This window comes from Leuciscus leuciscus, assembly GCF_965113295.1.
Source record: "Leuciscus leuciscus genome assembly, chromosome: 4".
NCBI lineage: Eukaryota > Metazoa > Chordata > Actinopteri > Cypriniformes > Leuciscidae > Leuciscus > Leuciscus leuciscus.
In genome coordinates, this window is record NC_138728.1 from 5691190 (window position 1) to 5812950 (window position 121761).

The 121761-nt window shown below is 39.5% G+C and overlaps 5 protein-coding genes and 2 long non-coding RNA genes across 15 annotated transcripts; 4 read left to right on the plus strand and 3 right to left on the minus strand.

The window, feature by feature from the left end:
- Positions 1-216: 216 nt before the first annotated feature.
- On the plus strand, positions 217-17657 carry elk3 (ETS transcription factor ELK3). The gene is made up of 5 exons (XM_082168459.1): positions 217-714; positions 9796-10004; positions 10314-11081; positions 14909-15031; positions 16608-17657. Exons 2-5 carry the CDS (start codon positions 9798-9800, stop codon positions 16698-16700), a joined length of 1191 nt encoding a protein of 396 aa, XP_082024585.1. The 5' UTR covers positions 217-714; positions 9796-9797; the 3' UTR covers positions 16701-17657.
- On the minus strand, positions 15635-16601 carry LOC309497992. Its single transcript, XR_014205784.1, has 2 exons — positions 16386-16601; positions 15635-16007 (listed from the first exon to the last, which is right to left on the minus strand). It is a non-coding gene; the product is annotated as an uncharacterized lncRNA (long non-coding RNA).
- Positions 17658-17732: 75 nt separating the features above from the next.
- Positions 17733-73023, minus strand: cdk17 (cyclin dependent kinase 17). 7 transcript variants are annotated; one of them, XM_082168431.1, is made up of 18 exons: positions 72728-73022; positions 46494-46642; positions 38611-38775; positions 32475-32522; positions 31589-31722; positions 28781-28906; positions 26843-26899; positions 24447-24561; positions 24255-24349; positions 24104-24166; positions 23830-23953; positions 23322-23442; positions 23099-23196; positions 21399-21504; positions 20805-20847; positions 20439-20529; positions 20247-20324; positions 17733-19447 (listed from the first exon to the last, which is right to left on the minus strand). In XM_082168431.1, the coding sequence occupies exons 2-18, from the start codon at positions 46618-46620 to the stop codon at positions 19410-19412; spliced, it is 1629 nt and encodes a 542-aa protein (XP_082024557.1). In that variant the 5' UTR covers positions 46621-46642; positions 72728-73022; the 3' UTR covers positions 17733-19409. The 7 variants fall into 7 exon arrangements, with proteins under 7 accessions (XP_082024557.1, XP_082024558.1, XP_082024562.1 ...); XM_082168432.1 differs by lacking the exon at positions 32475-32522 and having other exon boundaries at positions 72728-73021; XM_082168436.1 differs by lacking the exons at positions 17733-19447; positions 20247-20324; positions 20439-20529; positions 20805-20847 and adding an exon at positions 20866-21195 and having other exon boundaries at positions 21364-21504; positions 72728-73023.
- A 20701-nt stretch (positions 73024-93724) lies between these two features.
- On the plus strand, positions 93725-95392 carry teni.1 (thiaminase I, tandem duplicate 1). 2 transcript variants are annotated; one of them, XM_082167107.1, is made up of 3 exons: positions 93725-94298; positions 94411-94708; positions 94791-95392. In XM_082167107.1, exons 1-3 carry the CDS (start codon positions 94255-94257, stop codon positions 95112-95114), a joined length of 666 nt encoding a protein of 221 aa, XP_082023233.1. In that variant the 5' UTR covers positions 93725-94254; the 3' UTR covers positions 95115-95392. The 2 variants fall into 2 exon arrangements, with proteins under 2 accessions (XP_082023233.1, XP_082023232.1); XM_082167106.1 differs by having other exon boundaries at positions 93923-94298; positions 94405-94708.
- Positions 95393-104622: 9230 nt separating this feature from the next.
- Positions 104623-107754, minus strand: LOC309496643. Its single transcript, XR_014205189.1, has 2 exons — positions 107595-107754; positions 104623-105610 (listed from the first exon to the last, which is right to left on the minus strand). It is a non-coding gene; the product is annotated as an uncharacterized lncRNA (long non-coding RNA).
- A 4213-nt stretch (positions 107755-111967) lies between these two features.
- Positions 111968-113159, plus strand: LOC309496915 (uncharacterized protein). 2 transcript variants are annotated; one of them, XM_082167104.1, is made up of 3 exons: positions 111968-112090; positions 112197-112500; positions 112581-113159. In XM_082167104.1, exons 1-3 carry the CDS (start codon positions 112047-112049, stop codon positions 112902-112904), a joined length of 672 nt encoding a protein of 223 aa, XP_082023230.1. In that variant the 5' UTR covers positions 111968-112046; the 3' UTR covers positions 112905-113159. The 2 variants fall into 2 exon arrangements, with proteins under 2 accessions (XP_082023230.1, XP_082023231.1); XM_082167105.1 differs by having other exon boundaries at positions 112012-112090; positions 112203-112500.
- A 995-nt stretch (positions 113160-114154) lies between these two features.
- Positions 114155-120065, plus strand: phyh (phytanoyl-CoA 2-hydroxylase). The gene is made up of 9 exons (XM_082167099.1): positions 114155-114308; positions 114640-114707; positions 114910-115020; positions 116571-116739; positions 116840-116921; positions 117194-117375; positions 117461-117610; positions 119025-119159; positions 119241-120065. Exons 1-9 carry the CDS (start codon positions 114243-114245, stop codon positions 119292-119294), a joined length of 1017 nt encoding a protein of 338 aa, XP_082023225.1. The 5' UTR covers positions 114155-114242; the 3' UTR covers positions 119295-120065.
- The last annotated feature ends 1696 nt before the right edge of the window (positions 120066-121761 follow it).

Genomic DNA, 121761 nt, shown 5'->3' on the forward strand with positions numbered 1-121761 from the left:
CTCTCTCTCTCTCACACACACACACACAAACACACGCACACGTTTTGTGAGGACTTGATTTTTATCCCCTTATACTAACCCTACCCCTAAACCTACCAATCACACTCAAACTCAGTATGATTTATAAGCTGTTTTTCTCATGGGGGCCAATAAAATGTCTCCACAAGGACAAGGATTTTGGATATTGCCATCTTTGTGGGGACATAATGTAGGGTCCCCTGGCCCATAATGTAGGGTTTACCAGGCCCCCCCACACACACACATACACACACAAAATGTGTGTGGAGGAAGGAACACGGGCTCCTCCCGGCGAGTCCCGGGCAGGAAGAGAATGACGTCAGTGTGCTCAGCTCTCAGCAGATTCAGGTTACAGTATTCTGCGTGTGCGCGCATCCGCGTCCGCGCGTGTGTGCTCGTGTTCTTGAATGTCGGATAGTGGCTGGAGGAGGAAAAGCGTGTTTACACAGACGGGCCGAGCGCCTGGGGAATAGCGCACGGCGAGAGGAAGTGAGCCGGCTCGCTGTCTGCCTGCACCAACTTCCTGCTCAGAGAGAGAGAGAGAGAAAGAGAGAGAGAGAGAAAACAGTCGGGATCCCATTACAGTCCGACTGAGAGCTGCCGAGACGGCCGACAGCATGGAAAAACAGCGCATTATACGGAATTCTTTTTAATAAAGTGAAAAAGGACCACAAAAAGCCCGACCATTACGCACAGGTATGTGGATAATCCATCCAAACTATCTGAATGTTTTATAAATGTATAATTACTTCACAATAACAATAAAAGGAAGAAACCTTCCAAAGTACAGGACTGAAACTTGATATCCTCAAAAAAGAAAGAGCCTATCCAAATGAAGGAGCTGTTTGAAATGTTCAGAAGTGATGTTTAAGACTTAAATTTATACAAGTGAAAGAAATGTATGTGAAAAAAAACAAACAAAAAACAACGGATCTCTTCTATCAATAATAGACACACAAGACACTTCAAGTATCCACCGTTCCCGTTACTTACGCGCAGTTTACGCACGGCTGATGAAGGTTTGAATACCTGTTGATCTCACGAGTTCATGATGTATATTTCTAACATTTTTGTTGGTTGTAGATTTGAAAGCAGGGCTGTTAGAAAGGGCTGAATTTTGGCTCCTGGCGCTTTAAACGCACTAGTAGAGTTTCTGGTTTGTCTGGAAACAGCAGCAGACTAATTGCCATGCGCTTCCGGATTGAAACTGGCAGCAGACAGCATCTTGAAAATGAGTCATTGGGGCAAACAAAGAAACTTCAGTTCAGCCCTATAGAGCTGATGTTACCCCTGCATCTGGATATGCTGAGGGTGATCGATGTTTGTGATCGCTAAAAGTCTATGGACACGTACTGTAAGTCACTCATACATGAGTGAGACTTCATTGCATTAGATAGCAGATGATGCTAGAGCTTTCCTCAGAACTAACCCATGGTGTCCTCAAGTTCACCGCAGGTTATTAACTCATGAACATGTTCAACTATGACAACCAGAAAGTGTCCAAATAATACTGATACTTGAACTCTTGTTTTATCATTTAAAATAAGATATTTTGCTTTAATAGTGTGCTTGTGTCATCTTCCTTTAAAACTAATGCCACTTTCGAGGCCATTTCCTTCTGTTTTGGAGTTTTGGACACAGTCACTGTCGCACTGTGTGTAAAGTTCCTCCTATCTACTTCCTGTATGGTTAGATTGGTAGATTTGCAGTTATGCAGGTTTTGGTGTCTCCAGCTTACATTTAAAAACGAGTTATGTGTGATAAAACAATCTATGGTAATAATTAGTAGGACTATATCAGTATTTTACTATATTTAGACTTTCTGTACTTTCCCTGAAATGGTTTAAAAGAGGAACCGTCCTTTCCATCAAACTGCCATTTAGATGCAAGAAGTAAAATGCAGCAAACGTTTTCCGAACCCTTTCTGATACTTTGCTATTAAATACACTGCCATTTTAAGTGTCCACACTCTTTCTGGAGCCGCTATTTGGACACGGACACACACACACACACACACACACACACACACACACACACACAGCCAGACATTCTCAGATCTGTCTGCGTAATTTCAAGAGCTGCAGATCTCTCTGGAGAAATGTGGTCGTGGAGAGAAGTCCTTCACGGCTCTCTTTTCTCCCTCTCTTCAGCAGGAGCTCCCTGAATTTTCCACTGCAGTCTGTGTGCGCAGGAAGAGCGCACATTTAGTCATGGCGAAGTAATGTCTGCGCACACCAACTAATCTCATTATGAGTTTCCGCTGGCGCTACAGTGGAGGGGTTTGTGAGTGCGACGGCAAGTTTGGTGTTTAAAAGCTGTCTAGGGGCCATTCAAAACACTGTGCACTGTCTTGAAAGCTGTGAGCGTGTCACTCTGTGCTGGAGAGAGTCCACCTTCTCATCGTCTTCTCACCTCCTCTTTCTCCTCCCATTCACACACACACACACACCGGCAATGTGTGAAAGTTTAAAAAACAGTTTTATCAAGCAGTAAATGCTGCCTGATAAGCCACTGATTGACTAGGCTGCTGCCTTCTGCTTCGGACTGTGTGTAATGTCTACAGGCTCCTACTTCCTGAATGGGTAGATGGGTTGGTTAGATTTAAAGGTGATTTTACTTGGTGGTTTCCATTGACTCTTGGAGCTTCAGTGCTGTAAAAATGAAATGATCTGTTGTGTTGAGAAAGTTCTCATTTTCAGCCATCCTGCTGTAGGGCTACACTGGAAATATGACTTGTTTTGCACACAGTTTATTAGAAGTACATTTTGAAAAAATTACATTGCAACATAATATTGAATAAAGTGAGTGTATAAATCTAAAGTTAGCCGGAGTTGCGATAGTCTTTTCTTCCCTGTAGAATGTATATTCAAGTGAAATAGCTTCTCGAACAAGAAAAAATGTAGACTTGTCTATTGGGAATTGATTGTGGTTTGCTATTGGTCGATCTCATGTGAGTGACAGGTTGTCCCGCCCTCGTCATCAAAGAAAAGAAGAGATAGGGAAGGGATTTTAATTAAAGATTATGTGGGCACATGATTTTTAGAAAATTATTATTTGCACTGATAAATCATTTATAAATACTACAATATTCCATAAAAAAATAACAATTGTCAATTTTGATTTCATGGTGACTTTAAAATATTTTCTCAACTTGTAATTCTGATGTATTTGCATTTAAAATGATTAAAAAAAAAACTAAAAAACATTTAAATTAACAATGAATATTACATTGAAGAGGCTTCGGAAACGAACTACAACTACCTCGAATTTTTGGTACAGACAACACAATTATGCTAACGATCAATGGATAATCTTTGAGCTGTAGAAAATGAACTCGAGTTGCCGGCTGCATAAATTGCTTAGACTAGTCTTAAAAGTTAGTCATCTCATTTTTTTCTTCAAAACTGATCCTAACTTTTAAAAATCACTTATATAAGTGGTACGGTACGGTTCGGCATTTTGGTACCATTCACAACTTTTGACAGTGGAAACAGAAATAAATGTGTACCGTACTGTACCGTACTGTACCGCTCAGTGGAAACGAGCCATAAGATTGGTCTAATTTGAATCCGAAAAGTGAGACAGATTACAGTAACTCTTCTCTATCTGCTAGTTGGTCAAAGTAGTTCTTAAGACAGTCTTAACATAGAGTTTATAAGTTTATGCAAAATAGGTGTCGCAAAACAAGTCACTAAACTTTACTACAGTAAAACTTTCAAGAAGTGAATAAATATTAATTCATAATTCCCCAGTGCATTATGGGAATTCTGAATTGTAAAGTTAAGTAGATTTTACTTTTTATACCTTATTGCAAAATGGTTCTAATTTGAAATGAATACACCAGAGATTATACATAAATCAAATATTTGAGTAAAAATTACTAGTCTTTTTAGTTCCGATTATAAATTGCAGATAATACTAAATATTTTCTACTAATTTCAAATATTTTTTCCAGTGTATTTCCTGAGGTCCTATGGCATGAAGACAGAATGTGAGAGCTTGTCCGTGGCATCTAAGCATTTAATGTAGTAAAACAGTGTGTTTTCTGATGTGTAGGCCCAGATGGTATCTGTGGACTTTTTCACATTTTCTGCACCATTTGATGCGGGGGGGAAATGTTCAATCAGAACTAAGGCCAGATTTGCACTGCTGGTCTTGATGCCCAACTCCAATTTGTTGACTATATGCAATATAAAAGTGACCCATATCCGATATCTGCATTTACACTATACACTTGGCGAAACAACCCAAGGTATACGTACTGACCCAGAAAGGCTTAGGCCGAAAAGGAAGTAAAAACAATGCGATCACCAATTTACACGGATCCACGTAAACAACTAAAAACTCTGTATTATTCATGTGTACAGTTGGCGATGTCACTTTGCAAAGAAACACTATGCTCCTATAGTCTGAACACTTAATACGTATGCGCATGACGTCACCATTTTCACAAATTCAAGTTTTTGTGGTTTACATGGAGACTATAACAGTATCGCTCTCTATAAACGTATAAACGTGCACTTTGAAACCCGTTTTCAAAAGTTTGCATTTTTCAGGCCCCCAAAACGGCACTGTCGTGTAAATGAACGGAATTGTTAAAATGCTTCATAGACAAACATGATTTGCATGGGGATGTGTAGAAGTTTGTGAAAGAATCCCAATATGTATGATTAATTTATTTCATTATGAAATGTGTAAAAACAGCCTTAAACCTAATGACCATGAAGCTGATGCATTAGACAGTGGCATAACAACAGAGCCAAGGCAGTGCAGACACACTGTGTTTGAGTGTGTGTGTTTTTTGTTTAGCGCACACTGTCTTTTATTTATTTGTGTGTCAGGAGGTCTCCCACCCTTTCTACAAGCCTAAATGCATTTTATTCATCAAACTGTCTTTAAAAATTCCTGACTAAGGATTCAAACTTTGCTTCTGCATGGTTTATTCCATTGCTCACACTGAAGGACAATAAAGAGACAAAAACTCCAGATTTGCACATGCAAATCACATTTGTACACAGCAACTGTGCTTAAAAGGGAGACATTTTTTCCCCTCTTGCAATAACAATGACTTTTACAGCCACGTTCCACGCAGGCACTTCTCCAAACGGCTTCGAGCTTTTGAAATCAGTGTTTAAGTTGTGTTTATTCGCTTTGATTAGGGCAGTAAATCTAGGAATCCATGAGTCCGTTCTTCAGGGTCTCACATGCAACATGTCAGTCTATAGACGTCCATATGGGCGAGAGCTTTGTGCCAGCACGAAAAGAGAAGAGGAAACCTCCCATTTGTGCCTTGTGTCCGTGTGGTCCTCGCGTTCCTGTGTTTGCTCCCCGCGGCAGGAATTCCTACCTTTCAGCTCGGGATCGGCATTCCCAGGAAGACGCCCTTCAAAGGAGAATTGGAGGAAGTCCTGATATAGACAGTTTTACGGTCGTTTAACGCAGATGCTCCGCTCAGAGGATGCTGGAGCAGGAAATGGTTTCATTTTGCTTCTTTGGGAAAAAAAATTAATGTGCGACAGTATGTGGCGTACGGTGAGCTTTTATGTTGTGCCCAAGTGTGGAGTACGAGATCTAACTGTAAATTGCTGTATGAGCTTGTATAATGAGATCTGTGTCACATATGTAGAGGGGTAATGAATGAGTGTATATATGTGTGTGTGTGTGTGTGTACAAGTGCACAGTACTTCCTGATTAATATCTGTATACTGAATTGGCAACGTTGTTCAAGCACTTCCTCCTTTGTCACCACAGGTTTGGCCAAATCATGCAGTTTGTGTGTGTTTACACTCACTCTAGCTGATGTTCCAATCAAAAGCATCTGAAAAGACTAAAATTAAAGTCTTGTAAAGCAAACATGAAATCAAAATTGATTTTTCTTTCTTAGGTTCTTAGGTTCAGTGTTAAAAATGACAGTGTAAACGCTAAGCAAACCAGGACTAAATGTATAATTTTGTTTTGTTTTTTTGGTCCAGACGAACCAAGAGTAAGTGGTTTAGGTTTGATGTAAGCCTGTCCTGTTTGCTCCTTAAGGCTCATTATTTGATCAATCCCCTGATGACTTCCAGAGCCGTCAGTTTGATGAGCGAGAACCAGGGTGAAAGTTTATGCTTGTTCGTCTTTGTCAAAATTATGACAAAGACTTTCCCAAAATAAGGCAGTCTGCAACCAGGGAGTTCCTCTTGGCCAATAAAACATTCTCCGTGTCAGAGCTATCCACACTAGTGATTCAGCCAGCATCATTTCTCAATCTAGCGCTCCGTCTCGGGAGAGCTCTGGCTCAGACATCAGGAGGGCCGCAGTAAACGCCAAACCCGCCCTGTTTGACTGACTTACAGTTACCAAAGGGTATGATGTAACGCTAGTTAAAACTGAGAAGTGTGTATAAACGTACACACACACACATTTGACTGCTTTAAATTGTAGTCAAACTGGTTTCCGACGGCTGTCAGACCTCAACCTGAGGTCCTTTCTGTCCTCCACCCAGGTCTTCCTGCACTGAAAATAAGAACAAAAAATAGGCAGAAACTCTATTCTACAATACGGTTAGTTTACGCAGGGTGTCTTAAATGGATAGGTCACCTAAAAATGAAAAGTCTGTGGTCATTTACTCACCCTCTTGTTATTATAAAGACATTCTTTCCTCTATGAAACACAAAAGGAAACATTTTGAAAGCATATGATTGAAAGCTTAATTTAACGCAGTAATGTTTATGTCTATTGAAACTACTGAACTCTAATTGTAATTATATATAAATCTTTTGATGGAAATAAATGTTGTGATGTTATTTCCATCCATCATTTTTTGGTCAAGATCTTGTATTGACAATGCAAGAGTTCAGCACTCAGTAAAGTCTCTTCCACCACTTCCCAAAGACTTTCCAACAATTCTTTCCCAGTTTGAGCCTGATGAATCTTGACATTGTCATCCTGGAATATGGCCACAATGTGTCAGTTCCTACATGGTTGTTGAAGAAATGAAAAGCTACAAACTGCATCAATAAGGGTTCGAAGAACTGCCAAAAACATGATAGAAACATAATAATCACTGCAATAATGATCCAAGAATCTTTAGCATTTGCATATTTAAATCCAAACGGCTACTTTTTTTTGGCTAGGCAGTGTATATATATATATATTTTTTTTTTTTTTTTTTTTAAACATATGTTTCAGCCCCTGGTCAAAGTGGACAGGATTCGTAATCGATATAGTGGGATATATAGTGGAATGGAAATATTTCCCAAAATGTAACCAGGGACAAAGAGCAAAAGGTTATGATTAAGCTAAGGTTAAGTGTGTGGCTTAAAGGGCATGACGTCAGCAGTCACAGGAAGTGGCCCAAGCAAGATTTAAACTTCCTGCACTGTTGGGCTTTTAACATTAAACCACTTCCTGTTGGAGTCAATCCCAGACCACATACATGAAGCAACTTACTCCTGTGTACTACAAAATTCTTATCTTACACCCAATGGATCCACTTCCATATTGACTGCAACTTTGTCTAAATCAGAGTGTGCTGAAAAAAAAAAAAAAATTTTTTTTTAGAAATATCAAGTGTAGTGGAGGAAGATTTAACATCACTCAAATCATGTTGAGTGTCATAACTCTGCAAATGTCTAAGGTTTCTTGAAGGAATTAGAGTAGATATCTTTATGCACATCCTGTTTCATGAAATCGCAGCTTCCTGTCTGTGTCCAACCACAGCGCCACAGTATAAAGAGCACTTTTAGGCATTTTTCTGCTCTGAAATCCATTCCCAAAAACTGGATGATCCAACCATCCTTATCTGCAACATGGGCGGCCATCCAATGTGTAAAGATTGAGTATGTGCGTCTTTGCATGTTGCACTACTTTTGTCAGTATGAAGGTCTGATAATGACGGTTTGGGTGATTGTTCAAGGATTCAGCGGCAGATAATATAAAGGGAAGTGTTTAACTTCACATTTTTTTCCCTATGTTATTCTGGATCAGACGGTATTTTGATAAAACAGAACTCATACACTACCATTCAAAAGTTTACGATTTTTTTTATGTTTTTGAAAGAAGTCTCTTATGCTCACCACGGTTTTTAATTAAAAAAATACAGAACTGTAATATTTTGAAATATTATTACAATTTATGCTGTTTTCTATTGTAATATATTTTAAAATGTAATTTATTCCTGTAATGGTTAAGCTGAATTTTCAGCATCCAGTCTTCAGTGTCACATGATCCTTAAGAAATCATTCTAATATGCTGATTGGCTGCTGTGATACATTTTGCAGCTTTTGACATTTTTTCAGTCTTTACTGTAACTTTTGATAATTTAATGGATCCTTGCTGAATAAAAATATAAATTACTTTTTTTTTTAAATCACTGAACCCAAACTTCTAAGCGGTAGTGAAAATGATAGATCTGAATTTTTTTTGGGGGGTGACCTATACGTTTAAAAATTCCCTTAAAGCTTGTCGGTTTTTTAACTATGTTGTGCCCCCTTAACCCCCTTATCTCTACCTGGTCCCTTTAATCAGTGTTCATAAACAGGGTCTTGTGTACAAACTCCATGTTTGCCTTGTTCGTAATCTGTGTTCACAAGTGGGTGTATTTGTCTGCCTTTGAACGGACACCTCCATCCCAAAGAGGGACGGTCGATGCTGGAACTTGTTGCTTGTTTGCGAGCCGTTCCTGTGTCAAGTCTTTCTGTCTGATAGCCCTTTGTTGTTTATGAGCCTGTGCGTTAATGTACAACAGAACAGGAAATGCTTGCTGAGTTTGAGGGAGGGCACCCAGGAATGACGTTTTTTTGTTCATGCGAGAGATGAAGAGTGCAGAGGGAAAAGGGGAAATTAAAGGGAGAGGATGGATTCAGGAGCACGAACGCGCGTTCTTTAATGTGGCTGTATTTATCCGACTGATGCTCCGGCCTCTCCCATTTCACCACTTCCTGTGAGAAACCTGCATGGATGGTTAAAGGAAAGTTTTTACTAAGCAAACGCAATCACTCCTGGAAAGAGGTCTGATTATCAGCTCAAGGCGCCGGTCCGTACACATCCAGACACAGACTAAATTTGGCTTTGCGGTACCACAAGATCTTCCTTCAGACACTCAAACCTTGTTAGGGTCATTAAAAAAAACGTCCTCATGCCACCTTTTCTTGACCAATAAACAAGCAATGCAAGAGTGTAACCTTGGCTAATTTAAATTAGATAGACACTTAATGAAATTACACCACACTCTAACCTCGTTCACGTTACTTTAAATCCGTACCGGAAAAAACAGCATTGTTACAAAATCTAGCAAGCAGCATTTTTAGTTGCTATTGCGACTTTCAATAACTCATTGTAGCCAAAATTCTAAGGTAGCAAGACATCAAACTAGGTTTTGTAAAAGAATATCAGCCTGATTATGATTATTAAAATGTAATTATAAAACGGCTAGTTCCAGTCCTTGATTCTGATTGGTTGAGCCACACCTGTGACCACATTACATTAGTATTACTGCGCAACTGCCGTTTGTGATTCTTTGTTGCTGCATGTGTTGCTTAGCAACCTCTTTGGAACTACAATGCTTGGCGGAGCAATAAATGTGTTATAACGTTATAGTTTTTGTGGCTGGTGGTTATTTTATGAATAAAATAAATATTAAAATGAATGTTTTTCGTGGAGTAACCGTTTTATAAAAGCAATAAGCCCCTTGAAGCCGTGTTTTACAGTGGATTTAGATCAGCTAATCTTCATGTAGAAGGCTTATTGCTTAAATATATTGTTGATATTAATAATGTGACTTCTCTCGTCTAATAGATATGGAGAGTGCCATCACGCTGTGGCAGTTTCTGCTGCAGCTGCTGCTGGACCAGAGCCATAAGCACCTGATTTGCTGGACGTCCAATGACGGCGAGTTCAAGCTGCTCAAATCGGAAGAAGTCGCCAAACTTTGGGGCCTCCGCAAAAACAAGACCAACATGAACTACGACAAACTTAGCCGAGCACTACGCTACTACTATGACAAGGTTACACAAGCTCACATTTCACAGTTGACAGCGTCTTTCAGACGTCTGACCAATGATAATCGTCAATCCGATCTCATGAGAAAACGTAACTATTTTACATGATTTCGTGGAATTTATACAATGTAATTCATACAGAATTGTACCATTTTTAGAAGAAACTTAACCATTAAGGTCCACCCCTTAACCTAACAGTTAGTGGGGCAGATCGTACTAAAATGTATGACTGAGATCGTACGGATTGGCCAACAAATGTAAAATAGTTACAAACTGCAATGAGAGTTTGTTGTAATCATCCTCTTTCTCTTGCAGAATATCATAAAGAAGGTGATTGGTCAGAAGTTTGTGTACAAGTTCGTCTCATTCCCTGATATTCTGAAGATGGATCCTCAAGCAGTGGAGCTCGGTCGGGACGGGGGTCACGTCGCAGGGGGCGTCATGTTACAGGAGGTGGAGTCTGACGGTGAGGGGGAGGAGTCTCCGAAGCTGTCGCTGTCATCGCTGAGAAATCCCGTCTGTAGGAATGAGTATCTTCACTCTGGTCTGTACTCGTCCTTCACAGTCAGTTCCCTCCAAAGCCCGCCTCCGCTACTGCGTCCAATCAAAATCGAGAAGCAGCGAGGTGGCGAACGAGAGGAGGAGGGACAAACAGTGATTCGGTTTGTCACTAATCGATCAGAGAAGGTCGTTCCCCTCGCTTCCTCACCGCCACCTGCATCCGCGGATGTTTTCTTCACTTCGAAATCCTCCCCCTGCTCGTCCCGCAGCCCCTCCCCATCTCATAGCCCTGTCTATATGCTGCGGCAGAGGCGGAGCCCGGAGGCTCGCATAGACGAATCAGAGCAGATCGCTCAGCCTCTAAATTTATCATCCGGCCACAGGGAGCGAGCCCAGAATCAGGCCACGCCTCCCGAGAGGAGGACCGGTAGCAACGGACTGCCTCCCAAAGCTCGGAAACCCAAAGGGCTGGAAATCTCCGCCCCTTCCATATTGCTTTCAGGAAGTGACTTGGGCTCCATCGCCCTCAACAGCCCAGCACTGCCCTCAGGGTCCCTTACGCCAGCCTTTTTCACTGCACAGGTATCAAACTATGTCACATGTTCTTGTATTTGTATGTTCACACAGCCTAACACGCATAAAATCTGTTCCAAAAAAACTCAGTGAGCTGCCTATCTAGACAGCATTTTAAGGCATGAAAGCAAAAGCTGTTTCCAAAATATGGGCAAAATACACAGTGACTTCTTTTGGCTAATAGCTGATAAGCCCAGAATGCATTGCAACAAATGTAGGCTACATAAAAACTGACACAACTATGGATTATTATAATATTATGTATTTAGCTTAGCAACCCTGCAAATGTAAAGCTCTATCGGAATCAATTGTTAAAAGGCAAGGTACGCATTGTGACAATTGCTTAAAACTAAAAGATAAAATGTAAAAAAAATACTATTATTTAATTTAATACCAAACATTATTGATAAAGATTGTGCAAATTTAAATGAAAAGTAGATATTTTTGTGCTCAATAGAATATAGTGTTGTTAGATTAGCATGAGCAACATGCTAATGTGAAGCTCTACTGGAATCAACTGATTATGAAACCTGATTATGAAAATGGAGTCAGTGACTCCCTCTAGTCCCTCTAGCACATTAGACATTTAATAAAAGTAGTCTAAGTAAAGATGGACTATGTACTATATAAGTGCAAACTATTTTTATGCTTGGTTAAATCATGTTGTTAGCTTAGCAATATGCAAATTTTGCCCTGTTTTGTGTGAGAGTGTAGAGCTTTCGAATCAGGTTTCATTTAGTTGTTGGCAGGTTTTTAGGTTTTGGAGCAGAGCTACAAATGAACACAAAAACATTCTCTCAGGCACTTTTTATAGACCTTCAACAGGTAACAAATAGACAGGACACACACCTATAGCCTACTGGTAATACAGCTATACAGTCTTTACTGGGTGTGTAGGGAGAATTGTGTGGCAGGTGGACGTTTAAAAAAAAAAAGAGGTAGAGTGAGACAGGACGAGGGAAAAGACAGACAGAAGGGCACAAGCGAGAGAAGAGAAACCTGTAAGTAAAGCCATATGTCCGTAATCTCGCACACTACAGCATAGTGACACAGGACAGAGAAAAACAGAGCGAGAACGAGAAATTGATTTCACATGCTGCCCTATAGCCACAACCTGGTGATCCAAAGTCCATGACCCATGGGAAGCCACACGCTCATGTAGAATTCTCTCTCACTTTCTCTCTTAAAGGGACAGTTCACCTTAAAATTTATTTTCCGTCATAATAGTCTCACCCTCATGACTTTCCAAACCCATACAACTTCAATGCTGACGTGAACACTATCGTATTCTTACAGCCGAACGCATCATCTTTCAAATTATGCACCATTTGATAGCGTGCGCTATTTCTCTCTAGAAGTTTTAACCCAAAAAATGTCTTTGTACTCTTATAAACTAGAGCGGGTATCCCTCAACCCCCTCACACAAGCATTCATCAATGTGGGCGTCTGTTGTTGTTGCTGTTGTTGCCGTTGTGGTGAACAAATGAGTCCTACTGAAGAGATGAGTCCGAGCTTAGGACCCAAGCAATCCGATTGGTTCAAAGCACGTTTTATGGGTAATCGCTTTAGTGCCTGGTTACAAATCACACAAAATCACTCTATTATAGAAGACGTTTGTGCTACGTTATAACGAGTCATTAATGTATTTTAACTTATATGTTTCATATACTAGTATTTAACCGAAGCTATAGATTGTGAAATTAAACATTTCTCGTTGTTAGTGTGTTTTTTAGTTAGCTTAGATAGTAGCATAGCATACAGCTAACGTTATCCGATGATCGTGCTAGCTGAGCGTTACCTGAGCTTATACTGCCTTACCGTATTCACAGCAATTCGTAATGCAATTATAATTGTCATTATTTTTTATCGTAATAATCCGCGCAATATGTTACAAGTACACTTTTTTAATTTTTTTTATTAAAAGAACCATAAAATAATGTTTATTTGTGTATATTACTATTTTTATTATTAACAGTTTAGACAACTCATGTTAGCTACAAGTTATCGCAAGAACAGATTTAGATCAGGCATACTACTGGCATACTACATTTACATTTATTCATTTAGCTGACGCTTTTATACAAAGCGACTTACAATTGCTATATATGTCAGAGGTCGCACGCCTCTGGAGCAACTAGGGGTTAAGTGTCTTGCTCAGGGACACATTGGTGTCTCACAGTGGATTCGAACCCGGGTCTCTCACACCAAAGGCATGTGTCTTATCCATTGCGCCACCACCCCCCCATACTAATGGGGTCCTCGGACTCATCTCTTCAATAGGACTCATTTGTTCACCACACCGTCTCCAGTACTTTGTTGTTGTTCTATAGCATTCCCTTTTTTACGACTGTGAACAGGTCGGGCAATGTTGCCACCTTGTGGACCAACTAATAAGTGCAAGAGAAATCAAGGCGTATGTGCAAACTGAGAATGCGCAGTTAGAAAAATGCTTGCTGTGTACAAGGCGCGTACTATGCTGATGATCAAATTTACGCCACACGCATTACTCATAGCCTAGCATGCGCATATAAAGTATACTTTAGGCTTTATTCAGTGGAACACCAAAGGAGAAGTTAAGCCGCTCTTTTCTTTACAACAAGTGAAAATTCATCCAAGGGTCTTAAATCTTTTGTTCCTATTGTAGGACTTCAGTCAACTTGTACTATTTATGGTGGCTTTTTGCTGTTTGACATTCCCTAGACCCTGTTTACACCTGGTATTAAGATGCGTTTTGGTCGAACGGATCACAAGTAGACGACACTAAATACACGTGTAAACGGGGTCTGAAACGTTTTGAGCTTGTCTACTTTCGACCACTTCCAGAGGTAGACGAAACGCATTAGACCGGATGCGTTCGGATAGGTCGGATAGGTCGAATGTGTTCGTACAGCCACAAAAGACTCTCAGTCTACTGACCTATTGCGTAAACATTATGGGAAGCGCTCTAGCCAGACGGGATTTAAACTTTGTCGGCTAAAGACCCAAGCTTGGCTTGAAGACGAAAAACGTACCAAACACAATGTTCTCTCGCCATTCCTGATTTCTAACACACACTCACAGTGTTCCGCATGGTCTTGTTGCTGTCAGAGCAGAAACAAATGCTACTGCTCTGTGTTTTTCTGTCATCTCCGGTCTCGTTCATATTGCGCGATCTTATTAGATCAAAGATCTAGATCTGAGAAAGCCCATTCATAGACCCTCCCCTTGAAGAAATCAGGACAGAAGTGGTTGAAAGTTGACAAAAGAGATGGATTAAAACACCAGGTGTAAACGGGAATGTGTCTCCCTCGTCTACTTGTGATGCGATCGACCAAAATGCATCTTAATACCAGGTGTAAACTGGGCCCTAGTGACCATCGTCTTTGTTGTACAGAAAAGAGCATTTGGGACACGTTCACAGAAGACGTTTTGAATGACATGAGGTTGAGCACATGACAGAAGTTTAATTGGGGGTGAACTGTTGCTTTAAACATCCTGAAACATCTACAACAGACAGTTATTTCATAACCCCAGATTGCACAAAGACTGCTCAGACATATTATCGATGTCCAGGACAGTTGAATTTAAATAAACTGCATACCCTTAACGCTCCAAACTTGAACAAAAACTGGGAATTTTTTTAAAGGGGTGCTCAGACTTCGTCACATGACAGGCTTCACATGCTATAGCCTTGCCTGCTAAACGAAACACAGACTTGCACGGACATGCAGAGTCTCACATTCGTCTCTCCAAAGTTTCGGGATTTCATGATCCATGACTTCAGTGACTAATACAAACACCATCTCATGTTCCTGTTCCCCCCTTTCACAACACCATCTTTACTCCTCTTTCTTCAGACTCCCTCTGGTTTGCTGTTGACGCCAAGTCCTCTCCTGTCCTCCATTCATTTCTGGAGCAGCCTGAGTCCCGTAGCCCCTCTCAGCCCCGCCAGGCTACAAGGCCACAGTTCACTCTTTCAGGTACCCACTAAACATTCCCAAAACCTTCACCTATTACAAATAGGAATCTGAATGTGAGAATGTGGTTGTTCATTTATTTTGGTTTAGCACTGACATGCGAGCGTGTTTTTAGAACGGGATTTGCTTGTGTTTTGCTAGCGTGCGTTTGTGTTTGGTGTCGTGTTTCAGTTTTCATGTGAGCGAGAGGGGAAATCCTGTGGATACTTCCTGTTCTGACCCGAGGGAGAGTGTGTAGGGAGGTGTGTGTGAGCGAGCGAAAAAGACAAAGCAAACTGTATATTTATGCTCATCTTGCTTTTTAAGGGGAGCGCTCCAGTCTTTACTGTAAACATCGCTAGGCATCAGGAAACCATTATGGTAATCACAGCGACTGCTTGACCCTGCCTTTACAGGAATAGTGACAGATCTTGATGTGCACTTTTACTACCACACACACACACACACAGACGCGTACACTCACTCCCCCACTCTCACTTCCTCCCTGGGCGGCTGTAGTGGGAGTTTTCTGGTTGGTCACATGACTGTCGTTCCTGACGTTATTGGCTGCGGTGGAAAACTCTTGCTGCTCGTCTGTTTTTTTCTTTTTTTCTTTTTAAAATGCCATTCTTCTTTTTTTATTATTTTCTATACATGTAAAATAAAGAACTGAAAAAAAGATGCTTTTAAGATGTTTTCAAGTCACTCCGGGAAACGGATTTACTGGTGTATGAGTGTGTGTGTGTGTGTCTTATGGTTTGGAAATAAGCTACAGATGTTTCCGCTCTGCATTGGATATGGGGGAAAAACAGCTTCCTGTTAAAAAAGGGAGGGGGTGATAACTGAAAAAGACTCTGTCTGTGTGTATAGTCAGCTCTCACATAACAGGAAGTTCCTCTCCTAGCGCTACCATGATGCCTTATGACTACGAACGTGTTTGTTATGTGAACCACAAAGAAAAATGTATTAGGGAAGATATTTAACACTTAAAATAAAAACACTCAGGTCATATTTCACCTAAAAATCAAAAGAAATAATAAATAAATGCTGTTTTTTTTGTTGCATTTTGACTTTTTTGGTAAATTTATGAAGTCCAGTTGTAACTTCACAATGTGTTATAATAATAAAGTAAATATTTTAATCATTAAATCATCACAATGCTAAAATTGGTCCCACAGGCTAATTTTTGTTTCATATATATATATAACAGACCTGGGAATTACTTTATTAAGTTCAACCTAATAATGACAACATACAAACACTACTAACTAAATAAATAAAATGTCAGGTAGTATTTAACCTCAAAATAAAAATAAATAAAAACAACATTAGTAATAATGATAATAATAATATATTTCTTATTAAAAATTACATGGACATTTCTTAATAAGATTTGGCCCTTAAGACGTGACCTTACGGTATTTGGCCTGGTCAAGTTACTATTCACCATTATACGACACTTCCTGATACAATAATTTGCATGTTTTTTTTTTAAACACTAAAAAGCATTTGCTTCACAGTTACTAGTACATGAACACATTGTGATTGACTATGTGTAGCATTACCTCAATGTTCTGTTTGCTTTCTGACTCTCTCACAGTTCCCCACCCTGTTGAACGGGCCGCTCCCGGTACCCCTCCCCAACCTGGACTCATCCTCCCTCCTCCTGTCCTCCAGCGCTCAGAAATCCTGATTTCTGGACAGTTCATATATCCACACCCCACCCCAGAGTTATACCCTTTACTCTTACACTAAGAAGGAATTATGGACCTTCATGTCATTTTTTTTTTGAGCCAGACTGCACTTCACCCTCTTGTGGTCACCTACACCTATAGCACCCTTCAAGTTCTGTTGAGTTTTGGACCAGCAAACATTTGTGTTTTCTTTTTCAACTCGGGCTGCAATCCAAAAAAGCTCACCAAATTCCTCCGCAAGCTCTTAAAATAGGGAATTATTATGAGGTAATGCCAAAGAACATGAAGTGTCCTTTTGAGAAGATGGTGAGTCATTGGAAATGGAGCCTTAGAGAAAATCTGCAAGTCTCATTTTATTGGAGAACATGTTGAAGACTGGCCTTTTTGGCAGGTTATTTTTCAGTCTCTTCGACCGTTTCAAATCGAGACAAACGATGCTGGACGACGTCAAACCAGCGTAGACTTCCCGTACCTCCTCAAAACACGATGCTTTCCAACAGTTCTCCATTCCCAAGGTGCTTCAACTGGAAAGATCTCCCTGTTTTGTCGACCAGTCTTCAAAGAAACATTTAAACCATATTAAAGGAATCTCGTTAGCATTTAAGTCTCTTTTTTTATGTTTCTGAGGCTGTGAACCGGGTTTCTGTTTGTCTGATATTGTATAATTGCGTTATATGCACTGTGCTTTAAATGTACTACCGGCTGTGCCTTTTGTGTAAGAATTGTGTATTTGTATTATTTTCCTGCTTAAATACATTTTGTAATAGACGAAATTCCATTTCAATATTGGAAAGAAAAGCTTTGTAACAGCTTCCGGTTATTTTTTTCATTAATGAATTGATTTAAAAAAAAAAAAAAGTGTATTCTCGTATTGATTTTATATATATTTTTTTGCTTTTTAAGAGTCAAGAAAATGTGCCTTGTGTTTTATAAATAAAATCAAGCATTGAATGCGACTCACCATCCTCGCGTCTGATCAAACACACACACACACAAACACAAATGTAATAAACAGACGACAGAGAGTTCGCTGTAAGAAACAGACCATGTTTACTTCACTGATTAAGAGAAATAAATATCTGCAGTACAAAGAGTTAAACGGTCAATTCAGCCGATCGCAGGTGTTCTGAGAGCGTCGGAGGCGGAGCTTACAGGACAACACGCATTCCATGCGTCACGTACACACACACACTCACACACACACTCGCGCACGCATTCTCCAGAAACAATCGACTCCGGTTTTACAATATTAATTAACATCTGTCAGTTCAGAAAAAATTCAAAACAGTCATTTAAAATCTGATATCTTCTGGGTTCTTCATGTTTATAAATGCTGGGAAAAGAAACATTGGTCCAACGCTGCTGTCAAAAAGTTTTTTTTTTTGTGTTGTCGTTACTTTTTCTTTTTATACACACAATATCTTTCTCTTCTGAATAAAATCAAGCACACATGTGGGACAGTCGGACTCCAACATGCCACTTTTAAGATACCATAATTCACAGAAGAGTCAATATGTAACATTTAAAAAAATCTCTTAATACTGTTAATGAAACTAGCTCATCTTCATAGCCATTACTTGCATGGAGCAATGGGGCTCTGTACAGTTACTGATCTCCATATTCACACGTACACTCACACTTTCTCGCTCTTTCACAAGCGTTGCACACACTCGGAAGCTACAGAGGAGCTCTATTAATAGGAGAAAGTCATTTGCAACTGGTTTTGATGATGCATCAGGAGCTCCGACTGTAAAAGAAAGAAATTAAAAATCTGACAAACGAGCAACTTCAGTTCCGACAGGAAGTAATCACTGTGAATGAACGAATGAATGAATGCAAAAGAGGGGAAAAGTTGGTTCTCAGTTCAAAATGGTGAGGTCACAAAGTTCCTGCTGGTCCAGTGTTTGCTTTTTCCGCCCTCGTTTTGCAGCTTTCTGAAGCCCACCTGGTTGAGATGGTCCCTGATTGAGCAGGCCGTTCACGGGACGCGGCCTTTGAGGAACATATCCACTCTCTTTTTTTCTTGAAATGATGCTTTAAAACTTGAGGAATGAATATTTGGGAAGGAAAGGTTTTTTCAGGACGTTCGGTTTTGTCTTGAAGTGAAATCGGCATGCCAGGAAAATCGAAAAGTAAATTCGAAACACGCATTTCACCTCTGTAAAACCAACATAACAACAAACGGACAGCTGCGATATCAACATTCAAACAGAATTTGAATCGTTCTTAAAAAAAAAAGGGAAAAAAAAGGTATTGACGTGGGACTGATGGGTCCGAGACAACCAGGAGGGTCGCACGAGAGTGAGGAAGTTACGAAGAGACAGTAGTCAATTAGCAGCAAAACAACTCCTCCGTCAATAAATATATACATGTTCACACACCCTAAGCGTCACACGGGGGAAGGCGTCCAGACGAGGGGCCGATGGGCGTTCTGGCTCAAGGCTGCATGCTGGAGGCGGGACACTCGGGGGATGGGGGGGAGGGGGGGGGGGCAGCGGGTTCAGCCCATTCCCCTTCACCACGCATGCACACGCAACAAACACCCTCTCTCAGAGAGCGAGGGGGACTAGTCAGTTAGTCTATACAAACACAGTCACGGAATAAGAGCCATCGACCTGATCCGTCCAGTGTGTGTGTGTGTTTGTTTGTGTGTGTGCTTGTGTGAGAGTGTGTGTTTGTGATGGGCAAGAGTGTAAGGGAACGCAGCTTTAAAACAGCATGCTCTGCCGTCTGTTCTTGCTGTTTCCTGTGAGGGGAGAGACAGAAAGAAGAGAATGAAGAGGAGGAGAGAACAAAATGTACAAAGTTACAAATTAATTAAAAAAAAATTTAAAAATTGTAATTAAATTTAATTAGTTACACCCACAACATTATATATAATTTTTTTTTTTTTTTATATTTTTTTAGATGGGATCTAAAATATTTTTCATACGTAATTATTTTAAAATGATTGCAGTTATATTAGTTATATTATTAGGAGAGAACAGGGCGTACAAGGTTACAAAATAATTCTAAAATGACATGCATAAATAAATAGTTATACATTTATTTATAAAAACATTATTTAAAAAGTGATTTAAATTCTGCATTACACATTATATACATACACACACACACACACACACACACACACACACACACATATGTGTGTATATATATATATATATATATATATATATATAAAATAAATGTTATACATTTAAATAATTCATTTAATAAAAAAAATATTTATATATATAGAAAGAAATTTAATGAATTAATTTTGAGAATTCTTTGTAAAAAAAAAAAGTTTTATTTTATTTTATACAATAGTTATATCTTAACTGCAAGAGGCACAGGTATCAGTTAATCGCAAATAATAACCCAAAATCATCCCCATTAATTGACCTGGTCAATCTCTATTGGTCTATTACGAACAGTGCCCCCTAGTGTCAGTTCCAGAAACTACATAGTGTAGTGTTACCCACACTGGTTGACCACTATAACAGAATAAAGAGTTTCTGAATATGCATGCAGAGCACTGATGAAAGCAAACACACACACACCTGTCTCTGGGTATGAGGAGTTCCGGTAGCCGGGGTCCCTCTGAAGCTGCACTTCCTTCAGTGTAAATATAGATATGTCTGCAGAACCACAGCACATCATGAGAATGAGGACATGTGAGTGAGCAGTGTGTGATCATGCAGTGGTACATGAGCAGTGTGTGTGTGTGTGTGTGTGTGTGTAAGGGCACTCACTCTCTTGCAGTGTTTGCACACGCATGCCCAGACTCTTGAAGTATGGTTGTTTCATGGATTCATCTGCAGAGATCCTCTTCTTGGACTCATACTATGGAGAAAACATAAAAATAAATGAGGATGGCTCTGTCAGACTGATAAAGGGTTGTTTATTTTATTAACGGCATCCAAGATAAAGGAAAAACCTTTTAAAAAGTAGTTAAATTTGTGTGCAAAATAAATATTATTGTTACTATTACTACAACTACTGAGAGTACACATCTTAAACAATTAATAGCTCTGAATATATTTTTATAAGCCTTATAATTGTTTGATATAAGTGTAGGCCTATATTTGATGCAGTCCATAGTTCTGGCACATTCTTACCCTTAGAAAGGACAATAACAACTCTATTCCTTCAGTATCCAACCTGTAGATGGGAAGGGAGAGAGAGGGAGAGAGAGAGAGAGAGAGGGAGAGAGAGAGAAAGATATGTGACCATCGGCAGGTTGACAAATCAGACTGGCAAACGAAAGGAAGGAAGCACACGGCCTCAGAAATTCCAGAGGAAATCCTGCTTTACTGGCACGCACACGGATTTCTAACATACACCAGAACATACACAAACTTTCCCACAGCAGCGTCGGCACACTCACACACAGGCTTTGAGGTCATGGACATTTGCTCTGTGTGGCAAGACAAACACACGAAGCCACAGCAAAGTCACTGAGTACACAAACTCGTAACAAACACACTGTATGAAACGGCAAAGCAGCACCTGTACACACACACACACACACACACACACACACACACACACACACACACACACACACACACACACACACACACACACACACACACACACACACACACACACACACACACACACACACACACACACACACACACACACACACACACACACACACACACACACACACACACACACACACACACACACACACACGATGCAGGTACCTGGGTGCATGATTGATGAAGGGCTGAGGCTTGTATTTGGGGAAGTTGTAGGATTTGAACTCTTCGATGGATGAGATGCCGGGCCAGCTGTCCTCTGTAGGAGTACCTGATCACACAAAGCCAGAACAACACTTACTTTAGACCTTGCCTGCATTTTAGCACTCCTTGAAAAACATGGTTAACACTTTCTAAACAGAACTGATATTTATGTTGCTATGGCCAATAATTGATATGATGGCCGAAAAAGTGAGTGAGTGTATAAATGTGTGTGTGTGTGTGTGTGTGTGTGTGTGTGTGTGTGTGTGTGTGTGTTTGAGAATGAGTAAGCACAGGTGGGAGTGAATTTATTATATAAATGATATATATATATATTTATTGGACAATAATATGATCACTGATATTGTGCATCCATACATATTCATTGTTGCTGGAGATACATTTTGGATTTTACATGACTTAAATTCAGAGATCGCACACCTTTTGACTACGATCTTTCCAGTCATTTGTATACTTTTATATGAAGGATTTATATGAAAAATATCATTTTTCTTGAGCTTATCTCTAGCAAAAGAGATCTGGGATAATGAGGAAAATTGGATTATTCACTATAGAAATGTCCAGAATTTTTAAGACTGAAAACTAGGGTTGTTGTAACTAACATTAAAACTATTAAAAACATTTCTTTTAATTGAAAAAATAAATAAATAAAATTGAAATAAAATAAAATATAAATATTAGTTGAAAAAATTTGAAATGTTGCATTGGCAATAAACTGAAATAAGTTTAAGCTGAAGCACTAAAATGATCAACTGAAAATAACTAAAAACAAAAAAAAAACTAAAATGAAATAAAAATAAATTAAAGAAGAAAAACGAAGAAAATGACAAAAGCACATCTAACTTTACTAAAAATTAAACTAAAATTAACATGAAAACTAAAACTAAAAAATAAAAGCTAATTTAAAACATTAATAAAACGATTTAAAAAAATAGAATAAAAAACAAATAACACTGCTGAAAACCACTATTTTATAAATTCACTGATATTTCTAGACAGTGGGAAGCCTGTATATTACACGAGTGATTTATTTACTTTTCTGCATTTGGCAGAATCTTTTCTCCATAGCAGCTTACACTGCATTCAGTGCACTCCCTGGAAATCAATCAAATAACTATGGTATTGCTAGAGCCATGCTCTACTCGAGCTACATTTAAAAACTATAGTTTTGAAAACTAAATAAAAAAAAAGAAAAGATATATGGCTGTTAAAAACTATTTCCACACCAAGATGAGCAGTGGAACGCATCAGGTGAGAGTCAGCCGGACAGCATTTCAGCTGAACTGAGGTAACCTACCATGTGATCTCACAGTTTCCATGCAATAGTGTGTGAGTGTGTGTGTGTGTGTGTGTGTGTGTGTGGATAAGAAGCATGGCAGCTCAGATGGTTGCAGTTTGTTTTTAAAGCTGGTGAGAAGCACTTCTGAGTCTCAGCACTATGACACGTCTGGTGAGTGTGTGTGTGTGTGTGTGTGTGTGTGTGTGTGTGTGTGTGTGTGTGTGTGTGTGTGTGTGTGTGTGTGTGTGTTTAGTGTCGTAATGTCTGGAGTTGAAGTGTGCGTTTCATCACACAGGCTCTGAATTGAATCATTTAGTTGGAGAGCTGGATGCGAGCATGAGTGTGTGTGTGTGTTTCTGCTTACCAAGTAATCTGAAGATTAGATGCAGCTCGTCTTCAACGGTGGATCCTGGGAACAGCGGCCGACCTGCAGCCATTTCATAAAATATACATCCAACACCCCTGAGACAGAGATCAAGAGAGAGGATAAGACCGTCTGCACGAGAAGACTGAATGTAAATGATGAATGTAAATGAGCACTGCAACACACACACACACACACACACACACACACACACACTACCCACCACATATCGATCTGTGTGGAATACTCTGAGGATCCCAGAAGTACATCAGGAGGTCTGTACCATAAGGTCACCACCTCATTAGAGTATGTCTTTGTGGGAACAGACTTGGCTCGTGCTAGACCTACAAATACACACAAACAAAAGAACAATAAATAATATTTTACTTAAATATAAATGTTGTATATATATATATATATATATATATATATATATATATATATATATATATATATATATATATATATATATATATACACACACACACACACATACATACATATATATGTTTGTGTGTATATACACTAACATCATGCAAATTGATTTAATTGTAATATATATAATATAACATGTATATAATATATATGTAATATACATTTGAAAAAAAATATATACGTGTAAAAATTTTAAATGTATACGAATTTTGTGTGTATTCAACTGAAGCGCAGTCATTGAAAATCCTGAAGCATACAGGAGGGGACATGCTTTGACAGCACTGCGCTACACATACCAAAGTCCGCCAGTTTGAGTTCACCCCTCTCATTGATGAGCAGGTTCTGTGGTTTCAGGTCCCGGTGCAGAACCTTGCGTTTGTGGCAGTACGCCAGCCCTCGCAAGATCTGGAACAGGAAGATCTAGAACCACACATGGACTACAGGTCAGAAGACCACAAACACAAACTTTCATATTGTGTTGCATCGCACTAATACACAACAGTTTGTTTTGTTAAATCCATATGGTGCAAAACAAATTGCTTGATGACAGCAAACAGACATCGGACAGACCTTAACGTTGTGCATACTCATGATGTTTCCACAATCGTCCATGTACTGCTTCAGATCTTTATCCTACAGGAAAGCCATCGGAAAACAAATGAATAAACAGAACGAGAAGCAAGTGGAACAGAAAGGCACACAGCAACAAACATTCGCTCACCAGATACTCAAAAACAAGAGTGAGGGATTTGTCCGTGTGGACGATATCGTGAAGCGTGACGATGTTGGCGTGCTTTAAATCCTTCAATAATGACACTGAAACAGAGAAAATTGCAGGATAGATCAGAGCAATATCAACATTAGTATCTTAGAGAAAGAGAGTGAGAGATTAAGAAAGAGAGAGATTCCTCACCCTCTCTGATAGCTGTGCACGGAGCGCCCTCCTCATGCTCCAGCCGGATCTCCTTCAAGGCCACCAGGTTGTCCGTCAATTTGCTTCGCCCCTTGAAAACGGTGGCATACGTCCCCTATAATACAATTACAGCAATGATTAGATTTCAATGTATGGTTTACACTAGGGATGTAGTTAACAGATTAATAATGTACAACCAATAATTATGTCCCTACTGTACAACTAACAAAAGAAACAAATAGTACTTTGAATTGCACCTAATTTTAAGGAGTCCTTGGTTACGGTGTAATTAAACATTTAAGTACTGAGTAATTTTAATTAATAACTTGTACGTACTTTAGGGTTAGGTTTTGGTTTAGCATCAATTGCATGTAATTATGAATAATTTACTGTTATTACTATAGTAAGTACATGTAATGTGGAACAAGGACACTGTAAAATAAAGTGTACTGAACTTTGATGATATGAATACTGTCATCTCAAAAACCTCCTTATGATGAACACGTTCAGTTATATGATTATCAGTTATTGTACTTTTAAAGGAACACTCCACCCATTTGCATTAAGCTTTGCATTGTTAGAAACCCAGTCATACTATTGAATGGTCGTACAACACTCTCTCATTTTCCCCGAGACGGGAGAAATCCGTATTTACCTCTTAACACTTCCTCCCACAATGACGCAAAAATCGTCATTTTGCGTCATTGTCGGAGGAAGTGTAAAGCCCCGTTCACACTGCCAGCGACACGCAGCGACAAAGCGACATGATCCCATTCATTTCAATGGAGCGCTGGCGACTTCCAGCGACACGAGCGACAGTGACCGTTGGCGACAGAATGTGGGCGTGTCAAGCGACACGAGACGCGCGACAAAAGTTCAGAAATTTCAACTATGCAAATGAGAAGCGATTTTCGCGAGCGACAACCAATAGGAAAGAAGACTTTCAGAGGAGCTCAGCTCACGTCACCGTCTCGAGTGCAGGCAAGACAGAAGAGTTCGAGGGCGATTTCACTGTTATATATGATTTGACTGTAACCACATACATGGATATAATAAAATGATGCATGGAAAAGAAACTGTCGACAGTCTCAGTGAATTTAATTCACACATTTAGTTCGAGTGTTGTAATTATGATGCAAGTTTAGCACTGCTGCAGATCATTTTACAGTTTCCACTGCATTATGTTGACTATTAGGGACAAGAAAATTGATTATTTGTCAAATTCGAATGACGTTTTAGTAATTTATGACGGTATGAGTTAATCTGTTGATTGATCGATCGTTAATCCAGTAGGCTAAATGATTTAATCCACTGAACACTGCTGTGGTAATATAAAAACACTCTCCCAACAGCATACTGTTTCTTTTGAGCCTAAATCCTAGTCAAATTAAAATGATATAGTTGTATATATCACTTGTGATGGTATTTTGTATAGATATGGCCAGACGTGCAGTCTACCAGTCACATTAGAGCGACAGCACTATGAACGCCCACAAGCGACTTCACAGTACAGAGACTAGCGACATACAGCGACAAAATCGCTGGCAGTGTGAACGGGGCTTAAGAGGGGGGGATTTCTGTTGAGACTACAAACACTAGTTCCCACCCTTTCAAACCCACCCATAGGGGGTTGGACCTAATGCGCTAACAGACCTATCACAGATCAGTGCCAGTGCGTTTGATTTCCAATGCCATCCTCTTTTTCCCGGACATGTCCGGCCGTCGAGATCGTCCAAAATGTCCGGGATTCGGCTTTTGCTTTCTGCAGTCGCCATTCATTGTTTACATGCACACCTTTTGTTTCAATCTAACTGAATTCATTCCGATTGGTGAATATGAATGTAGTGTTTACATGAACGCTAAACAAGTGATGTGCGTTTTTAACATTGCTAAGAAAATTCCCGCACCTCCGTGAGAGATAGGAGACCGGCGCGTCTCATTAATGACGCCACCGGCCTCGCGCCGTTCTCCCACGGCCCTCAGCCTCGTCCTGCTCGCCACAGTAAACATGATGAATGGCGACTGTAGAACGCAAAAGCCGAATCCTGGACATTTTGGTCGATCTCGAAATCCAGGGAAAACTCGTCACGGAGACTCACTAGTAGCTTAGCTTTGTTGTTGTCAACTGCCCTCTCTAACCGGTAGGCGTGGCTTGGGAGTGGCCTCCTAGGGCAGCGAAGCAAGTGCATTCTGGGAGTTGTTGTCTTTCATCCACATAAGCCAAAAATACATTTTCTGGCTTTTCTTAGTCTAGAAAGCTCCAAATTCAAAAATAATTTCACATTTCTTCTACATAAATGACCTATTTTAAATACACATTCATCTTTCCAGAGGTAAAGTGTCCCTTTAAATGACAATTTCTGACAGCTGATGAGGGTGAAATAATGAAACTGTACCTCTCCCAACTTGTCCAGTTTGATGTAGGTCTCCAGTTTCCCAAAGCCGATTTCTGACTATAAAAAAAGAAAAAAGAAAAAGAGAGAGAGATTGCTTCATTAATGAGATCTGGTTAATACTGAACAGCCTGGATGTGTTCAACGGACCTTATCAGTGAGAAACACGAGTCTGGAGTGTTGCTCGCCATCTCTGATATCTGCAGCCAAAATCATTTCCCAGACAAAGCCATTAATCACACACACACACACACACACACACACACACACACACACACACACACACACACACACACACACACACACACACACACACAGTATTCAGACTCCCACGGGCACCAGGGGGCACCAGAACAACAACATAAACCCCCTCTACTTTACACACATGGAGAATTGGAGGTGAGGACGACATAGACGGATGACAGCTAAGAACAATGGATGCCAAGTAAACCCAGACGCAAAAGCAGGGGGCTTTTCAGATGCAAAACCCCCAATGCATGCAGCCTACAAACAAAGAACATGGTATGTGTCTTTGTGCTCAACTGAGAGTACGACACAATGTTCGTAGCGACACACTGGGTTTCTCGTCAACGGGCCGGGTTTATCTGCAGCGGTCCATGTTGTTTTGAAAAGCTTGCTGTGGACGGTGTACTCATTAACTTCAGTAATCTTAACAACTGTAATCTTTTACTCTTAAAAGAGCAGCTAAACCAAAAATGTGTTTTACTTACCCTCATGTCATTTCAAATTCATTTTACTTTTTCCATCTATGGAATATTAAAGTTCTTCAAAATTGTATTTCGCATACAATAAAGTATGTACAATTAGATTTATATATATATATATATATATATATATATATAAATAACTTTAAAAGTAGCCAATATGGTTTGTGCAATATATTTCAATAAGTTTTATAAAGCATGTATATGATAGTTTTGTGCACTGTAAAAAAAAAAAAAAGATCAATAAATTGACAAAATATGGCTTTAAATTGCTTGATCTCACCAAAATGTGAACTAAAATTAAACAATTTAAACTTTTTTTTGTTAAACAAGAAAAAATCCGTTTAACGTAATTTAAGTTGAAAGGACTTAAACATAAAAGTTGATTGTACTTAATTTAAGGCAGCAACTTTTTATTTTTTACAGTGTATAAACTGATGATCTCATTTGATCAGATCACATTTTGCAACCAATCGTGACGCACAAAAGTTATCGTACAGCTTCAGAAGACTCGTAATGTAGTGCAAAAGCCTTATGGACTTCATAATAGATCAATAGAACGATAGATAGTATGACAGAACAATAGAACAATAGATAGATTGCATTAATGACTAAAACTAGCATCTTTTACATTGTTCAAAACATCTCCTGTTGTGTTCCACAGAAGAAAGACTGTAAAACTAGTTTTGTATGACATGAGGATGAGTAAATGCTGACAGAATTATCATTTTCAGATGAACCGTCCATTTAAACCGATCTAAAACACAGCATTAGAGTCTCTCAGCGTGACAATGGCTTACTGTTTGACAGCCATGTAATAGTTTTATCCCGGCCAGACTGAATCATCTACATAATCCCACATTGTGTTGGAGTGTTTGAAACAATAAAGTTTATTAATCTTGAGCACCATGATCTCACAACCATTCATGTCAAATGAGAAAACTAATGTTCTTCTATGCAGTGTGGTTACTAGATAGATGTCCCATCATGCTCCACTCCTGATATGCTCCACAAAGAGATTCACGGAATATTGCGAAACCTAAGATACGGTGATTAATTTGCTTCTGAGATGAAATGAGGAGGTTTGCATGTGTATGTGGTTCAGATGAAGCACAAAAACATACTAGAGATTAGTAGGGAGCAAATATGACATTACGTGTTAATGTTGTTAAACCATTATAAAGATGAGCTAAAGGGTTTATGTGCGCAAACTTACCAGCGAGGCTCTACGTGATCGTCGGCTGAGGGGTTGGTCGAACGGCGGACTGCTCAACTGCAGCTTTTCCAGGTAACCGTCAGGAATCCGGATATCAGCAGGCAGAGACAAGCGTTTATTCAGGTCCTGAAAAACCACACACACACACAAACAAGTCAGTCACAAGGGACAAAATTAGCTGGGTTCATATCAAAGTAGGAATCAGATTAAAAATGTATGCTTGGTGACTAATTTTCATTTGGTATGTGCATCTCGTCTGAAAGCATTGTGTGTATGTGTGTGTGTGTGACTGTGTGTTTTAAATAAGATAGCGTGACTTCATACAGCCGCTCTCAAACCAAAGCATTAGCATCTTCCATAAATAACCCTCCATCATGCTTTGAATATCCCCCATTTACATCTATCTCTCACGTGTCTTTTTTCTCCACCCACAGGCTACTTATAAAGACGCGTGCAGCATGAAAGTGTCATCGGGCAGCACATCAGTCCAATACTTGTGTACTAGTACAGGTTGAAGAAGGGGTGAATCATTTCACCCCAAAATCAAAAGAAACACATAATATTATTTTTGCATTATTTTTAATAACATTAATCTTAAATGATGAATATTTCCCCCTCAATTCGTATTACTGCAATGCAAAATAAAACAATTTGAGCTATTATTTATAGTCTCTAGACAGGATGATTTTCATAACTGTCATCATAATGAGAATCTAATTAGAATCAATGGTTTTGAGAATAATGAAAAGCACAAACAAAAAAATAAAACATCCAGATGCACGAGTATTAAGGGGAAATGACAAACAAAATTGTACAAACTTGTATGCATAAGTCTTTGTAACATTATTTGCATGCATGTTGCATGCATTTACTATAGTAATAACAGTAAATTATGTGTAACTAATTAAATAAATACTAATTATGTAATACCATCATTTTAATAAAAGGCAGTATAGCAAATGCTATCACGACATTATACTTTAAATTTATATTTTTTAAATGACTTAAATATTATTAATGTTTATTATCATTTTTATATATGCATATTATCTTTTCCCCATGTTACAGTAATGAGCTTTTGGGAATAAAAGGAGCTCAAATGCATGAAAATCGTATACGCCATAATAGTAGACTATTTTCTTTATGCATTTTCTTTTATTTATGTACCTGTAAAATATGACCTGAACACCTCTTCATGAGATTCACCAGTATATATACACACAACATCGTTAAAGAATAGCTGACATGTGTCTAATAATGTGCATTTAGTCGCAGTAACCCAATTCATACAGCAGGGGGCAACGTGACCCCGGAGACCGAGTGAGGAACACATGGTTAAATAACTAGTTCACACTGAGGTTTGCCATTAAAACCCCAGAAGAAGCAGCTTTAAATGCTGTACATGTAGCAAGAGTGTGACGTGAATGTCTTGATGTATTCATGTTAATCATGATAGAAAAGAGACATTTTTCAGTGGTAATTGTTCAAAGGAATCAGTTTTTCCTTTAACAGTGGTTTTCAAACCCTCATTGTACTGCAGAGAAGAGAACAGAGACTGGGAATGATAAAGAAAGGAAAGAGGGAGTGAGAAAAAGAGGATGCAGAACCCATTCCTTTCAGATCCATGTGTGCGGTAACAGAGGAAGCCAGTATTTAATATCAAACATCACCAGACAGACACAGACGCATGTGATTTGAAATTCAGTCGCAAATGCGACGCCTGTTTCAGGGGATTTTCTTCTGTCCTCACAAAGTGAAAATGTCACACGATGCATCAATCACAGCCAGTATGGTAATGAGGAGATTTTGGACCAATGAGGTTTTACAGGGGGCGTGTCTACCTAGTGCTTAGAAAAAGAAACCAAACCATTCTGACCAAAAGAACAAAGTATCCTGTTACTTGTTGTGGCTGGTTAAGACACCAACTTGTTATACCGTGTCATGTCTGGGCTAAGATCTCAGATCTTCAAAACTGAGGTTGGTAACTGACCGTTCGCAAAGACCCGCCCCCTTTAGTTACTGTTGCTATGTCCGACAAGCCATGTTCTCACTCAGTGAAAAATACATCGCGGAGCAGAGAGGACCCTGACAACGCGCTGAAAGACAGGACAGACCAGGTTACTTTTGATATGAAACAAAGTCTCACCTTTCGAATTTGGTCATTTTTTAAAGAAATGTAAACAATAAATACCGTTTTGTGGCTCTTTAATGTGTCTGACAGATCGCTGTAGAGCCTCTTAAAGCTGCTCGCGAACCGATCATCTCTTACTTCTAGTTAATTTATAACATCAAATAAACATGAATGAACATAAGAGGGAATGTTGTTTTAACCACGGAAAGACATCAGTACACTCCGTTTTTCAAGTTCAAATCCTCCAATGTTAATCTACTAACTCTCCTGACTGCTTTGTCGGACAAAAATGGCGGATTATGATTGGTCAGATCGCCTGTCAATCAAACTCCCTGCGAAGGGTCAATTGAAGTTTAACACCTGAGAGCTTTCAAACATGCAGAAGTTCCTCTTATACCATCTGCAACTGCCCACAAAACCTCCAGATTTCTTTAGATCATCTCATTAAAGAATCATCGCGGAGGAAGAGGAGCAGAAAAGCCGACTAACAGGGTGTGGGAGAAATATAGAAAAAAGTACAACAGAGGAATCCCTCCACCTACTCAAGGCCAAAAATAAAGCTCTTAGTAGTGACACATCACCCAGTCTGAAGCTTTCAGGGTAACGCACGCAGAGTCCTGTGCATAACTGAGCGTGAGGCAGGTTTGTGCTGCTGATTCATTTATGTTCTGTCTTACCTCCATGGATATGCGCCGATGATTTCTGTTGCGGAGACACACGCCGGTGGGCGACTGCACTTCGTCCGAGGACGTCCCTGAGGCCTGATCGCTCTCTCCATCCGAACCCATCTTCAGATTCTCATGAACAATGTCTGGGAGAGAGGAAGAGGAGGTTAGAAATGAAAACGTGTGATGTATGTGTGTGCGAGATCTGTTATGGGAAATGAGTTATGGGAGGTTTTATTAGCATATACATAAAAATCAGACAACAACAATAATAATAACTGTTATTAAGTTCAAGTTTTAGGTTTTATTTGTTAACATTAACATGAACTACGAATGAGAACTACTTCTAAAGCATTTATTAATCTTAAAGTTCATGTTAATTTCAACATTTACTAATTCATTTTTAAAATCAAAAGATGTATTTGGTAACGTTAGTCAATGCACTGTGAACTAACATGAACAAACACTGAACAACTGGATTTCTAACTAGCATTAACAGATGAATAAGTATTGTTAGTTCATACATTAACTCATGTTAACAAATGAGACCTTATTGTAAAGTAAATCATTAAATGGATATTTAAATTGGACATTAACGGATATTTTTAATACTTAAAATGGTTTAATTCAAGTTTGAAAATTGAGTTAAAAGGCACAATATGTAAGATTTTAAAATAAAAATTGCCAAAAACCACTAGAACAATGTTATGTTTTGTTGACTTGTGTACTTACATTATCCCAAATGTTTACAACAATGTTTAAATCCAGAGAATTCAGCTATTTTATTCGGCGGCCGATATACGCATAATAAAAACAGCAGTGTAAAATGTCCTGGGCTCTCGGCCCCGTCCTGCTTCATACCACAGTAACGTTAATAAACTTTAATAAATTAGCTCACCCATGAACATGATTTCTGCCTGAGTCCCATCAGACTGCTTTCCATCGGCTGTGGAGGTAAAGACGACACCTCCCATGATTCCACGCTCATTCACAGCGCCATCAAGCTACGTATTTGTTATTGTTTTGAATAAACGACCTCTAGTGGCAAAACTTACATACTGTGCCTTTAAATGCAATTTTTTTAAATAAAATAAAATGTATTACTCCTTAAGTTATTAAAAGAGAGCATTTACCAATTGGTTTCTTAATCCAAATGAGACACAAAAAAGTCATCAAAACAATTACACTGAAACCTTTGAATTATTTTAATTTATTTTAAGCCCCTTTGACAGAAAACAGCCATCTTGAGAAGGCAAATGTTGCTGATGACTGATTGTAGGCCCCAGACACACTTTACAGGCATTACTATTACATTATCTTATGGTTAATAATCAGCTCAACAAAAAATATATACATTTGGCATACTATTTTTAGCATAATATGATTTGGGACACACCAGGGATGGAAATTAACTTTTTTGTCCACCGGCCACTGTGGCTGGTGGATTTCAAAATCTACCAGCCACTCAATGTTTTTACCAGCCACTTTCTTGTTTTTAACCGACAATGTGTAACTGCATGTGAAAATTAATACTACAAGATCTACAATACTTAAGCAGTTTATTTAATCTCAAGTCTCAATGAAATACTGACATTTTCTCTTTCTCTCTTATATATATATTTCTCTTTTTTACCTGGATGTGGCATTTGAATGATTCGTGGTCTTTTATGGCTTCCAGTTTTAGGTTTTTAGTCCCAACAATGAAACTAGGGCTGGGCGATATGGACCAAAAGTCATATCCCGATTATTTAGGCTGAATATCGATATACGATATATATCCCGATATTTTTTCTGCAAAGTGAGAGCAAATGTTCAGTCAAAGTCAAAGCCAAATATGTCATGTCACAAGTAGTTTTATTGAAACCGGCTATTTCCACACACACAAGTACTGTCCCCCTTTACTTAACATAAATTGTAAGAATATGACTAATAGTAAAGACTAGTACTAATAAATAAACATTAGGCCTATGCTAAAGCTATTAAATAGCAGTTCCAAACTAGTTTTTGTTAATACAATGTTGGTATGAGCCACTAGAGTCATTTAAAAATATTAAAAATAACACAAAGAAAAATAAAGTGGCATTTTGGGGTTAATATGGAAACGACAGTTACCATGGTGAATACACAATACTAACAATAACTGTTAATGAACCATGGAAACTGCTCCTGGTGAATAGTATGAAAATCATCCCTGCATTACTTTTATTTTGTGTAATTTACAACGTAACGGCGTTGCATGCTCGTAGTTTATTTTGCACTTTATATACAGTGAGGCGATACACAGCGCGCGCCGCCACATTTGCGCGTGCATTTGAAGAGTGTTCGCTATGAGAACAGGATAACGGCTGACGTGACAGGACAAGAAAGTCCGTTTTTCTGAGGTGAAAGACTTTATTTCAGCGTACACTTATGTCCTCTAAAAGTGTCCGCCGTCTGTGTGAAACAGTATATTTTTATTTACCCGCCACGGTGGCCGGTAGGTGAAGCGAATTTACCCGCCACAACACAAAATCACCAGCATTTGGCTGGTGGCGGGTGCTGATTCCATCCCTGGGACACACTAATCTTGCACTCTACGTAGAATATTATATAGTGATTCGGGAATCAACCTAATGTGTGTGTGTGGATTGGAAAAGCAACATGTGATTCCTCTATTTCAGTGAAAGACCTTATTCATCCTCTTTCCCTTTAAACACACACACACCTGTATAAAGCGGAGTACACACACACATTAGGCTGCACATCTGTCAATAACTCTCCAGCAGTTCTTCATATTCATGAAAACGAGTCAAACCTGACATGAACACACATGCTCTATTCACATTTACCTATGGCCTGATTCCAGAGAAAGACATGGATTATCCAGAAAACAAGGAAACTGAAGAGATATGTGCTGTTCCATGTGCTTTTTGTTTATACAGTGAGTGAGTGTGAACTATGTCCTCCTCTCTTCTCTATTACATAAAAGCATGATCCAGCTTATCTGAGCTGACCTAGGGGCCAAATCATGATGTAATCGGGGGTTTAAAAATATAAAAACAAACACACACACACACACACACAAATTGAAAACAAGCGGCCAGGAATTAAGAATCCGATCCAGTCAACATGTACATGCAGTCTTCTAGTACCTGGAAAAGGAGCGGACTAAAAGCAATGGAAAATAAAAGCTGTTCCGGAAGGAAAGAGATTATATTCCCGCATAAAAGAGAGCTGGGATCTAGAAAAAGAGTGTAAAGGTGCGGTCGTGGCTCTGTAGTTTTATGGCAGGCTGTTTGCCGGCTCACGGCCCCCTCCGCCCTCACCTCATAAGACGGCGTCCCCCAAGGGTGACATATCGGCCCGCTCTTTTATCTGGCCGTGGCAGTAAAAGTACCTAACCTGAGGGCCATCCATTATGGCACACAGCTGTCTGCTGTCTCTCTGCTCTGATATCCTCAGACGAGAGGGAGAGAGGTGAATCTTGCGGAAAAATTTCTGGAATATTTATATTTCACTACAAAAGTAAGATGATACAAAATAAGTGCAGTTTACATGAAGCAATGAGAATTGAGCACATTATCCCCATTAATACTCATTATTGCAGTCTGATCAAAAGTGATCAATTAAGAACAAATGTTAGTATATGCAAAAGTAATATTTACTATACTAGATTTAATTTATTCAGAAAATAAAATGAAACAATAAAATAAATACATACACTACCGTTCAAAAGTTTGGGGTCAGTAAGATTTTTTATGTTTTTAAAAGAAGTATCTTCTGCTCACCAAGGCTGCATTTATTTGATTAAAAATACAAACAAAAACGGTAATATTGTGAAATATTATTTCAATTTAAAACAGCTGTTTTCTATGTGAATATACAGTAAAGTGTAATTTATTCCTGTGATCAAAGCTGAATTTTCAGCATCATTACTCCAGTCTTCAGTGTCACATGATCCTTCAGAAATCATTCTAATATGATGATTTGATGCTCAAGAAACATTTATGATTATTATCAATGTTGAAAACAGTTATTTACATTTTTATTTCATGATGCTATGGTGAATAGAAAGTTCAAAAGAACAGCATTTATCTGAAATCTAAAGCTTTTGTAACATTAAACACTACCGTTCAAAAGTTTGGGGTCAGTAAGAATTTTAATTTTATTTTTGGGGGGAAGAAATAAAATAAATCAATACTTTTATTCATCAAGGATGAGTTAAACTGAAGTTACAGTAAAGACATTTATAATGTTAGAAAATATTCTATTTTAAATAAATGCTGTTCTTTTGAACTTTCTATTCAGCAAAGAATTTTGAATTTTTTTGTACACAACTGTTTTCAACATTGATAATAATAATGAATGTTTCTTGAGCATCAAATCATCATATTAGAATGATTTCTGAAGGATCATGTGACACTGAAGACTGGAGTAATGATGCTGAAAATTCAGCTTTGATCACAGGAATAAATTACAGTTTAAAATATATAAAAATAGAAAACAGTAATTTTAAATTGTCATAATATTTCACAATATATTACTGTTATTTATTTATTATCAAATAAATGCAGCCTTGGTGAGCAGAAGATACTTCTTTTAAAAACATAAAAAATCTGACTGACCCCAAACTTTTGAACGGTAGTGTATATATTGGGGGAATTATTTTAATGTCAACACACAAAAAAAATGTGTTAACACTTTACAACAAGGTCAAATTTGTTAACATTAAACATTAGTAGTAATGTATTCAATAACTAACCATGAGCAATATATTTGTTACAGTATTTATTCATCTTTATTAATGTTAGTTAAAAGAAATCCAGCTGTTCATTGTTTGTTCATGTTAGTTCACAGTGCATTAACTAATGTTAACAAATAGAACTTTTGATTTTAATGTATTAGTAAATGTTGAAATTAACATTAAGATGAATAAATGCTGTAGATGTATTGTTCATTCTTATAGTCCTAGTTAACTAGTGCTAATAAATTAAACCTTATTTTGTCGTGTTACCAAAAACGCTTAATAAAATAAATCAAAATTTGGGGAACATTCTTAATCATCTCAATTGATATAGCAATGCAAAAAAACCGGCTTCGTGGTTTATGCCAAATATAATTAGCTTTTCGTCCTTTGTCTTTGGGGTGAAATATGACCAGGACATTTCTTAGAGATGAGATGAGGAGAGATCCAGCTTCATGAAATGGCTATTTGACTGTTAACCTGCGGCGACATTTCTGCATCCCGTCACACAGATGAAGTCTTTGAAACGGCGAGACAGTGTGTGTGTGTGAGAGTGTAACAGTGTGTGCACTTGCAGGTAATGTGTCCTATTTTTTTTTAAATCTGACACACCGCGAGGTAACGAGTTGCTCTGGCAAATCACCCCATTTCTCTCCGTTCACTCTCCCTTTCCCGTCTTTCATCTCGTTCTACCTCCTCCTCTCGACATAACAAGCGCTGCGCTCTTTCATTCCGTCAAGCCCGAGACAACCTCACTAGTAATTTTTAGGCATATCATCAGTCAGCCGCACCCCATCCGCTCCGTCTTCCGCCGTCTTTTAACTGATGCCGTGAAAGTCTAGAAAGCGCAGTGTTCTACTTTTCCAAAATAAAAAGTGTGGCACGGAAAAATCTTGCAAGAACGAAAGTGGGTCAAACTCTAATAAACTCCAGACTGTCTTGATTCTGCGTGACATCACTCCAACCTGGAATGCATCCTATTCAAGGGAACGCAAGCCTATCATTTATCAAACACATTTACATGACAGCTTACAAATTCCACAATCTGTGCCAAATAAACAAGCGATCGCTCTCTGACAGCGCTGTCGGTGGATGAGAATGCGGGAACGGACACGTCTGGACTCGTGTGTGAGATGCTGGTAAATAACCTCACGTATGAGAAGCACCACGCATGAACACACACTCACTCCGAGAGCAGCCCGGACGGAACTGTTCAACTGTGACACACACTTCTTGCACGGTCGCCTCCCACTAACCTTCCTCTGACTCACTTCCTGCCAGTGTGAGCGCGTTCTGTGTGTGAACACCCACTCGCGCAGTTGGACACACGCACACCGGGGTCAGACATGACTGATCCCACGACAACAGGGAGAAAAGGTCGACCCAGATTCATCACACACCAAGAATCTGCACATCTGAATTTTTTACATGGCAGATCATTAATATAATGATTGAAAAGTGTGTTGTCTATTAAACACTTTCAGAGAGAAGACATGCTTGCTGGCAGTCAAACAGAAGTAAGCAATGAACTGAAAGTGGGAGGCATATTTGGGATTGGTTGAAGGTGAGGACGACCTGAGTCACGTATGCTTCATCCACACCATGTTTCACATCCACACCATCATTAACAAACTCAAAGGTTTGAGGCAAATATGTGAATCATTAATACTTGTAGCTGCTATACAGCACTTCATCAGGCCGACAATTATATTAAAATTTATGTTTAATATAAATAAATTTTTTTGGCATGAATTGTAAATGAATAAATAACTCTAAAATTTATTATGAAAAAGCGAAGCATTAAAAGGTTTAAACGATAATTGAACAATTAAATTCTAACTAAGGAAATACAATTTTAATCAAATTATTAACATTTTGTTAAAAGTAACTGTTATATTAAAATATAAAATTAAGTAATAAATTATAATTATAATTATTATGAAATAGTTGCAGTAATAATAATAATCATTATTTCAATAATGAACTAGTGAAACAAAAAAAAGTTTAGATTAAAATTATAACTAAATAATATAATAAATATAATACAAAGATAACATTATTAAAATTTTGTAACAACTTTTAAAAATAAGTTAGATTATAATTAAAAAAATCTGTTAAAAGTTAACAAAAACTATTTATAATATATACATAATTTATAATGTGTGTGTGTATGTATACATACATACATACATGCATACATACACACACTTATGTTTTAATTGTTCAAAAACATTTTAATGCTGAATTCTTGTAAATATGTCTTTAAATGGCGACTCTTCCAATCAGCCTGTACGTGTGTGTTGTCACTCACCGAGGCGGCTGCCGTTTCGAGGCATGGCCATGAAGGACCCCAGACTTCCCCCGATGACACTGTGCGGTCGGCGCAGAGGAGGCTTCTTAAAGGAGCCCGTGTACTGGTGCAAAAACGAGTGCATGCTGTGGGAGGTGGGCGGCCGGCCATTCCTCACGATGGGCTCTGAAATAACAAGACACACACACACACAGCATCAGTATAATTGCATGAATAGATTTATATAGTGTGAGGCGGTGAAAACTTCATTCAAATTAATACTTTACTACCTGAGGTTACACTGAGATCAAAGGGAAGCTCCGGCAATAAAGGGAAACCGGCAACTATCTAGAAACTGGTGATGTCTTGACATTCACCTATATCTTTCACTTCTCATCAAGCTGAGTGATGCTGGGAACGCAACACCTGCTGTGCTTTTCACTTTTAATGGAAAGGCAAGCCAATCATTGCAAAGGTGTTGCTATGGCAATGTATAAACCAACAGGAAAGCAGCTGGAGTCATTTGAGCCAATCAACACAAGGCATGAAAAAGCATCAATCAAACAAATTCTGACAATCGACACTCAAGTATAAAAGTTCATCAAAATTGCAACATATCAACCAATAGAAGCATCGCTACCATTATAAACCAACTATTTGACACCCATGTGAATTTTAGATAAAAAAAAAAAATTCACTGCATATATTAACTTTAATCAACGTCTGTAGAGGTTATATGACCATCACACTGTATGTGTGTGTGTGTGTGTGTGTGTGTGTGTGTGTGTGTGTGTGTGTGCACTCCAACCCCACCTGTCCCCCTTCCACCTGTCTCTGCTTACACCACCTGTCCAGTCAACCAACCCCTCCTTGAGCTCGCACACACACGTAAAAAACACAGAGCAATGCATTCGTCTCCAAACAACCCAAGCAACAATGTCTCTTATATTTAACTCGCCCAACGTCCTATGAAACTGCACACACCTAGTTCAAATTTGACCCCTGGATCATATTAAGCATTAAGATCCTGAATTCTGGATTGGGGTACACTGAAAAAACACAAGTAAAATTTACTTAGGCAAGTTTTTGCACGCATTTTTTAAAGTAAATGTCACATATGGAATTACGTAAACTCGACTTAACTAAGTTAAGTGAAAGTAATAAAAGAAAATAAGTACATTTAACTTGGCTAGTAAAAGGTTGAGTAATATCCATATAGTTGAAGTTTCCTTTGCAATACATTTCACTCAAACAATATAACAATTAAACCACACTTTTAAAGTATATGCTTTACTTAGAAACATCTAAGTAATTAATACAATAGATATTGAGTGAGACACCATATCTACATATCAGAAGTTACGCATCATGTGAACGCAGAGACCTCAATACTTGTCAGACAACACACAATGACTAACATTTGGATCGTTTTTCGTGTGTGAATGTGTCATTTTGAGTAGAAAATTTACTCGAAATGTCACAAAATGGCAAGTTACTAATCCTAACAACAACAGAAATGAAACAGTGTAAATACAGCTGGAAAACAGTGGGGAAAAAAATCATAGAATTTTTCTTTATCATACAATAAAGAATTTTAATTCTTGCCTGAACTAACTTTTTCATGTAAATTACATTGTTTTTTTTCTGTAGTATTTACTTCACCACAAAATAATTTTGATCAGTGTACTAATGGATGCCCTAAAATAAATAAATGTTTTATTGGTGTCCCAAAGTTAGTTTATTATGAAGAAAATATTGAATATTGATTTAATTGATTAATTAAAAACATTCACAACTTAGCAAAAATTTGTGTTCCGGTTTATTTTAGAAACTTTTTTATAAAGCCTTACAGTATAATATAGAGAAAAGTATATGTAAAGGGATCAACTAAATTGTATAACAATTCTGGGTCCAATTTGATTAATAGATTTATGAACATCAAATTTAAATAAAGACCCGATATAAAACATTTTTTTATATAAAAACTATTTTATGAATTAAAAATGAATATTTGAATTTATTAGGCATTTAAATATTAGACATGACGTTTTGTTTGGTGTAGTATAGTGTATTAAAAAAATCTAATATTGAAATTAAGACTAAATAAACCCATTTTACTTCTAACATGATGAAGTGAAGTGTGAAGTGAATAGTAAAGTAAAGTGTAAAAAGTGAAGTGTAAAGTGTACAAAGTGAAGTGTAAAGGGTGGAGGGAAAAGTGAAATGTGAAGTGAAAGGTGGAATGAAGTGAAGTGTAAAGTGTACAAAGTAAAGTGTAAAGTGTAAAAAGTGAAGTGTAAAGTGTGGAGGGAAAAGTGAAATGTGAAGTGAAAGGTGGAATGAAGTGAATAGTAAAGTGAAGAGTAAAGTGTACAAAGTAAAGTGTAAAGTGTGGAGGGAAAAGTGAAATGTGAAGTGAAAGGTGGAATGAAGTGAATAGTAAAGTGAAGTGTAAAGTGTAAAAAGTGAAGTGTGAAGTGTAAAAAGTGAAGTGTACAAAGTGAAGTGTAAAGTGTACAAAGTGAAGTGTAAAGTGTGGAGGGAAAAGTGAAATGTGAAGTGAAAGGTGGAATGAAGTGAAGTGTAAAGTGTACAAAGTAAAGTGTAAAAAGTGAAGTGTAAAATGTGGAGGGAAAAGTGAAATGTGAAGTGAAAGGTGGAATGAAGTGAATAGTAAAGTGAAGTGTAAAGTGTACAAAGTAAAGTGTAACGTGTAAAAAGTGAAGTGTAAAGTGTGGAGGGAAAAGTGAAATGTGAAGTGAAAGGTGGAATGAAGTGAAGTGTAAAGTTAAGTTTAAAGTCAAAGGTGGAGTGAAGTGTGTGAAGTGAAGTGAAGTGAAGTGAAGTGTGAAGACAAGTAAAGTGAAACAATACTTTAAAAATAGGCTAGATTTTCTCCTCTGTGATTTGACTGAATTGTGAAAACTGGTCTCTTTATAAAGTTTGGAGAGGACTGGGAGGGTTTGATGATGTCAGCATAAATAGAAAGACATTTTTATAGGCAGAACAAGTTATTACACTGTGATGAAAGATTACTAAGGCAATCCTTTTTTCTTTGCAATAACAATGTAATGATAAATAGTTCCCAAGCAGATCAATAGGATCAATTATGATTTCATGTCGACTTCAAACAACTTTGTTCTCAGACTGTGTTTTGATGCGTGCACATGAAATGCTGATGGTGTATTATCTTCATTTATTCAGAGAGCGTTCTCTTTTTCGCTGTGGTCGTCCTCTCTCTCATATCTTCCCACACCACAGCTGTGTCTGTCATTACAACAGGCCTTTTCAACCTGCTTACTAAGGGGAATCCAACAAAACATCAGGCTCACACACACACACACCTCACAAAACAGCACAGCTCAGTGTGGCGCAGGTCTGAACCATCCAAACCCATGTGTGTAAAGTTCCACTCACAGACCAGCTGCACACCGGGACCGTATTTCCATATAAGCATCATGGAAACTCCGGAATGTTCCACAGCCAACGCCATGGTAACGCTCCACAGGTCGGGCCGTGACAATATGTCATGCTGTCAGATGCAGGAACGTCCAACCAACAGCATCAGTGAGTGTGTGAGTGTGGACAGACGTGAACACCAGACAGACACTTTTCCCAATACTGAGAACACATCATGATCATTTTTTCACATGCGTGGCACAAGTACATTAAATGTAAACTCTACGTCTATCGGGTCTTGTTGCTAAGCAACAGCACTCCTGGGGAAAATACTTCATGTCAGCAGAAGCTCCAGGGCCCAAAGCTAGGTTGGGTCTACGGTTGCTGTGCCGACAGTCTCCGGTGACGGGCTCTTTGTGCAGAACCCTAACATCCATTCCTGGTGCCAAAACCATCACAGGCACACATACATTCACTCTATTTCTTCATTATTGAGACAGAGGATATCTTCAGAGAGAGTTCGACATTTTTCGAAGAACTATAGAGCCCCAAAAAACACACAAAAAACCACAAAACCACACGCATGACTAAAGCACAAGTTTAGCCCGGCAGACGGTGCAGATGACAGTCCTGTTCTGGACCAGACCACAAACAGAGAAAAACAAAGACTGTCTGAAATTTGAGGAAGCATTACAAAAAAACAACAACCGTCTATCCCCTTTTTCATGTAGTATTCATGTCTCTCCTGTGGGCAAAACACTAATACTACAATATTGATCATTATTAATATCAACAAACAATACAATGTATAAGGATTAACAGACCAGTAGCTGATAATTAAAGTTAGCCATATCCATCTCTCTATCCGCATCTCTATCCATCTATCCATCTATCGATCCATATCTCGATCCATATCTCGATCCATATCTCGATCCATATCTCGATCCATATCTCTATCCATATCTCGATCCATATCTCTATCCATATCTCTATCCATATCTCTATCCATATCTCTATCCATATCTCTATCCATATCTCTATCCATATCTCTATCCATATCTCTATCCATATCTCTATCCATATCTCTATCCCTATCCATATCCATATCCCTATCCCTATATCTATCCATATCTCTATCCATATCCCTATCCATATCCCTATCCATATCTCTATCCATATCCCTATCCATATCCATATATATATATATATATAATAATTCTGTTGCTGACTGCATCTACGATTCCATATTAAAAAGTTAGATCATAAAAACTAGATCTGAAACCTAAAAGCAGTGTAATTGTTTTCCGAACAGTCTTCAACGTTAATGAGACAAAATCTCCATTCGTCTACTCTCATATTCCAGATTGCATGCATATCTTTCCTGAGGCTAAAGTGAGACTATAAATCAAACGGCTCATTTAATGTATAATTAACACAGAACTTTTAAAATCTTTAAATGAAATGATTATTTCAGGTGTCCTAACACACCTAATGAATAAACAACAACAACAACTCTATAACAGGAGTTATTTTGAATTAAAGGTTGTTATTCACATAAAATACTGATAATTAAATAAAACGGACATCTAACTCCCATCACAGTGCATAATGTTCCTCTGAACGTTAATCCAGATGGGCTGCAGTGAATGAGGATTTAGCCAGAAGTTAGAAGCCCTATCTAATGTGCGGATTAAAGGAAAGAGAAGAGAGTGGCATAAGATCCTTACGTAATGGGTCTTCATAAAACATTCATCAGTCTGGCTAAAAAAAAACAAAAAAACGGCTGGGTCAACAACACTGCCATTCCCCACATTCAACACACAGACCTAAAAACAGGCACACTGTGAAAGAGTGTGTGCATAGCTGAGTGGGCATATCTAGGCCGCTGTGCACATATCAGTGCAAGTGTACAGTGAAAGAGTGCAACATTCATGAGGAAGAAGAAAAAAAACGCATTCTCTGAATGTTAGTGTTAACCTGAGGATCGTGATGTGATGGTTTAAGGGAGGTTGATTATTTGTGTTTTATGTGTTGTTATGCAGGTATTATTTTCGTATTATTTATCTGTAAAGCACTTTGGTCAGCCGAGTGGCTGTTGTAAATGTGCTATTTAAATAAAGTGAACTTGAACTTGAACTCGTTAATTCAAAGATTTACACACAGGCTCAGTGCCAATCCTATTAAGTTGTCTCTGAATACACAACTAGCTTCTGAGGCAGCAAAAATATTAAATAGAAAAAAAATGATAAGTGACTAAAAAGAAATGTGCACGCTAGCATGCACAAATAGGTTTCTCAGATGAAGCACAGAAAAAAAAATCAACTAATTCTCACGGTTTTGAAAAAAAGTCTCTTGAGTTTAACCTCAAAGCATTCAGGGAGAGCGTGCAATGCTACCTTATATTTAGGTTAAAATCAGATATGAGATTTGCGATAACGCAGCATAATTTTGATGTCCTTAGTTGTGAATTAACGCACCTAATGCCTAAAAACTAGGGGTGTAAAAATAAATCGTTTCTACGATGCATCGCGATGCAGACGAGGACGATTCGGCATCGGTTCAGTAAAAGACCATAACCGATTATAATGTACTTGTACTGACACTTTTCTGACGTCATTTGTCGCGTACGTGGATTCAGCGACGGTCGATGCGCGCATCTTTAATGGTAACATAATACACTGATTAATGAGAGCTGCTTTTAAATGAACATTTCTTTAAAAGAACATTTATTTGACAGATTTTCCTTTTCTTATATGGCATAAACAAGCTTTACTCCCTTGAAACTTAAACTGTCTGGAATGTCACTGCGACTTCCCGAACAGGCGAGCACACGCACAGACGCGCGCGCACAAATCACTTTTGAAGAAAAATTTTAACTTCAGGATGCGGTGCATCGCGATATCAAATTGAACTGAATCGATGACATGATAACCGTAATCGAACCGAACCGTGAGACCAGTGTCGGTTCGCACCCCCACTAAAAACGCTGTCTAGGAAGGGTTTTAACAACACATTCTCATGGCACTTCGTAACTTATGTTTTGGTGAATTGGTGGCTAACCTTGGACGCATGTAAAAATGTGAAGACCTCTGAAACAAAATTAGGAGCCTTTAAAATGGCATAATAGGGGCACTTTAAAACCCTCCCTCAGGTGCTCTGATAAGGATGTGGAACGTTCATCCCGTCTTGGCCAAAAAACACTTGGTAGCTGAATTTGTGCTTTTGATAAGTGTGGTACTGTTTTCCCTCAGTCGAGCATGCATCACGGGCCAGGGGTGCTCTGGGGATAGAGGGTAAGCAGGAACGCACTGGAACTCACACCACACACACTGACTTCCAGTTTACAGAGTCTCATTGTACGGTCTGAAACAGTCTGTGTGATTCCAGTCCATCCTTCAGGTTTGCCTAAAGGCAACAGAGCTAATTTAGCCCATCTCTCACAAGCTGTCACATGCTCCCTTCCTCTCATTCTCCTCCTCACAGGGGTGTCATTGCTGTTACGTAATTACTAGCTAGCTGACATACAAGAGCGAGGAGAAGAAAAAGCACTTTGAGGAAGAGGACGGGGAGTTTTGCTTGGTTCTTTTCCATTCAACTGAAATTGCATTGCTTTAGGCATTCAGACTGACTGGAAGAATGACAGCACTGGCTCAGCACTGTTTATACCAATGTTGGCCTTTAAAAATAAAATAAAACTAGCAACAAACTAGAATTCATTTTTGTGTTAATAATCATTAAGGAAAAGGTGCTGTTGATAGAGTTTAACTTGACTTCCCCTAACATAAAAAAAATTTTTTTTAAAGGGAGAATACAGTATCCAAAGGAAATAGAGAAGTAATGTAAGAGTTCACAAAAACAAAAGCATGACATTTGTGTTTTACACTCCAGAATGACTTGACTTACCAGGAATGGTCATGAAACAACCAAGTACACACACATCAAGTTATTTTAAGAGATTCAATTAAATGCCCCAGATTTATTCCTATACATTTTAGAAAGAAATACAGGGGACCAGTCACTACCCAAGTGAAAATATCAGAGGTCAGGCCAAAGTAAACATGCAGCCGTCTTCACATTGCTACAAAAATGCAGAATATTTGTGGTCTTCAAATATTAGTATAGCGATATATGTTGACAAAGAAATATATAAGGGAAGCAATTCTGAAAGTGTAAAAAATGTAAATGCAAAATGAGTGCAACAAAGGTTTTCTACACTGCAGTGTTTGACAAAAGGGTGCGTTACCTCAGAAAATGACCTTTACTAAAATAGTTTAGCTACAAAATCTGATAATCAGTTTATAGAGCCCCTGCGTCCTGATTCTTAACACAGGAGGCCCTTTTTTCCGCTCCCGTGGACCTTTTCCAGGTTTCCAGAGCTCTTATTCCACAAGCTAATCAAAACACTAATAAATCAGTCTCTAATCTGGACTACTAACAGTGACCCTGCACATGTAATATACCGTAGACACCGCAAACAATATGAAAGGTGCAGCGCACACACTCACCGCTGTCCTTGCTGCTGTTCTCCTCGATGGTCATCTGCTCCGCCAGCTCCGAGAGAGACTCATCGATCGTCTGGCTTCCACGCAGGGTGAGTGACAAACGTCTCTTAAACCTCTTCATCCTCTCCATAGGCCTCTGTGGCAGGGGGGGCCTGTGGGAACACACACACACACAGTGTTAATCATCATCGGCCTGCGAATATCTGTGGGTTATGCGTCATGCATGCAGACTTCTTTTCATTAAAAATGTACTTATTGTTTTATTAAGTTCAGTGGCATTGTGGGTTAAGCGCAGCCTAGAAATAAGAATATGCGTCACATAGAGGAAGTAAATCATGCTTTTCACTTCGACAAAGTGCATTTGCATTTGTTTTAGTTGTTAGAGTTGGTTTAGGCTAGTTGGAAATGACAGTTTAAATCAAAATTGGGTGTTCTGCAGCTTTAAGTGCATGTCAATAAACATTTACTGTACTTCTCTTCCAGGAAAACAGCCCAAAATAGTGATGACTCATCTAGTACGCACAAGTGTACTCCAATAAAATGTTCACTAAAAAGAGAACATCCCATCCCCCTAATGCTGGTTTCTGGCTCGTAGCAAAGGCAAATAACAGCTTGCCGGTGCATCTTCGGCAGTAATACTTGTGCTTTCCTATTTACTTAACCAACGATTTCTGGAATTAAAGTCTTTATTGCATTTTTACCAAGCTGTTTTTCAGAGCCCTTCAATACTTCCCAACTCAACTTCCTGTTGGGGAAAAAAAATGTGTGAAAAAGAGTCTTAAAATAACTGAAAATGTGTTCGTCTGAAAAATGATTGACATATGCATCTCGAACGGCTTGAGGGTGAGTAAATCATGGGTTTAATATCATTTTTGGCCGAACTATCCCTTTAAGAACATATTTGTAAGTTCCAGTGGGATGGGTTTTGATGAACACAGCAGGACTTTAAGACTTACATGTGCCAAGTATAAATAAAATTAAAAAAGCCTCATTAATAATAAAAAGCCTTTTAATCAAATATTCATGAGACTGTATTTTGTTTTTATAGGCACTTCAACACATGGTTGTGTGCATTATTAAAACACACTCCCACATGCGCCATAATTCCCTTTACACCAATGCATTTTCTTACAATAAATGACAGCAATGAGACATGGAATAAAAAATTATAAAAAGATACAGTTCTGATTGAATGAGGGTTGAAAAAATGAAAAAGGGAATGAAAAAAATTATGAATAAATGCATTTAAATTTTTTTTTATTTGTCATCCTTAATAATTGAAAATATATTTAGTTATCTTAGTCTAATATTGGTGTTGCCATTTTATAAAAGCAATAAACTACTCAAGGGCATGCATACATAATGGTGATTTTAACAAGATTAAAGTGTGCAAAATAACACCCCTTAACCATACAATCACTCATGCATGGATTCTCTAAAGACTTTTTAATACACCTTTAATGTGTGTGTGCTTGTGCATTTCTCTCAATACATGCTGACTTTGCAGCGTTTTAGGCAGGAAACACCTTGCTATGGGAGGCAGCGGGACTCTTTCTGTCTATTGTACTGCCACCGTCAGACTACACACACCCAAATCCACACAGGACTTGGAAGTTTCGTCGCGTTCACAAAGCGAGGTACAAATTAAACCTCCAAGGTTCTTCTAAGTCTAGCAAAAAGTACAGCACATACAGATAACATCCGGCCCCTATGATGAGCCGGGTCACCGTAATCATAAACAGAGACGCACAAAAGACTATCAGGTTATAGTGAGATGGCTTTTCTCGTGTGGTGTCTGATTTCAGGACGCTGCAAAGTGGGAAATGTGCATGCAAAGATCACACTGCAGGAAACGGCCGGTCAGAGCATCTGTGATTGGTCCCTCTCGGATACAATCACGCATACACGCCATCTGTCCATCTGACACAGACTAAAGGAAGGGGGGGGGGGGGGGTTACCGAGCCCACATATGAGGGATTAGACGACGGGTACGGGCCGATATAGAACCGACAGACAGTATAATGTGCACGCTGACAGAGCACATCTTCTCAAACAGCTGGTATCTCATTCTGCTACGTAGGGCAGCAGGGTCCAGACACACCCAGAGGCCACAAGCGTGTGTTTTCATGGGCTTGTGTTTGAACAGTTGGCATTCCTGTGTCAGACCTGCTAGGACAGGGCACAACCAGCCTGAACACACACACACAGACACTTTAACACTCTGCAAAATCACCATCCTGTTCATTAAAGGGATGCTTCGGAGTAATTTCAACCTAGGGTCCTTTGTACCATGACCTCGAGCCAAACCCTCCTGTAGGCGCTAATGGATCCAAGGTTGTATCTCATAAAATTACCCCACTAATAATGCCCAGAATGGTACCAAACTTCTACAGTAGTACAAATAGGTTCTGTACTCATAAAACGAGGCATTGGAAAGTTTGTAAGTACATCAGGAGTTTATATAAATAACACTTGCCTGATGGCTAATGCTACCGCTAACCTTGGCGTCGAGGTCACTTCCGTGATTTGGGAAAAGCCAGCAAAAAAGCTTCTGGGAGGTCAGGGTGCAAAGGACCCCAAGTTGAAATTACTCCGAACCATCCCTTTAAAGGCATGCAGAAGTGATTCCCCATCATGCAATGTCAGACTTTGGCTGCGTCTACATGAATATGGATAGTGGATACATCTGAAAAGAGCATTTTCATTTCAAAATGCTTTGTCCAAACTAGCATTTTCCAAAGGTTTCTCGTCCAGACTGATAAAGCTTAAGTCATCTTACTGCATACGCGTAAATCCTAATAAAAGCTTGTTGTAATGATACCGAGAGTCCAGACAAAGTTCTCACTGTATTCTTCAGCCATGATCATTGTATCATCAAAATATTTTGCACTCAAAATTATTCCATGTATGTTTTAAAACGCAATTGCTCTCATGCTTTGATGCAGAAAGGCAATGATCGGTCATCTTTTAAGGGATGTAATTCAAGTGAACAGCACATAGCTGGTATAACAAAAGATATCTATCGGTACATGAAATACATGACTAAAAGTGTCATCGTTTTCAAGTACCTCCGGTTTCATAGTCCGCACTACTATTCGAAAATGCCGTTTTCGTGTCTTGAGAGTGTCTTCGAATAGCTAGGACAAAACGCAGCTTCAGTGTGGACAGAAGGCCAAAACAAGAGAAAAAGATGCTTTTTAAAATGTATTCCGATTAATGTAGACGTAGCCTTTAATGTTGGCCTACAGGGACTTTACGGCGAGCCTTTTCTACTCGTCTCCAGTCTAGCTCATTAAAAAAAAAAACCCTACAAACGCATCGCTAAGTGGGCATGCAGGCCTTTTTCTTGTTTTTTTTCTTGGTTTGCACACGTCCTTTTTCGGTGGAGGACACAGACACTGTTGTTTCAGTGACACACTGCATTCTTGGCCAATGATTGAAGAGCATTGAGGACAGTGTTGTCTATTGTCACCCCGCCCCCTCCCGTCATTAACCCCTCGGTTAACAGCAGCTCGCCGGGATCACGCTGATAGGAAAGTCTGGAGGGGGGAAGAGTAGACCACAAAAATATGCAAATATGGTTACAGCTCATTTAATATGCATGTTGAGGGTGGGGCATGTGGTCTATGGTGATTTCATAAAGTGTAATCATATTTTTGTTGAAAATGAGGCTATAAGGCCCTAAGTCACACAAGTCAGTTTTTTATCCGCATGACACTGACATACACCTTGAGGTTGGTAAGATTTTTAAATGTTATTTTAAATGTTCTTATGCTAATCCAGTCTGCAATTATTTGGTCAAAAACACCGTAAACTGAAAAAAATGTGAGATACTATCACAAATTACTATTTGAATATATTTTAAAATGTAATTTATTCCTGTGATGGAACATCATAACTCAAATGTCACATGATCCTTCAGAAATCATTCTAAAATGTTGATTGGCTGCTAGAGAACCATTTCTTATTATTATCAATGTTGAAAACAGTTGTGCTGCTTAATATTTTGAGGAAACGGTGATAATTTCACTGGATTCCAGCATTGTAATTTTAATTTTTAAATAGAAATCTTTAAAACATTATAAATATCTTTACTGTCACTTTTGATCAATTTAATGTATCACTGCTAAATTAAAGTATTAATCTTTTTTCCTTTTTTTAAAATCGTTTAGATCTCGAACTTTTGAACGGTAGCATATTAAACATTATCCAACAAATCTAATAAAAGTCAAAGCAACGCTCACCGTCACAATGCTACAGTGTTTTGGTTGCTTACTGACCCAAGTCAACAGAACCAAACTCCCAAGTCTCTATAAATGTGTACATGAACTTTAAAAGTTAGACTAAACCAATAATTAGTCTATTCTAAGTCAATTATTTAGTCCAAATGAAACAATGAGCAATAATAATAATAGTACTGATAGACTTAGCAAACATTAATAATATAAATAGCAAGTTCAAGATCTACATACAGACAAAAGAATCCATTAGTAAAGCACAGCTTGTCAGAAACGGCTGAACGTACAGGGACAGTTGCATAAACTTGTTAGACATCATGTTAAGAACTATAGGCTATATGTCTTAAAAAAAGGTGGATCGGTATAAACTGAATTGGAAAAGTGAGACTGATCGCCCCTTTGTTAACTTCTAGTTTGTCAAACTAGTTCTTATGTAACTGACTTAAAAGTTATGACCAGTCTTGAAGAAAATATTTAGACAACTGGGCAGTTTATGCAGTGTGTTGCCATATGAGTACAGTCGTCCAATCATAAACGAGTATGTGAATCAAACGCCGGGAGAGAATCTGTTTACATCCCCCGGGCCAGGATTAGCCCACCTCTTCTGTACATGCTCCTCTTGAGAGATAAGGGGTCTTTGTGTGGCAATGAGAGGGCGCATTACCCACACCATAACAAAACCCTCATGTGCCTCGTGTGGGCTAGGGGAGGCACGGGAGAAGATAATACCTCACAAACTCACAGTGGCACACACACACACACTCACACAAACCTGCAGAGCTTGCAAACATAAACACTTCTCACCCAATAACACAGAGACAAAACACCAGCACCGAGGACTGCTCCTGGCCTCAGCTCCAGCTGAATTCTGGGACGACCCTGCAGCCGGGTGGCACCACAGACCGAGGGCAATTAGACCAGGAAGGCCGGACATCAAACATCACACCAGCCAAGAGGCATTAAACAGCAAGCTAATTAATAAACCACAGCCTGGAGAGACAGAAACTGGGTTAGCCAGCTAAACAGACGGACTTAGATACACAAAAAGCATTAAACCGCACAGTTTGTGTTACAGACACCTCAAATTAGGGGTGTCACAATATACCAGTACTGACAATAACCGTGATATAAAAAATAAAAAATAAAAGATATCGTTATCGTGTTAATTAAAGGTAGGGTTGGCAATTTCTGAGTGGCTAGCAATAGCAAGCTAGCTCTGAAAGCATAAGATCCAACCCTCCCCATCAGAGCGTTTCCAAAGCCACGCCTCCTCCAAAACACAAGCGTGCTCATTCGGATAAAAACGTATGGATTATCGTGTTTACTTCAAATATCTTTAGACCAAAGTATTCTTTATATTTTTATCCAAAATAGGGTGATGTGAACATTATAGAGCGCAAAACTCTCAGATGTAATTGATGTTTCATTCAAACTCGACAATGGAGGGCGACTCGCGCAGCAAGAGAGACTCATGAGTAATAGGTTCAAGGTCCTAATATGAACACAGACATCCAGGGATTGCTGTAGCTGAATAAAACGCAAAGACACATTTCGATTAAACAGAGAATTAACACGCCATTATGACAGTATTATTATAATTATTTTTTATCTGTGTTCTTCAAGCAATCTCGGGTATTTTCATAAGGATAATGTAAATTCGACATATTACTATAGAATTCTATACAGTGATAAAGGCTATAATTTCCATTTAACTGATATTATTCTATGTTTTTATTTAAAGGGATACAATTTTGGTATGTTTTAGCTTACCTCAAGGGCATTCAAGATGTAGGTGTCTTTGTTTCCGCAGTAGTTTCAATTTTGATATTTTTAGGTCAAACCGTTCGTGTCTGTCAGTCATATAATGCAGGTCGATGGTCACTGTCTCAAAGAGCATGCACAGAGAAGTCCAAATTAAACAATTCCCCATCGTAAGTACACATTGATGGCCTAAGACACGAAACGAGCGGTTTGTGTGAGAAAACGAACAGTATTTATATCGTTTTTACCTCTTATACACAACCACGTCCAAGTGATCTGAGGGCGCGCGCGCTTCCTGGTGTGTGCGCGCGTTCTAGCTTAGTCTGCCCAAGCGCTGGTTGTGTACAAGAGGTAAAAAACAATATAAATACTGTTCGTTTTCTCACAAAAAACGCTCGTTTCGTGTCTTAGGCCATCAATGTGTACTTACGATGGGAAATTGTTTAATTTGGACTCTGTGCATGCTCTTTGAGGTGGTGACCATAGACCTGCATTATATGACTGACAGACAAGAACGGTTTGACCTAAAAATATCAAAATTGAAACTACTGCGGAAACAAAGACACCTACATCTTGGATGCCCTTGAGGTAAGCTAAAACATACCAAAATTTAATTTCAAAGTGAACTATCCCTTTAAAAAATAATTCTAAAGATATCGCAATATATTGTTATCGTGAATTATTTTGGCCACAATAACAGTACAGTGAAAAATCTGATATCATGACAGCCCTTGCTCAAATCAAACTGCTTATTGCAGAGTTTTACTTTTCTAGGCAATTGGACTCATTGTAAATCGAGCTGGATCATTTTGTCAGTTTTACTTTTGAGCTACTTTTCAAATATCATGTGTAGATTTTTATTCACTATTCTTAAAAAAAAAAAGAAAAAAAAAAAGAAATCAATGCTTCATTAGGCAAGGATTCATTAAATTGATCAAAAGTGACAGTAAAGACATTTCTAATGTTACAAAATATTTATTTTTTAAATAAATACTGCTCTTTTGAACTTAATATTTATTACATTTTTCCAATATCATTTGGATGTTTTTTCTGTGGGTCGTTTTCAAAATGTCAAATTATGCATCAAGTGTAAAAAAATACTATGTAATTATGCGTTTGTGGTATATAGCCTTAGAAAGAAAAAGAAGTCTGTCATTTTCTTTTCCATAAAACTTATTTGCATGCAATATCAGACTGATAATAATTATGATAATTAAAAATAAATATCAATATTTGTTCATACTGCTATGGTCATGCATCCTAAAGGAAAAATCCCCCAAATTCTAAATAAATGGTGTATATTTTTGTAGTACCCCCCTCCGAAATCCCCCTCCTGAAATTTTTAACCTTGTTTACAATCACTAATATATCAAAAGGGAAGTCTGGAAAGCACAGCTCAAATCTTCAAATGAGCATAGGAGGAATCTCGGGTGAGATTGGCATTTTTTATTCTCTTTCTATCTCTTCCCACATACACACAAACAAAAAGTCCATTCCCATCGCCATAGCAACAGTCTTTCCTGGGACTTCTCAGCATCTTCTTTCTCACAGATCAGAATCTGTAATTTACCCCTTCGCACGCCCAAAGACAGAGTGAGAGAAAGATGGAGCTGGTGACGGAGTGGGTGAGCAAGTACAAAACAGAAGAGAGCGAATGAGAGAGAGACATAGAAGAAGCAGAATGATGTCTTTGTGTTTGACTACAAAGCATGAGATCTCCACGGCAACTCTGCTCGTCTGCGCCAAACTGCAGGCAAGTGAGACTAAAATGACACAAAAAAAGGGCAAACGAGAGAGAGAGAAAGATAAAGAGAGACAGCTAGCAAGCTTAACAGCGAGTGAAATTAGGCATATTACACGCATGACTGTACAAGCGGCTTCATAACCATCCGTTTGAATCAAGCAGGTCTATAATACCAGGAGAAAGCCATCTGTGTGAACAACAAAAATGAACGTGAACTTCACCTCTGAAAGCAAGGCTCTAGATCAGATACTGACATCAGTTTGTATCAAAGCCTGTTGACGTGTTTGCATGCATTAGCACATCTGCCCTCTGTCCAACACAGGACATCAAAGATGCATCATCACCGTCATTTACCTAGCGTAACGTAATTAAGAGCCATATAAAGGGCCAGATCTGGCAGTCCTGAGGTTCTTTCATCTGCCCGTCCACTCGACGACGCTTAAAGCACTTCAGGGTGTCATTAGCACGCTCTTCAAAATCACTCTCGCCCCCCTCAGCAGCAAAGATGAAGCATGTGAAGCCCAACGTTAATGTGATGACTGATGGGAAGATGGACGGAATAAATGCATTCATACAGAGAGGACTGCCAGCAGGTCACGATGACAAAGGCTAAAGATGTATCTGTGTGTTTGTGCGTGAGAGAAGAAGTGCTGGGGCCTCATTTATAAAACTGTGCGTAGGATTTGCGTCAGAAGTGGCGTACGGATGAAACATAGGACGTGCGTACACACAGAAATATTCGGATTCATAAAACAGTGCGCACGCACATCCTACGCAGTTTTCCCTTAATAAATCACAATCAATTCTAAATGTAGCGCAGCTTTTGCGGCTTCATGTCACGCCCATAGTTGCCCATAAATAGTCTGTGAAACGCCCACAAGTTAATATTCATAGATTGCGAAATCATGGCAAACACAGAGAGGAAAACCAAGAAACGTAATTATGGTAGAAATGATCGTTTGGCGAGGTGGAAAAGAGGAGTAAAATGTTGTTTGGAGGGCACAGTGTGGGCATTACTAATGCCAAAAAGGCACTTGAGTGGCAAAAGGTTGCAGACGGCGTTAATGCTGCAGCCTCACAACCTCGGACGAAATAAAAAAAGAAATGGTCGGACATCAAAGTCGATGCAAAAAAAGCATCTAGCGCTCCATCGCCAGAGAGTGTGTTTTCTTTTTGCAAATATGTGTTAATTTGCATTTCTGTTGTAATCTTCGTTTGATTTAGTTTGTTTTACACTGCAGATCGATCAAACGGGTGTTCGTGTGGCTGGTAATTGTAAGACTTGCTTTGTGAAGCCTCATGTTATTTATGAGAGGCAGTAATGCCATTTCTTTTACACAACTGTCTACAGTTTCACACACTTTCATGTGTTTTTTCCATCTGCCGACGGTGTCGCCATTTCTCATTTCACCCGTTTTTGTGCGTTGCGTACGCCTGGGTCAGAGTTTGCGTGAAGGACCGCACATTTTCCCGTCAAGTTTGCTTTTTATAAATGCAAATTATTGCGTAGAGAGCGGCGTACGCCTTCTTTTGTGCGTACGCAACGTTTATAAATGAGGCCCCTGGTGAGCATAAAATAACCATTTCATATGGAAGAAACTCTCCAGTAGTTTCGATCAGGTATGGTTTGTTTAAGATAGCATGTTAAGTTAAGGTGGAAGTGTTTTAACATTTCAAAAAAGACATCAGAAACAAAAATTTTGTGATCAATAAGGCCCTGTTTAAACCTGGTATTAAGATGCATTTTGGTCGATCGTATCACAAGTGGATAACGCTAAATACAGGTGTAAACGGGGTCTAAAACATTCTGTTCTCTCGCCATCCCTGATTTCTATCACGCACTCAGTGTTAGTCGTGTTTGCGGCTTTCAAAGCAGAAATGAAAGCTGTTGCTCTCCATGTTTTTCCGTCATCTCCTGCCGTGTTCATATGTAAATTGCGTGAGCTTATTTTGTCCATTAGATTGACAGATCTGAAAGAGGCCATACATTCACACACCCATAGACCCTCGAAGAAATCAGGACAGAAGTGGTTGAAAGTGGACAAAAGAGATGGATTAAAACCCCAGGAGTAAACGGATGTGCGTCTCCCTCGTTGTGATCTGATAGGCTAAAAATGCATCTTAATACGAGTGTAAACAGGACCTAAGATTTTAACTTTTATTCAGAAAGGATGCATTAAATTGATCAAGAATGACAGTAAAAGACATTTAAAATATTACAGGAGATTTTTTTAGTTCAAATACATACTCTTCCTTTGAACCGTCTACTCAAAGAATTCTGCAAAAAGTGTATCATGGTTTACACAAATATTAAGCAACTGTTTTCAACATTTATGATAATAATAAATGTTTCTTGAGCAGAAAATCAGCATTAGAATGATTTCTGAAGGATCATGTGACACTGAAGACTGGAGTAAAGATGCTGAAAATTCAGCTTTGATCACAGGAATAAATTACATTTTATAATATATTAAAATAGAAAAGTTATTTTAAATTGTAATAATATTTCACAATATTACTGTTTTGACTGTTATTTTTTATCAAATAAACGTAACCTTGGTGAGCATAATCTTTAAAAAAAACTATAAAAAAACATCTTAACGACCCCAAAGTTTGAACCGTAGTGTAATTTTACATTTTCAAGCCATTCATTTTGTAAACTTTGCCAAGTAAATGTAGCCTGGAAATCCAGACCTAAATCTAAAAGATTAATGGTCTGGCGTCGACTAATGAAAATCGGGGCGGCACCAAGCATGCATTTGAAAATCTCACTGCACGCAATTGGATAACACTACAACCAATCACAACAAGCCCCATACGCTTAGCTACCAGCGGAGCTAACTGGTAGATTAGACTCTTGCCGTATCCGGTCGGCAAAACAGCAAAAACGCCCTTCTTGCAAAGGAACGATTTGAGCGCCGTCTTCTATTCCTCTTTTAGATAAAAAGCCAAGTCTAACTCGTTCATTGTAGCGGCCAAAGCCGTTTCAAACAACTGGTGTTCATCCATAGCCATCTTGCAATGTTTACTAATGACTTCGACGTCACAGCGCTGTCGTCTTCTGTTTAGCTCGCCTCTCGCCCGCCTATATCAGATAACCCGATGTGATTGGTGCAGCTCGGATACAAGGGCATATTTAATGAGCATCATTACTCGACGCCAGAGTAACTCGCTGAGCAAACTCAACTTGTGCCCTCGCGAGAACTCTGGATTACTAGGGTAAAGTAAATGTACATTATTCTAAAAAGTGCTAATATGCTGAGTCGCAGTTTATTAAATGAAACACTCACACAAACACTCCAGCGCATTAGTCAGCTTACAGCATCAACCACAACGGATTATGTGTATCTTAAATAAACTCACATCAACACAAGCACTGAAATAATCAGCAGGAAAATCTCAAAGCAAGCCATCCATCAGGTCAGACCCCAAATCAAGATTAGATTGTCATGGAGACGGGGTCCTGACGCAAGACGTCTTCTCAAATTCTGTGCATCACTGGCCTCGGCTCTCTCCAGAAGCTCAAACACCTTCATGAATTTAAATGTCATCAGAAGATCTTCAGCATGCGAACTTAATGACTCTCAAAAAGAGAAAAACAAACAATCATTAAGAGTCGCAAGAGCATCTCTGTGTGAAGTACCATCCCTCTTTACGGCCGCTTCTTTTCTCACACAAACACAAATCCTTGAGACAGGAATGTGGCGATACACAGATAATGCTGTCTGTCTGTCAGCCTTAAGCAAACACAAACATATACCATCTCTAAAATCAAAACCGAACTGCAGGACCGAACGAGAAGAGACTCTGAGGTCAGAGAACGTGATGAAGCTTCACGACAACAGACGATCTTTCTACGTTTGTCAGTAAATACTTAGGAAAAAAACCAACCACACAGAATTAAAAGAAAGAAAGCGAGAGGAAAAACTCGGGAAATGGATTATATAAAATTAGAATGATTTCCAACTAACACTAACTTATGACTACCGGGCAAATATAGGAGATTGTGTACATAAACATGAATGAAAATACACACAGGCTTCCCACAACACCCACTCACAGCAGTCTAGAAAGTATTGCCATGTTCTTCTTATGCTCATAAGTGTGTGTCTGCATGTGTTTGTGTCTGCAAGAGATAAGAGGATGATCACACACACAATCCCCCATGACGAATGAAGCGCCAAGCAGCAGCACTGACTCCAGAAGGGAACTGCCTGTTCTCTGATACACACTCACACACACACACACACACACACACACACACACACACACACACACACACACGTGTCAATGGAAGGTCAGACTGATACAGTCTGTGCACACATTACCAATGGGGATGAAAGTTTGAAAGGAGCATGTACAGGTGTAATACCATGGTGTCAATAGAGAGCCTAAAGGGGGTCGCACACCGGACGCGCAGCTCGGCGGCGCGCCGCGCAGCGCCACGTCTTTTAAATTCGAACACACTATTCTCTATGAGAGTACACACACTGGCGGCGCCTTTCGGCGTCTGTCCGCGGCGGCTCAGGACCGTGTTAAAAATCCTGCCGCGCCACAGAGCGCCATTTACATAGTTTTATATAAAATTTACATGTGTGTGTCTCAAATCGTAGTTAATGTATATACGGACTTCACCCTGTGCTGCAATATACATTTAGTTTTATATTTATTTACAGAAATCAGAAAATTGGTGATGTTATCGGATTTTCAGGTGACAGTTGTCCTAGACGTGGCGCTGCGCGTCCGGTGTGCGGCCGCCTTAAGTCCCTCCCCTCCGCTTCCGGCTCATGGGACCTTATTTCGGAAAAAATATGTATGGTAGTCAATGGCGAGAGGCAACTTATCTTTTTATTCCATCTGAACTGTGCCCTGAATTACACATATGATGTTTGTCAATTTAAAAGATAATTATGAAAGTCAAGAAAGTTGCAGTTTGTCATAAAACAGAAGAGTAACATTTAGTTTTATGTGAAAATCGCTCAATAAACTACATCTCTCGTCTTGCACTATGTACGTATGTGTGCAGTCTGGTACAAAACACTCAGGCATGACGGCGTAATGTTACGATTATAACTTAAGTCTTATAACGTAAGACTATAGAAAAAATGACAGACGTTAGCTTCAGTAAAGTTAGCTTGATTCATTGAGAGAAAAGGTATGACGTCACATGTGCGCCTTTTGAGTTTGTAGTCTTTGTAATAACGTATTTTCACAGTCTTATACCTCAACAGTTTTACATCAAACTGCGACTTTCTTTACTTTAAAATGTATCTTTTAAATTGACAAACATCATATGTGTAATTCAGGGCACAATTCAAATGAGATCAAAATATTTGTTGTCTCTCGCCATTGACTACCATACAATATTTTTCCGAAATAAATCATGGCACATTTCCCCCCCAAAAAAAATTCAGAGCTTCATATATCCAACAGCTCAAATGATCCAGAAGCAGGTCGTCCAACTAAGCAGAAGCTCTTACATGAATTAGGGCGGTCAAAACCACTTTACTGGACAAAAAAATTAACTGAATCATCATATTTAAATGTAATGTGTATCATATTGCGCTGTAATAGTAATAACATGGTACTTTTGGTTATTAACCTGGTGAGCGAGGAAGTAGTTTGAAGGGGTGGTTGATTATGATTTCACTTTTCTAACTTTAGTTAGTGTGTAATGTTGCTGTTTGAGCATAAACAACATCTGTAAAGTTACAACGCTCAAAGTTCAAAGCAAAGTGAGATATTTGCTTTTAGAGAAATTGCTTTTTAAGGACTACAACAAACGGCTGGAAGGAACTACAAGACATTCCTCCAGGGTTAGTGACATCACTAACCCTAAAATGTACATAATCCCCCGGGAACGTGATTTATAGATTACCATGACAGAATATGCTAATCAATGACTAGAAGATAGTGTAACTCCACATCAGATACTTAACTTTAAACAAACAAAAACGTTTCTGAAATTTTCAGGACACAAGATGTTGAAGCTCCGCCCCTGTGCTGGGAGCAGCAGCTCATTTGCATTTAAAGGGACACACGGTGCGTGTTTGCTCACCCTCAAAAAGTGACAATTTTAACATGCTATATAAAAATATCTGTGGGGTATTTTGAGCTAAAAATTCACATACACGCTCAAAGACTTAGGCCCCGCTTACACGTACATGGTTATTTTGAAAAACGGAGACATTTCCCCTTCGGTTGTGCCCCCCGTTTACACGCAAACGGAGAATTCGCCTCTGAAAACCATTCTTTCTAAAAACTCCGGCCAGAGTGGAGATTTTGGAAAACTCTGTTTGCACGTTTGCATGTAAACTAAGAAAAACTGAGTTTTAGGCAGTCGATGTCACAGTATGCGACAGAACTTGCACTGCATCAAAGGTGCGACCTATATTTTCGGGATTCTGATTGGCTAACATGGGCTTGAGCTTCTCGTTACACTGCCACCTACAGGTTTGGCATGCTCTTGACGGCATATCCACGGGTTTGTGTAAACGAACACTTTTCTGAAAACGGAGAGGGTGAAATGTCCGTTTATGAAAATAACCGGCCACGTGTAAACGTAGCCTTATTTTACATCTTGTGAAAAGGGCGAGTACTAGCAGGTCAATGAATAAGAACACCCGTCCCTCCATGCCCCAGAATCATCTGCAATGTCCCACATTTAGTCTCTCTCTGCCCGAGAGATGCTCCATTACTTCACTTAGCCTTATATTTTTAGCCCGTTGCAGCTTCCCTCCATCACCCAGATGTGTCACTTCACCACTCCATCAGCCCAGCTTCTGCCACAACAAACCTTCCAGCAAAATACGCTGAAAGACGCAGAGGTCAAAATCGACATCACTGCAACAGGAAGGACACATTTGGCACTGCGACGGAGCTGTTAGCTGATATCGAGCAACTCCAGATATAGGGCAGCAGTTTATCTGTGGCTGATCGTCCTGACACCTGACTGGCAGGAGGGCTGCTAATCCCACGATCCTCTTTAACAGCGTGAAGCCATGATGACCGCAAACTTCCTGTCATTGTCCCCACAGCAGGTGAGTGGCATTCCCGAGCAGGAGCACAAACAAACACCACAATAGGGGCAACAAAAGCATGTGGTGAGACTCCAAGCAGCCTCTGGGTTATGTACTGCTAAAAATGATTTCGCTACTTCTTTAAGATCTAATGTTCTGGAGACTAAAAATAATATGCAACAATAAAAAAACACCTTCAAATATTGGTTTGATGCTATACATTAGGAACAGGGAAAAATCAGTGCATGCTGGAATAAAAAGTAGGTCAGTTTATGTAGAATAGCGCACTGCAATGCGCAAGCTGGTTTCAGCATGTGATGTAACCCAACCAAACTTTGGACAGGGAGTTTAACGCCCATCTGACTCAAAGTTAATCATTCCCTACTTTCTCCTGCTCGGATAATCACCAGATTAGTGTGTATCTATCCACTGCCAATATACAAACAGGTTTAGTTGGCAAAGATCTGAAATATCAACTCAAATAACACATTTTATCAAATTACTAATTAACTATTTATAATAGTTTTACAATAAACAATAACAGCACTGAAAAACATACATTATGAATTAAGATTGTAGCTTTATTACATATTAACATTTTAGTCTGCTCTGAATATGACTAAAAACTGATATTCACCACTGTCCTCTAGATAGCGGCCATTATGCATTTCAAGCGCTTAGCTTTTAGACCATATAGCTATGTCTAATGTACGCCAAGAAAGTTTAAAGACCCCCTGTGGTGAAAATCAAGTGTTTAATGTTGTTTATATGTCTGTGATGTTTTTAATATGCTTTAATTCATCAGTCAACACCACTGCAGAGTATTTCCTCTTTAAAACTGCAGTGAACCAAAACGGTCTCAAAAACGTGGTCTGAAACCACCCGTTTCCTACCGTCACACTCATTTCTCCACTGACTTTATGGTGTTCAAAGCATTTAAATTGCACAGTCCAATCAAATTCTCTCTATAATGACAAGCAAAGTACCAAATGCAAAAATAATGGTTTTGACAAGCTGTGCTATTAAAAAAAAAAAAAGCTTTGAAGGGTCACATCTCAACTTCCTGTTTCAATAGAAAATGCATTTGTCCCCATTTTCAAAAGTGACCCACTAATGGGATGTATTCAATGATCTGTATCCACTGACCTACTCTTTACAGTACAACAGCCTACTTTACAAACCACACTGCCAACTAATCAATTAGGCTATAGCTTTGGACTCGATGTGACCTGGTATTAACATGAAGCCTTAAAGCCATCCCTGCAAAGCACAATTCTGAGGCTGTCGTCCACCTCATGTCACACACCTGATGTGAGGTCCTGATACGAGCTCGGTTCATGTTTGACTCACTACAACACAGCGCCGTGCTAAAACCCCCACAGCCCTGCCCGTTCCCATGACAGATCATGTGACCAGATATTTCCAGACATCAGCTAAATCACTCAAGACCTGGGGAATAAAACAGAAATGAACTACTGTGATCGATCACAGCTGAAGGAAACTGAGAGGACAGCCCAGGGTAAACGGAATATGCTTTAAAAGCACACCTTGGACAAAAAGGGAATTATGGGATTGAGATAGTAATAATGGGACGGGGGGAATTAATTAAAAATTTTAATTCAGGTTTACCACAAATAAAGCATGCATGTTTTTCCAAGGACATTTTTGAAATAAAATAAAAGTATCCATCTAAACAGTTGAACTCAAATAGCAACTTTTTAATAAATGGAGCAAAGGTTATAATTAACTAAATCTGAAAGTAAAACCATTAAAAAATGAAATCCTCACTTAAAAAATTTAATAAACTAAAAATAATTTTAGCTAGGCTAGTTCCCAAGGCAACATCTCTTATTTTCATTTAGTTTAACTAGATGTACTAAACTTACTAAAACTGAAATATATATGTATATATTAACCAAATTACTAATGAACTACAATTAAAATAGAAAATAGAAAAACAGAAACATTCAAAATATGAATTAAAATTACAATAGTCCTCAATGATAATAATCTAACACTGAATAGAATTATCTATCTATTCTCCAAATCACTTGTCCTCTGTAGCGTTGTGGACAAATATAATCAATATAAAATAAAATAATAATCAATAAGCACTTCCTATCCTCACAGTCTGTACTCTCTGTGACGGCACGTCAGAAAACCGGAACATTCCTTTAACACAGATTTAAAATAATATATTTTCTTTTCTTTATTCAAACATGAGACGTTTGAGATCACAGATGGCGCACAATCATTCATACCAGTGAAAACTGAACTCTGACTCACAGTTGACAAACTCCAGGTAACTTTATCACCCTCCATCCATAAGTACCATAAGTACACCGTGTGCTTCACTGCAGAAAAATGAGGAAAAAAAGACAGTGCAGAGATCTGTGACGCTCCGCTGTCGCTTAGAGACGCTGGAATGTAAACACCATGTGAGAGGCAATGAGATCACTGTGGGCAACACACACACACACACACATACACACGCTCCTTCAGACGAAATGTGAGTGACACCAAAGTGTCTGTTCCCTATCGATGTGCCTCCCCATAAATATTTCAAAGGTAGAAGGATGAAAGACGTCTCAAAAGACACACTCTCACTCAGTCTGAGTCGAACAGAGTTTTTGGAAGCGTGTCCTTAGGGAGCCGTTCACACAGGACACGTTCTTGTGCTCCAAAACAACTAGAACATGAAACAGAGCACAGGGGTCTCAAAAAAAAGCTTTTTATGACAGGGTGGCTTAAAAATGGCACATTCACGGTGCAAGATGTTGAAGAAGAAAAATACAACCCACCAATTAAAGACAGCCATCTGATGTCTGTGTGTGTGGCGGTGCTTCCCCAATCTACAAGCTATTTATAATGTAAAGTAGAGCCCGTTTCACACAGAGATTCCGGAAAATACATTGAAAATGTGTCCCGGGATTTGAACTGGGATCGTTGATTCACACTGCCAGTGATTTTCTGGAATCTGTGCGTGCGTTCACACACACACACCCCGCAAAGACATCCGACATCAGGATAATGTCTTGTCTCGCAGCTTTTGCTTATGATCTGCGTTTTTTCTTTCTGATTCGTCTCAATCGCAAAATCCTACCAGTCCACTGAAATGTTCGCTCCCTAAAAAGTCCCACAATGCACCGTGAAAACCAGGATGCATCTTTTCTCACGGTTTTCTTAACGGACGTTCTGAAGAGCGAATCAAGTGAGCAAACTCACCACACATACCGACATACAAACCATTATTTAATTATATTTCAGCATAAACATACATTGCTAGTCAGGTAATGAATAATCTAGCTAGCATTTATCATTTATTTACAGCTGAAATGTTGCACGTACGTAACAAGCTAAGTATTTATCATACTGTACTTTAAATAATGTCAGAAAGATATCAGTTCTGCTGTTGTTCATAAATACCAGAAGTTGTTGTACAATGAGGATGTTGTCATGTCACCGGAAATAGAGTCATCAGTGTCCCAATGTGTAGTAGTGAGCCAGCGCTGGCCTTACTAGGCCTGTCCCAACTAAACGTTAGTCGATAAGAAGAGGCTATTAATTTTAATCAGTCGGTTAGTCGCATGAAGTGCCGAAGTCACGTAGTCCATGAACGTTAACACGGCCGGTCCATGTGGGAGGAAATCCAAATCATTCACTGACCTCAAATATGTCATATAATATATTGTAATGTAGAAGAATGATAGCAATGTGTCCTGTGTGAATGAATGCCTGATGCAGACTGAAAGGGATTATCAGCCAATCAGAGCATCACACACAAACAGACTGACACACATGGCACAAATGGTGTCAAAGCAAGGAGAGTATACAGGCCACTCTGAGATGCACACAGAGCAAATGTAGCACAGTTGGACCAAATGTGAGATGGGCACTGGATGGTACTGTAGGAATTTTGTGTGTGTGTGTATTTGTGGGATGTAGAAGCAGTCTGGCTCAGTGCGGCACTATACAAAGAAACCTTTCAGTGTGTGGAGTTTGGTGAGAGAGAGCGCAGAACCAGGAACAGGCTAACACACACAGACAAGAAACATACACTCACATTACATGCTAAATGTACTGGACACACCAAAGAAACCCATGCCCTTGCTATTGCTAGTGCCATGCACTAGTTTCAGGACCTGAAGTTACAGTAGCTATTAGAAGATCTTGCTTTATCAAGACCATGCTTTATTATACTCAAGCTACTCTGTTTTTTTGTTTGTTTAAATGCTATAAATGACAGATCCAAATTGTAATGTAGTATTTTATAAGTAGAAGTAGCAAGAGTATTAGTATCAAACCATCATCAAAATAATAATAACACTTTAGAGACATAAAAGTGGCTTTTATCTGTATATTTATTAACCAATTAAGTAGAGAAGTCAGAATATCAGATAAAAATATGAGTCAAAATGATTAGTGATCTTTCTCTAGTTAACAGTCTAGTTCTGGAAACCAAACCGGGGCTTGAGGGAAATGACAAGCACACAAATAAACACAAACACACACACACACACACACATTCCTTGCATGTTTGAAATATCTTTCATTGTGAGGGGTGCAGGGTCCAGGGATACAGTCAATAGTTTTCCTCCCTTATTAACACTCCATCACACACACCGACAGAGTTTGCCCTCATTTAGGTCCCGTACTACCCACACCTCTCTTCCTGTGTTTGGTAACTGGTTGTTCTTCCTGAAAGGTTAACATTGTTCAAACAGCCAACGGCAGTTTACAGAACTGTTGGAGGACTAAGTTTCCGCATGACTTGGCAAAAGCTTAATGTCAGTCACAGAGTCTCGAATCCCAATCAGCACAACATGATGTCATTACAGTGACGAGAAGCACATGCATGAACTCTCTAATTAGGTCATTTCCAGTTAGATTCACCACTTCCTCTTTAAGGAAGGCAGAAGAGAAGGTTCTGAACAATCCGTGCACACCTCCGATACGATCGATGACGGAAATGCTGAACAACGACAAAAAGAGTGAGAATAAATCACAACTGGAGCAATCACTGTCATACTGAAAACGTGGCGGCACCTGATCTGGGTCGCATCCGTGAGAACGAGAACGGACCACTTGAACTGAGCTTTGTGACGCACTTCCGTTTGGAAACAGTACGTCTCACTTATTTCTGTTTACTTTCAATGAATTGTGGTCAATCAGTGGAACAAACGCCACCTAAAATGAAAAGTCCGAATTAAGATGAAAAAAAATTGGCAATTTTTATTGGTATCTGATGTCTACTGTGTGCAGAGTTTTCCAAACTCATCAGAACATGAAGTTTTAATCCAACCCAAGCCCATCTGAGAAAACAGCGGGTGTTAAAAATACGCCATTATTTCACCACAGGGTGTCAGTGTTTGTCTAAACTAGTGACCGCGACGCTGAAGTGCGTGAGAACAGATGAATAACATCAGTGCGAACCACCAGTAAAAGAAACGGACACAGCGACCCCATTGGATTCAATGGAGAAAAGTGAAGTCAATTAGAAGCACTCACTTCCTGATGGCTGAACGTACTGCGCAGACTCAAACTGAGCTTGACGATGTAGATGTGACGTAGTATAGAAGTCTGTCTACTAGTAGCTGTGCCAAGAGAAATCTGATTCATTCCCTTCCGAAACGTGCAGAGAAGGAGAGTGTGAGTAGGAGCTGTCCATGAGCTAGGAGCAGGAGCAACTTTTGCTAAGTATTCTGATTAATAATTTTGTAATTTAGCCTCCACGTCCCCCCGATTGCCCGCGAGCTTCTCCTCCTGTCTATACGGTAATTTCTCTACTGTGCGACAGTCGCGTGGTTATGACGCAATCGTTAGCCTATTTTTACAAAAACTGCATCTACGGGGCCATAACTTAAGATACAAGGTAATGGAGCCTTTTATACATTTCCGTGTTTCTTTAGAAATAAATAACGGACAAATGGAGTCTTTAAACGCCTCAGATGTAAAGTTATTCGCTGTCAAAAGGAATGCTAACAGCAGGGGATGGTCTGCTAATCAATGGCGGCGCCCGGAGAAGCTTCAATGTTTTCCGAAACATTGGCCCCCTGGAACCACCAACATTTATTTGGATTGTCAATCTTTTCACCATTTACATGTTTATGCCCAAAATGCTATAATATTTGAAGTAGTTGACTGTAGCCTATTTAAACTAGCCTATTTAATTACAGGCACCTCGCGAGCATTCATTCATTCATTCAACTATTTTATAGGGGTGTAACAATATATCATGTCACAATATATCGCAATACAAAAATGCAACAATATGTATCGCGGCGTGGGTAAAAAAATTCAAGTTGACAGTTTTAGTGTCAGTAGAGTACATTAAAATACTATATATAATGTTGAATATAATGTATAATAATGCAATGGGGGAATATTTGTGGGTCCTGATAATGGCAAATGTTTAATGTTACCAGTAAAAAGTGTCCTACATTATCCTTTTAATAGTCAATATTATTTAAAAATGTAAACCCAACAGGTATGAAATGTCAGAAAGAGAAAAAAGCTGTTACTGAGAAGACGAGCAATATAGGACTGCGGCTGCTTAGTGGATACATATATTTAGCCTATTTATTATTCAGATTGCACAGTTGGAAAGAAAATATACTTATAGGAACATTTCATTAGGCTCAAGATAATTAGGCCTAATACAGAGAGCATTATTCATTGTTTTAATCAATTGGCAGCCATAAAACATAGTAATAATCTGCCATTCTCATGCATGTAGGTGCGCTGAACGCTCCGACCGGAAACTCCCGATATGTACTAACTAGAACGCGGAAGTAGTTGTGTAAGTAGTCCATTAGAGAGAGAACCAGAGTTCTGGTTGCCAATAGCAACATGCCCTTTCTAGAAGACATCTACATTGCTAACAGGGTCCAGCGTGAACCACTTCAAGAGTGTGAACTATATTCAGCATGGAGGAAATTACATGTCACTTTCATATCACGGTCTCAACTGTTCACACCATTATTAATAACAATACAATAATATATTATTAGATTTATTAAATGTATTATATAATTTTAGTGTGTAATTATATTAAATATACTATATTACTGTATTACACTAATAATAATAATAATAATAATATTTAAATAAAATTATATAATATACTATATTATATAATTTTATTTAAATATTATTATTATTATTAGTGTATTACTACACTAATAATAATAATAATAATAATAATTAAATAAAATTATATAATATACTATATATTATATAATTTTATTTAAATAATATTATTATTATTATTATTATTATTAGTGTATTATTAAAACAACAATAATAATAATAATAATAATATTAAATAAAATTATATAATATAGTATATTTAATATAATTACACACTAAAATTATATAATACATTTAATAAATACAATAATTCTATAATATATAACGCTAAAAAAAAATAATATTTTTGTAGCTGTATTATTTAGTTTGCATATTTTGCTCCATTTTAATGAGTGTGCTGAGACAGAGTGTACCGTAGATATACAGTTTGTACATTAAACCTTTCTTGGAAAAGTTGGGTGGTTTTGTATTGGGGTTTTTTTTTTTTTTGCACCCACAAATACAAGAACCAAGAGCAGAGAGAGCAACACATAATACAACACTGACTTTTGTGTCTGGTTTGTGTGACTAGGCTTCTATGTAAAGTTTGTGGTGGGAGGAAGCAAGTGGGTGTGCAGTCAGAGGTGTGTGTACACTGTATGCAGAACATCAGCGGCTCTTCAACACATTAACGGCATCCCATCATGCCCTTGACCTACTGAAGGATCAAGAACCCCACTGCAAAGAGAACAAGAGACATTGGTTCTTCTCATATAACAACTCACTGCGAGCAGCTTAGCACAGGTCGAGTTACATTAATGCCTGCAACAATGCGATTCCTTCGTCTCACTTACCTTAGACCACAAACACACAAGAAAGCATGAACAAACGCTCGCTGCAAAAACACCATGAGACCAAATCAATGATCGAATCAAAGAAACACGCAAGGCTTAGCCTACTTCTTTCTCTCACTTTTACATCCCAGTCGTTTCTTGCATAATTGTGTCTCTTTCCCACAAAGCTTTTGAGTATCAGTGAGTTTTACTGCAACTTCAACCTCATAAAAATGATCTGCCGGTAAAAGCAGAATATCTAATGCTAAAAAATAACAAATAGCATAGAAAAGAAGAAGCCCAATGGTCTCGAGACTCGTTCATGATGACTATTAGGGTGCGTTTACATCACAACGATGTACTAAAAATGGAAACGATTTTCCTTTGCATTTTTCGACACCATTCTCAAAATGATCCCCGTTCACTAGAAACGCTGTATGATTCATGCCAGTAGTCAGCAATGTTACTTTCTAAAGAAACACTACGTGATAGACTGTAATACGCATGCACATGATGTCATCGGCTTCACAAATTCTCGTTTTTGTAAGTTTACATTGAGTGGTTTTTTTTGTTTTTTTTGGTGGTATTGCGTAAACACCCTCTAAAAGTGGTATCATCATGTGGTTACCACAAATAAATAGTAGGGATGCACCGATATGAAAATTTTGGCCGATACCGATAACCGATAATTCTTTATATTTGAAAGCCGATAACCGATATATTGGCCGATAAATCGGAATCTAAATTTGTATATACTTTTTGAGAGCCTGATTACAAAAACAAAAGTTTCACCATTAAAAGCCATGTCCCAAAACACAATGTTATGAAGCCGATATTACAGCACAAAACTGAATTTCTTATTTGAAGGGATTCCAATCATATTTCAAGCAATTTAAAGCCATCATGGTGAACAGTGCGCATCTGAAGCGTCTCAGCTGAAGGAAATAATACATTATTTATCGGCTTTAATATGTCGGACAAATTTTCTTATCGGCCGATAACGATAACCTAAAAAATTTGCATATATCGGCCGATACCGATATGGTGGCCGATATATCGTGCATCTCTAATAAATAGCATCCGTTTTGTGTGCTTGAATTATAGAACCTAAATTTTAACCATTTATTCTCAAATATGGGCTGGTCTTTGTAATCACATTCACAGGCGAATATGATTTGTTTGCATGATAGCTCAATTATAGCTTCAAATGTGGCTAGGTGTACTATTAGGTAGCCTATATTTAAAAGAAGTCAGGCCTCAAATCTTTCACCTGATGGTCTATAAAACAGGCTATACAGAACTACTTTGAAGGAGCGACCAGACTTTTGATGAACACTTATGACTTTAGCCAGTAAGCAACCCCTTAGAAACCGCATAGCAACACCTTGGTAACACTCGACAACACCCTAACACATCACAGGAATGGGTTCTACAACTGCCTTTTACTGAAAATGTAAAGATCTAGTTTATTAGTCACTATAATTCAATAGACTAGCAGTTTGTCAATCTAAAAACCAACAATGCAGTTTCTAAGGATCGTCTCACTTCCATTCCAGATTTTCAGAGAAACACTTTTCAACATGTTTTGAAATTCCAAAACACCCAATTACCAACCAAACAACAAAGCATCTCATCCGTACAAAAAGACGGTTACACTTCACGCTATCAGAAAACGCATTACACAACCACATATACCCAGAAGAAGCTGGAGGGAGGGTTGAAATATGAAGAACGGTTTATTAAGACGACAAAAATAAAAGCGTAAAGTGCGCGTGGGTGTGTGAGAAAGCGAGGATAAGAGTGAGAGACGCTTATTTTGTGACGCCTTTTTATGAGCCAAGCATAATCAGCATGATCCGCCACCACAAAAAAGACAGTGAAGTACAAAGGACCCAGAAGCGACAAAGGCCATGTAACCCGGCTCCTCTGTCACAACACGCTAACACAACGTGAAACTGTATCATGAGCTTCATCTGGGTGAGGCATGGACCCATTGTCCTCATGTTACATTGACTATCATCATCAAAAGCACAACTTAGAGCACATATGTAACAATGGCATGCCTATATTTTATATACGCAACATTCATTATCATCATCACCAACCATGTGGGTCACATTACATGCAGTCTCCCCAGACTGAGAACAGCCAAGCCACAATCCCCAATTTGGATCATCCATGCAACAGCTGCATGCCAGGCTGTGGAACGCACCCTCATTTCCATCTCAAGAGCCCCTGATTGAGAAATAGGCATCATCCCTGGGCTGGCAAACCCCTAAATTGGCCACCGGCCCATAATTGGATCCAAACAAGGCACATAGTATTCATATCCATGCATCTATAGATGTCTGCTCATTTGCGGCATTCAATGCACGCACATTTTCATCCGCTGCATTTGCTTGACTCGCATAAATAGCCCGGGCATAGCGGAGGGCATATGAAGTTGGCACCACACTGGCGTTCTCTACACTCAAGTATTTTAACGCAACCCCCCTTTGCTCTGCTGGAGGCCAGGAATACATTTGTCCACGTTCACGATTCATTAAACCCATCAACGCATTTCCCAGCGTTACGAAGTCACCTGTTGTATTGCCTTGAGAATGTGTGGATGAGGGCTGAATGACTATTAACCCATTTGAAAAAGTGAATAATAATGTTAAATATTGACATTAATAGAGTCTAAAAGTGCATTTTTGCACACAGATTGTCAAGTATAAATAGCCTTCGTACTGTCTTCATTTCATTTGTATGGCATGTTACAGATGAAACATCTGCAATAGGTTCTAATATTAATGACTATTCTTAGACATTCTCATAAATCATTAGAGTACAGAGTAAACATGCCATTGATCACACTTATTACCTTTCTGAATAAGTAGCTGATAGATAGGCTACTCATTGTAAATGTGTATGTTTTAAAGTGTTATTTTAAATTAAAAAGTTAAATAAAAAAAGTGTGTGTGTCCAAATTATACGAAGTTTCACCAAAAATAACAAGTAGCCTAATCACTAACTTTTATTAGCTATATTCCCTTTTACTAGGGAATAAAACGAAATTTAAATGGACAAATATGGGATTAAATGGGTTAAGGTATTCCACCAGTCTTGGTAACTAAGTGCATTGACACGCATAACAACTGGTCCAAATGAAAAGCTTTAAATAAATGTTTATTCAACACAACAATTGAATTTCAGTATTATGATTCGACTTGTAGAGAGACAGACGTAAAACAAAACTACAAAAACAAATCTACAAAGACTGTCAAGACTGTTATTTAACCAGGTGGTGGAATTCGGTACTAGTCAAAGCTTAAATAAACACTTATAAGCAACGGTTTTGCTTTCCTTTTATAGCTAGCGAGCTATAACCAACAACAACAACATTTAAACACGACATATAGTTCGTGTTGACAAAACAACCGTCGATTAAACAACATTTAATCAGATTACTCGACCCAAACACTCCTCAAAACATGGCAGTTTTGTTTGATAAACACAAGTGACAAACATCGTATTAGACGTCTGGCTAAGCGAAAATGCCCGTTGCAAGAAACGCAACGCCACACTTACTTACCAGAGACGGTAAACGTTGTTCGGACGCGAGTCCCTGCCCTCGCCTGCTTCTCGGAGGCCGGATGCCGTGTTTCCACTCTCCGCCGACACACAAGCCGCCTTTCCGACGAAAAACACACAGCCTCACCCGAGCTATATCGGTCAAACTTGAGCTAAAATCCTCAGCAGAACGGGTCGGAGGAGCTTCGCTTGTGGTTCAGTATGGCGAGCGTTTGTTTCCCTGGAGCGTACAGTGCTCGAGGCCGGGAGGGGTGCTGCTGCTGCCCGTCTACTGACGCCTCCGCCTAGGGGTGACATCGGAGGAAGAGGAAAACCTTCTTGCACAATTATTTGAACATCGCACTGATATGTAACTTGACGAACAGCGCCACCTGCTGTATAATGGGCGCTATGAAACATTAATTCATTAAAAAAATTGTCATAATTTACTCACCCGCAAGTTGCTCCACACCTGTATGAGTTTCTTTGTTCAGGAAGAAGTACTTTAGAAACCAGCCTTTATTAATTATTATTGCAGAGATGGGGTTTGGGGCTGGGTCTGTGGGACTGTTTCTGGGGATTCACTTTTTATTTTACTTACCTTTTGTCTTCTGCATTCTCCTATACCATTGTCTCCTGTTCTTCCCTCAGACTCGTCCCCCAGAAACAGTCCCACGGACTCATCCCCAAACCCCATCTCTTAAAAATTAATAAAGGCTGGTTTCTAAAGTACTTCTTCTTGCCTCTATTATTAGAGTAGGCCTACTTCTTCCTGCCTCTATGTATTAACCCATTTAATCCCACTGGTCACAATTGTGACCACAATTTTTCTTTGCATATTTTAGTGTGAAATTAAAAAGTAACTCATATTATGAAGTACATATTCATATATAATGAAAATGTAAGATGTCTATATGAGTTTATGGCAGGTCTAACATGATTGGTTTGTTTGGTTATGTGACCACACACATTTATTTCTTGGTACTGTCGTCTTAACGGAAGGATGACATAAAAGCTCAGAAAGGACAGGTAAGAATACTAAGTTCCTTTTTGAATAGCTTATAAATTTTTTGCACATATCATCATGAAAGGGTTACCTATACATACACATTGAAATTAAATGAATACATGATTTATTCTGTTGTGAAACTGCAGATAAATGAAGACGGTTACAATAGTGACCGGTGGTATAACACAGGGAGTCTATGTTCCCCATATGTAATTCTGTGTTATTTTTATGAACTCTCTTTCAGACTGACTTTAAGTCAAGTTTTGGATTTACTTAATAATAATAATAATAATTCATAATTTGTTACATTTATAAAGCGCTTGGGTACTTAAAGCGCTTCACATATGGAAGGGGGAATCTCCTCAACCACCACCAATGTGCAGCATCCACTTGGATGATGCGACGGCAGCCATATTGGACCAGAACGCCCACCACACACCAGCTTACTGGTGGAGAGGAGACAGTGATGAAGCCAGTCAGTATATGGGGATGATTAGAAGGCCATGATGGACAGAGGCCAAGGGGCAAATTTGGCCAAGATGCCGTGGTTAAACCCCTACTGTTTTTCGAAGGACATTCTGGGATTTTTAATGACCACAGAGTGACTCTCTGAGCACCGTCCTTCTCATCCGAAGGACAGTGCTCTTTGGCAGTACAGTGTCCCCGTCACTACACTGGGGTGTTAGGGCCCACACAGTCCACAGGGTGAGCACCCCCTACTGGCCTCACTAATACCTCTTCCAGCAGAAACTCCTGGTTTTCTCAGGAGGCCTCCCATCCAGGTACTAACCAGGCTCAGCCCTGCTTAGCTTCAGTGGGCAACCAGTCTTGGGCTACAGGGTGATATGGCTGCTGGAGCTGGATATGCTCTGTCTTCCAGAGACTGGGTTAGGTCATGGGCCCAGTGTAGTGATGGGTTTGGCTGAACAAGCTTGTGTTCCAGGTGGATGCAACTTCATGCATGACATGCCTGGACTCTACGCAGTGCTGTGGTCAACAGTTGGCTGTTCCACAGAGATGTCATGAATTGTGACTATGATCTCCTTGGATTTCAGCAAGTAGTTGCCCAAAGTCTCCTGAAAAAATTAGGTACTGCACCAAAAGGACAAGGGAGGCCATCCTCAATGTCAGCTGCTGTGACTGATATACCCAGGTTTGATGGTGTTGCCCACTGACTGATAAACACAGGTAGGCAGGACACAGTTGTGATTTAAAAAAATTAATAAAAAAATTCCACTGTTATTTCTTTAGGAAGGTGATATATAATGAGTTCCACACCAGCACACAGTTGTGCCTGTTGATTGATAATTTTTGTGATGCTTTCTTGTTATTCATGAATTGTATGTTCCTTGGCATTGTTACATGTTTCCTACTATAGGCTCATTTTTAATCATTTGTTTATTTTAATTTGTTTATTTTAATTTATTATTTTATTTCTGTACTTTTTTTTTCCATTTTGTAATTTTAAGTATTTTGCATCATTTATAATGATTGCATACTAAGCAATTTCCTATAATTTATTATTTCATCATAATTTATTAAAATATTTGTGCTGCTGCATAGGATTGCTATTTTGTCTTTTTTTTTTTTTAAACTGGGCCAGACAATGTTTAACTATTTGTTAATCGAATAAATCACTTCAACAATTTAATTCTGTCTTCAAACTAATTTCTGGAGATTTTTAATTTATTATATACCCCATAGACTTAGACTCCCTGTGTTCTACCACCGGTCACAATTGTGACCAGAGATAAAACTCTTATTTTCATGGACTTTTCAAATATTTTTTTGCATTATTGACATTGATTGTTTAATATACTTGCAAATACCACACAAACACATAAATTTCATCTCTGGGAAAAATTTGGGATTAAATGGGTTAATGCTCATGGGTAGCCTAAATGGGTTCCATTCAGACCTTAACATTAAGTATTTTACTGTTATTTGTCAACAAGATTCAACAAGACATTTTCACCTGGCTATACCCAATGTTTAAATCTGTTGTGGTATTTATGCAAATTAGCACATACATAATTAGATTATGCACCGTTTGTCCATGTTAACAAACAATTTTAAAAAACTTGTAATACAATTTTTGTTTGTCTTGATGTAAGTAATCAACTCAGTAATTTTCATGGTGATATCTAAACTAAAGGTTAAATTTTTTACCCAATTCACGTGAGAAAAATAATGAATAGGCGAATGAATAGGCTTTATTTGGGTCTTTTTCGAAACTTTCCCCTACTAGGATTCTTCAGGACTTTTTTTCCCCTTACTCAGGATATATTGAGGATACAAAATCAGTTGAGTTTGCTTCTGTTGCAATTTGTTCAAGGTTGACTCCCATTTTGGCTTAAAATGACTGGACTAATAGTATATATTTTTTTTCCTACTGTGGAAATCAATGGGTGCTGTTAACTGGTTACCAACATTCTTTAAAATATCTTCTTTTGTGTTCAGCAGAAGAAAGAAACTCATACAGGTTTGGAACAACCTGAGGGTGAGTAAGTAATGACAGATTTGTCATTTTTGGGTGAACTATCACTTTAACGTTTACTTAATTTTGGGTTCATTGACGTTTTATTTTTCATCTCTGGTAACTGATTGTGTTTCCTATATCCTGATAGTTTTGGGTAACAACAGATTTCGGTTAATAACAAATAGTATTACTTTATAGAGGAAACTGGGGAAAGTTCAGTGAATATTTCTCACCTGTAGGCTAATTTCTGTATATGCCTTAGGGATGGAATTTTTTTTAAAGATTTGTTAATACTTTAAGGCTTAAAGTATTAACAAATCTTTAAAAAAATTCCATGCCTGTTGCATGATGTCACATGGGGAAATGTATATGAGGAAAGTTGGGGAACTGCTTATGATTGCGTCCAATTGTGTAACTGGACTTCTGACTCACACCTTATAGTTGCTAAGATACCTATAGCCCAAGTGGAAATTTCCTTTTGTGTGAAATTTCCTTAGCAGAGTAATGGCACAATTGTAAAATATTACAATCCACGCAACATAATGTTAGACATATCAGAGTTCAAAAGAGGACAAATTGTTGGTGCGTGTGTCTCATCAGGCTCATCATATGCTGATTTATTATCAATGTTGGAAACGGTTGTGCTGCTTAATAATTTTTTTATAACCTGTGATACTTTTTCAGTTTTCATTGATGAATAAAAAGTTTTTAAAAAAGAACAGCATTTATTTAAAATATAAATAAATAAAAAAGTTTGGGGTCAGTCGTTTTTTCTTTTCTTTTTTTGTTGTTGTTGAAAGAATACTTGTATTCAGCAAGGATGTGTTAAATTGATAAAACGTAATCTTAAAGATTTATATTGTTTTAGCTGGAGGTCCTGGACATCTTGTTCAGATACATGGTATCATGGATTTGAGCAAATACCAACAGATAAAAAATCAAAACCTGACGGCCTTTGCCAGAAATCTTAAAATGGGCCGTGGTCGGATCTTCCATCAGGACAACGAGTCACTGAGCACAAAATGAAGCTTCTGCCATGACCATCCCAGTTCCCTGACATGAACCCAAAACTGAAGAGAAGAAGCACCAGCATGGAGCTGGGAATCTGAAGGATCTGGAGAGATGGTCTCTGATCTCATCAGGTGTTCTTTAAACTCATCAGGCATTATAGGAGAAAACTCAGAGCTGATATCTTGGCAAAAGGAGGTTGCAAAAAGTATTTAATAAAAGGGTGCCAATAGTTATGGCCAATGTGTTTTGGAGAAAATAATTTATTTCAAAATGTGATTAACCCCACTTTAAATTCTTTTACTTCAATGAAAGGTTAGATTTTTGTGATTTTTTTTTTTTTTTAATGAAAGATCAAAAGGATAAACAATACAGATTTTTTTTTACAGGCAACTTTGATTATATTTACCAGGGGTGCCAATATATATATTGACTCGTGTATGTCATGTACTGTATATATGGACGTACTATGTTAATATAGATGTTCTGGAAATTATTTAGTCATTTCCTTTGTTATTTGAGAATACAGTAATTGAAATTTAAACTGTTGCATGCAATGAGAAGCTCACTTTGAAATTGATATACTGATATATTTTATTTATTTAAATTGAACGTGTGACAAAGACCAACACAAACTGCACAAAACATGCTCAGTCACACACTGACACCACAGACCGAGAATTTTTATGCAAGACAGACATTTTTGTTCATGTACTCGTGACGTCACTGTGTGACTCTTTTGCCTGATTGCAATTATGCAAAGATTATTGAAATATCTTTTCAAAATGAGACTGTTTAATACTTATTACAGGAATTCATAGCCAAGAAAGACAGAAAGAAAGAAGAAATCTTTCTGCAATGTCTTACAAAAGATAATTACCACATATACATTACTGTAACTAAGGCACTGGTGAATGTGGGGTAACTCACACTTTCAGTTTATGTCAGAAACCCACAAATCACTATAAGATATAAGACATATAAGCTTATGTGAGGAAATATTAAATATCACAGACAAAGTAAAAAAATACAAAATAAAGTAGTATTAAATTAGGTATTTAATAGGCCTATATTTGGTATTTAAAACTGTTTTGTTTAATGAATATTGATAAACATTTACTGTTGTTCATGATAAAAATGACTTTGTATTGAATATTAGTACAAACACAAAACAGCATGAAAAATGACACATGATGTGTTTAGAATTTCAAAGCTTTTTTTGTGAAGAGGCGTGAACTACTGAACCGTTGTTGTGTAATACCACATACATTCTTAGGACAATAAAAAAAATAAAAAAAAGATAGATAGACAGATAGACAGACAGACAGACAGGCAGATAGATAGATAGATAGACAGACAGATAGATAGATAGATAGATAGATAGATAGATAGATAGATAGACAGACAGACAGACAGACAGATAGATAGACAGATAGAAAGAGAGAAAGATAGACAGACAGATAGATCGATAGATAGATAGATAGATAGACAGACAGACAGACAGATAGACAGACAGACAGACAGACAGACAGACAGACAGAAAGACAGACAGACAGACAAATAGATAGATAGATAGATAGATAGATAGATAGATAGATAGATAGATAGATAGATAGATAGATAGATAGATAGATAGATAGATAGATAGATAGGCAGGAAGTCAACAGGGTTGATAAGGAAGTTCACAAGATTCGATATGAGCTCTGCCATCCACACCCACTGCCCTTACAAAATGATGATGTTATTGCCAGCCTCAATTGTTGCAATTCAGCATTAGCTAATAAATTGCCACTATAAAATAACTGTAGAAATAACAGATTACAGATCAGAGCTGAAGACAAGTGCACTACAAGATCCAAGAAAGATGAAGACCGCGACCCTCCTGTGTCTCTGTCAGACTTCATGCTCAAACAATATTTTTTCAAGGTAAGAACAGAAACACAAAGACTTTAAACTTTCAAGCTAGTTCTGAATCCACTGAAGATATTCTCATTTCTCCAGGGTGAGCCTCCCATTCAGCAGACTCCAGCTATGAGGAAGTATCTGTCGTTCTTCATAAACCTACTGGAAAAAGAAGATCCGCTGTACTTTGCTGTGGGTCTCTGCCCTGTGCTAGACTCTGGGTGTGGTTGAGTAATAATCTCCGCACACCTCCAACCAATGCCTACTACACTTGGAAGGTGGAGAATATGGGCGGCCATCCCGAGAAACACTACAGAGCTCTGCTGAACAAGTCTCTGAACACACCTGAAAAAGTGGCCAAGGCTAATACTATATTCCGTACACAGATGCAGAATGAGCATGATTTCTTCTTCTCATCTTGAGTGGATGATGACTGGTTGTTAGATAAGTGTTGCAAATACTGTCAACATTTCATGAGAAAATGATTTGAAATGCTTTCAAAATATTGATGGATATATTTTACACCTTTTAAGATTATATAGTACAAATTATTTTATCATTTTAAAATAATTTAATATTTCTAAGTCTTATGTAAGCATTAAAAAACGTCTCCGTTACGTATGTAACCCTCGTTCCCTGAGTAGGGAACGGAGACGTTACGTCGGATGACGACATATGGGGTTCCAGTCTAATCACGCCACCTCTCGTCTGTCTTCCAGTGCCCTGCGTAAGTCTGAGCTCCCTGTCGTGAGACTGGCACGGACGAAGGACTCCTACTTAACACAGGAATACCAAGGTACACTGGGAAGCATATCTCAGTGGAAATATCAATCATGCCCAACCCGAAGGGGGGGACTTTGAATACACATATGACCCCGGGGGGCTGCATATGGAGAATCACTGGGGTGTCCAGCCGCAGGTGGAATATTTCAACCCCAGGGGTGGCAAGGTGGCTTGCCGAGGGAAAGACACATGCTCAAGGAGGCTTACAGTGGAAATACACATGTGGGGGTCGCCCAGAGGGGGAACCATGCACATGGAGGCACCTAGCCAAGCGCGAAAGCTGCCGGTGGCATAACTCTGGCGTTGACGTCGACAGTGCTGGAGGAGACTCAGGGCTTATTAGGCTCACCTGAGGAAAATATCGCACGTATCCCGTCCGTGGAGAGGAATGGCGAGCAAGCGAAGACACCTGAGCAGAATCTAGTACCGGCTAGTTGAAGCGAGTACATAAGAAGAAACTGGCTCCACTCGGAGATTATAGAATCTCGCGAATGTGTTAGGTGTCGCCCAGCCTGCAGCTCTACAGATGTCTGTTAGCGAGGCGCCATGCGCTAGAGCCCAAGAGGAGCCCAAGAGTGGAGTGGGCCGTCACACCAAGGGCATGGTCGACCTTGCTGCTGGTATGCCAAAGCAATGGCGTCCACTATCCAGTGAGACAACCTTTGCTTGGAGAGAGCCTTTCCCTTCAGCTTCCCACCATAACAGACAAAGAGCTGGTCTGAGGTCCTGAAACACTGCGTTCTGTCTACGTAAACACGGAGGGCACGTACTGGACAGAGCAGTGCCAAGGCTGGGTCTGCCTCCTCCAAGGGCAGCGCTTGCAGGTTCACCGCCTGGTCTCAAAAGGGAGTGGTGGGAACCTTGGGCACATATCCAGGCCGGGGTCTCAGGATCACGTGAGAGTTAGCCGGCCTGAATTCCAGGCACGCTTCGTCAACCGAGAATGCCTGCAGGTCCCCTACCCTCTTGATGGAGGCCAATGCAACCAGGAGCGCTGTCTTCATCGACAGGAACTTAAGCTCCACTGATTGCAGAGGCTCAAAGGGAGCACTCTGCAGGGCAGTTAAAACCACTGAGAGGTCCCAAGAGGGAATGAGAGGAGGGCGAGGAGGATTCAGTCTCCTCGCTCCTCTCAGGAACCTGATGATCAGGTCGTGCTTTCCAATGGACTTACCTTCAACCGCGTCATGATGTGCGGCAATGGCGGCAACATACACTTTCAGGGTGGAGGGAGACAGCCTTCGCTCCAACCCTTCTTGCAGGAAGGAAAGCACGACACTGATCGGGCATTTCATGGGTTCTTGATGTTTAGAAGAACACCAGTTGACGAAGAGGTTCCACTTCAACGCATAGGCATGTCTCGTGGATGATGCTCTAGCGGAAGTGATGGTAGCCACCACCGCTGGTGGTAGGGTACTCAAACCTGCCTCGTCCCGTCCAGGAGCCACACGTGGAGGTTCCAAAGATCGGGACGAGGGTGCCATAGGGTGCCCCGTCCCTGAGAAAGCAGGTCCTTTCTCAGAGGGATTGGCCAGGGAGGTGCTGTAACGAGGAGTACTAGTTCTGGGAACCAGGTGCGGTTGTGCCAATACGGGGCAACCAACACGACCTGCTCCTCGTCCTCCCTGATCTTGCGCAAGGTCTGCGCAAGAAGGCTCACTGGGGGAAACGCATACTTGCGGAGGCCCCGCGGCCAGCTGTGTGCCAGTGCATCCGTGCCGAGCGTGCCCTCGGTCAGGGAATAAAACAGGTCGCAGTGGGACGAGTCGTGGGAGGCAAACAGATCTACCTGTGCGTCCCCGAACTGATCCCAAATCAGCTGAACCGACTGGGGATGGAGTCTCCATTCTTCAGGGAGAGGCCGAAGCTGAGACAGCTCGTCGGCTGCACGGTTCAGGTCTCCCGGGATATAAATGGCTCGAAGCAACCTCAGATGCTTCTGACTCTATATGAGGAGGTGGCGGGCGAGTTGCGACATACGGCGGGAGCGTAGACCACCTTGTCGGTTGATGTACGCTACTGTCGCGGTATTGTCTGATCGGACTAGTACTGGCCCCTGAGCAACGCACGGAAGCGGTGCAGGGCTAGACGTACAGCTAGCAACTCGAGGCAATTGACATGCCAAAGGCGCTGGGGTCCTGTCCAGGAGTCCGCGGCAGCATGTCCATTGCACATGGTGCCCCAGCCCGTGGTGGAGGCATCTGTTGATACAACAACATGCCTGGAAACTCGTTCTAAAGGCACTCCGGCCCGAAGAAAACTGAGGTTCGACCACGGGGTGAAGGTCTGACGACAGGTCGGAGTCACTGGGACTCGGAGCGTGCCGTGTTGCCATGCCCACCTCGGGACTCGATCGCAAAGCCAGAGCTGAAGTGGTCTCATATGAAGCAATCCGAGCGGCGTTACTGCGGCTGCGGATGCCATATGCCCCAGGAGCCTCTGAAAAAGTTTCAGTGGAACCGCACTCTTGCCCTCGAATTGACGAAGGCAAGTCAGCAGTGACTGCGCGCACATGGCGACCGAGGCGATTTCCATACCGAGAAAAGAGATCCTCTGCACGGGGCAGAGTTTGCTCTTCTCCCAGTTGACCCGAAGGCCCAGACGAGCTAGGTGCCGGAGCACTATGTCCCTGTGTTCGCAAACCTGGTCTCGAGAGTGAGCTAGGATCAGCCAGTCGTCGAGATAGTTCAAGATGCAAACCCCGTGTTCCCGTAGAGGAACAAGGGCTGCCTCGACGACCTTCGTGAAGACGCGAGGAGACAGGGCTAGCCCGAAAGGGAGAACCGCGTACTGGTATGCCTGCCCCTCGAAAGCAAACCGTAGGAACGGTCTGTGTCGAGGAAGAATGGAGACATGGAAGTAGGCGTCCTTCAGGTCGATCGCTGCAAACCAATCCTGCGGCCACACGCATTCGAAAATGCTCTGGTAGGGGTCTGGCGACAGAGGGGGACGAGAGTGGCGAGGCTCGTGAGCGGCGCGCACTGTCATCTGAGAACTCTGTGTGCTCAGAGATGGGTGTGTTAGTTCTGTCTTTAACCACATTAGGACGAGCAGTGGGAATGGGAAAACCAAGGATTTTCCCCCGGCCCTCCACCGAGGGAAGGAGCGGCCCTGCTACCGTCTCCTGAACAGAACTGGAAGCCATCTCTGAGCAGCCCGTCTCAGGAGCGCCGCTTGGCCTGGCGTTTAGCGGGGCGCGGGGCTGGAGGGGGCTGTGACGCCTTCCTGCGGTTTCCTCCACGACGCGGCCCGGGTGAAGGCTGCTGCTGGGGCCGTGCGGGGGGGGGGACCATAGGAGGGCGTCCTCGGCGGCGAGCGGGCTGAGGCGCCTGTGCCAACGGCTGGGTGGAGGCAGCAGCGAGCCATCGGGGCAGGACATGTTTGAGAGCCTCAGTCTGCTTCTGGGCAGTCGAGAACTGCTGGGCGAAATCCTCGACTGCCCCGCCGAAGAGGCCAGCCTGGGATATGGGGGTGTCGAGGAACCGGGTTCGCTTGGCCTCCCGCATATCGGCCAGGTTAAGCCACAGGTGTCTCTCCTGGACCACGCAAGTGGACATCACCTGACCCAGGGAGCGTGCGGTCACCTTCGTCGCTCGGAGAGCAAGGTCGGTGGCGGCACGCAGCTCATCGAAGAGCCCTGGGTCAGTCCTCCCCTCGTGCATGTCACGCAACATCTGGGCCTGGTAGACCTGGAGTGTCGCCATGGCATGTAGTGAGGAGGCTGCCTGCACCGCAGCTCTATAGGCCTTCGCCACAAGGGTGGAGGAGAACCTACAGGCCTTGGAGGGGTGCTTAGGGTCGCCGCGGGAAGAAGTACTCTGGGGACACAATTGCATGGCCACAGAGCACTCAACCTGGGGAACCCCAGTGTACCATTTGGCAGCCGCCTGATCGAGAGGAGGCAAGGCGGAGGAGGTCGCCGAGCGATCGCGGGAAGACAAGGGTGCCTTCCAGGACCTTGTGACCTCCTCATGCACATCCGGGAAGAAAGGCATTGGGGTTGGACGCTGACGGGGATCAGCGGCCGCACCCAAAAACCAATCGTCCAACCGCGAGCGCACTGGACCGGGTGGTGGAGACTACTCGAGGCCAATGGCCGCGGCTGCCCAGGAAAGCATGGCCGTCAGCTCGGGATCAGACTCGGGCAATGCTGGGACACCCGAAGGTGGCAGCACAGCCGAATCGTCACTTCCCAAGGACTCACGCCCACCTTGTGATGCAGCGATTGACATCAAATCTTCCTCTGGAGCGCCGAATGAGACCCGTGGCAACACTCACGGGTTGCGCGGTGCAAGAGGGAGGTGTGGAGCGTGGAATAGTCGACGCTTTGTTCCACACCGTAACCCTCAGGTCACCCTGGCCGCCAGCCGAAGTACCTGCTCTCGTGGAGCTCGTAGATCGGGGTGGGGGTGAGGGGACTCTCACTCGAGAGAGATCACTGAGTCTCGACCGCAACCGTGCGATGGGCATGTTCCCGCAATGGGAACATGACTCATCCACAAACGCTACCTTAGCGTGATCAACGCCCAGACACACAAGACAGCGATTGTGCCCATCAGAGTCAGAAACGAGTCTACCGCAACCAGAAGTGCACGGGCGAGGCATCTTTAAAAAGACGTGCCGCGTGCAAGCTCTTTTATGAAAGGAGAATTCTCTACAAAGTGTTGAAGCGACCAGGGAGATGAACACACAAACTCTGGCAAATCACAGCACAGATAAGCAGGGAATGTGCACTCGCTGGAACTCGCTGTCACACCAACACCTGGAGAGAGGCTCGTCTCGAAGAGAAATAGAGATGATACTCAGGAATTGGCTGTGGAGTGAAGTGATGAACTTGGCTCCGAAGCGAAAACATATCTGCATGTTGCCAGTGTACTTCCTTATATAACCCCAGGGTGGGGCGGAGATACGCTATGCAAATTCCGCAGACCCATGGCATTTCATTGCCATTGGCTCGTTTTCTATACTCGAAGATGATAGGCTTTCTAAGCGAAACCCCATTCGTCGTCATCCGACGTAACTCGGAGTGACTATGAAAGGGAACTGCATGTTCACAACCAATTTAAACAAAATGTAAACTTGTCTATGGTGTCTGGATATTCAGTGTCACCCAACAACAATAAAAAAATATCCTCTAATATGTCTGATACGTCATTACTTTTGAGAATCTTAAATTCTGAAAAACATTTATGGTTTTATTTTGTAATTTTTTTTTTTTTTTTTTTATTAAAGAAAGAAAAGAAAACTCACAATACTAAAATAAAGCAATAAACATTGTTAACAACATAAGACCTTAACATAATTGATAAAACAAACAGGAAAGAAACATAATTAATTAAATAAAAAAGTTAAGTGTTACACATGGGAATGTCAATTAATAGTTTGTCACTGTACATAATAAAATGGCATTCTGTACAATTAACAGTATTTCAATCATGACAATTCTCTGAAAAGTTTTAGCATGTTCTTGAAAATGGCAATGTTAATGTATTTGGTCTTGGCGGACTAGATATGATTATTGCTGCTGCAGAGCAAGTATGGACTTGCTACTGCTAATAGATACACAGACACGCTGCTGTGAACATGAACGTGCTGAAGTACAAGCACCTGGCAGATCTTCCCCTCTAGACATTCAATCACGTTAAGCCGCTCGTGTTAATTGGAGCGCTTTGAGCGCTTAGCACTTTGAGATTTCGCTGAAATGTAAAGTGCATTACAAATAAAATGTATTATTATTATTATTATTATTATTAATTGGTGCTGACTACCCCCATCTACTTAACCCTATCGAACCGGTGAAAATGGGCCCTCCTGGAGGTCCAGCAGCCATTCCCACGAGACTTTGATGGACACTTTAAGGACCCGCACACCTTACCCAGTGGGCACCGAGCACCCAGCAGTGTCTATTCACTAGAGTCTCACCCCAGACGACGGAGCTGATGCAGAATGTGGAGAAGCTTTGGAAGATGGACATACTGCCATACCAGAGCGGTAAACTGGCAATGAGGTCGAAGCAGGATAAGGAAGCGGTGGAGCTCCTAGAGGCCAAGACAAGGCGAGTACAGGTTGCAGGCATCCACAGATATGCTACGCCCCTACAGACCAGATATCAAGGACAGAGAGTGGTGTCTACATCCCAACTGGCCTCACAGGAGTCGCTGAACATGGAATTGTTCCTTGCACCTAACACATTGCACAGTCACATTCTCGTCTAATTGTCAAATGTGATGATACAGATGAACTAGTTTTGCTTCTGTACTATTCATGCAAAGGGATGTTTGGATCCTCAGCAGTGTTTATGCACTCTGGACATGGCCTTAAGGAAAGATTCGTCCCTATCTGCTTGATCACTCTGAAGCTTGGAGCAGTGCTTTGTGAGTGTTTACCTGACTGCCATGCCCTCACGGGTTGTGACACCACAAGCAGTTTGTACAGAATTGGGAAGGCCACTGCCCTCACAAGACTGAAGACCCATCTTTGTGAGTTACAGGAAATGACCCAATTTGGACTCTCTGGTAGCCTGGAAGAGGCTTTGCCTGTGGCAAGAAGGTATGCCCTCCTCTTGTATGGCCAAAAGAAAAAGGTGGATGGGCATCCTTGCACCAACCTGGATGAGCTGAGGTACACACTAGCATCTACCACAGATTTGTCAGCAGCAAATCTTCCTCAAACAGAAGACGCCTTCCAGCAACATGTGCTGAGAGCCTTGTACCAAACAGCAGTGTTGCGTCACAGCCACCAGGCCAAACCTCTTCTTTGGAACCCAGTTGGTAGAGGATGGAGGCTCAGAGAAGATGGGTGCATTGAACCAGATGTTCCAGAAGGCACCAGCACCTGAAGAAGTTAGAGACATCACCCACCTCTACTGTAAAGACGGAAACTGCAACGATGCCACCAAATGCCAGTGTCTTTCAGTGGGCTTCACCTGCACAGAGTTTTGCTCTTGCCCTTTCCCAGACTGTCCAAATATGACCCACTTTATCACTGATGACAATGTGGATGAGTGACAGTGGTGTGTTGCAGTTGTAACATCATGGGGGGGCTGACCTCAGAATGGCTACCAAAAGCAGTTCATGTTCCAAATGGTTGCTGCTAGAAAAAAAAACAGCATTAGAAGAGAGGGCTCATTCCCCTTCAGAGTGTTTGTTTTGTTAGATTGCCATTTGTTTGATTTAAGACAGTAATTTAATTTGTATTGTGTGAAGTTATGTTATAGTTTTATTAAAGGGATACTCCACTGTTCCCTTAACTAAGACGAGTTGATACATACCTCTCTCATCTCAGTGCGTGCACTTAATCGCTCTGGCGTGCGGCGACACTTTGATAGCAGTTAGCTTTGCCCAGTATATTCAATGGTATTCTAACAGCAATGAATTTAGAAGTGACCAAACACATCAACGTTTTCCCTATTTAAAAACAGTTACACGAGTAGTTATACGACCAAGTATGGTGACACAAAATAAAACGTGGCGCTTTTCTAAGCGGGTTAAAAAGGATAACTATAATGTATGGTGGAATAGCACTTTCGGGAGTACTTCGACTCGGCGCAGTAAAAAGTCACGCCTGATTCTCTTCCCACTATTGACTGTCGTCTCCGCCCTGGCCGGCCGATGAGTCGTCTGTTGTGCCCTGGCCGTCGGCTAAGCCGTCAACCCCTGTTCTTGTTCCCCTTCATGGACCTGATCCTCCACCGTTCCACCTCCCGCCTGGACTGTTGTTACGTCTTGGAGCGTCTCGTAGCCGCTCCGTAGAGGGGGGGTTATGTCACAGTGTCTGGTTTGTGTATCCCTGGTGTCCACTAGAGGTCCTCTTCCCCACGGTGTCATCCTATTCATGAACTGCATTCCCCACAATCCTTGTCTGTACCAATCACTGTTCATTGCACTCAGCTGTTCCCCGTCATCATTGTACCCAGCTGTTCCCTGTTATTCATTGTTAGTTCTTTGTTATATGCCCTGCCTGTCTAGTGTTTGTTACGGATTCCTTGTCTATTATCACGCCACTTCTGTTCCCTGTGTTTCCTGTGTTTCCTGTGTTTCCTGTTTGTGTTCTTGTTTTTGGATGGATTTATGATGACGACTAATTGCCTGGACTGGATTTATGCTTACGGAATTCCCCAATAAAATATAATTACTGCACTTGGATCTTCCCTTTTCCCGCTCCTTTGTGTGTGGATCGTGACAGGTATTGCTATGCCAATGCAGCTTATATCTTGTTTTTTGGATTCATCACTGTGGAGTATAGTTCAATTGTATTAATAAATGACAATTTTGTACTTATTTCATCTGTTAACGTTCCTACTCACTCATTACATGGCATTAGTGGTTTTAAGGAGTTGGTATACATATTCAAGGGCGTGCAAAGATGGGTGGTGTTTATGATCATATGTGGGCCAGTCTGGGCCATAATGCTAGGGCCTATTTTTTGTCCCAGTCCAGCCCTGCTTAGGGATGGAATTTTTTTAAAGATTTGTTAATACTTTAAGGTATTGTTAAAAAATTCCATCCCTGTTGGATGTCACATGGGGAAATGTATATGGGGAAAGTTGGGGAACTGGACTTCTGACTCACACCTTATAGTTGCTAAGATACCTATAGCCCAAGTAGAAATTTCCTTTTGTGTGAAATTTCCTTAGCAGAGTAATAGCACAGCTGTACGTAAAATATTACAATGCACGTAACATAATGTTAGACATATCAGAGTTCAAAAGAGGACAAATTGTTGGTGCGTGTGTCTAATCGGGCTCATCAAGCCTGGATTTGTTTGATCAAAAATACAGAAAAAACAGTATTGTTCTGAAATATTATTACAAATGAAAATAATGGTTTTCTATTTTAATATATGTTAAAATATCATTTATTTCTGTGATGCAAAGCTGAATTTTCAGCATAATTACTCCAGTCATCAGTGTCCTTCAGAAATTCTATCTTGGCAAAAGTAGGCCTATTTAATAAAAGGGTGCCAATTGTTATGGCCAATGTGTTTTGGAGAAAAGCATTTATTTCAAAATGTGATTGCATCAGCCGCTGCCAGTAATCAGGTTTGTTGCATTCACGAACAGCTGAAGACATTCATCATAGTCATCATCAGCCTTCGATTGGATGTATCTTGTGTTTGTGTGCGTCCTATAAGAGTGAGTACTTTAATCCCCCAATGTTTGCTGATTGATGCTCGTTATTATCAGTAATGAGCAGTTATCGGCTGTATAATGTTACATGACGATGTTCATTAATCCGTGCCAGCTCTTATAACTTATCTGTCGATCTTCAAAGTTCAGAGTTATAATGTTTATAATGTTATGGTAAATAATGTAGATAAATAATGAAAGTAAATGTGATGGAAGATGTTATAGCAGGTGTTTATGCATCATTGTATGAGGGGAGCAGTCTATAGTCAGTATGTGAATGATGATCATTTGTAATGGCGTTGCTGTTATTTGAGTATTGCTCTTTGTGTGTTGCAGAGAAACCACTCACACACCTACATCCTTAACTTCAAGCATGCCAAACACGTCTACGTCAGCTAATATGCATTCAGCCCACTTATGAGCCAAACCCATGTCAGTTAAGGCAGGACTCACTGACTGTACACCAGGTCTACCCTAAATGTGCTTAACCTGCTCACTCATTGTGTCATTGTCATCAATCCTCACATGGTTATCGGTAATCGTCCTCAGGCTGAAACAAAGCTAAGGAGATCCATTTCCTCTGGAGGCTGCAAAGGAAGCCCTCCACAGTCCACTGCACTATTCAACTCAAATTTCTACAACTTGTGAATGTTCATGTAAATGCTGACTCCTCCTTCTGATGTTGATATCTGCATACCATTGATAATAAATCAGTTAAAATTGATACTTCACTCTGTAGTGTTCTGTCCGACACGCCTGGTTCACTGCGATCAAAACTAGCCCTCACAGCTGTGCTGGGAGCATGCAACAGAGTGATGAAGCATCGTGGGCCCCATACACTCGGCCCAGACGGCAGTTAAGGCAGCCATCATATTTGAGGGTTTATGAGGTCAGTGCAGTGCGATCGAAGATACGTGGCCCACCACATGCCACACGCCTAGAGGGGAAGAGTGGAGTTCACAGCCTCATGTGAAGTGGAGTAGGCTCCCAATGCACAGGATGATTATTCCACAAGCCCTGAGGAGAGCTTCAAAGACACAAGCCTAGGATGGCCACATACCCCTATGTCTTACATTGAGGAAGAACCGGAGCCGAGCAGGCTACACGGAGAGCGCATGCAGTACAGTTTAGCCTCACCTCATGATACTAGAAGAGATTCGTGTGAGTTAACAGCCTCAGCCAGAGTGCTAGAAGCAGCGCAGCAGGATCAGTCCTCAGAGCGATGGCCAGTGCCACCCCTTCCATTACCAGGTGACTCCTTAGCGTTAGAGGAAGAGTAGTATGAAGAGGGACTGCCACCTCCACCATGGCTTTCGTTTGATTACCCTCCAATGTCTGCGGCTGTCGAGGAGCAGCGGGTGGTCATCGTCATAGACCGAATGATGAGCGAGCTACAGCTCATAAGGGACAGTGTAACGTCCAGCATCACAACACACACTCGTCAACATTCGACCCCTCGTAACTTGAACTCCCCTCAGACTAGACAAGGTCCTGAGCAGTACAACGTCCGGTCCCACACCCTGAGGACAAAACCCTACTCGCCCATCTTATGTCCCTAGCCCAGTATGTATCGGACAGATGCGGGATCCTCAACTCAGTACCCAGCCCGACCTGATACAAGCCAACCACACCCTGCTCGAGGCAGACAGTTCTCCCAACATTGGTGACTCTGGGAGTAGGAGACTACAGGGGCCCAGCACCGAAAAAGTTCTCTCGGCTCAAATTAGCTCTAGCCAACCTGCTACCCATTGACGCTTCCGAGCTTTTCAAGTATCAGATTCTTGTGGATCATGTGAAAGGAGGAGGCCTGTCTCATCGCCGACTCCTTTATCAACTCGCTCAGGCCATACACTGACACCATGGGAGCCTTGACAGAGAAGTTCGTCCAGCCACACCATGTAGCCTTGTAGAGGATAGCTGCAGTTATGGATTCGCCTGAGATCAGAAGAGGAGATATAGCTGCCTTTGAGAGGTTCTCCCTGCATGTGCAGTCACTCGTGGGCATGTTACAGACACTGGGCCCTGATGGAGAAGTCGAGCTGAGATGTGGCTTACATGTGGCCCGACTCCTCACCAAGTTTCCAATGGAGATGAGAGCGAACTTCAGACGTCAGATGTTCCATCGTCCTGGACATACTCATACACTGCTCAACCTGGCGGAATGGCTTCGATACAAGTCGTGGTGCCAAGGATACGACAACCCTTTGTCTGGGCTGTCAGGCTACCAAGCCAAGAAGCGACGCAGCAAGCCAGTAGCTACGGTGCTACACGGAGCAGAGAGCTATACATTAAACCGAGCAGTGAAAACAAGAGAGTCAGAGCTCATCTGTGCCGAAATGGAAGAGAAAATCAAAACCCTACTGTCCTTACTGTGAGGGCACAGAGCACTTCTTAAATAGGTGTCCAGTTATTCAGAAACTCACCAAAGAGGAGGTCATAGAATGGATCAGGGTTAATAAGAGATGTTGGAGATGGGGGAGAGCACATCAGGCAGTGCAATGTGACCTCAAGAAACCTCCGCACGATTAGGCAGGAAGTCCAAACCCTGAAGGGAGCATCCTTAAAGGATTAGTTCACCTCAAAATGAAAATTCCCTGATAATTGACTTACCCCAATGCCATCCAAGATGTTCATGTCTTTCTTTCTTCAGTGGAAAAGAAATTAAGTTTTTTGAGGAAAACATTTCAGGATTTTTCTCCAGACAATGGACTTCAACGGAATTGTTGAAGTCCAAATCAATGCAGTTTCAAAGGGCTTTGAAGTGCTTTAAAGGGCTCTGCACGATTCCAGCTGAGAAAAAGGGTCTTATCTAGCGAAACGATCGGTCATTTAAAAAAAAAATAATAATAATTTTTAACCACAAATGCCCATCTTGTACCATCTCTGAGATGCGCTATGTATTACGTCATCACGTTGGAAAGGTCACGAAAAAAAGAAAAATAATAATACTAATAAACCAGACCAGCACAAGACGAACAATTGTGGTTGAAAAGTATATACATTTTAATTTTTGGGGGGAAAATGGGCGATCGTTTTGTTAGATAAGACCCTATTCCTCAGCTGGGATCGTGCAGAGCCCTTTGAAACGGCATTGATTTGGACTTCAACAATTTGGTTACCGTTGAAGTCCATTGTGTGGAGAAAAATCCTGAAATGTTTTCCTCAAAAAACTTAATTTCTTTTCCACTGAAGAAAGAAAGACATGAACATCTTGGGGGGAGTAAATTATCAGGAAGTTTTTATTTCGAGGTGAACTAATCCTTCAACTACAAGCATGCCAAACACGTCTACGTCAGCTAATATGCATTCAGCCCACTTATGAGCCAAACCCATGTCAGTTAAGGCAGGACTCACTGACGGTACACCAGGTCTACCCTAAATGTGCTTAACCTGCTCACTCATTGTGTCATTGTCATCAATCCTCACATGCTTATCGGCAATCGTCCTCAGGCTCAAACAAAGCTAAGGAGATCCATTCCCTCTGGAGGCTGCAAAGGAAGTCAAATTTCTACAACGTGTGAATGTCCATGTAAAGGCTGACTCTTCCTTCTGATGTTGATATCTGCATACCATTGATAATAAATCAGTTAAAACTGATACTTCACTCTGTGGTGTTCTGACCGACACGCCTGGTTCACTGCGATCAAAACTAGCCCTAACCGCTTCAGGTAGCACTTTGCTACAATATAGATGTTCTGGAAATTATTTAGTCATTTCCTTTGTTACATAATTGAATTTTAAACTTGTGCATGCAATGAGAAGCTCACTTTGCAATTGATATACTGTTATATTTATTTATTTATTTATTTAAATTGAACGTGTGACAAAGACCAGCACAAACCAAACCAAACAAAACATGCTCACAGTCACACACTGACATCAAAGACCGAGAATTGTTATGCAAGACAGAAAGTTTTGTTCATGTAGGCTACTCTTGAAGTCATTTGCCTGACTGCAATTATGCTTGTTCTTTTCAAAATGAGACTGTTTAATACTTATTACAGGAATTTATAGCCACAAAATAAGAAGAAAGACAGAAAGAAAGAAGAAATCTTTCTGCAATGTCTTACAAAAGATAATTACCACATATACATTACTGAAACTAAGGCACTGGTGAATGTGGGGTAACTCACACTTTCAGTTTATGTCAGAAACCCAGAAATCACTTTAAGGCCCTGTTTACACGAGAACGCTCGCGGGTGAAAACGTAAAAATATTTTATCAGATGTGCCTTTCGTTTAGACGGCGACGGCGTTTTTGGGGCTTAAAAATGCAAAAAAGTGAAACCACCCTCCAGAGTGGAAATCTTAAAAACGCTCCACCGTCGCGTTCCTGTCTAAACGGTAAAAACGCAAAAGTCTGCTAGACAGTGAAGGCACCGATCAGTGCTTCACATTGCCACCTAGCCGCCTGGAGTGCATACTACATTGAATTTCACACACTTTTGCGTCACCATATGCACGCAGATTTCCCCCCCCATAACGCTCGTCTAAACGCAGAATAAAAAGTGACCACTTTTGCGTTTTCTCTTCAGATCGTTTCCGTGTAAACGTAGCCTAAGACATATAAGCTTTAGCCTATGTGAGGAAATATGAAATATCACAGACAAAAAAAAAAAAGAAGTAGTATTATATTAGGTATAAAATAGGCCTATATTTGGTATTTAAAACTGTTTTGTTTAATGAATATTGATAAACATTTACTATTGTTCATGAAAAAAATGACTTTGTATTGAATATTAGTACAAACACAAAACAGCATGAAAAATGACACATGATGTGTTTAGAATTTCAAAGCCTTTTTGATTATTTTTCAAAGAGGCATGAACTACTGAACCGTTGTTGTGTAATACCACATACATTCTTAGGACAATGCAACAACAAAAAAAAGAAAAAAAATAGTTTTTAGATAAATGAAAAAGTAATTGTACAACATAAATATTAATTAAAGGCATTTTTAGAATTGCTAAACACAAAACAATAGCATACAGAAATATAGACAGACAAGATAGATAGATAGACAGACAGACACACAGAGCATTGAGCATTTTTATATAAAGAAAATGTACAGTCAGATTCTCATCCACACCCACTGCCCTCCCAAAATTATGATGCTATTGCCAGCCTCAATTGACGCAATTCAGCATTATCTAATAAATTGCCACTATAAAAGAACTGTAGAAATAGCCTAACAGATTACAGATCAGAGCTGAAGACAAGTGCACTACAAGATCCAAGAAACATGAAGACCGCGACCCTCCTGTGTCTCTGTTTCTTAGGTTTCAGGTGAGTCCTTCCATTTTCATGATACCGGGGTATAAATGAATGTATAATGTTGTAATGAAAAGTCTTCAGTGATGATTTGTGCATATCTGAGACAGTTTGCTTTTAGTTACAGTTTGGCAGCCAGCTCTGTGGAAGATGTGTACGAATATATGTGGGAGAAGAATAAAGACATCGCCAATAAGACACTCGGGACTGACTTCCTGATACAGATGCAGAACGGCAGCCTTCAGGCGGAGCGATACGTCAACTTCACCATACAGGACATCGGCTATCTACTGAAAGTGACCAAAATGCTGAAGAGATTGAGTGGAAAAGAAACTCAGCCCACTGAACTCAGGGACTTCATGAAAGGCAGATACTCAAGCTACAAAAGGTTTGCAGACTTCATGCTCAAACAATATTTTTTCAAGGTAAGAACAGAAACACAAAGACTGTAAACTTTCAAGCTAGTTCCGAATCCAATGAAGATGCTTTATATTCTCATTTCTCCAGGGTGAGCCTCCCATCCAGCAGACTCCAGCTATGAGGAAGTATCTGTCGTTCTTCATAAACCTACTGGAAAAAGAAGATCCGCTGTACTTTGCTGTGGGTCTCCTGCCCTGTGCTAGACTCTGGGTGTGGTTGAGTAATAATCTCAGCACACCTCCAACCAATGCCTACTACACTTGGAAGGTGGAGAATATGGGCGGCCATCCCGAGAAACACTACAGAGCTCTGCTGAACAAGTCTCTGAACACACCTGAAAAAGTGGCCAAGGCTAATACTATATTCCGTACACAGATGCAGAATGAGCATGATTTCTTCTTCTCATCTTGAGTGGATGATGACTGGTTGTTAGACAAGTGTTGCAAATACTGTCAACATTTCATGAGAAAATAATTTGAAATGCTTTCAAAATATTGATGGATGTATTTTACACCTTTTAAGATTTTATAGTAAAAAATTATTTAATCATTTTAAAATAATTTCATATTTCTAAGTCTAATGTAAGCATGAAAAACTGCATGTTCACAACCAATTTAAACAAAATGTAAACTTGTCTATGGTGTCTGGATATTCAGTGTCACCCAACAACAATAAAAAATATCCTCTAATATGTCTGATACGTCATTACTTTTGAGAATCTTAAATTCTGAAAAAACATTTATGGTTTTATTTTGTTACTCTTTTTTATTATTATTGAAGAAAGAAAGAAAACTCACAATACTAAAATAAAGCAATAAACATTATGTTAACAACATAAGACCTTAACATAATTGATAAAACAAATAGGAAAGAAACACAATTAATTAAATAAAAAAAGGTAAGTGTTACACATGGGAATGTCAATTAATAGTTTGTCACTGTACATTATAAGATGGCATTCTGTACAATTAACAGTATTTCAATCATGACAATTCTCTGAAAAGTTTTAGCATGTTCTTGAAAATGGCCATGTTAATGTATTTGGTCTTGGCGGACTAGATATGATTATTACTGCTGCAGAGCAAGTATGGACTTGCTACTGCTAATAGATACACAGACACTCTGCTGTGAACATGTAAGATATGCTGCTGCTGCATAAAGAGACATACATAAATCCCATTGCAGATCTAGGCAGGTGGAGCTGGTGCAGGTGGAGGGTTTCAAAGGAACTCTGAGCTGCAGGACTAGCTTAAAGCAAACAATTTAAATGAGCAAGCAATCTCATTGGCTGCAGGATTAGCAGAGGCCAATCAGCTTGTGCCATGCGGTAATGATATTATTGCCTACTAATTGCATGTAAAGGACAGATCAGCCTGGGCCCAGAGTTTTGTGACTGAACTAGACATTTTACTGTAAAATTACATGAAATGTTCCATTAGATCTATTAGTTCAAAATCTCTGGACTTTCGGAACCAGCCCTCGGACTCAGCTGGCATTGGGAGACAGACACCTTAGGTTACAAGATCCGACCTCTAGAGTATGGAGTAGAGGGCTGCATTGGGATTGAGTCCCACCGGGTCCCGCGGGACCCAACGCAAATCTCGCGGGAGCAGGCGGTTTGAACTTTGCTGCGGGCGGGAATGGGCGGCTAAAAAAAAACACTGCGGGATCGGGAGGTAGCCTAGCGACATGATGGAGATGTCAATAATGGCGCTTTTCCACTAAGTTACACAGTACCAGCTCGGCTCGGCTCGGCTCGGCTCGACTCGACTCACCTTTGTTTGGTTTTCCACTGTGTAAAAGTTGTAACTGTATCTGCTTCCAGGTACTTTTTTTCGTACCACCTCCAGCGAGGTTCTGAGCGAGCTGAGGCGATACTAAAATGTGACGTGAAAACACGGCAGACTGCTGATTGGTCAGAGAGAATCATCACTATTCACTGCGTCATCATTGCACGTGCCAGACGGAGTATCCTGAATAAAAAACAGCAAAAACAAAAACAAAACCATCCAAAAACAGCATACACTCGATTTCCTTCATTGTGGTATGTGTCCAGAATACATGCCGGCCAGGGAAACGAAACAAACAACCCCATGAATCTCTTTAATAATAGCAATACAAATACGTGTTTTTTCCTGCGGGATGGGAGAAGACACAAAAAAGTTTTGCGGGTGCGGGCGGGAGTGGACATACATATTGCGGGACCGGGCGGGAGTGTAACACATACGTTGCGGGAGCGGGCGGTAATGGTCAGAAATTCGGCGGGCGCGGGCGGGAGCGGGATGAAGAAAATAGTCCCGCGCAGGGCTCTAGTATGGAGCACTCACAATGAGGAATTTTTACAAGGGGCTTGCCCGACAATATGACCCCTTGGGATTCATTGCACCTTACACGACCTTCCAAGATGATCGTCCAGAGCATGTGGAACAAGCCGCGTGACTGGGATGACCCACTTATTCCTTAAGATCAGCAGAAGGCATGGAAGGAGTGGGAATCAGAGTTACACCTGCTGCCACGCATCTCATTATCCCGACACTATGCCTCGGCTCAAACCGGCGTCACTAGCGTCCCGAGATAACGACAGAAAAGCAGATGGGAAATAATTAGCGTAGTTGCTGTTCATAATATTAATGCATTCTTATCTGGGAACAGAAGATACCCAGGAATGGGTTTACCTGGCTTTCCTCGCGGCTAGATCCAGGGTAGCGCCCCGGCGACAGCATTCCATTCCCCACCTCGAGCTCTGTGGTGCCTTGACAGCTGCCCAATTGGCAAAGACGTTAGAGAGAGAACTGACGTTGAAGACAGATCGGACAATCCTTTGCAGCGATTCGACAACAGTGTTAACCTGGTTGCAGTCGGAGTCATGTCGCTTCAAGGACTTCGTGGGTACTCGTGTCTCCGAGATCAAAGAGCTGACAGGAGACAGTACCTGGAGTTATGTTGACTCCGCGCAGAACCCAGCAGATGATGTGACCTGTGGGAAAAACCTTGCAGAATTGGCTGTGCCTAACCACTGGAGCCAAGGGCCGTCCTTCCTCCTCAAGGGACCTGCTGAATGGCCATCCTCACCTGGAGAGGCACCAGAAGAATCACGGAGTACAAGAAGTCTGCTTCGTGTGGGGTGATATCTAGAGCAGATAGACAGGAGACCTACCTGGGCCAGTCATATGAGTCCAGGAAGGATATGGTTGAGACCGTAGCGCAGGAGGTACATGGGGAGGCAGACCGAGATGAGCCCTTGATAGCAGCCGACTACTGGCAGGCAGAGATGACTATATTCCAGAGAGGAGTTGAGAATCATACGAGCTGGAGGAAGACTCCGACGTGCTGAATGGTTAGACCCTGCATTCAAACATCCTATTGTCCTGGACCCCTTGTATCCAGGACTACGATGCTCGTCTCTGTCATCCGGGTCCTGAACGAGTATTCGCAGAGATGCGCTGGGTCTTCTGGATTCTCCATTGCAGGGAGGCAGTTCGGAGGGTGCAACACCAGTGCAAGCAGTGCCAAAGATGGAAATCTAAGCCGTTGGTCCCGAAGATGGCCGACCTACCATTCTACTCTACTGGCTTCGACTGCTTCGGGCCTTCTCAAGGCAAAATAGGACGACGCTCAGAGAAAAGATGGGGCATCATCTATAAGTGTCTTACCACCCCGGTGGTGCATCTAGACATTCTGCACAGTATGGACGCATACTTCTTCCAGATGAGCCTCAGGCGGTTCATCGCTCACAGAGGGACTCCAGCTGAACTCTATGCCGACCAGGGTATGAACTTTAAGGCAGGAGAGAAGGAGCTTTGTGAGTCTTTTTTTACAGCATGTCCTCCAAGCTGTGCAAAAGGCCACTTAATGATAAGATAATGTCAGAGAACTGTTGCGCTACTCTAGTGGGGACTGTTATTATGAAAGTCTGTAGCGCGAGCGGCCGGAAGACACACTGTCCTTTCAGCATGGCGCGAACGGCAGATTGCATCAGCTGCTGCCAGTAATCAGGTTTGCCGCATTCACGAACAGCTGAAGACGTTCATCATAGTCATTATCAGCCCTCGATTGGATGTATCTTGTGTTCGTGTGCGTCCTATAAGAGTGAGTACTTTAATCCCCCAATGTTCGCTGATTGATGCTCGTTATCAGTAATGAGCAGTTATCGGCTACATAATGTTACATGACGATGTTAATTAATCCGTGCCAGCTCTTATAACTTATCTGTCAATCATCAAAGTTCAGAGTTATAATGTTTATAATGTTATGGTAAATAATGTAGATAAATAATGAAAGTAAATGTGATGGAAGATGTTATATCAGGTGTTTATGCATCATTGTCATTGTATGAGTGGAGCAGCCTGTAGGAGCCATTTATGTTTATTGTTGGCATATTATTTTATTTTGTTTGGATATATTTATATTAGTATTTTGGACACTGGGTGACAGTGATTAGATGCACATGGTTGTATATAGGGGGCATAGGTGACAGGAAGTGGTAGCCACAGGTAGGGGGAGCACACACAGTTCTCACCAGACAACAGAGCACAGAGCACAAATCATAGACCACGGATTAGAGTCTACAGATCAGAATACACGCAAACAACTGGAAACAACAGGAAACAAGATAAGAAATCAACCGGTATGTTCATCTGTTTGTACTATTTACTACAATAAACCACAAACCTCAACTGCAATAATCTCTGGAAAATCTTTGTGTGTCTGTGTAAAAACTTCACTCCTATCTGTGCATGATGTTAAAGCTAGACGAACAACTGTGGTTAAAAAGTATATACAATTTTTTTTTTTTTTTTTTAATGGCCGATCGTTTCGCTAGATAAGACCCTATTCCTCAGCTGGGATCGTGCAGAGCCCTTTGAAACTGCATTGATTTGGACTTCAACAATTTGGTTACCGTTGAAGTCCATTGTGTGGAAAAATCCTGAAATGTTTTCCTCAAAAAACGTAATTTCTTTTCCACTGAAGAAAGAAAGACATGAACATCTTGGATGGCTCTGGGGTGGGTAAATTATCAGGAAATTTTCATTTCGAGGTGAACTAATCCTTCAACTACAAGCATGCTAATATGCATTCAGCCCACTTATGAGCCAAACCCATGTCAGTTAAAGGGATACTTCAGGATTTAGCATTAAGCTTTGTATTAGTAGAAAACCTGTGGTATTTTCGAATTACCGTGCTTTCCACCCTCATATCCCCCTGAGATGAGAGATTTATGTATTTTTTGTCTGGAAAAAATCCTCAGATGACGCAAAAATCCAGACTGATCTCATGAAATGGCGTATGTATGACACGGCAATTCGTATTTCCATTTTTGGCGTGCTATCAACACGCATAATCGCTTTTCAGCGTGTTTATCAACGCCGTTGACTTAACGTTACATTACTCTCTATATAAATATATATGACTTACCCCAACCCCGTCCCTAAACCTACCCGTCACTGGGGTTAATACCATTTATGAGTCTTCCCCTACCATCCTAGTAAAAAAATATCGCTCCCCAGATGTAGATATACATTTTGCTTCGTTTCGCTCGGAGATTTAACGGCGTAGACATGCACGCGGAATCACTCGGACATTTAATGGCGTAGACATACACGCAGAAGATGACGGCGTGGACATACACGCAGATAGCTCAAAATGCGTATAGATAACACGCCACTTGACTTGAAAGTGGCGTGTATGTTTATGCAAAGTCATGATGTCATGTTGCAAAAATCGTCATTTTGCGTCATCGGAGGATTTTTTGGCCAGAGGCTAAAGACTACAGCCAGTAGGAGGGGCTGTCCCGCATGTTTTCAGCCCGCCCATAGAGGGTGGGACCACACTCACAGAATGTACACATAGTGTCAGCCATCTTTCTTTGGAAGCTAAGCTAACAGGCTCTTGTTCTGTGGAGAAAGCTGAGTAGTAGCAGAAAGCTGAGTATTAGGGGTTACCATCCTCTTTTTCCCGGACATGTCCGGCCGTCGAGATCGTCCAAAATGTCCGGGATTTGGCTTTTGCTTTCTGCAGTCGCCATTCATTGTTTACATGCAAACCTTTTGTTTCAATCTAACTGAATTCATTCCAATTGGTGAATCTGAATGTAGTGTTTACATGAACGCTAAACAAGTGATCGGTTGATGTGCGTTTTAACATTGCTAAGAAAATTCCCACTCCTCCGTGAGAGATAGGAGACCGGTGTGTCTCAGTGATCACGCCACCGGCCTCGCGCCGTTCTCCCGCGCCCCTCAGCCTCGTCCTGCTCGCCACAGTAAACATAATGAATGGCGACTGTAGAACGCAAAAGCCGAATCCCGGACATTTTGGGCGATCTCGAAATCCCGGGCAAACTCGTCAGAGTCTCAGTAGCCTAGCCTTGTTGTTTTCAACTGCGCTCTCTTACCGGTAGGCGTGGCTTGGGAGTGGCCTCCTAGGGCAGCGAGACCTCTGTGTCGACACGCCCCACGGAAGAGAGGGGTGGGGTGAGCAGTTGCTCATTATCATTTAAAGAGACATGTCGCTGTGAACAGAGCTGTTTTTTGAGGAGGAAAAAGGGTGTTGTTTTACACAACCATTGAGGAATTTTAACCAAAGTATGTTAAAAACTTTTGTAACGTAAACGACTCGGGGTAAATGTGAATTAGCTCAAGACTATAGGGAATATTAATATTTATAACGCATGGTCATAATTCATAAGTCGCATGTACATTTATTTTATCAATTTTCGAGATTACCTTGTTCTGTACTGTCTGATCATTACAGTTAAGAAGGGGTATCCCTTTTAAACTCCACGAAAGTTTTATCTTCTGGCCGCGAATATCAAACTTTCTGAGTTTATGAATTAAAACTACTCAAGGTAGTCAATATCGAGCTTGTAGCTTAGATCTTGAAGTTTCATTGACTTTTATAAGGTGGGTTTTCAAACACAGAGACAATTAAAAGTATAAATGGGTTTATTAATAAAATGGCACACACTAGAGATTATATAAACTACAAACATAAACGTACGTAAAAATGCAAACAAACCAATAAACATTTAACCGAACACAAAAACATGAAATGAAAGAAAGAAAGATATAGAGGGAAGATAGAGGGTAACTTAGTCCACAGACCTAAGACCTAGACACCTGGAACAGCTTTTATAGGAATCAATATACTTGCGAGTGCTCTTTTTGGTCAGGCTGAAGCTGATGCAAGAAGCGAGGATGGTGTCCTGTTTCTGCTGCGTCTTCCGGTGTCGCGGGAAGCTTGAAAGGCTCACTGAATGTGATGTTACCGAGAAAGTTCAGATTCGTCTCCCGGGATGGGAGAGGCTGGAAATCTTAGTTGCAGAGACCGGCAGCTACGACTGGAACATGGGTTCGTTCGATGGAGAAGGCCAGGGCCTCCTTCAGATGTTCCTTGGAGAAGCGCTGCGCCGGGGAGGAGGGTCCAGAGAAGTTGGATGAGTTGGAAGCGGAAGGATGAGAGAGAAGAGAAGAGAAGGTTTTGGACTTTTATCAGTGTCCCAGGTGCCGTCCCCTCCTTCGTGTAGGACGAATCAGCTGTCGAGATTTTTCGAGCGGGAAGATTCCTTTGTCCGGTTAGACACGCCCACTCGAATGAGTCATGATTGACTTTAACTGGAGAGGATTTTCTCCAGACATATGAACTTATAAAACAATGCGCATCACTGAATTCTGTTATTGGAATTCAACTCCGTTAGCTGGAGAGGATTACAAAGATATCAAAAATAGAATCTAGGCGTTGTAGCCATGCAACGATACATTATTATGCATTTGTATAGGCAATAGCAGTTCTATTAAGGTCACAAATAGGACATATGCTTTCCTATGGGTTACACACACCTCTTAACACACAAATATATATATTTAGTACCTTTAGGAGTGACTTTATGGGTAAAAGTCCTTTTCTGAAAGGGGGTTTCTGTTTCACAGTCCAGAGTGTGTTTGTATGTGTGTGTGTGTTGGAATGTTGCGACCCTGTTATCTCATGCATAGGGCTGGATAGCTCTGTGGTCAAATTTTATGACCTGCCAATGAGCTCGGGTTACGGGATGCGATTCTACTGGGAGAACATTCTTCAAAAATACATTTCAGATCCAAACACTCGAAGATCATAACTGTATGATCACAACACATTAATCACACATACATACAGGAAATTCAGATACCAGTCTGAGTTACACACATTTTAAGTTAAACACAAAAGGATGTTGGTGTGTGTGTGTGTGTGTGTGTGTGTGTGTGTGTGTGTGTACGTGTGTGTGTGTTCTGGAATGTCACGAGTCTGTGAGGTTGTAAAAGTCACAGGGAGTCCAGAGCTGAAATGGGGGTTTTAGAGGGGATTCTAAGAAAACAGGGTTTCCTTATGTGACTCAAATGTCCCTCGGGGGAGCCACAAAGATGCAATTTTGACCGTTCAAGCAGACTTGGAGATCAGGATTTACTAATTTGAACAGCATGTGACCGCATGTCATAGTCATTGTCGTTACATATTACATGAAGACCCTGAAGAATCATACCAACTTATGGAAAATTGGCATCCGATGACCCCTTTACATTGGTTTGTCCAATTTATGAGTGAGTGTAAAAACAACATTCGGTAATCATGGCAAAGTTGCTTCCATGCCAAAGACCTTATAAAGAAACAAAAATAGAGAAAAGCCACCGCCTTCATGTTTCTTGCTTCTTGATGTCCGGTCTACTTCAACTTCCTCATTCTCCAATCCAAGCACTACAGTTTCTAGGAACAGCCACTTTCACATACAGTCATTCACATTTATTGGGTAATGAAGATTCACGCCAGCGTACTGTTTTCATGTTTATATGTGAAAGTTGCAGACTAAATTCTGAGGTCAAGTTTTAAGGAACTTCTACAGACAGTAGATAACCAAAGTCTGCTGCTTTGTCCAAACCGGCGGAAGCAGAAATACAGAATGTGATACACACCAGTGATTCCATCGAAAAACATTTTAGTGTTATGTATTAAAAGATTGTGTGTAAAATACATTAAATATTTTCTCACATAAGCAATGTGCAATTTATTTTAACATTTCGCTCAGATTCTCTTTTTCGTATTTGGGTGAAGCAAGAAGAGACATGTTAAATTGATGTCCCTTACATTGGTTGGATTTTCCCAAGGCAAAAAACGAATAGATCTAATGGAACATTTCATGTAATTTACAGTAAAATGTCTAGTTCAGTCACGAAACTCTGGGCCCAGGCTGATCTGTCCTTTACATGCAATTAGCAGGCAATCATATCAACATACTAAACATGCTAAAACTTTTCAGAGAATTGTCATGATTGAAATTCTGTTAATTGTACAGAATGCCATCTTATAATGTACAGTCAAGTCAAGTCAAGTTTATTTGTATAGCGCTTTTAGATTTGTAGATGATTTGTAGATGCGACTTTAATCTAGTTTTAAACTGGGAGAGCGAGTCTGAGCAACGAACAGTATCAGGAAGACTATTCCAGAGTTTTGGAGCCAAATGTGAAAATGCTCTCCCTCCTTTGGTGGTTCTGGATATCCAAGGTATGACCAAAAGCCTTGAATTTAGTGATCTTAAAGAGCGCGATGGATTATAGGGTGATAGAAGATCCGTTAAATAGACTGGAGCTAAGCCGTTTAGGGCTTTATAAGTCAGTAGCAATACCTTGTAATTAATAGTGACAGTGACAAACTATTAATTGACATTCCCATGTGTAACACTTAACTTTTTTTATTTAATTAATTGTGTTTCTTTCCTATTTGTTTTATCAATTATGTTAAGGTCTTATGTTGTTAACACAATGTTTATTGTTTTATTTTAGTATTGTGAGTTTTCTTTCTTTCTTTAATAAAAAAAGATTAATAAATAACAAAATAAAACCATAAATGTTTTTCAGAATTTAAGATTCTCAAAAGTAATGACGTATCAGACATATTAGAGGATCTTTTTTATTGTTGTTGGGTGACACTGAATATCCAGACACAATAGACAAGTTTACATTTTTGTTTAAATTGGCTGTGAACATGCAGTTTTTCATGCGTACATTAGACTTAGAAATATTAAATTATTTTAAAATGATTAAATAATTTGTACTATATAATCTTAAAAGGTGTAAAATATATCCATCAATATTTTGAAAGCATTTCAAATCATTTTCTCATGAAATGTTGACAGTATTTGCAACACTTATCTAACAACCAGTCATCATCCACTCAAGATGAGAAGAAGAAATCATGCTCATTCTGCATCTGTGTACGGAATATAGTATTAGCCTTGGCCACTTTTTCAGGTGTGTTCAGAGACTTGTTCAGCAGAGCTCTGTAGTGTTTCTCGGGATGGCCGCCCATATTCTCCACCTTCCAAGTGTAGTAGGCATTGGTTGGAGGTGTGCTGAGATTATTACTCAACCACACCCAGAGTCTAGCACAGGGCAGGAGACCCACAGCAAAGTACAGCGGATCTTCTTTTTCCAGCAGGTTTATGTAGAACGACAGATACTTCCTCATAGCTGGAGTCTGCTGGATGGGAGGCTCACCCTGGAGAAATGAGAATATAAAGCATCTTCAGTGGATTCAGAACTAGCTTGAAAGTTTAAAGTCTTTGTGTTTCTGTTCTTATCTTGAAAAAATATTGTTTGAGCATGAAGTCTGCAAAGCTTTTGTAGCTTGAGTATCTGTCTTTCATGAAGTCCCTGAGTTCAGTGGGCTTAGTTTTTTTCCCACTCATTATCTTCAGCATTTTGGTCACTTTCAGTAGATAGCCGATGTCCTGTATGGTGAAGCTGACGTATCGCTCCGCCTGAAGGCTGCCGTTCTGCATCTGTATCAGGAAGTCAGTCCCGAGTGTCTTATTGGCGATGTCTTTATTCTTCTCCCACATATATTCGTACACATCTTCCACAGAGCTGGCTGCCAAACTGTAACTAAAAGCAAACTGTCTCAGATATGCACAAATCATCACTGAAGACTTTTCATTACAACATTATACATTCATTTACATCTTGGATCTTGTAGTAGTGCACTTGTCTTCAGCTCTGATCTGTAATCTGTTATTTCTACAGTTATTTTATAGTGGCAGTTTATTAGCTAATGCTGAATTGCAACAATTGAGGCTGGCAATAACATCATCATTTTGGGAGGGCAGTGAGTGTGGATGGCAGAGCTCATATCGAATCTTGTGAACTTCCTTATCAACCCTGTTGACTTCCTGCCTATCTATCTATCTATCTATCTATCTATCTATCTATCTATCTATCTATCTATCTATCTATCTATCTATCTATCTATCTATCTATCTATCTATCTTTCTATCTTTCTGTCTTTCTGTCTGCCATTGTTTTGTGTTTAGTAAAACTAAAAATGCCTTTAAATAATATTTATGTAGTACAATTACTTTTTCATTTATATAAAAACTATCTATCTATCTATCTATCTATCTATCTATCTATCTATCTATCTATCTATCTATCATTTTTTTTCTTTTTTTATTGTCCTAAGAATGTATGTGGTATTACACAACAACGGTTCAGTAGTTCACGCCTCTTCACAAAAAAGCTTTGAAATTCTAAACACATCATGTGTCATTTTTCATGCTGTTTTGTGTTTGTACTAATATTCAATACAAAGTAATTTTTATCATGAACAATAGTAAATGTTTATCAATATTCATTAAACAAAACAGTTTTAAATACCAAATATAGGCCTATTAAATACCTAATTTAATACTACTTTATTTTGTATTTTTTTACTTTGTCTGTGATATTTAATATTTCCTCACATAAGCTTATATGTCTTATATCTTATAGTGATTTGTGGGTTTCTGACATAAACTGAAAGTGTGAGTTACCCCACATTCACCAGTGCCTTAGTTACAGTAATGTATATGTGGTAAATATCTTTTGTAAGACATTGCAGAAAGATTTCTCCTTTCTTTCTTTCTGTCTTTCTTCTTCTTTTTTGGCTATGGATTCCTGTAATAAGTATTAAACAGTCTAATTTTTGAAAAGATATTGCAGTGGGGGCAGTGGGGTGTGGATGAGAATCTGACTGTACATTTTCTTTAAATAAAAATGCTCATATCGAATCTTGTGAACCTCCTTATCAACCCTATTGACTTCCTGCCTGTCTCCTATCTGTCTATCTATCTATCTATCTATCTATCTATCTATCTATCTATCTATCTATCTATCTATCTATCTATCTATCTAGTGTGTTGTTCTGGACACCTCATAGAAATGATCTAAGCTGAAAAAAAATATTTTACAATTAGTCTGAAACGCTACTTAGCCTGGACTTCATTGGGTGATTCCGGGGAGTTAAAGCAGAATTTGAGGTAGCATTGTTTTGACCCTAATTACAAGTCTCCAACAAGTTTCCTTGTTGACCGGGTTGTCCACCCAGGTTGTGATCCTCAGACATCATAAATTTAATTTTTATATGACAACCTTTTACAGCAGCCCATGTCTGATTTCCTAAAAAACAGGTGTTTTGCCCCCTGGGTGCTATCTCCCGGACCCCTCCCGGTTTGTTATATCTCCCGGGAAACTCCCGTAATTTGCATGGCCCAAACTCCTTTGAGAATTATCGGACCAATATGTTTGTCTAATGTTGACCAGTTGCCAGATCTTGTATTAAATGCATTATATTCACACAATCCACACACCATATTCAATTTCAACCTGGCAACCTATAACCCAGTTGCGCAGTCGCGGAAAGTTTAACCCGAAAGCGAGCCCATAGACATGGCAGGTGAAGGCGGTGTCCCCGCAAAGAAACCGAAGTACAGTTGTAAATGTAAATTACAAATAAAAAATATAAAGAAATATTAATAAATTAAGTTATGTTTTCATTTATAGGTATTGCAATGTAAATAATACACTTAACACGTGCAGTACAGCATGAGCCTACCTCTTGCTATTCTCCAACCGTCATTGTGTGACTCATTTGCCTGATTGCAATTATGCTTGTTCTTTTCAAAATGAGACTGTTTAATACTTATTACAGGAATTCATAGCCAAAAAAGAAGAAGAAAGACAGAAAGAAAGAAGAAATCTTTCTGCAATGTCTTACAAAAGGTAATTACCACATATACATTACTGTAACTAAGGCACTGGTGAATGTGGGGTAACTCACACTTTCAGTTTATGTCAGAAACCCACAAATCACTATAAGATAGGCTATAAGACATATAAGCTTCATGTGAGGAAATATGAAATATCACAGACAAAGTTAAAAATAAAAAAGCAGTATTAAATTAGGTAGGCTATAAAATAGGCCTATATTTAGTATTTAAAACTGTTTTGTTTAATGAATATTGATAAACATTTACTATTGTTCATGATAAAAATGACTTTGTATTGAATATTAGTACAAACACAAAACAGCATGAAAAATGACACATGATGTGTTTAGAATTTCAAAGCTTTTTTGTTTATTTTTCAAAGAGGCATGAACTTCTGAACCGTTGTTGTGTAATACCACATACATTCTTAGGACAATGAAAAAAAAATTTTTTTTTGTTTGTTTTTAGATAGATGAAAAAGTATTAATATAAGGCATTTTTAGTATTGCTAAACACAAAATAATGGCAGACAGAAAGGCAGACACAGATAGATAGATAGATAGATAGATAGATAGATAGATAGATAGATAGATAGATAGATAGATAGATAGATAGATAGATAGATAGATAGATAGATAGATATAGATAGATAGATAGATAGATAGATAGATGGGCAGGAAGTCAACAGGGTTGATAAGGAAGTTCACAAGAATCGAAATGAGCTCTGCCATCCACACCCACTGCCCTCACAAAATAATGATGTTATTGTCAGCCTCAATTGTTGCAATTCAGCATGATCCGGAATGCGGAATCCCTGACAACATTCAAAAGACAGCTGTAAACTCATCTCTTCCATGAGCACTTAACCTCATAAAAAAATTACTTTTCCTTTTCCTTTAATCCTCCCTTATGCTACTCTGAACAATGCCTGAACGTTGTATTTTTTTGCATTGTATTTGTTTCACAATACAACGTTGCATTGTTTTTGCCTCTTCATAATGACTCGCTTAATTTAGTCCTAAACTGTAAGTCGCTTTTGACAAAGCGTCTGCTAAATGACTATAAGTAAATGCATGGTGGTTGTCCACACACTGCAAAGACACATTTATAGGCAAACACCATATAAAAGAAAATGTTGCATCCGATGACCCCTTTAAAAACCCTTTTCATTTCTATAATAAATGGGGAATCTTAACTGTAAAGTGCCGGAGAAAGCAGGCGGAAGCGAGGATCTAAACTCAAGGTTTTAATGAAATAGACATAGAACAAATAATAAAGAACTTCAGGGATAAAGAAACAAAACCACGAGCATGACAAGACTAGAAGCAACCCTTACATGTACAACAACTGACAAAGTAACAAGTGAAACACAAGGGCTATAAATACACAGGGACCAACAAGCTAAACAAGATAACAAGGGGGTGTGGCTAATTAGAAACACCTGGGGATACTAATAAACTAGAAAAACTACAAAGGACTACAAAACATGACACAGAACAAAAAATAACTAAAGTCCACACAAGACGAGGGAAACACAAGACAGGAATCATTACATTAACATAATGGCTCTTTATTAATCTTTTTTGCTAATCAGAAATACATGAGAGGATGTATTGAACATTCTCATAGTAACAAAAATAATCCTCTTGTCTTGTCCAAGAGTTCAGTTTAATAATGGTTTGTAACAGGTGAACAACTGTCCCAGTAACAGTTTGGAAATTAAATCTGTCGAGGATGTTTATGAATTTTTATCGGAGAAAAATATTGAAATTGATTATGAGACGATCCGGGTGGACTTCCTTATAAAATGTCACCGGGTGAAATTGAAGAAATACACACCGGAAGCAAACTATGCTTTTTGAAATTTGGGGTTTTATTCTGACTGCTGTTTAAAATAAGTGACAGCGGTCAATGGGAGCACAATTAGACAGATAAAAGTCTGAGATTTCACAAGGAAAAACTTGATTTCACTAGTTAAACAAAAACAAAACAAAAAGCGAAAAATGGCTTCTCTGATCGCGCGCACCGCACGCATCCAGCACAAGTGAATAATATCGTGAGAAGAGAGGGATTTCTTAAAGGGGCCACGAACATTTTTAATGCAAAATAGAAACAAGGTATATTTACACTACTTGGCCACGAAAATTACAGAACGGCAGCCTTCAGGCGGAGTGATACGTCAACTTCACCATACAGGACATCGGCTATCTACTGAAAGTGACCAAAATGCTGAAGAGATTGAGTGGAAAAGAAACTCAGCCCACTGAACTCAGGGACTTCAGTCATTTTTTCAAGGTAAGAACAGAAACACAGACTTTAAACTTTCAAGCTAGTTCTGAAGGTGGTGTAGCTATAACCACCTGCAGCTTAACACTACAAAAACAAAGGAGATGGTGGTCGACTTCCGGAGACCAAGGCCCCAACTGTAGCCTGTGCTTATTGAAGGGGACCGTGTTGAGGTGGTCCAAACCTACAAATACCAAGGCCTGCAGTTGGACGAGAGACTGGACTGGTCCAAAAACATAGATGCCCTATACAGGAAGGGACAGAGTCGACTCTACTTCCTGAGAAGGCTAGGGTCCTTCAATATCTGTACGAAGCTGCTGCAGATGTTCTATCAGACGGTCATCGCTAGCGTCCTTTTTTATGCTGTGGTATGTTGGGGGAGCGGCATTAAAAAAAGGGATGCTACGCGGCTGGATAAGCTGGTGAAGAAGGCTGGTTCTGTGGTGGGTGTGAAACTTGACTCTGTAACATCTGTAGCAGAGAGAAGGACCCTTAGCAAGCTTCTTTCCATCTTGGACAATGCCCAACACCCACTGCACAAGATCATCATCAGACAGAAGAGCACCTTTAGCGACAGGATGCTCTCTCTGTCCTGTTCTACTGACAGACTGAGGCAGTCGTTTGTCCCTCAGGCGATCCGGCTTTTTAATTTATCCCTGTGAACAGGGTGTAATTTAATTTAATTTAATTGTATTTATTAATTCGGCAGCTTGTCTGTCTTGTTTGTTTTTTTAGCTGTTGCTACTGGAAACCTGAATTTCCCTAGTGGATGAATAAAGTATTTATCTATCTATCTATCTATTAAAAAGTAAAGGAGACAGAATTCCACCCTGGCGAACACCATTGGTCACTTGGAAGGGAGCAGATGTTACATTCCCCAATCTAACTCTCATAGTCTGATGCGAGTACTAGTAAACCAAGATTCATGGCCATGGCATTCATGGCCTCTCGGCGGATATGGTCTTTGACGGGGCCCTAATTTGTTTACAAATTTTGGAAGGAATTTTGTAGGTTTTCTGGGGGCAACTGTTAGTCTTTCCTCTGGTTTATAGTGGATATACTGTTTGTTTTTTGTTTTTTTCCTTTACATTGTGACAAAGACCAACATAAACCACACAAAATATGCTCACAATCACACACTGACACAACAGGCCGAGAATTTTTATTCAATAAATACATTTTTGTTCTTGATGTACTCGTCACTGTGTGACTCATTGGCCTGATTGCAATTGAGTCACTGTTTAATACTTATTACAGGAATTCATAACCAAAAAAAAAAAAAGAAAGACAGAAAGAAAGAAAATCATGTCTTACAAAAGATGATAACCATATATATTACTGTAACTGAGGCACCGGTGAATGTGAGGTAACTCATACTTTCAGTTTATGTCAGAAACCCACAAATAACTACATAATATAAGACAATTTAAGCTTTGTGTGAGGAAAATTAATGTATGAGTTGCAAATATCACAAAGTAAAAAAAAAAAAAGTAGTATTAAATTAGGTATAAAACATATTTAATATTTAAAACTGTTTTGTTTCCTTCATTTTAATAAACATTTACAATTCTTCATGAAAAAATAACTTTGTATTGAATATTAGTAAAAACACAAAACACCATGAAAGTTTCAAAGCTTTTTGGATTATTTTTCAAAGAGGCATGAACTTCTGAACCATTATTGCGCAATACCACATACATTTTTAAGACAATGCAAAAAAAAAGTATAATATTATTAACTGTAAATAATTAAGATGTTTTTCAGGTAATTTATTTAAAATCTGTGAGATTTAAATTGTTTTTTAAAAGTTAAATTTGTTTAAATGTTTTTAGATACATGAAAGAATACATATGACCAAAAAAAAAAAAAAAAAAAACTATGACGTTACTCACAGAATCTATTGACGCAATTCAGCATTAGCTAATAAACTGCCACTATAAAAGAACTGTAGAAATAGCCTAACAGATTACAGATCAGAGCTGAAGACAAGTGCACTACAAGATCCAAGAAAGATGAAGACCGCGACCCTCCTGTGTCTCTGTTTCTTAGGTTTCAGGTGAGTCCTTCCATTTTCATGATACCGGGGTATAAATGAATGTATAATGTTGTAATGAAAAGTCTTCAGTGATGATTTGTGCATATCTGAGACAGTTTGCTTTTAGTTACAGTTTGCCAGCCAGCTCTGAGGAAGATGTGTACGAAAATCTGTGGGAGAAGAATAAAGACATCGCCAATAAGACACTCGGGACTGACTTCCTGATACAGATGCAGAACGGCAGCCTTCAGGCGGAGCGATACGTCAGCTTCACCATACAGGACATCGGCTATCTACTGAAAGTGACCAAAATGCTGAAGATAATGAGTGGGAAAAAAACTAAGCCCACTGAACTCAGGGACTTCATGAAAGACAGATACAAAAGCTACAAAAGCTTTGCAGACACCATGCTCAAACAATATTTTTTTAAGGTAAGAACAGAAACACAGACTTTAAACTTTCAAGCTAGTTCTGAATCCACTGAAGATGCTTTATATTCTCATTTCTCCAGGGTGAGCCTCCCATCCAGCAGACTCCAGCTATGATGAAATATCTGTCGTCCTACAAAAACCTGCTGGATAAAAAAGATCCGCTGTACTTTGCTGTGGGTCTCCTGCCCTGTGCTAGACTCTGGGTGTGGTTGGGTAATAATCTCAGCACACCTCCAACCAATGCCTACTACACTTGGAAGGTGGAGAATATGGGCGGCCATCCCGAGAAACACTACAGAGCTCTGCTGAACAAGTATCTGAACACACCTGAAAAAGTGGCCAAGGCTAATACTATATTCCGTACACAGATGAAGAATGAGCATGATTTCTTCCTCTCATCTTGAATGTTTGTTAGTAGTTAAATGCAAACGCTGTCTGAGCAATTAAACTTTTCATGAAAAAAGTATATGCAATTATTTCCCTAATATTGATTGATGTTTTTGACTGCTTCTTTTAAGATTATGCCTGTAATAATTTAAAAATAATTTAATATTATACCAAGTTAAATTTAAGCTTTTAATAGGCTATTTAAAATTTGTATGTACGCAACCACATTTTTTGAGTTTACAAACAATAATAAAAACAATACAATTAATTTACATTTTGTCTGAATATTTAATGTCTGTTATATTACCCATCTGTACATTAACCTTTAATAATCATGAAGAGCTATTGAATTATCGTCTTGAATCATGTCAGCTCACACTACTTTTGTTAAATCTAAATTCTGAAAAATATATTCCACACTTTATGGTGTTATATGATTACAATAGAATAAAATATAATATTATAGCAGATTTTGAAAGCATAGTGTGTAGTTGTGCTTGGAGTCAATTGTTTTATGTGTGATAACACAATGAAACATGCCAATTGTGCCAACATAATATTTTTTTGCAAACCAAGTTTGGAGTTTTGGTTTTGCCCTGATTTAAAAATAAAAATTCATCATATTTTGTTGGTTTAATTAAACTTAATTAAGCTTATAAATCATACTTAAGTGATGTTTTTGATCATGTAAATAAAGTAAGTTTTATGTGACAGGTTTAGGGTTAGAATATACATAGAATATACATAGAATACATAGAATATATATAGAATATACAGTTTGTAGTATAAAAGTCATTGTGTCTATGGAAAGTTCCCATAATATGTGAAAACCCAACATGTGTGTGTTTGTGTGTGTGAGATAATCTATATTTCAGCTCTTATCTGTAATTCAAACTGTTATTTCTACAGTGAACCGTTTTATTGTGGCAGTTTAGCTAATGCAGAATTGTCGCAATTGATGCTGCAATAACATCATTGTTAAATCAGTTAAACACGTTGTTTTGTGTAGATAACAGTGCTAACTTTGAATCATGCAAGCTTCTTTATCATCCCCGTTGACTCCCTAATCTATAATGGTTTTATATATTTTAAAATATATAATAATAATATCATAAATAATTGTATTTATTTATTATTTAGTTAAAGTTTAATAGTTTTTCATATATATTTATTTATTTCAGAGAGGTTTAGTTGGTTAATGACTACTGTAAATCAAAGTCAAGAGTCTTTGTGACACCATAAGCTATGCAGTGCAAGTGTAGGTGCACTTTACCCCAGTTATATAATCTCACACACACACAGAGTCAAACGCACTGCAGACCAGTTCACCTCGTCTACACTTTACTGGATTAAAGATGTCCCGGGCCGCAGACAGATTAAAAGTGGTTTTGAATCATCTGGACCGGTCCCACGGCGCTGTCGTATCCTTTTAGAGACGTTTTTCGAGCGAGCGGCGCGATGTACTTGAACGCGTGCGATCGAGGAAGCTGAAGGCGCGTCTGCCTCAAACATAGCGGCTGTTCCGGGATCTCACACACAGTACAAGCCGAGGCATTACGGACAGGCCTAACGTTACCTTTTATCGATGGAAATACATATTTCTAACAACATTGGATCATGTTTTAATTATAATTACTATTTTGCTATGATAAATAAATCAAATAAAGCACAGGCATTTCTTTACGTTACATTTGTTTTGTTTGTATTATGGTGTTGACATGTTATATTATAAACTTTAACCTTATTATTCAGCGAGCATCCTTCACTTCTGCCCAAAATGTGTCCTATCATCATCATCATCATCATCCTCAAGCCTTTCAGTTAGTCAGCTGATCTTTCAGTGTATTTTCCTGTGGTTATCATCATGTACAATGCATTTTATAATTGTTGTAGTCTTTAAATATTGCTGAAATTCCATTAAGTAGACTTTAATTTATTTTAATCAATAATAAATTCAGTAATGTGATGTCTATATAGTTGGTTCTTGGTCTGGTTGTAAAGTATGTTCTGGTTTGTCTGCAGATACACTTTTGACACGGATCTCCTGACTCCAGAACAGAGAGTCGCCTATGAAAAGGATGGGTTCATACTCATCCGAAACTTGGTGTCGGACGAGGATATTGACCAATTCAGGCAAGACTGATCAACACATTTTTTAAAATGCATTGAACATGTTCATTTAGTTTGTAACTATGGTTTTAAAACATAACTAAAGAAATATGTCAGCAAAGCTTGCTTTTTTAATTTAAATATTGCAGACTGAATACAAGAATGCATCGAACTGCCCCTAAATCTACCATAGACAGTTTGACTATGGACTTTCAGCCACTGATAAACTTATCTAATGGGATGAGAATACAGTGAACAATATATTGACTAAATGTCTCCAATATCTATTTAATGTTTCACAATAATATAAAGTCGTATATTATTTTATTTGGGGAGAAAATATTGATAATTATTTATTTTGTAAAAGCAATGCACATGTATCCACACAAGGTACAGTACAGGTCAAAAGTTTGGAAACATTACAATTTTTTTTATATTTTTGAAAGAAGTCTCTAATGCTTATCAAGGCTGCGTTTATTTGATCAAAAATACAGAAAAAAAACAGTAATATTGTGAAATATTATTACAACTTAAAATAATAGTTTTCTATTTTGAATATACTTTAAAAAATTATTTATTCCTGTGATGTAAAGCTGAATTTTCAGCATCATTACTCCAGTCTTCAGTGTCACATGTGACATCCAGTCTATCACATGATCCTTTAGAAATCATTCTAATATTCTGATTTATTATGAGTGTTGGAAACAGTTCTGCTGCCTAATATATTTGATGAATAAAAGGTTAAAAAGAACTGCATTTATTCAAAATAAAAAAAATATTTTGTAATAATATAAATCTTCTTTACTATCACTTTTTATCAATTTAACACATCCTTGCTGAATAAAAGTATTGATTTATTTCAACAAAAATAAAATTACTGACCCCAAATTACTGACCAGTCGTGTATATTGTTGTTACAAAAGATTTCTATTTTTAAAACATTTGCTTCTTTTTTTATTTATTTTTTTACTTTTTATTCATCAAAGTATCCTAAAAAAGTATCACAGGTTATGAAAAAAGATTAAGCAGCAGAACTGTTTCCAACTTTGATAATGAATCATCATATTAGAATGATTTCTAAAGGATCATGTGATGGACTGGAGTAATGATCCTGAAAATTCAGCTTTGCATCACAGAAATAAATGATAATTTAAAGTATAATAAATTGAAAACCAATTATTTTAAATAGTAATAATATATCACAATATTACTTTTTTTTCCTGTATTTTTTATCAAATAAATGCAGGCTTGATGAGCAGAAGAAACTTCTTTCAAAAACATTAAAAATAGTAATGTGTCCAAACTTTTGGCCTGTACTGTATTTTTGAATACAATTGTGTACATAATCACAGAGTGTTACATCACACAAATTCAAATATTTATTGCATTATTTAAATTATGCAACACTGCCACTTTCAATCAATGAGAAATTCTGCTCAGTGGGATTAATAGGTGATTATTAGGCTACATGTACATGTGAGTAGATCATTAACAGAAACTCTGAACCGAAGTTTAAAGAGATCAGTGCTCTGCTTTACACAAAGTCTGTACATAACTGAGTGTGTGTTTCACAGGAAAGAGTTTGAGCGCATCTGTAAGAGAGAGGTGAAGGTGCCTGGTTTGTTGGTAATGAGAGATGTATCCATTGCTAAATCCGAGTTTGTTGAAGGCGAAAAGGCTGTTACCAAACTTCAGGACTTCCAGGAAGATCCCGAACTTTTCCGCTACTGCACTTTACCCCAGGTAGATGCAAACACAGAGTACTATGCAAAAACAGAGTACAACGCTCTCTAAAGCAATAACAAAATCTATTTTGAATTTAATCTGAATGCTTGTTTCTCAGATCCTGAAGTATGTGAAGTGTTTCACCGGACCCAACATCATGGCCATGCACACCATGCTCATCAACAAACCACCTGACACGGGTATAGATACACTTATCATGATTTACATAAGTTCGAAGTGTTCCTGAATCAACATCCTTGTTGGTGCGCAGGTGTGTTGGTCTGGTGATCGGATCAAGCAGAATGTCTTTGGAATTTTTATTCCTACGTTATCTTGATTAACTGTGGATTTTTATGTGTAATTCATCAAAATGTTTCCAGTATGCCATGGAAGATACATCCAAAACATGAAATGTGTGACGCAGAGGTTTGCATCTAAATACCTAAATGTGCACTTGTTTCAAACTCCCTAGGTAAGAAGACCTCTCGCCATCCCATGCACCAGGATCTACACTACTTCCCCTTCCGACCTGCCGATCGCATTGTGTGTTCATGGACCGCCATGGAGAAAGTGCACCGGGAAAACGGCTGCCTGGTCGTCCTGCCCGGCTCACACCATGGCACTCTGCAGGAACACGACTACCCAGAATGGGAGGTAAAAGAGAGACACAGGAATGAGGATGATTAACGCAGATGCTCTACATCAGTCAGCCTCAGTTTGCTTCTTTGTTTCCTTCCAGGGTGGAATAAATAAGATGTACCACGGGGTGCGCAACTACAACCCAGACCATCCCAGAGTGCATTTAGAGATGGAGAAAGGAGATACAGTGTTTTTCCATCCTTTGCTGATCCACGGCTCAGGAATGAACCAAACCAAGGGATTTCGAAAGGTATGAGGTACTTGCATGCATAAAAAATTGAGCTTTTACTCTAGTATTTAAGACATTTCCCTCCCTGGTGGTAAAATCAAGACAGAGTTGACAGAGATGTGTAAATGGGGACCAATTTCTCAACCTCAAAACACATTCAGATGAGGTCAGGGATGCATTAGGCCACATTGCATTTGTAGTATTAACCATTGCATAACCATTTTAATGCAAATTTTGGGATATTGTGTTAAAAAAAACGCTGGATGGAAACGCCAAGTGCGCAATTTAGGCGTTTTTTAATCTAATAAGATGACACGCGTATAAACTACGATGAAAATTCACGTGACTTTGCCGTAGCAGAGATTGTGATTGGATAACTAGACTTAACAGCAGACCAATTTTATTTCACAGCATCTCAAAATGTTGGTTTGATCATTCTGAAATGCCTGAGCCAATGTCTGTCATCGAAATGATTTGGTTTAATTCCCTCCCAGAACCGTCTCACATGATTGCGTTCCCAAACGCCAGGTATCCGAGCGCAAGATAACATGGTAACATGCTCATTGCATTTCGTCTACACTCTCTGGGGCGCAAGTATTTTATGAGGCACAAGCCAAAGTGGCTTTTGCAGCAACTTCCATTTTTATTAGATATTTTGCGCCAATTTACCAGAAAGTGAGGATTTTGCTCTTTTGAACACATGGGATGGAAACGGTGCTTTAATCACAAATGTTTTATGCAATATTCCAATTTTGCGTTTAGGTTAAATTCGCAACTACTATCATACATATCTTACTGATGCAACATGTTATTTCAATAAAACAAGAGGGTTTAAAACTCAAATCTATATGACTCTAAAATAAAACCATTGTCAAATCTGAAATTTGGAAAAGTGTTCAATTACATACACAACAGCAACAATGCACTGAAAAAGTAAAGTAAGGGATTACTCTTAATTTTCTGCAATTTAATTAGCTACTTCTGATGCAATTAAATTAAAAACTGTACATACTATAGAACAATTCTATATAAAACAACAGTGAAATTAACAACTAATGTTAAAATGTATGTTTTTTATGTAAGCTTATCTCTTTAAATGCTTTAATCAGTTCAAGAATAATTAATGCAATTTTATATTATGTATTTTAAAGATTTAAAAGAGCAGTTTCATGTCTATCCTTGTATTGTTCTACTGGTCAGGGTTGATATGAGATTTAGAAAGTGATTAGTAATAAATAATGCAATAATTTTCATTAGTAGAGAGAGTCATTAGTACAGTAATCTAATTACACTGTTGGAGATGTAATTAGTAGCTAGTAATTACTTTTTTAAGAAAAACATACCCAACACTGTTCATCAACATGCAGTAACAACCAACTTAGTAAGTGCTGTATGTAGTCACTAAATCCAAGACTGCTGTGTTCATTTCTTTCAGGCCATCTCCTGTCACTATGCCAGCTCTGACTGCTATTACATAGATGTGAAAGGAACAACTCAGGAGAACATCAGCAATGAAGTGAAGGAACTAGCAGCTAAGAAGTATGGAGTTGACGATTCAATCTCCTTTGAGGTGTGTTTCCAGCTTCAAACGCAGAGTTTCTTTCATGCACGTGGCTTATCTTCAACATGCATGCGTTTGCTCTTTATGCAGGACACTTGGGCTTTGCGGGGACGTCTGGTTCAAGGAGAAAGAACATCGATGTGACTTGTGACTGGCTTAGAGAGAGGACGGCTTCACAACTGGATTAATTAACAGCACAGCTGTTTGTTAATTTGACAATTTCCTTGAAATTGATCATTATGGTTACATAATTGATACTTATGGAAAGTACAGCTTTCACCATCAGGTGGCAGTGTAGCGAGTAAATCATGGAACACACACACACACTGAATTGCCATCTGTGCCTGGGATGATCAGTCCTGATACCGATCTAACAATAGTGAAAGCCAGACATTGTAATTTTAGCATCAACGGATATTGGTGTGGCTTTTCTTCAAGCGATGTAAGAACATTTGGGAATTCATTGTCTTGGATAAACAGGTGTTTGTGAGAGTGTTTCCTGGAGGTAATTATTAGTGAGGTTGTTGCTTATTAGTAGTACTTTGATGAGAATTCGAGTTCACAGCAGGTACTTGGGAAGTACAGCACTTAATCTGCCTTTATTTGAAATAGATCCAGCTTTTTGCTGATGGAAATGATGGTTTTGAAAGAATCAGAGGCAAAGCAAATATTTTTACTATTAATTCTGAAATATTAAAGGGATTAATATGTTTTATCAACATTAGATCAGGTCTAAACATACCTATTAAACTTTGACTCTACAGTAATACAAACATTTCTTTGATAATAACAGCTTGTAATCTAACAGGGAAAATAAAATAAAAGTTTCTACCATATATTTTTGCTTAATTTAAATAAAATATACTTATATGTGAATGCCAATGTTTAACTACAATAAATGCATTTAAAAAGGCACTGAACTTTACTGTGTATTAATTTTTTGAATGTGCTAAAAGTGACATTTGCACAAGAAACACCATTGAGACTTTCGCCTATGCAGGAGAATATTGTCGAGAAGTTTCTCTGAAACTTGCATGCAGAGAGGAAGCTAGGCCTATAGATAAATGGTAATGCTTGAGCAGATGAACAATTTAAATTAAAATGTTCTCGTTCGCATGCACAAGTGTGTTGTGCGCACGCAGCGCAATAGCAGCCACCTTTGACTTGAGATCAGGCACTAGTGGTTTTCCAGCCTCGATTTAGCAGATGTGAGCAAAATACACAATCTATTTATATATTTACCAGCTAACTGCAGTCCAAATCTTTGATCATGCTGATTAAAAGCAGAATAAGTGGGCATTTTAGGAGCAACCATGAATGCTTGTTTGTTTCTCTCTCTGCATACACACATATAATAAATACCATAAGTGCCCAGACTGCAGTCTCCATTAAAATCAAATTGCTTTTAGCAGAAAAGGTAGGTTCACTCAATGAAAGTGGCTATTTAAAGAGGTCCATGGTACAAACCAGTTCAAACCACACCCTAACAACAACCTTCCACAGAAGCCAACAGTAAGGATGGAGCATTGAGTTTGGTTCAGCTTGTTCACATTTGAACCATTGGCATCAATAGTCTCTAAGATCAACTTAGCTCACAATGTTTTTGAGAAAAGCTTAAAGGGATAGTTCACCCAAAAAATGAAAATTCTGTCATTGTTTATTCATCCTCATGTTGTTCCAAAGGTCCATGAAGACGTTAAGCAGAATCTTCAGGCCGCTGTTTCCCATACGTTAAAAAGAAATGGGCTGTAAAGCTCCAAAAAAGCATGATAAAAGTGGTCCATATATCATCAAGTGGCCAAAACAAACCAGATTTGCATGTTACTAGCATTCCATTCTTCTCACAGAAGACAGTATGGATTTGGAACGACATGAGGGTTAGTAAATAGTATTTAGGTGAGCAATTCCTTATATAAAACATGCTTATATACTAAATTTTGTGGAAAAACTCATGCCTGGAATAGTATTTCACATCTGTGTGTATTATGGGTAATAGAGAATGGGTCTCTTGCCTGGGGTGTCTGCCTTATGGAGACCTGGAACCAAAGAAAATACCTGGATGGTATCCAGACATCCAGGAATCCATTTACACAGCATGGAAAAATGCCTCGTAAATGCACATGCACACACTATAGCCAAACCAATCCAAAAAGGGCAAATCATTGAAACATAATGTACGTTTTCTTTATAGACATTGCTATATTTTGATTAGTATTGAGAGACGGAACAATACTTTTAACTTTGCTCTAATCTCTTCCTTTAAACACTCTGCATGTCTGTTTCTCATTTCCTGAAATCCTTTGCTAGTTGTTACTCTAATTCTCTTTCTTTCTATCAGTTTGTCTTTTAGATACAGACTAGATGGAGACTAACTGATAGTTCTTGTGTAAAATGATGTCAAGATCCATGCCTGGCTCTAGCTATAAGATGTATAAGGAGGACCTCTCAATAGTTGTTACATCTAAATATCCGCCATATGACATTCAGACATTTAGTAGTGAAGAATACTTGACAAGATTTGTCTCACACAAACTCCCGCCGGCTTTGTAGCAAGACAGTAATTTCTGACAGTCTTGGTAAAGAATGCAATGTGTGGCACAGTCACACGTAA

Bases quoted from the DNA above. Each gene is read 5' to 3' on its own strand.
- teni.1 (XM_082167106.1), top strand. From the start codon at position 94,255: ATGAAGACCGCGACCCTCCTGTGTCTCTGTTTCTTAGGTTTCAG. The intron at 94,299-94,404 runs GTGAGTCCTTCC...GTTTGCTTTTAG, and splicing joins CTCTGTTTCTTAGGTTTCAG to TTACAGTTTGGCAGCCAGCT. The intron at 94,709-94,790 runs GTAAGAACAGAA...TCATTTCTCCAG, and splicing joins TCAAACAATATTTTTTCAAG to GGTGAGCCTCCCATCCAGCA.
- cdk17 (XM_082168431.1), bottom strand. From the start codon at position 46,620: ATGGAGAGGATGAAGAGGTTTAAGAGACGTTTGTCACTCACCCTGCGT. The intron at 24,350-24,446 runs GTGAGGAATCTC...TCTCTGTTTCAG, and splicing joins GTGCACAGCTATCAGAGAGG to TGTCATTATTGAAGGATTTA. The intron at 24,167-24,254 runs GTGAGCGAATGT...GCTTTCCTGTAG, and splicing joins CTCTTGTTTTTGAGTATCTG to GATAAAGATCTGAAGCAGTA.
- phyh (XM_082167099.1), top strand. From the start codon at position 114,243: ATGTCCCGGGCCGCAGACAGATTAAAAGTGGTTTTGAATCATCTGGAC. The intron at 114,708-114,909 runs GTTAGTCAGCTG...GTTTGTCTGCAG, and splicing joins CATCATCCTCAAGCCTTTCA to ATACACTTTTGACACGGATC. The intron at 119,160-119,240 runs GTGTGTTTCCAG...CTCTTTATGCAG, and splicing joins ACGATTCAATCTCCTTTGAG to GACACTTGGGCTTTGCGGGG.
- elk3 (XM_082168459.1), top strand. From the start codon at position 9,798: ATGGAGAGTGCCATCACGCTGTGGCAGTTTCTGCTGCAGCTGCTGCTG. The intron at 10,005-10,313 runs GTTACACAAGCT...TTTCTCTTGCAG, and splicing joins TACGCTACTACTATGACAAG to AATATCATAAAGAAGGTGAT. The intron at 15,032-16,607 runs GTACCCACTAAA...ACTCTCTCACAG, and splicing joins GCCACAGTTCACTCTTTCAG to TTCCCCACCCTGTTGAACGG.
- LOC309496915 (XM_082167104.1), top strand. From the start codon at position 112,047: ATGAAGACCGCGACCCTCCTGTGTCTCTGTTTCTTAGGTTTCAG. The intron at 112,091-112,196 runs GTGAGTCCTTCC...GTTTGCTTTTAG, and splicing joins CTCTGTTTCTTAGGTTTCAG to TTACAGTTTGCCAGCCAGCT. The intron at 112,501-112,580 runs GTAAGAACAGAA...TCATTTCTCCAG, and splicing joins TCAAACAATATTTTTTTAAG to GGTGAGCCTCCCATCCAGCA.